Raw genomic sequence first — 144,179 nt, forward strand, 5'->3', positions numbered from 1 at the left:
GCGTCAAGTACACGTAACACCATCAAATATCTTTCTGTAACGGACTGAAACGTAAGCCTACGTATCGAAGAACACACAAAACAGTGTTCATTAAGACACACGCACACACACCAAATTCTGATTCAGCTCTCTGTTTGAAAGTCACATAAAGCACAAGATGTGTTTTGTTACTAATTACCGTCCATAAACACGTGCACGAAGCAATAAATAGCATAAAAGAACCTGTTTTTTTTTTATTCATGAATATCTTCTCTTAGAGGATGTTCTCAACGACAGACACTTATAAGAAAGATATCAATAATGCGAGAGAATGTCTAAAGTATTGTAAAACATTTTGGAGTATGCGCATTTGGTTATAACGCCCCGTTTTAAGGAATTCTTAGATTTGTTTGATTACTTGTCTGATTATTGGTATTTGGTGCAATATAAATATTATTTTGCCCAAAATAATTAGCCAGTTACTAGGAGCAAATGTCACGGAGTATAGTGTTAGTGAGTTCCCATGATGCCATGGTTCACTAGTAGTGAATTTAGGTCCAAACCGAATGAGTGTCCATGGAAATAACAAGGTCCCTATTAAAATCTAGTGGTGTTCATTGGTGGTATGACTGCAGTGGCAGTATTTACGGTAGGAAACCGGTAAATTACACAATGGAATCAATAAGAAGGGACTCGGCAGATACCGTTCATGTCACCATGGTGGCAAAGGTGATGAAGTTGTACTGGCGAAAAGTGCCTGGAAACCCTAGTTTGACTGGCCCAAGGTGACGTAGTTAAAATAGTTCCTTGTGTTAAGGGTTCCTTGTATAGTTTCTAGGCGTGAACTGCTGGCAATACGGAAACCTAACAAATAGAAACCATATATTTGGCAGGTTGTGAGATCTGTAGTCTTGCATGGATTAGAGCAAAATGTTTGTATAGAATGGACACGTCGGGCTTTCTAATTTACAACTGAAGTTGTATGGAAGTCTTTCGAAATTTGGGGTAAATTTATGACTTCTAGCGGGAATCGCGCCAGGGTTTGACACCGCTCGGTCAAGTAAGGACCCCTGGCTTGTAACAGTATATTATTCTTAAACATAGGTCCTGGTAAAGTAGGATGACGAGGTCGAGTTAGAACTAACTGATACGTTTAACAAAGATTTTTGTGATGTTGTTTAAATCCCTCTTTAAATATTGCGCCTTTAACTACAGCACTGAGGTTACCTAAGTGAAATGCCAATGTATTATGTTTTATCACTAGGTTTCAAATGATCTACATGGAAGAATTAGACCTGACGCACATAATCCCGAAGTATTAATTCAGTTCTTGACGGAATAGCGTGTGTTCACAAAATATGCTTGACCAAAACTTCATTTTTGCTGAACCTGGCCTATTGTTAAAGACTTTTGGTCAGTAAATAGAACAAATCCATTCCATACGTGATTACTGTAAATGTTCAAACGCTCTTCTGCAAAATGGACTCAGATTTATCTATTTGCACGCAAGCTGAAATAATCGCCCATTAACTTGTCCAAAAATGGTCCTTTTTGTAAGTCACATTGCACACTAAAGATCAATAAATTAAACTTAAAGCAAGCAAATTAGTCGATTCTAGAGATGGAAACGCTTAGCCGTAAATGAAGCGTACGTCTTGCAGTCCTTGAATTTCCTGCACGGGCCAATACACGGACCACACTCTAGACAGATAGTCAGGAAAAATAATGCAGACATTAGTGGAAATGAAGGACAATGTTAAAGCTACGTATAAGATATTTGATAGAGTGCCAGATATGATTAAGCAAAGAATGATATGAAAGTACACTCATGGACAAAACTGCATTTTAGAAAATAAGACCCAATTTGATGATTATCATCTGCGATAGATCTCCGAAAAAACGGATACCACGCACTCTAAGTACCATACCATTAAGCATCGTGACCATGTAAATTGTAAACACTCTCTCAAATGAGAACAATAATTTCAACAAGGAATGTTCATTTTGCCAGGAGCAAAAACAAAGTTATTAAAAGTATTGATACAAATCCAATTTTTAAATGAATTCGTTGATTCCGTGTATGGTTTTCTGGTTTTGGATTAATACATTTTTATTTATTAAACAACTTCTCATATACCTTTTTGGAGTACCACAATGCTGTATTCGAAAGATTATATGTACAAACAAAAACGCATCAAAATACACAACAAAATAAACTTATGAAAATATGTTCAAATAATTTGTCCTTAATATTGAGTTGAAACGTTTTTGGTCTTATCTGTTGGTCTAGCAACGTTGACTACTCTTGGTAAGTTATTTGCAACATGAAATAATATTTTAAAAAATTGTTTTCATTATTTGTTTTCCATTTACTGTTTGGTCTCTAAAATGACATTTCATCGATACGTCGGTTGACTATTATGTGGCCGGTATGAACCTTATTAATATGGACATGCATTATACTAATTCCGCTCCTAAATCTTGGTTATAATAAAATATGGCATCGTGTTTGATAAAAAAAAAAAAAACAAAGAAGCAGATATATGTATACACTACTTCTAATAACCGAGGCAGACTACACAATTGTAGGGCTCTGATAGATTCATACCTGTGTCTTTGATCACCGTTACTTTCAGAGTCGAAATTATAAATAAATTCGGCATCTTCCCTGGACATGCATCACCACTTAATGTAGCAACATGCTGATAGGAAATGTATTCCCGCTTCCAACTAAATCTTACTTTGCAAAGTTTCAAAAGTTTCAAAAAACATTTTGGGGCTAATGGCGTCATAAAAAGAATCCAGCACATTATGAGACTAACTTTTCTTTCTTCAGTCTAATATTTTCTGACATTATCAAAATCATACTTTGTAATATTAAGTTTCAAGCACTCTACTTGTCCAACGGAAATATGATTATTCGGATACTTTCGTGCGCTGTAGTAGATGGCCATGGGTATATTCATATTCGGATACTTTTCAAACACATAATCATGAAAGGTTTTCACCACCAGTATCAGGCATAAACAATGAGTGTTTCTTGTCCAATGCTTTCAAAATGTACGTAGCAGAGGAAAAGAAGAGGATTGCATCAATACCGAAGTGTTATTAGAAAGCTACTTAATTGCAAATTAATATTATGCCAAATGCTAATATTTCATTTATACTTTTGCCAACTAACTGTTTTGAAATTATCCAGTTTGCAATATGTTAACTGTACGGTGGCATCCATTGTTGGAAAAACAAATTGGAAACATTCCTTCATTATTGAACTTGGTCGATTTGGTCAAGGGAGTTCACTTCGCTACACTGTTAGGATAATTTTAAGATTATATCTAGCAAAAATATGAACCAAAATCATTTCTGAATGCACAGATCAAGACAGGTTGTATTTTACTTGCTTTTCTTAATGGATGTATGCTATGTATATATCTATATTTTGTACCTGATCTTCAGTAAAATCAAGTTCATGGCGTTTCTGACCAGTGACATTTATATGGTACATAATACAAATAGCAAGCTAATATTTCTCTATAAGTGTTGATTAAATATTCAGCTCATTAGTAATGTAAACATGTTTACCTGAATCTGAGTTAAAAGATAGACTTGAGTATGGCCCTAGAACCTTCTATAATGGAAAATTCCATTAAGTAAACAGAGTATTTTCGGAAAAATGGCCATTGCGATCTAGTTTAAGTCGAGGTGTATATAATTGTGTTTATCTACATGTTGCTCATTCTTGCCGTAACATCTGAAGCAGAATCGATCTGATTGTTGTTAAATTGTTCATTTTAGTTGATTTATTTATTCAAAATTATTATTCACTGGAAATGCAATGTGCTCATCAATAATATTCTTGGACTGTATTATTAATTTGGAATTATGGTCAATTTAGACTAGAACATTTTGGATTATATTATTGTGATACATCAAACTCATAGCATATCGCCACACACCAGGCCACTGAAACATTAGCACGTTCTAGACAACAGGCACATCAATACATTCTATTGTAATTTTATTCATATGGAAATGTGATAGAACTGTTAGGACTATTTATAGATTTAACTCATAATGATATAATTTCTTTTTAAATTTTTACTTTGTTTTCTTGGGAAATAAATTATTTGTTGAATTTTAGAAAACTTGTTGGTTCTCAATTTCATCATTACTTAGTTTAAGACCATATAATCAACACACACACACACACACACACGCATATATATATATATATATATATATATATATATATATATATATATATATATATATATATATACATGTGTGTGTGTGTGTTGCTCTAAAGGCAAATAATAATAAACTTTGGTATAATAGTTTCCACACTTTTCATATGATACTGAAAAAAGTAAATTGAATCCAAAGCTAAACATTCTCAAAGAGTTAAATTTTCTTCTTTCAAAACAAAAAGTAGATATATTTTAAACGAATGTCACACCTAGTTAGCTTTCTGAAAACCTAGATAATAATGGAATCACTTATATTCGTGATTCAAACTTAGAAGGGTGCATGAAAGAAGACTCATTACGCAGGTAATGGTCGAGATAATTGGGATCATTATGATTGCTGCTTTTTTGTCCCGGCACAAAGCAATCAATTGTTGGAGATAAATGACACTTTCTAAAGCTATTGACGCATTGAAACTATTAATGTGTTTCATGTATGCCTCTTTCAGTATTTCAGTTGCAGGTAGTCAATTGAAAATATTCGGTATTTTCAGATCTGGTTGAAGATAACTTGCTGAAAAAGTAATCAGCTATATTGATTTCAGTGATGTGAGTCAATCTGATGAATCAAATGCAAACATTTGAAAAATCCTAATTTTTGTTGGAAATTTTGAATATTTTAAACATAAAAGCAAAATCTGTAGACATGAGTCTTATACTTCAAATTGCACTGAGAAACAAAGATGAAAGGTAAATATTTGAAAATATGAGAAACATCACTTCACGCAAAAACAGTTATATTATCATAAAAGAAACACGCGTTCCACTCTTCCAAGCATTCGACTCCAGTAACTTGAACTAATATTCTAAAAGAAAATGTTTCATGTTCGAGGTGATTTACTCAATATCTTTTGATCTGTAAAACTCGAACTATTTATTGCCCCAATCATTTAAAATAATACCGGTGGCTATTTCACACACCTCAGTCTATTACCCGAATTATTTAAAATGATACCGGTGGCTATTTCACACACCTCAGTCTATTACCCGAATTATTTAAAATGATACCGGTGGCTATTTCACACACTGCAGTCTATTACCCCAATCATTTAAAATTATACCGGTGGCTATTTCACACACCGCAGTATATTACCCGAATTATTTAAACTTATACCGGTGGCTATTTCACACACCGCAGTATATTACCCGAATTATTTAAAATTATACCGGTGGCTATTTCACACACCGCAGTCTATTACCCGAATTATTTAAAATGATACCGGTGGCTATTTCACACACCGCAGTCTAAAGGATCAAATTTCTATTGAAGTATATGTACCTTTACCTAATGGCAACATGAACACTTGCGCAGCTAATAACTCAATAGATTGAGAAACAAAGAAAAATTATCTTCTAAGCATGCGCTACATTGAGATCTAAGAACTGATTTCACTATGATTGATATAGTTAATTAAGTGTCATTAATGCATAAAGTGGTATAGTACAAGGCCTACTTCCTAACAAACCTCTGCATATGAAGTGGAAAGCTGAGGAAGTCAATTACTAGAACAATGTTAACTTATTCGAATATTACACTATTGCTCGGAGATACGTCTAGTTTTATTACAGTAAGTACATAGTTAAATACAAACTGATTATCATGGGTGGATCGAAACACATTTACTATAAGAGATCTGTACACATTACTGTTGGCTGATTTATACGGTTTGTAACATTGGATCACAGATATTAAATGATAAAATGATGGTATAAAATCATCCATAAACTGAACATATGTTGATATACGAATACCCAATTTTAGATGTATCGCATTATCGCTAATTATTTTCAAATGTGAATTTATCTGGATTTTAAACTAATGAGTGATTCATGCTTGTAACCAAAAATCATAAAAGAGTGTGACAATAATTTTTCAAAAAGGGAGTAAACCTACAAATATTCTGCTTGGGTTAATAATTTATAACCCGTATTCTACCCAGTAGTATACCCAGTATTCCACCCACTTTACAATCTGTAGCTCAAGAGGTCAGTAAAATGTATTGTTATTATTATTACGTTTGATGAATATGTATCCGTTGCATGGTAACCGTACATTTCAACAAACATACTTCAGTCGAATTTTACTTTATGCTGAAAGATGATCGTGATAATACTTCAAGCATCAACTTCTTTGCAAAACGTTCGTTATAATATTTTGTTGTTTTTATCGTCACACCTGCGTTAGCAAACATCATCCGGCGTGATTTTCCAGTTGATTTGAATTTTGCAAACTGAAATTCATATAATTACTACAATGTTCATTACTTTGAAATTAGTGTTAAGTTTAAACGCATTTATCATGCGAACCAAATTTGTAATATCGTATGCAACTGATTTAATTTTAACCAGGTATGGTAAAGGCAGGGTTTCTGTCTTTACGAATATGAAATAAAGTGCAGTAAGCATGGGTATAAGTGACATCTACGTGTGATCTGACTCTCGAGGCAAAATGAATGTAAACAGCAAACTCAAAAAAAGTTTTAAAATTTAATTTTAGTCCTCAATCTAATTTGAAGGCTAATCGTATTTTGGGAATTATTTGAAAATAAGACAGTTGTGTCTTCATTTTTGATTTGATTGTTTTTTTCTGGTAGGAATATCTATATTTCTGGCTGTATGCTTGACACTTTTGGCCATCGTGGCTACCAGACGACACAACCGTCATCGTTACTGTGCCCATTCATCGTTCTGCGATCCGTGCGTGGGCAACGTGTTGGTTGAAATCGACGGCAATCTTGAAGATAGTCCGGCTGTACAGCCTGGTTGTCCCTCCATTCCCTATCTGATGGAAGTATATATCAACGCTATGACCAACGATACTGTGGAGATAAGAGAAATTCTGGAAAATGAAAGAAGTCAAATTGTAAGTGAAAAATCCATTGATTATTTTCAAACATTAATTGTTTACATACATTGTTGTTATTTAAATATAGATACATGCGTTCTGCAACCATTTATGCATAATGCACAGGAACACACGAGAAGCAATCTGTTCAAGCATGTAGTAACGCACTTAATTATTTGTTTCAAGATCCCATTTTATTTATTCCAGCTCCTACGCCATATTTCGCATCCAGATTTCATTCCGATGACAGTACATGTATTGCAGGCTCCCAAAATCAACCAGCTCATTCATGATCTCATCCCTAATGGAAAGTACCTGGTACGCTCTCTTTTCTAGTTTTCTGATCTCGAATCTACCGCAAACATCCGAATTAAATAGGTTACAGTTAATGATAATGTTTTCAATCACTAAGTGAAATATACCAAACCCATTTAGTGCATGTTACTTCCTTAACTAAAATTCTATTTTGCTGATAATAATCTCAATTTGGATATTTATCTTTGTTCCATTTCGTTAAGTATATTCAGAAGTCACGATACTCTACAATCAGGTTAACGCTTAACGTACACAGTGTAACGCAACAGGAAACAAAGTTTCAGACTTAATGGAACAATATAAATATGAACGTTTCATTTACTAATGTTGTATGTGTGCAATAACTTGTCTTACTCTAATTTTAGGACGAGTACACAGCACTTGTGTATGGGAGATTCATCGTGCTGGCTTCACATCTGCGCGTAGTGGAATCTTTGGGGATAGTAAGCCCAAATATCGTCGCTGCCTGCAACAAGTTTGGCCACGCCCTCTGCAAAATGAAACAGTTTAGAATAGCGTTGGGTATGAACGCGTCTCTGTCAGACATGTGTCATTACAACCCGAACATCCCCCTGTACAGCAGGGCACAAAAGATTGGTTACTCAATTTCCGTGTTGAAACAAGGCGCCGATTCATTGTCCACCATTCTAGATGAAATAAGGGAGGTTGCCTTGAGAGAAACTAGCAGATGCGTGTGTGACTCTGCACGGCAGAACAAAACCCTTTTATGCAATTAATATTCTAATGTATTTTGCAATTGTATAGATAATTTTATAGATAATTGTATAGATATTGTTTACTTTTTACAATAATTACAAACCGTTTACAGGTGGCTTTCAGGAAGATGATCTCGTTTGGTTTCAGCTATTCGCACAGCATGTGTTCCATTTGTGTTCATTTATCTATAATGGCAGATAAAGAGTTTTCTGTAGATTTATCAAATCATTATAAAATAGAATCATTATAAAATAGAGTGTTATATGATATTTTTCCATAACAAAACAAAATCGCAGCATGAGCGATTCGCATGATCCGAGATCATTTATATGCAAAGTCTAATATCCACAGTTAATGCAGTATAATGTTATAATACTAATGCACGAACTGTTTTACTTTTTAAGCTCGTCCCTAGGCTATTATCTTCCTGTCGGTTGCATAACATAAACTGAATGCTTTGTTGAACTTTGTCTTCTTGAATAAAACTGTCGCCAAATTGACAGTTATGGATGTAACACGTCGAAAAAAATACACAAGCATTCAGCAAGCTAATTTTGACCATTTTTAGGAAAAATTGCTACTATTGATGTTACAAATGTATTTTAATTTTGGGAGGAAAGACTTTTTAGCGATTGTGTTTCACAAATAACATATCGAAAATTTATAGTTTGGCAAAATGACCAAGCTACTATTAGCACGTGGTCTTAAGTGCTCAGATTTCTTAACCAATTCTGGGTCTTTTAAGCAACGCTATAGACGATATAAATGAAATGGACAGTTTTGTCATGATGTTACAAGAATTGATACTTACGTCCCTTTGACATTGTCATCAGGCATGTTTGCAGTTGTCACTTTCAATTTCTCTAGCTGCTGAATAGCATTCATACATTACAACAGAAGCTGATTCGTTATTAGTGCTACAGATTTGCAATGCAAAATTTTTATATTCTTTCATCTGTTAAGTTTTTATACACAAATTTTGCTTTAAAAAGATTTTCAAGTGCATTCATTCTTAAGACTACCTTCAATTGTATATTTATTGATTTTAATTTATTGCACTTTTTCATAAAAATAAAGAATGAATAATCGGAATATGCATTAGTTTTATGTACTGTCACCTATCTGAGCTATATTTTTATAACGGCGAAATGCGCCGTACTGTTATAATTGGGAAATACGCTATATTGTTATTACGGGTAAATGCGCTTGATTTTTATAACGGTGAAATGCTCTATACTGTTGTAACGAGGAAATAGTCTATATTTTTTATAACTGTGGTATGCGCTATATTGTTATAACGGGGAACTGCGCTATATTGTTATAACGGGGAAATAATATTTTCCAAATTAGTGTGCAAGCATGCAACAGAATTCGCATACATTTGTAGTATTTTATTTTTGTATTGATTTATTCCATATACAGAAGGAATTTTATGCTCATATACGAAAAGAACAAATATCGTTCTTTTAATGTGATTATATGTTTGACCATGAAGAGCTATATTCAAAATTAACGTTAGTTTGCTAGTTTTAAGTTTTGACAGAAAACGTGAAAGCTTCATTCAGACATTGCGAATAAGCTTTTGGAAAATACAAACTCTTGTCAAGTTGCAACACATGCCAGCAGTGCATTGTTATTATAAATACTTCGAAACTTTTCTCTGCTTCGGTGTTCTATACTAACTAATGCATTTCGCTCTACATACATACAAACATACTGTTTGGAATACTATGGTCAAATATCTGAAAATAAAGATAGCAAGATTATAATTCCCCTACAATGGTATCCTACATATTCAAATGAAACAAAGAAATTGATAGTAATTTTCGAATACCTCAGTATTAGAGAGAAAAACAAATAATCGAATTTTTACTCTCAGGCTATAGAAACATACCTGGGCAAGTAAGGGTTAGTGACAGTGGAAAAAGGATTAAACAGCTTGTATTTTCATTTAAATTATTCAACATCGCACCTATCCATCCATCCATACAACCACTTCCTCAAACAACATCGTCCAGCCTCGTTGAATTTATCAAGATTATAGAATAAAGATGGAAAACAATTCCTGCCATCATGCACAAACTTAAGTACCTGTCTTAAGCAATGCAGAAGAAGTTAGTGGACAGAACTCACATACTTGAAAAGTGGCGTGCATAGTTAAGCGGAATTATATGTCCTGTACTGTAAAAGGCACAGAGAAGGAAATATGTTTATCTTTTTTATCATTTATATTACAAATTCTTTTTGTACTGGGTGAAATAATACAACACGATCAAAATTTACTAATATGAAAATTGAGATCCTTTCATTAGCGTATCTTTTCATATAAGTTCGCTGTTTCTCACTAACAGAACATTATTAATGTTCAGAATAATACCTTGTTTTACATGAAAACTGAATGCATTGACCCCTGATTTTTACACTTACCAAGGGGTTTAATCCTTTTTTTCTAAATTCATCACCTGACAAATTGCACAGGTCAGATATCAGTATACAACCTCAGTATGATTGGCATGCGGCGACGATAAGAGGGGAGATAAGTAATTATTGGTTCCCTCGAAGATAGCGAAAGCACGCGTTATAAAAGCATTGTAGCTCTTAGAAAGCCGTTAGACGGTCGGAAGGATATCAACCACTGAGGGATGTGGATTTAATTTTATCATGATTATAAACTGAAAACAATATCCGTACAAGACTTAGAATCCAAAGCCTAATCTATTTTTACAAGCTAGTGTAATTTTTCCCTGACAATGATTAGACTTCCAGAACAGTTTCTGCGTGTTAGGTCACATGGGCATGTGCATATATATATATATATATATATATATATATATATATATATATATATATATATATATATATATATATATATATATATATATATTGAAATCGACACGAACAGGGTTGAAATCGACACGAACAGGGTGTAGGCATTAAGGGATTAATTAAAACTAGGTGAGTAGTAAATGGGGTCACTTTAGCATCAAGGGGAATTAGCATTAAAAAACACCCTGGGTCACTTTGGCGTCAATGGGAAATTTAACATTACGAAAACCCCTGCGTCACCATGACGTCAAGGGAAATTCAACATGGGAATATATTTTGGGTCTGTTGAGCGACAAGGGAAATTAACATGGGGAATAAATCGTGGGTCTGTTGGGCGACAAAATGGAACAGGGTCGGGACCCTATTTTAATAAGGTCCCGACCTGAAGGGTCTATGGAAAGGGAACAGGGGAGAGGGATAGAATACACACACACACACACACACACACACACACACACACATATTAAATAAAAAAGGGGTAGGCAATTAAAAGTCGATCTCTTTCGAGAGATGTGGGTGGCCCTGAAAAGGGCCTTTGGGTTTATATATGCCCTTAACATGAAGGGCATCTGTGACTTCTTCTTGTCCTTAGGCTTCGTCTCACTGTAGGACCGTAAATCAGGACTCTTTTGAGGCATCCTTGCCTCTCCACATAAATCCTACGTATCCATAGGTTGCTGGCGGTCCTATGGACAACTGTCCATTCAGATCGGACATACATCGGTATGTCCGTCCTAAACATCATTGTTGACACAAGGGTGGAAGATTCAACGTCAGTCCACATGCTGAGGCGACGAGAACAGGTAAATCAATGCAGTGAACTGCGCTTATTTATAGGTAGAGGAAGGATTGAAACCGATTGAGTTCATTGACCAATCCAAACACGCGTTACAAAATTCAGTCAGCTCGCATCCAATCCGAAGAGAACAGTCTGTGACGTCACGTGGTCTATATAGATTCGCTACCGCCTGTGTGCAGTCAGTCGATGCGAGACAGTGATTCAACATGACGGAAACTCAGAAAACGATCCATTGGGGTGCACCAGCAGTGGAGACTACACAAGGGAACCCGGACTTACTTTCAGAAGAGGTACATTGGGATTTTGTGGATTTTCTTACCTCGCAAGAATTTGTTCCGGAACCTTCGTCACCTTCATTACCACACGTGGAGAATTTTAGACAGAGACAGAAAGAAAAATTGGAGAAATTTATACAACGACAAAAGGAAGCGGAACAAGCTTTTCTTTTACAGCAACAACAGCAAGAAGAGGTAAGTAAAAAACAACAACAACAACAACAAGAAGCAGCAGCAAAGAAACAAGAGGGTGAAAATCAAACGGTCACGGTACTGTTAGACATTTTAGCGGAGTTAAGAAGTCTGAAACAAATGTATCAGACTTCTTTATCACGACCGAAGAGAATACGACCTTCCCGAGCTAAACACGCCAACCCTGTGACTAAGCCTACCGTACCACCCTTAGTGATTTCAACCCAATCATCATCATCAGAAGTAGGCCTCGGCCGTGGCAAAGGCTTAAGGCAGTTAAAGTTGATTGCTTAAACTCACCTCTACACCAAGAAAAAAGGCCCTTTTCACGACCACCTACGTCTCTCAAAAAGAGATAGACTTTCAATTGCCAATAACAAAAAAAAAACATTATACCCCTATAGTACGTGTCTGTGTATGAGTGCGTGAGTGTACGTTCTTATTTTAAAATCAAAACTCAAAGACACTTACCTTATATAATTAATGTATTCTTTTATCAGTAGTTACAATCCAATTCACAATTCACAAGTGAGCACTTTAAAAAGTTCATACACTTCTTCTGTCTCATTGTTTAGTCTCTCTGTTTTTTAAATTTCTTCACCGTCACAGTCTTTTCCTCTTCACTTTCTTCCCTTCGTCTTTTCTTCTCCTGTTTCTTTTTCTTCACCTGTCTGCTATCTTCCTCCTCTTCTTCTTCCTCTGAAGAATCCCTCTCTTCTTCTGACTCCTCTTGTTTCTTTTTTGGGCAATCTGGAGACCAATGTCCTTTTTCTTGACAATAATAACAGGTATCTTGACTTTTGTATCTTTTAACCCCTGTTTTTCTTTCTTGACGGTCTGGACACTCTGAAGACCAATGCCCTTTCTTCTGACAGATATAGCAAGTATCTTCACTTTTATCTCGAAAAGAAGGAGAGTAGTCCGAAGGCCGGTGTGAAGAAAATTTTTTAATGACCCTCGCAAACCTCTGATGAAACGTTCGATTTGGCTAGTCTCTTCCATCGTTGTGCTCGGTTAGAGAGTGAAATGAATAGTGAAAGGACAAGGCACACACCCTTTTATACACGCTGGTGTGCCATGACTATGAATTAGTCGATGCTGTTTAAATTTTATTCATTTGACCTTTTTCACTCAAGATGAAACGATCCAATTCATTTGAGAAGAAAGAACAAGAAAGTAACAGGCAGAAACGTGATCTATCGCCTCGTACCAGGGCTGAAGTCTTGGCACAAATTCATGCCAGTGATTTTGAAGAGGACATGAGTGAACCAGAATCCAAACCCTCTAAACAAAGTTCACCACCCTTAGTCAACCTGAAAAGTACTATGACATTCGAGACAGAAAAGCGCTCCTCTAGAAAATTTAGAACCACGGCTTACAAATAAACGGTGAAGTTTAAAAATTTCAAGTCCGAAGTACCGTTGGAGAAAGCAGAAGGGTTCATCACCGGGGTGTGGGATTCTTTACTTACCACACTCAAGCGCCAATGACAACCCAAAGAAGACGATCGTTTGAGACTTTCCATACAACACGACGGTTTGAAATCCCCTGTTTTGATCGAGTTTAGCACCCCTGCAGAATTGACTGCTTCCAAAGTCATGGACAAAATACAACACGTACAACAATCCAATGATCAGTTTGACATCACCGATGGAAAAGCCACACTGGACATGACCCACGTCCTTCCTCCTCAAGGGACTGGCCGCAAAAAAGTCTTATTGGTGAACGACCTTCGCAGCACCAAAAAGAGTCTCGTCCGAATTCATAACCCTCAAGACCAGATGTGTTTAGCCCGAGCCATCGTGGTGGGACGAACCTATGCCGACAAGAACGACACGGTAGAATGGAAAAGAGACTGGGAGAACATTCGAAAATCGAACCGAGCCAAACAACGAAGTGAGGCAGAACTCCTGTTGCAACAAGCCGGCCTGTCCAAACACACTCCCTGCGGCATTCCTGAAATGCAAAAATTGCAAGATGTCCTAGCTCCATTCTACACCTTGAAAGTGCACCCTCAAGAAGTGCGCGGACCTCTGTTGTTTCGAAGGAAAGACTTTAAGGATGGAAAATACATTCATGTCTATTATCACGATGACCATTTCGATACCATTACCAGTATCACTGCATTCCTGGGATACGGTTATTACTATGAGAAATGTGACCATGGTTATAATAATCGAAAGCAACACAAACATTGTCGATCGAAATGCTTAGGATGTTTGGCCTCTCCACATTGTCTGAGCGAAGGGCAAAAACCAGTGCATTGTTCAACTTGTCTGCGCACGTTTGTCAGCCCTGTCTGTTACCAACAACATCTGAAGACGCAAGGTTCACAGCAGAAATGTGTTTGTCAACTGCTGAGATTGTGCCCCACGTGTGTACAAGGCATACGTACCAATAATGCCAAGGCACACGTATGTTCAGGAAAGAAAAAATGTCACATTTGTCACCACATCCTGGACTTGGAACACGAATGCTACGTACAAAAATACCAACCCCCACCAGAGAAAGAGGATGGACACAAGAAAAAAAGACAATTTCATCTTTTTCGATTTCGAATGCATGCAAGAGACTGGCATTCACATTCCTAATTTCTGCGTGGCTCATCGAGCGTGCGAGAAGTGCATTCAAGAACCTATCTTCAGTCATTGCCCTCACTGCAGCAAGATTCCCGGAGGGCGTGAAAAAATCTTTCGGGGACCGAACACGCTAGCCGATTTAGCCCAATGGGTCTTAGACCCCATCGACAAGACATGGAGCCAAGAGGACATCGAACGTTACGGAGATTGTCATCGTCATGCCACGGTGATGGCTCACAATTTCTCCGGATACGATGGACAGTTTCTTTTGAGATACTATACGGAACAAGGCACCGAGCGTCCTAAAGTCACTTTGAACGGAGCCAAAATCATTTTCATGCAAGTGGGACAAGTACAGTTTAAAGATTCGATGAGTTACTTGGCCATGCCTTTGAGTCGAATGCCTAAAACGTTTGGAATGACAGAAATGGCTAAAGGGTACTTTCCACACTTTTTCAATACCGAAGCCAATCAACACGCCGTTCTACCCCATTTACCTGAGGCTCACTATTACGACCCGGACGACATGCGTACCGAACAACGTGAAGCTTTCTACGCTTGGCACCAGGCTCACGCCTCGGACCCTTTCGACTTTCAGGAAGAAATGTTAAAGTATTGTCGTTCCGAAGTGGACATTTTACGACGTTGATGTGGAAAATTTCGAGAACTGTTCATGGAACACGGAGGGGTCGATCCTTTGAAAGAAGCTTGCACCATTGCCAAAGCGTGTTCCTTAGTGTACCGGCAACGATTCATGCCTGAAAACACCGTGGCTGTCATCAGTCCTCAAACGACCAACTATGTCAAACGTCAATACTCGGTCAAAGCCCTACGCTGCTTACGTTACTTGTGCGACAAGGAAGACAAATGGATGCAGCATGCCCGCAACGGAGGAGGCGAAAAGACCATCGGAACGCATTCGGTCGATGGCTGGGACTTAGAAAACCCCAAGATCGTGTACGAGTTTAGCGGCTGATTATTTCACGGATGTCCCGTCTGTTACCCTGACCGTGGCACTAAAAATCAGTTTTTACAACGAACCATGGAAGTCTTGTACCAGGCCACTTGTCAGCGACGCCTAAAGTTAGAACAGGAAGGATACCAAGTGGTGGAAATGTGGGAACACGAGTACGATCACCGTTTGAAAACCGATCCCGAATTTAAACGCCTCGTGGAAAGTTACCAGTTCATTGATCCCCTGAACCCGAGGGATAGTTTGTACGGAGGAAGGACCAATGCCACCTGTTTGCTATACCAAGCCGACGAAGAGAAAGGAGAAGAAATCAAATACTTGGACGTGTGTTCGCTGTATCCCTACGTGTGCAAATATTGTCGCTTTCCTGCAGGGCATCTACGATTGTTCACGGAACACATCGACCTGAAAAACATTCGACAATACGAAGGCTTGATCAAGTGCAAAGTTTTGCCTCCCACGGACTTGTACCATCCCGTCTTACCTCACCATTGTCAAGGCAAACTGATGTTTCCTTTGTGCCGTACTTGTGCCGAAACGTGCAACCAAGATCAGCCTTGCCAGCACACCCAGGAAGAACGCGCCTTGACGGAGACGTGGGTCAGCGTAGAATTGTTCAAAGCTCTGGAGATGGGATATCAACTGTTAGAAGTGTACGAAATTTGTCACTTTCCCAAGACACAACAATACCACAAGGGTGACCCCACGCAGAAAGGCATTTTCGCAGACTACGTGGATGCCTTTTTGAAACTGAAACAAGAAGCCAGTGGCTATCCTTCCTGGTGTCACACTCCCGAAGACCAAAAGACATTCAAAGAGAAATACTGGGCACAAGAAGGCATTACTTTAGATCACATCGAGAAAAACGAAGGCAGGCGATCGTTTGCCAAAGTGATGTTAAATTGCTTGTGGGGTAAAATGGCACAACGTCCGTGTTTACCCAAGACGGAGTATTTGACAGAACCTTCCCGCTACTTCCAGATGATTCACGACAAAACCAAATTCATGAAACACGTGGACGTCGTTCGCGAGGATTTGATCTTGGTCAATTACGAAGAAGATCTGGATTTTGTACAAGACGACCCTTTTGGAAATGTCATCATTGCGGCTTATGTGACAGCTCATGTTCGCTTAAAATTGTACGAAGCTTTAGAACTGTTAGGGGAACGCGTCCTGTACTTTGACACGGACAGTTGCATTTACATCCATCACCCGAGTCAACAGCACCCTGACATCGAAGGAGACCGTTTAGGAGCCTGGACAGACGAGCATCCCGACGACAAGATTCTAAGTTTCGTCAGTGGCGGTCCAAAAAATTACGGCTCCGAATACCGGGACCCACAAGGAGAAGTGCACACGAAGTGTAAAGTGAAAGGATTGACTGAATTATCGTACCAGTCGTGTGGTGAACTTTGGGGTATTGAAAGAAGCCTTTTAATCTGGAGAAGATGAACACTTTAAAGTGACTACCTATCAACCCAACAAGATTGTACGTTTACCCACTCACCACATCGTCAGTCGACCCTTGGAAAAAGTCTATCAAATCGTGTACCAGAAGCGAGTGCGACTCCCCAATCATTTCACCTTACCGTATGGACACGTCGATATTGGTCTGTATATAAAAAGGAACCCTAGGCAAGATTGATAGTTCATTGTGACTACCAAGACCAAGCGAACAAGCTGAATACTTTCAGAGAAACACAAAACAAGTTTAGAAAGGCACAATTCAAGTTTGGGGCTTCTGAAGTGGAATGCGATTTTGAGCCTTGCGACTTTTCAACCTGTGTTAGTGACAGCACCAGAAGAACCCGTCACCCAGGACAGGACTGTCGTGGACATCCCTGAAAGACCCTTTCGGAAGGACAATTGTGTGACCTTACCCCCTATAGAACTGGTCAGAACATTACCCAAAACATGTTGTACAGACACTTGTGTTTATTCCACGTTGATGGTTATCATATGCCTTTTATCGTTGTACTTAAGCCTTTGGCTTTTATGTATTTTTCTCTTTCGTATTAATGTTTAAAACATTCAATAAACTTGTCCTGAAAAAAGTATATAAACTCTCGTCTCGTTTGTTTTCGTATCACAAGTGACATTCCTCACACTATGGCTATCTCTGCTGTCTCTGCTCCCTCTTCCTCCACTGTCAAAGTCATCGACGAACACTTAGATCGTGCCAGTTGGGAGGCTTTGTATCTTCGCCATCCCTTTAACATGCTCATTGCTGGACCTAGCGGTTTAGCCAAAACCGAATTCGTCAAACGCATGATCGAACATAAACATCATTTGATCGATCGTCCACCTCAACGCATCGTGTGGTGTTACAAAGAGTGGCAATCGGCTTACAGCCTCTAGCGAGAAAGTCAAGGCGATTCCATTGTGTTTGTGGAAGGCATTCCTAAAGAAGACGACGGCATCGTCTCTGACTCCCGTCAAACCCATTTGGTCATTTTCGACGACATGTTAGGAGAAGACGAAGAAGAAATTAAACTGTGGTTCACGCGCAATGGGCATTATCGTAATGCCAGTGTCGTTTACATCACTCAAAATTTGTTTCAACAAAGTAAAGCCCATCGCACCATCAGTCTCAATGCGCATTACGTGGTCTTGTTTAAAAGCCCTCGAGATAAATCTCAAGTGCAAGTCTTAGCCAAACAGTTAGGGACACCTTAGCTGACTCAGGCGTACGACGATGCCACTCAAACTCCACACGCCTATTTACTTGTCGATTTGAAACCTACGACCCCCGATGATTTGCGATTTCGTACCCACTTGTTTCACCACTGGTGCCAGGACGGAGGGCCTGTCCTGTACACGTCTCTGTCCTCGACTTAACTTCATTCCACACAAAAAATCTATAAAGACCTCATACCCTTTTCGTCTGTCTCACACACATTTTGAACATGACGTACCTTCAGTCGCATCTTCCCGTCAAATTGATTCGTGCCTTGTATGGCATCAGTCGAGAAAAAAAATCCACAGACACGAGCTCGTGTCTTAGAAGCTAGTCTCAAAGAAGTCTTACGATGGTTCACGGTGACGGCACGTCAATTACTACAAGGGATCATTCAGATTCCTCATCAAACCAAACGCTTTTTGATCGAAACAAAGTCGCTTTGACCCAACTGGCCGATCCCCGCATCGACACTCAAACCAAAAAACAAATCATTTTGAAACCTGGAGGGAGCGGTACTCTAGGAGGGGTCATCATTCGCTCTCTCTTAAGATAGGATCCTAATGCCCCCAAAGTTCTCCCCAAGAATAAAGTCAAACGAAGCTCCAAGAAGAAGAAAAAGACCAGGTCCTCAAGGAGAACTTCTCCAGTGGCGGGACCCTCCTCTTACCAGACACCACCCCGGAAAAAGAAAAGAAGCCCCCAGAAAAAGAAACAGAGAAAATTTCCACAGAAAAAGAAAAGTCCACAGAAGAAAACTAGTCGCAAGAGAGGCATTTCGGCCAGGACGCAACCTTGCACTCGCAAACCACGACCTGCCACGGCGGTGACCGCGTCTCCGGCAGCCTCAAGTTCATCCACTTCTCCGTTGAAGACACCAAGAACTGAAGAGTACTTGGAGACGTTGATCACACCAAGAACTTCTCCGTTGATGACCCCAAGAACTTCCCCTGTGGCAGGACCCTCCAATTTAGCGGCAGTGGCTGCTGCTCACAAAGTACCTTCTCTCAAAATCAAAGTCCAAGAAAGATCGGGCATGTTACAAAGTTTACTGGATTTGTCCAAGCAAGAACTGGCTCGATTTAGTCCGTTGCGTACCCCTGCACGACGTGTCATGCCTGTCCTGAAGTTGATACGACGTAAAGACAATCAGTGGCGACGCGTTCCAGTATAAAAAGGTGTGTGACCAAGTCGGGGTATCAGTGTTGTGGTGCTCCTGAAGATTCAAAGACGTCACCATCCAAAAAACATCCCTCTTCTAAACAACCCCAAGGAAAGAAAAGGAAAGGACTGCCGCCACGTTTAGTCAAACATGGGGACATGTTATCTGTCCTGTCTAAAGCTTCTCCACCCCTACGAAAAAATCTCATTCAATCAGCTTCCAAAGAGGTCATCGATACCGTGTGCGAATGTTGTTTGAACGTCTTGAAAGGTACGATCCGTTTGTCCAAACACCAGAAACAATGCTTAGGCAAACATCGTCACGTTCTTCGCCAAATGGTTCAAAAGAAAATCCCCCTTCGTCAAAAGAAGAAGATGTTGGTCCAACGTGGAGGCATTTTACCGCTCTTGTTAGGCCCATTGCTGAAAGGAGTCTTGGGAACCATGTTGGGAGGACTGGTGGGAGCAAGATAAAAAGGCCCTCGGAAGTCCCAAGATCTCAGAATCGACCCTTGACAGCCCCATGGAAGGACGAAAACTAGCTTTAGTGCCTTACAAACTATCGATGGAATACCATCGTTGGCAAGAACAACGCACCCCGCATTTACCTCCTAATCCCCATTTGAGCGAAATGTCCCAGTTACAACACGAATTGCAGTCCTTGATGGATCGCCAAGATTTGTACGAAACAGAAAAATCACAAAAGTACGGTCAACTCTTGCAACGACTACAACTCTTTCACCAGAAAGTTTTAGACGAAACAGCTCTACCCACTCTGAAAGATTTTAAGACCTTGATGAAAAGTCCAGCACCATCACCAGTATCACCACCACCACTACCAGTGACCAGGACAGAAAAAGAAGAAGAAGAAGAAGGCTTTAAAAAAAGTACGCAAGTTAACAACACCACCTACCTCCAGAATTGGATGGATTAAAAATATGATGACCACCCCTTCTTCATCACAAGAGAAAAAGAAAGCGAAGACAGAAGTGAAACAAGAACCGATATCCCCTGTTCCGACATCCTTCTCTGCGACATCTATTGCTGGTCGCACACGCAAAGGATTGCAATCCAAGAAAATACCCCAAGAGAAAAAGAGTAGCATCTTCCAAGAGTGGGTGCCTTATTAACACACAAACACAAAATGGAAAAAGTGTTAGCCAGCATTTACTACGATCCCTCGCATCCTGCAGGTTACACAGGAGTTCAAAAATTGTATCATGCTGCCAAAATCCGACTGAAAAGTCTCCGTTTACCTCAAGTGCAACGATGGTTACAAGAACAAGCTACCTAGACTTTACACAAACCCATTCGACGCAAGTTTGCCAGAAGTCGCACCCGAGTGGAAGGCATCGATCATCAATGGCAAGCCGATTTAGCCGATGTCTCTCATTTGGCCAGTACAATCGTGGCTACAAATATTTGTTTTGTGTCGTCGACGTCTTTTCCAAATTTGCCTAGGTCGTACCCTTGACTTCCAAATCGAGCAGCGAGTTAGTGCGAGCCCTGCAACGAGTGTTGAAACAAAGCGGTCGTCACCCTCTTCGATGGCAAACGGACAAAGGCACCGAATTTCTGAACCAAGCTTTCCAAAAAGAATTAAAGAAACGTGACATTCATTTTTTTACCACCGAGAATCCCGAAACCAAAGCCAGCATCGTGGAACGCTTTCAACGCACTTTGAAAGAACGTATGTGGAAATATTTTACGCATCACCACACTCTGAAGTACATCGACATCTTACCGCACCTGGTGCAAGCGTACAACCAATCTTACCATCGAAGCATCGGACGTGCCCCGCAAGAAGTGACTCCCGACAACGAAGTGCTGGTGTTTCAGCGACTGTTTGGTACGTCCCCGACGAGAGCTGCCCCCAAGAAAAGTGAAGTGTTGACCGTAGGAGATTGGGTACGCATTCGCAAAACCAAACGCACTTTCGACAAAGGTTACTTACCTAACTGGACGACCGAATTGTTTCGTGTCACTGGACGAGTGCATGGCCGTCATCCTGCCGTCTATAAATTGGAAGACATGAACGGAGAAGTGCTCAAAGGAACGTTTTACTTACTCGAGTTACAACGTGTCACCAAAAAAGAAGACGACGTGTACGACATCGAAAGCATTCTCGAACGCAGAACCCGTAAATTGGTTAAACGACGTGTCAAAGAAGTCAAAGTACGTTGGAAAGGATATCCACCCAGTTTTGATTCTTGGATCGACGCTTCGCAAGTCATCGACTATAAAAAGAAGTGACCATTATGCCCTTTCACACAGACAAAGCTATGTCGACCTCTCCTTCACCTAGTTGTTCTCTGCAAGATTTACAAAAACAACCCTTGTGGGTGTGGTGTGGAGAACGTGTACCTAAAACGCAAATCGTCTTTTTCTGCCAAATCTTCGTGGTGTATTGTGTCATCGGGGCAGCCATCGCCAATTTGAGTTTGCAACAAGGAGACAAACAATTGTGGACCATTTTATTGAGCAGTTGCATCGGTTACCTGCTTCCCAATCCCTCCCTGAAATTCTCTTCCAACGGGAACCAGGGGAACCTTGTGTCCAGTGCCAGTGTCAGTCACCACTCCAATAACAACAACAACCCTATTTTGGGCGGAGACACGCCTCTGACGTCCAGTAACCCCTCGGATAGCCACAGAACTCTGGAATTATGAGTCACCAAAACCAATTTTACTTAACCTTACCCAGTGACAGTTCCATGGAGCTGTTTCCCAAGAACACGTTGTGCTGTTACACGGCCAAATTACCTTAGACCATCCCATTAGATCACGAAGCCCACTGGGAAGTGGCTTTAGTAGAAATCATTCACCCGACCCAAGTCCTCAATGTCCTTCCCAATCAAAACTTTTTTGATGTGGAGGTTTATGACGAACAATTGCAACAGTACTTGGATACATATGGCAAATATGACAGGAAAACCCCTGGCACAAAAAATCAAAAGTACACCACCTATCACTTGTTCATTCCTCCACGCTATTATTTTAGTGGTCAACATTTGGTGAGCACCGTAACCTCCAGGTTTAATGTCGTGTTTCTGAAAGCTTTGGAAAGTGTCAAAAAAAGTGTCACCATGGAATACCACAAAGCAGCTAGTCGCTTCTTGATGAAATTTGACGGGAGTAAAATCGTGTCCATTTTATTTTATCCTGAATTGTTTGACATATTGGGCGGAGACATGGACATGAGAAAGGCCGTGCTCAAGAAAAACGAATTACCAATCATTTACGACAACGAGTCTTTTAGCAAGTTATTTCGTGCCCCCGGTAGAACTGAACCAAGGACTGAATTTGATGTTTGTGTACTCCGATGTGGTGGAGTATAACGTGGTGGGACACACCTCCGTACCGTTACTGCGTGTCATTCCTTTCAAAGTGGATTCTGCCACGGTCGCTGACGAGGAAGGTGGAAACACTTACCACGTTCACCGCGAATTTGTACATCCTCACTATTTGCCTGTCAGCAAGTCGTATTTGGACACGGTCAACATTGCTATAAAAGGAGATCTGGGACAAAATATTCCATTCACCAAAGGAAAAGTCACGGTGAAACTCCATTTTCGAAAACGGTTCTCTCACGACTCGTAAGTCATGTATCCAGTGTACCGAGGGGTTGCTCGACAGCGAGGACACGGTTTAGGAGATATGTTAAAATCGGCCTTTCGTTCGGCGGCCCCGGTGTTGAAGCGATCGCCATAGGATCAAGTTCCCAAAAAAAAATTTCAGGGCTACCCCATACTCTCGAAAAGAAATAACATTCCATTGCCTTTGATATGTCAGTCAGTTAGAAGAAAAAATACAGAAGTGAGTCTATCAGCACATGATTTCTTTATCTTGGTTAGAAAGTGTGACTCTAAGTTGTTCGTTTCCGTCGCTTATCAAAATTTTAAAAATAGTAATATTCTGTAAAAAGTGAGTGAATGTTTCTTTTAGGTCTGTGCGTTTTTTGTCTTTTTTTTGTTGGTGATAATATGGATAATGTAAGTTCGGGTACAACGAAATTTAAAGAATTAGGCCCAGAACTCGGTGTGGAGGGAAGAAATATACGCAACAGCAGCGGGAGCAAGAAATGCAGACCTAGCCAGTTAGTATTGAGGCATTCTGCGTTTGACAATGCCTTTGATGTCGTACACGTCGTCTTTTTTGGTGACACGACTTGATTTGAAATAAGTACGGGCTAGCGTTTTGGTGAGTACTTAACATCCATGGCTGTCTTGCTGAGCACCTTTTTCCTCCTTTACCACGCTCGGACAGAAAAATGAGTGTGTGGTGAGACAATTCCCACTCATGTTTAAAGCCTTTCAGTCAGGTTGTTAAGGACTAGTTAATCCTACACCTGAGTGGCTAAATTTAAAAGTAGTCTGTGAGTACACAAAAGCGTGGGGGGATGAGGCTCTCTTTCCTTCCCAAGGAGTAATTAAAAATCACGCGGTGCGTTATTAAACCAGTGATACATGCTCCATTAGAGCGAAAATCACTTTAATTCAAGTAAGCAAGCAAGCAAGTTCGGGTACCGTCTCTAGCACTCTTGATGACACCAACTGTCTGGGTTATTTTATTTCTTGCAAGCCCCTATGTTCCACTTCTGTTTGTCATAATAACTTGTGATACTTCACATTTTCTAAAGTGGAAATCTTTACAAGCCGTACAAAATACAAAACTTATATGACTTTGGCTTTTGACACTTGCACAGACTCTTCACTTTATAAGTGTCCCGAGAAAATTGTATATCCCATTTTTACCATTTTCGAAAACACGCACACACTTGCAGCTTGACCAGAAATATGTACATCTTGTTTTGTGGATAAGTCACAGACAAGTCCAAGCATATATAGGTGGTTATGAACGTTAGGAATATCCCCTCATTTTTTCAGAAATATCAAAGCTTGTATGTGCATTTTCCCTTTTCCACTCTATATTAGTGCTTAGATTTGTTCCAAAAAAAAGAAAAAAGAAACGAAACAATTTTGAAGAAAAAAAACAACTGAATTTTGAATTCAGGTTTCTCTCTGTTTATAATTTTTTTCAAGTTGATGGTGCATGACAGAGTACATTCGCCTACCTTTCCAAAGTGAGAGGCATTTCTTCACATGTCATTGCCTTTGTTAAATTCGGTTTCATTGGTTAGTTATCGTTAATCTTTAATTTTTTTCATGCATTTCTTTTTGATAGAAGATTTAAGGCTTTCTATTGATGTAACGGTATTTGTGTTGTTTAGTCTGTTGATGAAATTATCTATAGCAAAGTGCTTAAGATTTTTCAGTTTTTTTTATTATTTCAAGCCCCACAAAAGGAGACCAAGTTTGTCTTCAAAGACGATTGAAACTCTAAATTACACGGGCGTGAAGGAAAACATCGTTGTGTTTAATCTAATCATGCTTGCCGTATCTCTTTGTGTTTTAGAGGTCATATTTCTTCTTAAGTAAATACACGCATCAATAGACAGACAGATTGGGTCATCATCCTTGAGTTTCACTGTACTTTCGGTTCTTTACTTCATACAAACCCCAAATTTATTAGTTTGAAAAAAAAAAGATAACATGCCCCTCAATACTGTAACACGTCTGTTCCGACTCTACCGATGTGAGTGTGAGTGTTTATGTCGAAATGTTTAAGTGAGATATAAAAATATGGTCAGCTTGAAAACGCGAACCAATACTGTGACGCTCAGTATTTTTATGTGGTAAGAGGAAATGGTACAACACACACAAAGAGGGCTTGTAAGTTCACATTTCAGTCTGTCTGCACTGTAATGGTAGCAACGCAAGAACATAGGGATTATTATGCCACACAGTCCTAGAACAAAACAATGCATCACCCGTTGTAAGCCATTTCATTGGCTATACTTATTTTCTTACCGCGTTCGCTTCGAATTGACTTGAGTAGCTATTCAGACAGTGACGAGAATGGCCATGCTTTACTGGGTCTATCCTATAGGCGATTTATATAAAAGAAATATTTTTTAAAATTAAACTAATGCAAGAACAATCGTACCATGGGCGATCCCATGGAAATTGTGTCCGTCTTATTGCAAAATACATCAACATTTAATTTAACCGTGCAGATTGCTAGAACAAACCTCTGATCATATACATTTTGAAAAGTGTTGTGTGACACGGATTGCCATTGTCGCTTGGTGTCTGCTTTCTTGTTCGAAAAGAGATCGTTTCGTCTTGACTATAAAAATTTAATTTGACTAAGTTTTACGCACTACTTGAACTCATACATTTACATTGTACGTGTAAGCCGTCTTTCTCAGTTTTCTGGAAGTTCGTTTTTGCGTTTCTCAGATGTGATACTATTTTTTATGGACCGAACGAAATTTCTTTTGGCGTGAATCAGGACTCGTGGTTTTGTGGCATAATTGGAGAGCATTGATTAAAGCTCAGTTATGTCGTCTTCGAAATCGCTGACACGGATTTGAGCTAACACTTCAGGTCTTGTGTGAGGCGACGCGGCACGTCATTGCCTTTTACTTTCTCAATGAAATCGTTTCAACTTATTGCAAAATTACATTTGACTAGGTTTCATGCGCAGCACGTCACTGTATATAGGGAGAGTGTCTTAGCGTCAGAGTATTCATTCCAGTCTCAAACGATCAAGAAGATGGAAGAGTCAGCACAGATCGACCTGCTGGTCAAATATATGCTAAAAGCCATACGAAAGCATAATTCACAGGCGAAAGTGGCAACAAAACTTACCCTTTTGGTCGTTGATTTGACGAGAGTCATACGAAAGTGTGTAAGTGCTGATGAAGTTTGCTATATCTGCAAAGGTAAATGGGTATTTGTCTCCAGAATACCTGCTTCGTCTAAGAAAGAGAGACAAAAGTCAAGATACCTAATATCGTTGTCAGGAGAAAGGACACTGGAATTCAGAGTGCCCTACGAGAAAAGAGAAGAAACAAAAACAAGACGAAACAGAGAAGAGGGATTCAGAAGAAGAAGAAATTGAAGATGATGAAGAACTTGTGCCAGTAAAGACATGGAAATGGAAAAATTGACAATGTGAGCCGATGCGTTGGCCCTGATGTGAAATTTCATACTACCTTCTAAAAGAGAATAGACCAGAAAGAAAAGGTAAGTGTCTCTTGGTCTTGACATTGTATAATAAGGATGGCGTGTTTTGTTTTTACTCACACTTTATGAAATTGTGCTCTTTCACCTCTCTCTGGATCATGTTTTAGTTAGAATTGAAATGGAAGGATGTTTTTCTTCACGCACGCTCTTTAGGCATGCAAGTCGGTAAACAATAGTCAGTCTATTCATCCATCATTTTGTGTCTTGATGTTTCCTAAATCACACACTGATGCCATAAAATAACGGGTTAAATGGGTTTTGTAGTGTTGGGAGTGGGGGGTGGGGTGTAGGTGTTTGGCAGAGTTGGTCATTGGAGGTGAGGGCTTAGGTGCTTTCAAAAAACTTTTTCTTCTTCACTCTGTGTTGATAGTATATTTGGGGTTTGTATGCGTTAGCGACGTTGTGTGAATAGTATATTTGGGGTTTGTATGCGTTCGCGTACGTTTGTGTGGATAGTTTATTTGGGGTTTGTATTATCTCCCTTCTGTGTTGATAGTATATTTGGGGTTTGTATGCGTTCTCGTACGTTTGTGTGGATAGTTTATTTGGGGTTTGTATTATCTCCCTTCCGTATTGATAGTATATTTGGGGTTTGTTTTTTCCTGTTCCCTCTGTGTGTGTGTGTGTGTGTGTGTGTGTGTGTGTGTGTGTGTGTGTGTGTGTGTGTGTGTGTGTTCGCGTACGTTGTGTAGATCGCATATTTGGTTGTTTTTTTCTTCTTCCTCCCGAGTGTGGATAGCATATTTGAGGTTTGTATGCGCTCGCGTACGTTTGTGTGGATAGTTTATTTGGGGTTTTATGCGTTCGCGTACGTTTGTGTGGATAGTTTATTTGGGGTTTGTATTATCTCCCTTCTGTGTTGATAGTATATTTGGGGTTTGTTTTTTCCTCTTCCCTCGGTGTGTGTGTGTGTGTGTGTGTATGTGTGTGTGTGTGTGTGTGTGTGTGTGTTCGCCTACGTTGTGTAGATCGTATGTTTGGTTGTTTTTTTTTTTCTTCCTCCCGAGTGTGGATAGCATATTTGGGGTTTGTATGCGTTCGCGTACGTTTGTGTGGATAGTTTATTTGGGGTTTGTATTATCTCCCTTCTGTGTTGATAGTATATTTGGGGCTTGTATGCGTTCGCGTACGTTTGTGTGGATAGTTTATTTGGGGTTTGTATTATCTCCCTTCTGTGTTGATAGTATATTTGGGGTTTGTTTTTTCCTCTTCCCTCTGTGTGTGCGTGTGTGTGTGTGTGTGTGTGTGTGTGTGTGTGTGCTCGCGTACGTTGTGTAGATCGTATATTTGGTTGTTTCTTTCTTCTTCCTCCCGAGTGTGGATAGCATATTTGGGATTTGTATGCGTTAGCGACGTTGTGTAAATAGTATATTTGGGGTTTGTATGCGTTCGCGTACGTTTGTGTGGATAGTTTATTTGGGGTTTGTATTATCTCCCTTCTGTGTTGATAGTATATTTGGGGTTTGTATGCGTTCGTGTACGTTTGTGTGGATAGTTTATTTGGGGTTTGTATTATCTCCCTTCTGTATTGATAGTATATTTGGGGTTTGTTTTTTCCTCTTCCCTCTGTGTGTGTGTGTGTGTGTGTGTGTGTGTGTGTGTGTGTGCGTATGTCTGCGCGTGTACGTTGTGTGTGTGTGGGTGGGTGTGTATTGGTCTCTGTTTGTCCCTATAAAAACTCACTTTATCCCTATCAGATACACTCTACCTACTTACCTGCAGTAGCGTGTATTCAGGTCAGCCACTTGCAACACTGTTGACATTTATCCCCTAGTGTTCAGTACAGTGACGTCACTGACGCTGGAAATTTCGAGACTATAAATATGGACTTGGGGATTTCCATAGGTTGTAGCTATACATATGTACTAGAGTTCATAAACAGGAACGTCACTCAAGCTGAGGCTATAAAATGATAGTGGGATTTTCCAGAGGAATAACCCACAAGTTGTAGTGTAAATAGATAGTGGGATTTCATAGGAATTTTAGCTGATTATAGCTATAAATAGATACATGGGTGTTTATCCACTATCGTCACACAAGTTGATATTGTAAGTAGTTACTAATTTTATCCATTTTAGTCTAAACCATTGTAACTTAATTTTCGGGGATATGTTTATTTTCCTTTAAATTCTGGGACAATTTCGTCATTTTAGCGTTACTTTTAGTCACATCCATTTTGTCGTTGAACATTTCCTTGATTATAGCTATTTATAGCATCATTACAGTTATGCAAATTTTTGAACACCCCAGCAAGATTTCAGGTCTTGGTAATGCTTTATATATAAATCTCACGCTTGTACTAGTGTATGTATGTCTCTGTCTCTGTTGTGTTTGACCCTCTACCATCATTGTCCCTAGACAATCCCACCATGTTCAATTCCCCTTGACGCTATACAGACCCACCATGTTCAATTTCTATATGTTAAATTCCCCTTGACGCTAGACAGTCCCACGATTTATTCCCATGTTCAGTTTCTTCTTGTCCCTATGTTCAATTTCCCCTTGTCCCTAGACAGTCCCACGATCTTTTCCCCTGTTCAATTCCCCTTGTCCCTAGACAGACCCAAACTCTATTCCCCATGTTCAATTCCCCTTGTCCCTAGACAAGCCCAAACTCTATTCCCATGTTCAATTCCCCTTGTCCCTAGAAAAGCCCAAACTCTATTCCCCATGTTCAATTCCCCTTGACGCTAGAGTGGCCCAGGGTTTTTTCTCCATGTTTAATTTCCATTGACGCTAGAGTCGCCCAGGGTTTTTCTCCATGTTCAATTTCCCTTGACGCTAGAGTGGCCCAGGGTTTTTCTCCATGTTAAATTTCCCATTTACGCTAGGGTGGCCCCCTTCACTACTATTGCGTCCCTGAAACTCGAACATACTGCTTAGAAAATTGACTTGGAAACACTCAAGGATTTTAGCCATTCATTAATTCATTCGTTATATCTTCCATAAGGAGATTTACAGATACATGCATGCCGAACAAAAAGAACATAAAATCACTTGTAAATAATATACAAATATACAAGGGTTAGCATTTAGGTCATCTGTAATGTGGATGTTTCTCTGTAATCACAACTCGAGAGTATTAATTTTATCCTGCATGTAGGACCTATAACTCCAATTGCCTATTTCTTGGTTCATTCATCATACTCACGTGACCTATGTTAAAAAAATGTCATTTATAATAAATTAGAAATAAGTGTTACAATTAAGGAAAGGAAAAATATGTTTTCGATATCAGAACAATGAACTGGAATAAAAAAGTGCGAAAACGGTAAAGCTGATTTTCATCCTAGGGTGTATCAGGGGTAAGTCTGAGTAGTTTCAGCAGCTGGAACGCATCACTACCGTGTAGGGCTCAGCCAAACTGATCATACATATACGACCTGCCTCGTACAAATGCATGTTTTCCCAACACATTGAAGTAGGTCAGTATAGATATAACGGTACGAATTGTACCAGCCCAGGTGGGCGGAGCTTAAGGTGTAGGAACATTGTATTCAAAAATAAAGAACAACACTAGCTGTGATTGGTGCATTATGTAAGAGTTGTACTTTCTGTTTGGCTTAAAAAAAGGTCAAGCCTCTTGGCAACACGTGAGATTATGTTAATTCTGATCTAGATCATATTTTGTATTTTTTATGATTTTTTTAAAATGTGGTACACATGGCTGAAAATGTGACTGTTGTAACTAGATAACTCTTACAAATGTCTAGTTCCAAAAGAATTATCTCTCTTAAATGCAATGGAGTACCTGGTTTTGTCCTTGTCAAATTGACAGTCTAACATTGCTCTCTATGACAGTGTGTGACATGCATGCTGAGGTAGGATATAAAGTATATTTATTTCACAAAGCATTAGCATTGAGGTGTATGGAAAAACAATTGGTACCTTGATACCTATGTTGGTGACCGCATTTTTAACAGATTAAAACCACAGGGGCTCGTATCGTTGCTTACAATTAACCTGTCATACATGTACCACGTATCATTGTATAGTACATGTATGACAGGTAAATTGTAAGCAACAATACGAGCCCATGTGGTTAAAACACAGTTTTTGTAAGTCTCATTTTGGCAAGCTTGGTGCATATATTTATTACAAAATTGGGCAGGAACATCCTCCTTGATTATTAGATTACTGCATGTGTTTGAACTTTTGTATAATGTACACATCTTTATACTCTTTGAATACATTCCATCGCTTTAAAATGTTGCAAAATACACAAACACACGCGCACGCACGCACACAACTTAATTGTATATATTTATTTGGAGATGGAAACGAAATCCGTGCTGACTGCAATCTCATACGTTCAAAGATACGCATACCAGTTAATGTAGTTCTCATTTCTGTTACACCATGATATGGTTATGCAACTGGCGATGATGTGACTTTTGATGTACGTGTCGATAAAAGCAAATCAATACAAAGCTTAGCATTATAAAATTCAATTAAATATGAATTTAAACTTACATTAAATTACGTATCACAGGTTACATTTAAGACAGTGTCCTGTAATGAAGCAATTATATTATGTTTATTCTAGTGGCAGATCCAGCGAGTGTGGAGAGAGTGGAATCCCAATTATTATACTTTTCAGTCAATACAATGAGGTAATAACGAATCCCACTTCTAAATAGTAAACCCTAGTTGGAAATAAATTAGAGATCCGACTCCTCGGTCCATTTTCATTATATAAGTTAAATGCTTCTTAGGACTGTAGATCATTGCCAGTGAAAGGCAATCATACGTAACACATAAATCATGGTAAAGACATTATAATATGAACATGACGTGGCCTGAATCTTTTGTATTCAATCACACCTCACTCTTCTCGTACAATGATTTAACGTGTCCTTCAAACAAAAGTAACGACTCTGTTTGTCTGACAGATATTGGAATTTTGTTCGATAGACTAGACACAGAACTATAGAAGCATAGAACTACAGCTGGCCGAGTTTTAGGTATGTTATTTAATTAATGTGTGACATACGGAGTACATATACGTGTCATGGCGATTAATATTCATAATTGTAACTATCATCATGTAGTTCCACTTTTCTCCCGAACAGAGATTGAGCTAAACTGTGCAATGCCGACTTTGAAGTTTAGAGTTTCCTTTTAATCGGAGGGGCTTTTGCTTCCTTTTATCTGCTGGGGGGGGGGGGGGGGGGGCTAGAAAAACGTTGTTGAAATTTATATCGAAATTTACAGTGGTAAATATTAAATTTATCAGTTACAAATAGGTTTAAAGTCAATACAAAGGTTGTTTTCTCTTTTGATTTTTATATGCTAATTCAGGGATATGTTTGAATAATCGTGGCATATGGCATTTTATAGCGGAATAAAGGAATGTCTGATGCAATCACCGTATCAAGTCTCACTGACTGGCAGTTCAGATGATATAGACCGTTTCAAAGTTTCATATGAGAAAATTACTGAAGGTGATATTCGTAAATACACAGTACTAAAGGATATTAGGACCTACATATAATGATTAAATTGTGATGTGGAAGATGATTCAAATAAGCCACAAAAATACTGAGCCCTAACAATAACTTCTTGTGAATGCCAACTGCTTTTGTTTTCAGTGAATTCAGTAATAATACTATTCTTTGCAGTTTTTTACATCTGCATTTTACATATCGTGGACTAGTAACGTGTACATATTTACATATCGTGGACTAGTAACGTGTACATATTTACATATCGTGGACTAGTAACGTGTATCGTGGACTAGTAACGTGTACATATTCAAGCAGGCAATACAACTTTTGGATAAATCATCAGTCATCTGTGGGTGCAATTGTCAGTCAAGTATCATTGTTATGATGTCATGATTGTGTCCGGTAATGCTTATTCGCAGTAAATCGCCTTACACTGTATTCTGATTTAAGACTTTAAATGCATTCATCTAAATCTTCTTTAGCCATCACCTACGTCGTCTTCTACCATGTTTACAACGGAACCTTGAGCCGATATTGTTAATAATAATAATAATAATAATAATAATAAAAATAAATTAATAATAATAATAATAATAAGAAGAAGAAGAAGAAGAAGAAGAAGAAGAAGAAGAAGAAAAGAACAACAACAACAACTATTGGACGCTCATATTAGATGAAAAATTGGCATCAGTTTCAGGAGGAGGTGCAATAACTATACTTTCGAGATGGCCGTAGTAGCTACTATATTGGATGTAATATCGTCACTATTTCCTTTAAAACAACATCTAGATATCACAAAATATGTTTTGATTTTGTTAAGATGTTAAGACCCTATGGCAATACTATGACCATTCATTTAGGAGTCCATGGCGATATGACCATTCTTTAGGAGTCCATGGCGATATGACCATTCTTTAGGAGTCCATGGCGATATGACCATTCATTCAGGAGTCTATGGCGATATGACCATTCATTTAGGAGTCCATGGCGATATGACCATTCATTTAGGAGTCCATGGCGATACAGCCATTCATTCAGGAGTCTATGGCGATATAACCATTCATTCAGGAGTCCGTGGCAATATGACCATTCATTCAGGAGTCCGTGGCAATATGACCATTCATTCAGGAGTCCGTGGCAATATGACCATTCATTCAGGAGTCCATGGCGATATGGCCATTCATTCAGGAGTCCGTGGCAATATGACCATTCATTCAGGAGTCCGTGGCAATATGACCATTCATTCAGGAGTCCATGGCGATATGACCATTCATTCAGGAGTCCGTGGCAATATGACCATTCATTCAGGAGTCCGTGGCGATATGACCATTCATTCAGGTGGAGCAGTGATGAACATATTTTCAAAATGAATGCTATGGTGGCCATATCTTATGTCAAGTCGACATCTTTTATATTTAGTCAACTATATTTAGTTAACTAGTCATCACAAGAAGTCTTCTGGTAAAAACTCCATGTTGATAAATAACTTTCCATTTAGAAAAGGTATCAAATACAAGAAATTAAGATGTCCTCCATGGCGCCTATATTTATTGTAAATCGGTATAATTTTCGTTACGAACCAGCTAGACATTATAAGAAGTTTGCCGGTGAAAACCTTATTTCAATACGGCCATCTATTTAGGATAAGCAGCGATAATATGATATTTAAAGTATCCACCATAGATGCTGTACTGAATGATAGACTGGTGTCATTTTCATTTAATACCAGTTAGATATCATTAAAGTCTTTCCGTGAAAACTCCATGTGGATGCAACCATCTGTACAGAAGTAGTGGCGATTAAAAACACAATCATAATTACTTTTTTGCTGTTTTACAAATTATCACGAGAAGCCTTTCAGTGAAAACCAGATGTCAATATGTCCATCACATTTAGTAGGAGTAACGATAAAAAGTTTTCAAAAAAGTCGTCATAGCATCACATTTGGATATCAGATAGGTATCATTTCACTCTCAGTGAACCGGACATCGTAAGAAGTGTTTTAGTGAAAGCCCCATGTCGATAGGACCATAAGTTTAGGCTAATACAACCATTTTGAACATTTTGTCATCACTACTACAGTGATAACAAAAGCTTCAAAATGGCTGCATAAGAAACCATACTGGGTGTCAGAGAGGCACAATTTTCGTTGAGAAGCAACTAAATCGTTGGATGAGTGCCTGTAGAACTTGGTGACAATCTTTAAGTCTAATTGTTCTAGGAGGAGTAGTGATAACAAATTTTGCTATGAACGCCAGATGCCAAATGACGAACGGCACGCATAGTCCACTTGAAAAAGTAAATTCCTATCCCATCAAAGCCACTCCAGATTTGAGTATGAGTATGATACTGTATATGAAATTCTCTCCTCAGATATACGTTCATTTAGATTAACATTTTTTTAATAAATAAAAAAAAAAACTTTTTTGGTAACGGCATTTAAGGAATGTTAAACACCGTGGAATTCAGTACTGGTCCCTCATCGGCATTTTTGTAGTCCTGCATGGCGCCATTAGTGTTCCAGAGTCTGACTCGCCACCCTGTCCTTCCCCCTAGCCCCGAAGAACTACTGTTGAATTCAGTATAGTGTAGTTTTGTACCATTATTTTGCGCGTAAACACACACACACGCACACACACACACACACACACACACACACAGATTGTGCTTGCGCGATCTAGCTCTGCATAACCCTTCGCTGCTGCTTTTGTCTTCATGATCTGACCGGTCCATGAATTTTAGTGTCGTTGTTGTTGTTGTTGTAGGGTTTAACGCCATTTTTTAGCACACGATAGGCTATACATGGCGGCCAGTATTAATGGTGGAGGAAGAACCCGGGAAAACCCCGGAAAGAACCACCGACCCACGAGAAGCTACTGACAAGCTTTCTCACATAACCCACATTGGCCGAATCGGAGACTCGTACCCATGCAGACAGAGGTGAGATGGCAAGGATCCGTAACGGAGGTCGCTTTAGACCACTCGGCGCCCCTGGATTTTAGTGATCTTCACAATGAATACCAAGTAGTGTTGAATTATACTTATAAAGTTCTCGAGTTAGAATACGACAACATTAAAATGAAGAGCAGCAGAGGGGGGGAACAGACCGAAACAGTTTTACAAGTAACCCCTTCCAGGAAACTATTCCTCGATAGAGGGCTTATTTCGACGAAATAAACCCTTCTATTCAGATCATAGAATAAAAAAAAATGTCCCCAAAAATTCGGAGAGTCTCTCCTCGAGAAATTTTTCGAATTTCCAGGGGAAAATGCAATACATTTCCGCTGGCAACTTGGTTTACTTCAATAAATCTGAAACAGTTTCCGTGGCGGGGTCGTCATTGAAAAATCCATGGTCGGTCCAGCCCCCCCCCCCCCTGCTGCTCTGGGAAATGAGTTTCCAAGAAAACATTTTTATGTTAGCGGAATTAAATCATTGACAAATAAATAATGGCAAATATCGGAGAAGCACTTACTACTAGATTAGCTCGAGAACGTCTCGAAGCAATTCAGAAATTTCTTCCTGTCCGTGATAGTGTCAGACAAAAATTACAACTAAGACAGCAAGCACGGGAAGGCTTTGCAGAATCCGCGGAGGAATTATTTAAACCCGTGACCAAAGCTACTGAAAAATCCGCAGCTGTTACCAAAGAGGCTTTAATAGAGCAAAGGAAAATTTTACAGGATATTTCAGCTGGACTTAAACCCCCGCCTCCACCCGATGAAGTTGTTGTGTCAGTACCTGCTGGTAAGCGAGTAACAGGGAGAATTACTGACCCCGCCAAAAGATTTACGCCGGATTATATTGAACTTCTTAAAAATGTACCAGAAGAGAAATTACCTGAGACAATACTGTTAGGATTGATTAAAAGAGATGTGTCTTTAAACCCAAAACACGGTTCTATGACAGATGATAATTTTATCAAATATTCGTATCGTATACGTGAAAATAAAAAACAAATCAGCAGGGACGATACAAAATACGATAGACTTGTAAATGCTATACGTAAACTTGAAATTCCACCATCGCAACCTCAAGAAGAAAAATCACCGTTGCAACACACACAACGACAACAATATCCTTCACGGCGAAGAGCAATAGATCCTGACCTAACTCCGTTAGGTGAATACGAGGCTGCATCTGAAGGAAGTCCACGCGGCCAAAAATCCAAACAAACTAGGTCGCCGATAATTGACCTAACAACGTCTCCTGAAAGTTTGCCGCAAGACATTTTATCCCCAAGAATTGTGCCACCAACGACGACAGGAAAGGGTTTAGGATCCGGTTTTATTGCTTGCCCTGATAATATCGTCAATGACGTATCACGGTTGGAAGTTCTCATCGGAGGAAGACGTGCCGGAAACAACTCTCCGGAAATTATAAATGAAGCCGCAGATATCTGTCAGAGACTATTTCAGCGTGGCATTATGGATATCGGCATTTACCGGGGACTCATTGATGAACTCGCGGATGGTTACTACAGCGACTAGCAAATTTAGTTAGAGAAACAATAATTAAATAAAATGATCGTGCACAATTCTCAACCTAGACACGCTAGCGTGTTACCAGTCCGCGTAGTGAACTCGCGATTACCAGTCTACAGAGCAACCTACGGAGATGGTCTCGGTGATACAGTTACTGGTTTGTTTTCAAGAATAGCCCCTAAGGTGTTACCGATTGCAAAACAATTGTCGATGAAAGCTATTGATGTTGTCAAGGATAAAGCCCTTGGATCTGTTGGTGATCTCGCCGGGAAGGCATTCGCGTCAATCAAGGATAGACTGTTACGGTTAACTCGTAGATCAAAAAAACCGCCACCGGTGAAACTGGCCAGTACTGAACTTATGCCCGCGGACGTCAGTAAAGTAATAAATCAGGCTGCCAATCAAAAACTTGCAGAGCTTGTAACCCAAACACCCGAACAAATAAATACAAGCCTGATATCAGGAAGCGGATTTCGTTTTAGAAGACAATAATTTTATATAAAATGTTTAAACCTATATCTGATCCAGCGTTCGACATGGATGCACCAACACTAAAAGATGAGTCCGTGCGCGATTATCAGTATTATTCTTATGAGGCAACAGTACCTAATCAACGCGGACGAATTGAATTACGAGTCCAGGATACAAGTAGATATTTCCTGCCCGCTGAAGCATTTCTTGAAGTCACGGGTGAACTTGTAACAGATGTTGCCGCTAATACAGCATACGGAGCTAATGTTCGAGTTGGTTTTGTTAACAACGGTATCATGGCGCTGTTCAAAAGTGCTTCATACAGCATTGACGGAAGAGAAATTGAAATAATTCAGGATAATGTTGACGTTGCTACAACAATCCTGGGATTAGCGAGATACTCAGATGATTACACTAGATCAGCTGGTCCGACTATGATGTTCGCTAAGGATAATTCTGATCATCCTGAACACAGATCTGCTATTCAAGTACAAACAGCACGAGGCACTGCTTCAGACCCACAACCGGCTGGATTTGCGGCCAGGCCAGGTGCTGATTTTTCAATATTAAGGCCTAGTCCAGAGTACAATTTAGGTTTTGCTACGCGTAAATTAATGTTATCAGGTGAACGTAGGAGATTTTCATGCGCAATTCCACTGTCTCACATCTTTGGATTTTGCAGACATGTCAGAAAGGTTATTTTTGGAGCCAATCATACAGTTGTACTTAACCGAAAAAGTGATGACGTTGACGCCATCTGGCGAGAAGACGGTGTTGCTGGCGGTAAAGTAATATTATTCAAGCTTGCTTTGTGGATGCCAGTGATGTCCCCATCGATCACTGAAGAGCAACGATTACTCTCTTTCATGGACACAGGCGGTAAATCACTGATATCGTGGTTAACAACATCAACAGATTCCATTCAAGGTGCCGGTCTCGGGCAGTTTACGTGGCACATAGCATCACAACAGGGAATATCAGCGCCGCGACATATTTTTGTTGCACTCCAGCAAAATGCGAGGTTGACTTCCCAACTACAGAGTCATATGATATTTGACAAACTTAATGTCTCTGAGGTTTCGCTGCGAATAAACGGGCATCAGGAACCATCCGAGGATATACTGATAGATTATACAAACAATCAGGTCGCGCGTGCGTATCATCGTTTGATGACATTTATGGGACGTGATCAAAATATTGATACCGGGTTGCAGATATCACAACTGGATTTTACAACGCTGTATCCGATTTATTACTTTTCGCTGGAACATTTGGATCTAACAAAATAATCTGTCGTTGATATACACTTCAAGGCTAACGTGGGCGAGTTTCCCCTCGGCCCGCCTGCTGGTTTTAGAGCTGTCGCGGTTATACTCTCCGATAAAGCAATGCTGCTTGAAGGTGTTGGCGGACGAATGAGAGTTATTGACGCTCCCGTAGAAAACATGTGATGTTTTCCAAAAACATGCAACAATTAGATTAGTTTCTGAAATATAATGTCATACAGTCACGTTAACGTCACCTTGACTTCCGGTCAAACGAAGAAATTGCAATCGAAGAACGCAAGCACGTGCGGGACATCAATAACACTAAAACGAGATCAGATTACTGGTGGTCCAAACAAATTGTCGTTGACTAATACTCAGCTTAAACATTTTAATAAGGCACTAACAGCAAAAACCGGTGTCCGACTTAATTTCTCTGCTGCAGCTATCAAGGACATGACTAAAACCGGTGGAATATTTCCTCTTCTCGCAGCAATACCGGCGTTGATTGCCGCGGCAGCACCAGCCGTAGCAAAGGCAGCAGCACTTGGTGCAGTTGGAACCGCAGCTGGAATGGCACTAAAGAAAGCAACCGGACACGGGTACAAAAAAAAGGGGAGATCCGCTCGCGGATCAGGGCTAACACTACCGGGAACTCCCGCATCCTGGTATCCAAAAAATCTCTAGCACGGAACCACTCTGTGTCCCCGATGAGTAATTTTGATTTACTCGATGCTGTTAAAAAATTGCGCATAAAACATTTCAGAGGAGTATTTATGCGAGATCAATTACCGCAACAACCGAATAATCCAGAAACTGGCATTATCAATCTCGACAACAAAGACGGTCCTGGAACTCACTGGGTTGCTTACGCGATCGATCCACGCGGAATTATTTATTTCGATTCGTACGGTTTAGCACCGCCAACTGAGTTTCTCAGGTATGTCCGCGGAGTGCCTCGCACTCTCAACAGCAGATTTTTTAATGTTCCAGTGTGGCAGTCGACGTTACCAACACAAACATTAGTTGATCCGCCCATTTGTGGGAACGAGGTTTTAAATGTTCTTGATGCAATCTCAAGAAATCCAGCAACTCCTCCTCATAAAGTAGTGTATGAATATACCGCATCGAGAAATGCTAGCATTTGAAAAACAGCAATAAGAATAATGGTGGATATTTACGGAAGACCTTTCACACGAAGAGGTAAACCAAGCACAGATGTTGATCTCTCAAAATATGCGACCCGAGATGAAGTCGATAATCTTTTGAATCTAGCCGGAGTTGACTCAGATGAAGTTGCTGTTTTTCAGGACAAGCAAGGAAAACTAAAAACTAGCAACATCAAGTGGAATGATTTAATCCGTAATGTTCGTACAGCTGTCCCTGGTAACTTTCCCGTTTTTACTGACCGTGGTAGCATCAGGGATTCAAGTATATCGAACAAAATCATCAAAGACATCAACGATGAAATTAAAATGTGTGTGAAAAAAACCGGTGACACAATGACAGGAGAACTCAGCATGAGCGGCAACAAAATAACCATTCTAAAAAATCAGGAAGGTCTCGAAGATGCCGCAAATAAACAATACGTCGACACGCAGTACCAACTCGTTGCTGGCCTAATCATCGACAGAGTAATAAAATCCGGCGACGTAATGACCGGCGAACTCAGCATGAGCGGCAACAAAATAACCGCGTTAGCGAATCCCGAATCCGACCAGGATGCGTCAAACAAACAATATGTGGACATCATCAACGGTAAACTAAATACGCTGCGGTCAGAGTATGATGTTCACGTGAACGGGTTTAAAAGACTCCAAAGAAACTTTCAAAAAACTAGTGAAACCGTGGATAAGTTCTTTGGGCCTCCTCCAGTCGTCGATGTAAAACTCGCTGATGTAAAGACCGACATTAACACGATCAAACAAACACAGCAGGATATCGTATCGGGTATTCCTGATATCGTTAACAAAACCAGTTTGATTAAAGTTCCCACTGGAGTTACTCCCGGGCATATCACCAACATCGTATTCACGGTATCATCGGGATTCGCAACATGGTCACGACAAAATAACACTATCAAATATACAGCAACAGCCACCGGTGTTTACAGGTTGTCTGTGTTTTCAGCCGCTAAATTTGAAATCTTCACAACATATCCTTGGAGACATTCCACCGATAAGTATTCGGGGGTTTGCACTGTAATACTAAACAGCGGAACCGAGGAAACATTTATGCTTGAAGCCGACGACGATAGTTTAACAGCAACATCTTACTGGTTTTGTTTGGAATTCGTCGCTGCAACGCCTCAATTGGTTACCGCGTAATTGAAAATCGGCAGCGATTTTTAAATAAATGTCAACGTTGAAATCCGAAGGATTTCCAGATGCTCAACAATATCGATATAATCAAGTCCGTGAGTGGCAATCTGAGTTAAAAACTGTCATCGAAGTAACCAGTCGAAAGGTAAAAAAATACCGCAGACGCATAACAGTGTTAGACATTATGGTTTATTCAGTATCTGCCGTTGTTGCATCCGCGGGAGTAATACTATCAGCGGTCACTCCGGTAATTGCAGTCGCGGCCACAATCTCTGTTTGTACGACCACTACCGCGGCAGGAGTTTTCGGCATCATAGCAAAAAAAATATCCTCGTGTGCTAACACAAAATTACACGATTACACGACAAAATTAAATACAGCCACGACCGCATATCAGAAATTATCATCACTGATATCATCATCGTTAGACGTGCAGGGTAGCGACGCCGCGTCGATATCAGATTCTGAATTCAAACTAATGTCAGATGCGTACAATGACTATTTGAAAACTAAACAAATAAATAATGTCAATAGAACTGCTTCAACAAATAGTCACAAACACAACACCGGTAAGGACCACAATGATCTCAGTGTCCTCGACTAAACCAGAATTTGGTATTAATTTTCGAACTCCAATTCCAGTGAGTGAAATCGCGTTGGCAAAGCTCAGCGTGTATCACAGCTGGCCCAATATCAGGTCGGCATCATTTGGTGATCTGCAGCCGAATAATTCGTTCGTGTTCGGGAAACCCAGCGCGGACCCGGAACAGGGTGAACTTGAATGGGATACAATTACGCTACCCACTGGGAGTTATCAGATCGAAGAAATCAACAATGAGATACAACGCCAAATAAAACGAATCACCGGCAAGGAAGCCAAAATATCTGTGACCGCGCACGAACCAACGCTGTCTGCGGTCATTGAAATCTCAACACCGGGATACGCCGTGGATATTTATAGCAGCTCAATCCGAACAGTATTAGGATGGCCACAAAAACGACCCGAGGTCGAACCGGGTCCACCAAAACCTAAAAAATCGGATTTTATGACCGATAAGGAAGAACTACACGACCTCGTGTACGGCAATTATTTATTATTTTCAGATCAATTACAATCAGGAGAAGCCTGGTTTACAAAATCAGATAGACACCCCTTGGAAATAATAGAGGCAGCTTTCAAAGGCGGGGAATACCATCTTTACCTTCCAGAAGATATAGAAACTCGTTATTTTATTCCGATCAAACAAGCACATAAACAACAGCTAGAACTGTTGCGAGTATATTTTCAAGATTATATTTCTGATTTAACAAGTTCGCGCAATAAAATTATCACAGCCATAGAAAAACTAAACAAACTCGCATCCGCGATGGAAATTATAAATCAAAAAATAATTCAGAATCTACTGGATTACAAAGATGATTATGGAAACCAAAAAAGATCGGAGTTTGCAACCCGATTTGGTATTCCGGTGAAGGATATTCCAGATTTTAAACTTCCTGGATATAACGCGCACACGCTGAGAAAATCGGTCTCTGATCTTGTCGCGGAATCTTTCGAAGATATTTCTGCCACGTACGCGCGAACACTACCACAACCTGTTATTCTCAAGCACGACAACAGTACAGCATCCGATGGCAGACACATCTCACCGGGGATCGTAAATATCACAGATGTTATCGCGGTCAATCTTGTATGTGACGTCATCGACGGTAGCTACAGCGCTGGCAGCGCTAGCGCTGACACAACTACGGCCCAACAGGGGTTTATCCTGTATACGTTCACACCAAAAGACCCCCCTGGTTTTCTGATTGTGCAAGAACCAATCAATCCGGTCTATCTGCGGTGTCATACCGTGTGGTTGTCAACGATAAATTTCAAACTCACCGACCAGAGGGGAAATTTGTTGGACCTGCGTGGCGAGACTGTCTCCGTGAACTTACTGGTGAAATCCTAAAATGCTCTCCCCGGTGGTTATCAAAACCGGCATAAGTTATCGTTGGAAACTCAAAGAGTTTCTCCTCGAAGAGTTTCTCGTGCTAGCGCGCATTTAAAAAAAACGGTTGTATATAATGTATCAATGTGAATACATTCACGCACGAGTTCATATTCATGATAAGCAAATTCTTTACGAGGCAATAAAAACCGCATTCGGACAGACATTCCCAGAACAGTATTTCCCCGTTAAAATAATCGTTGACGTGTATGGTGACGAAGACTTCTTGTTAACTCCGTCACAATTGACTTTGTTACAGCAAAATCATATGATCATAGTTTGGTGTCAACGAGAACAGATTATGAACTATTCTCATTGTTGTATTGATGCTGAAGCGCTTAAGCAAATCCTGAAAATCTGAAAACGCCCCTGGAACCGTTAACGGTTCCCAGGCAAAAAAAAATAATACACTTTTTTTTTACCCGGAATTCATTCCCGAATGTGCTTTACATTTCCACGCTGGCGAGGAAATTCATTCCCTGGTTCAGGTTCTACTTTCGGGTGTGAGTCACACGCGGTGGTATTTATACTTCTTCGGCGTCACAAATACTAGTATTTTCAGGCATTTCCGCGTCTAGATTCTTTATATACCCTTTTAACAGTCTCACCCTGGTGTTAATTAATTTTCGAGTCTCATACTCTTGTGACAATCCAAGACGAATCTTCTCAACTGCATGGCACAGTGGAATAAATTCAGATACCTGATTTTCAGTTATCCCGGCAAGTGATCTGTAAACACGATCCTGTACATTTTTAATGAACCTATATCTGGCAGGGAGATTGTTCTTCCCCAACCGTGATAGCTCATTCAGGGATTCAAAATCTGACATAATTGTTTCAGTGTCTAGTAAAATATTAAAACCTCGCTGTTGTAATTCTTTAATTTCAACAAGTATGGTATTTATGTTTTCGTGATTCATATTATTATATATTTTCATATTTTTAAATGCATGAGAAGTCCCTTGGACTTCCAGAGAAATGCTTTACTGGGCGATGCTAGCATCGCCAAAACAAAAACACACATAGATAGATAAGCGGTTATCACTTACCCGGTACTCTTCACCGGGTTACTGTTCTTTGTTAGGATTTTTTTTTGTGATTGCATTTACAGGTCTTATATTGAGTTATCGTTGTTTGTGTCAATGATATAACAGAATGAAATCTTCTGTTTGAGCTTCTTGGAAAATGCTGTTTTGTAGATCCCATCTGCGACATGCTGTACAGCAGGTGGACAAATACCGAAATACCTACCGGCGGCGTTTATTGACTGGAATACAATTTCTTCACCTGTAATTGCGTTTATAGATTTAATAGCTCTTCTTGCAACTGTTTTACAACGCCCTGTGTTACCCAGTAGGCAGTTCTTGCTCTGAGTGACCACGCGAAGATTGTTTATAGAGTTATCAAGTATGTTACCGTTAATGTGATCAATGACAAAACCCTTAGGGATCACTCCAAAGAAACATTCGTAAATAAAACGATGACATAAATACCTCTTTCCGCACGTGGCAGTAAATCTTGAATAACCACCATTATCAACTCCACCAACTGGTCGTCTTCGCGTGCAGTGTCTCACTATGCCATCTCGGTTTGCCTCATAATTTGGAATAGTTGGATGTGGGACGAATTCTTGATTCATTATACTATAAGCAAATCATTTGTCTAATTTGTCTGAAAACTTATTTATGTAATCACGCTCCGAGAGAGTGTTATCACAGTCTGGATATTTTTTATCATAATACCGTTTTAGTTCTCGATAGCGTTTTCCACCACACGCTGAACATAATTGCGTTTTTCCTCGTACTCCAATGCCGCATCTGATACACGGTATCGGTCCTAGACTTCCCCCGCGGACCTGTTGAGCATGTTGTCCACAGTATTCGTGTCTGCATGGTTTGCTACACGGCGCTGATGAATTTAGTTTAATCCACTTGCATCGGTTCATTATATATAATATTTTTGTCTATTTAAATACTTGTCTTAATTATAATATGGAGGAATTTGAAAGACTATCCAGAATAAAACCCGTATCAGGTTCTCGATTCGATCTTGACCGGTTAACCGCTGATCCACGACGAAGAGAGTTAGCAACGGTAATTGGTGTTATCAAGAACGCCAAAGAAGAGTTTCGTCGTGATGGTGCCGCACACACGTGGTCTTCGTATAAAATTATCCCCGACGCGGGCATTTCTCGTGGCCGTATCATTGATGCTACCATGAACGATACAATCGCGCGTAACATAATTGGGTATCTCGACGATAGAAGATATTTCATACAGATAAAATTTATTGTTGGAGTCGACGACGGAAAGTGGATTATCAGAGACAAACTAGACCCTGTTCTTGATGCCAAGGGGGTTCGTGGAAAAACCGTTCTGTTAAGTAAAGACTCAAACCCGGGAGTACTTGTTGGGATTGATATACCATATTATGCCAGAGCGTATCCTGTGACCGCAGTCATTTATGGAATTTATCCGATGAAGAAACCAAGCGTTGATAAACTCAAACCGATGAAGGTGTCGCCGTTGACAGAGTCAAAGATGAATTGTGTAGCTGAGCGAGTAATGGAACATTTTAAAAATGCAATGCGAGGAAACGGCCTAACACCGCTAAGACAAACTAAAATAACAGCGTGGGCGACACGAGTAGCGGATAAAGGAGCGTCAATAAATGATGTTGCTGAGCTAGAGCGATTACTAAAATTTCCTATAACGGTTTCATCGTTAACCGGTGAGGTATTGTATGAGTGTAAATACAATTCCCGTGGAACACCAATAACTATTATCGATCATAACAGTCACGCCTGGACTGACTCGGTTAGGATCTTCCCGCGAGACCGTGTTGTGAAGTATTATCCGGAATTGCCGAGCAAGGGAACCGCTAGCGGGGAGAGTGCGAGGCACTCCACGGGTATGTTTGATTTTATTTATCAGATAAGTAAAACCGATCCGGTGTCTGTGTGGTTATTCAGAAGTAGTGAAGATGGAGAATATGATCAGTTTGTGAGACCCGACGGGGAAATATATAGAACAACGGCGTTACAGCAGGAAATGAAAAAACTCGCAGAAAAATATCATGCGGGCAACACTGATACATTACTGACACACTGTTTTACTGTCCCGGGTGTTGCCGCACATGTAGCCCGGGAACGAAATTCATGGAGACCAACTCCGAAAAGTTTTCTTGCGGATATCCAACAGAGCTGTGTTGAATACGGACACGGCGGTTTGTGGAATACTCGATATGATCACCGCGGTATGATATCCGTGGACATGACGGCGTGTTATCCAGGAAGTTTCCTTGGGCGTGGAGAATGCAGCGAATATTTTAAACGGTTTGGCCACGTTACAAACTCGATGACAAGAGTTGCTGTAAACGGACCATTGCCTGATTTTGACTTGACCGGATTTGCTTGTGTGTCGTCGTTTAAATTCGCTAAGGATTTACATCCTGTGTGTTATGTTTGGTTTGGCAGACATTTCGTTGAGAAGCGATGGGCACCGATAGTGTTATTGCGATACATGCTTGACAGTCGAATACTGTTGTCGCTGACGGTCAGCGAAGCGATTATATGTTATTGTCGTCAAACCGAAGTTTGGTTGCCAACTCCAACGCCGGTTACGTTAGAAGAAGTCATCGAAGATTGGTCACGAGAACATCCGGAAACTTCTATCGACGCTATCATCAAGAAAGCTCCTGAAGTACTTAAAAACAAACTCAGAAATGACGAAAGCACAGCAAAAGATCTAGGACGAAGAATAATAGGGAAATTCACTCAAGGTGGAGCGTATGATCATAAACAACATCACAGTCGATTAATCATGGACAAGACTGAATTGGATCTTGTTGTCGCTGATGCAGCCACGAACAACATGTTCTGTAACCGCGAAGATGTGTTTCTGTCAAACGGGGAAAAACTAGGGACTGTTTTTAGTTATATCGACGGAGAATCATCTCAGTACACACATTTGAGATCTTCGATGCTAGCTTATGTATCCATAAATTTGTTGTCGATGATTAATAGATTCCCTGTTGTCGCAGTGAGAGTTGCAACGGATTCATTTTATATTGATAAAAAACACTCAGCGCTGTTGGATAATGTTATATCGGATGATCCATCGTGGGGCTCGTGGAGAATAAAGAATGAAATGTTACAAGGATATTGTGAATCAGCTGACGTTGAAATCGTGGATGAGTATCGCAGCGCAGAAATGTCTTCGACGGTTTCGTTGTCTCCGCCGGTGCACGATCCTGTTACAAGACACAAAACAGTTTATCTGAACGGCCCTGGTGGTTCTGGTAAAACAACTCGGGCGATTGAATTATTTCGCGGTTCTGACTTGGTCGTGCTGACTCCCACACACAGACTTGCCAGGGAGATGAGACAACGGGATGTTAACGCGTGCACGTATCACAGTTTTTTCAAATACAGCGGCGGCACGTGGACACCTGAACGAATGGGTAAGAAATATATTCCCGAGAAAATAATCTGGGATGAGATAGACACTGTGCCGTTAGATATATTAAAACAGTTTCTGGATTGGTTGCTAAAGAAAAATACCGCAGTGGTGATGTGCGGCGATCATGGTCAACCACCGCCATTTACAGGTGAATCTCCACACGAGTGGCTGAAAACTTTTGTAGATTATTATGAGGAAATAACTAACGATCACAGAGCACTCGATGAAACGCTGAAAGAGTTTAAGACACTGATCAGGCTACAAACCAATAAAGTCCAGTGTGAGATAATGCGTGAAATAATTCCAGAGACTTCGCTGAGCGACTTTTGGAAAATGTGGAAACCAAGTGATCTCATAGTGGCAAGTAGAAAAATAGTCAGGGACACACTTCAGCAGCGGTTATTTCAGTTACATCAGAAGAAATTTCCCATGTTGCCAGTGCCGTTGTGTTATAGACCAGCTGATACGCGATTGCAGAATATTGATGTTGATATTCCAGGAAAATCGGAAAAACAAAATTTAGTATTAAATGATATTGTTATCGTTGATGTTGATGCTGTCGAACAGGCACTGAAAATGAGCAAATCCCCGTGGACGCTAGGATACGCTATGACCATCCACAGTTCGCAGGGACTAACTATTTCAGATACAACAGTTTGGATTGTTGATGATCGCATCGAGTGGTCAAATTTAGTTTATTTAGCCGTGTCAAGAGTAAGAAGGATAGCTCAGTTACAAAGAATTGTATTAGATGATGTTATCAACGACAGCATCAACAGATCAATCGCTGATGATACAATAAGAAAGAAGTTAGCCGGTTACAAACAGAGCGACAAAAAAAATGGTAGAGAGTTTGATCCCAAACAAAGTTTGGATGTTGAATTTGTAATACAATTACAACAACAGCAAAATAATCACTGTGCGAGTTGTAATTGTTTATTGCTGTGGCAGTATTCGAAAAACGACCCAAGACAATTTACCGTAGATAGAATAGATAGTAACCTTGGTCATACACGTGAAAATGTGATGTTGACCTGTCTTGAGTGTAACCGACGCAGGGGGGTTGCTGCAGTTATTTAAATGATTGAATCACTTCAGTGCGGATCACTTTAGTGCGAATCACTTTAGTGCGAATCACTTTAGTGCGGATCACTTTAGTGCGGATCACTTTAGTGCGGATCACTTTAGTGATCGGGGTGGTAATTGTGTATCCGTGGGAATCACCTGAAGTTGCTCGCGTGTGAATCCACGCTGAGGAGCAGTTGAATCTAATCTGTAGATTGCGTTTCTCCCAGTTGATCTTGTTATGCTGGATATCTTATGTGTAGTAACACTCCATGTGGGATCGGTTGCTCTTTTTTTTCCTCCTTCTAGTTCGCCTGGTTCGTATAAATACCTAACGGTGACATTACCCAGCAGTGGGGACGCTAGCGTCCCTGGCTGCGTTGAAACATGTCCGCGTTCACTGACGCGGGGTATATATTTTTTTGTGATTGCATTTACAGGTCTCATGTTTGTTGTTCTGGTAATTTCATTATTCAGCGCGGCTATCACGTTTGGCAGTCTTGCAACCCATTCACGAGATCTCGTATCGTAAATGAATTCCCTCGCGTACTGGTATCCGAATAATCTCTCAGCGAGTGTTCTATTAAATCGCTCAACAATTGCCTGATCCCGATGAATTTCAGTATGCCCTCGTCGTATAACAACGTTATGCTGCTTTGTCAGTAATGATACCGCGCCCTGAAATTCTTTACCAGGATCAACTTGTAATAATCGGGGCCAGCTTAGAGGTCCTCGCTGATAAATTCGTTTAAACGCAGAGGCAACTTCAGCGGCTGTTTTAGTCGCTAACGGTTCTGCTTCTTTGTATCTACTAGCAACATCAACTACTGTTAGCGCGTATTTGTATGTTTTTCTACGGACAGTATCATGAGGCAGGAATAGTATGTCAGCCTGATGAACTTCATTGGGCACACTAACATCAAAATGTGCAAAGTTGATTTGTCGAGGTGGTGGTAAGTAGATTTGCCATATTGCTTGTTTTGACAGCCATTTTTTGGCAACCTCGCGTGTTACTGATGCCGCGTTGGCGAGTTTATTAATTGCTGAGTTACCTCTCCAGTATCCGATTGGGGAATAATAAATCGCTTGCATTGGAAATGCTTCCATTGTTATTAATTATCCAGCGCCTAATGCTAATTTAGATTTCATCGCTGATCTTACTAACCAATTAGCGAGTGACTCCTTAAATGATTTATTTTTTATGGCGCTTAGTGCATGAATTAATTTCACATCCGCGATATGCCTGTCTTGTAGATCTTTACTTCGATAAGCAACATCATGTATGTGACACGCTGCGTCGATAGCGTTTATCGGATACTCTCCCGGTTTTGGTTTAGATTGTTCATCAAGTCTGATATCTAGTCGTGTCCCTGGACCGCAGTAATTGTATCCTGGGAGATGCTTTTCTCCGGGATACTTTGCCCAGGGAGTTCCGGGGAGCTTTCCAAGTTTGGCTGCAATGTCACCTCCGCTAAATTCTCGCTTTTTTTTTGAAATCTAAATTTTTTTGTGCCACATCGCGTACACTTACCAGAAAGTGCTTGTCTGTTATTTTTTGTTGTAATGGTTGTTAGATCATTCGTAGGGGTTCGTGCCTTACACTTCACACAATATAAATCCATAATTATTATTCTTTATATACAAATGGAAATTACAGATTTTTCTGCGACGCGAAGAAAGGAGCCAGTTAAGCATAATTCAGTGCTACCAAACTCTATCAGAATGATCATCATAGGACCGTCAGGATCGGGTAAAACGCAACTGCTGTTGAACATGATAATGAAGTGGATGAAGTGGGATAAGCTGTATTTGGTAGCACCATCTGTAGATGATCAGCGATGCTATAATGTTATAAAAGATTTTAATGAGAGTGCAAAAGCGCTGAGTGAAGACGGCGAGGAAGTAGTTGAATTTATCACTGATATCGAAGAAGCTCCCAGCGTTGAAGACCTTAACGGGGAAATAAATAACCTAGTAGTGTATGATGATGTGATGCTGGACAAGCAAAAAAATCCTGCAAGAATATTTTCCCGGGGTCGTCATAAAAACACCGATGTCATTTATATTACTCAACGTTACACACAAATACCAAAAGTAATCAGGGATAACTGTAATCTTCTTGCTGTGTTTAATGGAGTTGATGTTCATACGCTGAGAAATATTCATCAAACCTGGTGTAGCGGCGATATGGATATTAATAAGTTTAAGAATTTCTTTAGTCACGCTCAAAGAAACCAGCACGGATTTGTGACAATAAATTTACACGACCCGCGGACACGATACCGTATCGGACTTGATACATTGTATGGCTAACATAAAAATGTTTTCTTGGAAACTCATTTCCCAGAGCAGCAGGGGGGGGGGGGGCTGGACCGACCATGGATTTTTCAATGACGACCCCGCCACGGAAACTGTTTCAGATTTATTGAAGTAAACCAAGTTGCCAGCGGAAATGTATTGCATTTTCCCCTGGAAATTCGAAACATTTCTCGAGGAGAGACTCTCCGAATTTTTGGGGACATTTTTTTTTATTCTATGATCTGAATAGAAGGGTTTATTTCGTCGAAATAAGCCCTCTATCGAGGAATAGTTTCCTGGAAGGGGTTACTTGTAAAACTGTTTCGGTCTGTTCCCCCCCTCTGCTGCTTGAAGAAAAATAAAAAAAGAAATATGGATTCATCTCAGGATCATCGGCCATTTGCCGTCTTCTCTTAATAACTCATTCAAAGTACTAGAAAGTTAAAGTTCCAGTCATTTCCGTCAAGAAGTTTAATATATATATATATATATATATATATATATATATATATATATATATATATATATGATCAAATGGAAGCCTTGACTTGACTTTTATATTGTTTTGACTCCGACATTCTTCAAAAAGCGAAAGATTATGTCGCAGACTGAATTGTCTTCGTAATGAATCGTACGAAGTGATCAGAAAATCTACTAATGCATTTATATAATCTAGGAACATGAAACGAACATTAACCAACCCTTAACGCTTCTTTCTTTATGACTGTGAACTTGGCCTATTTGTTAAAGCAGAAAGCGAATATATCTTACAATAAATTCTTTTCTTCATAATATGTCATGCCATATAAGATGGGAATCTATCAATGAATTTATAATATATATATATATATATATATATATATATATATATATATATATATATATATATATATATATAAACTTGAACACAAATCTTACTGCTGAAGACGATGACGAAATCCTCGCCAGCGCGGAAAAGAGAATGCTATGTCGCGCGTCCCACAATTTGAATATGACCTCGATAATAAACTTTGCAACTTCTAAACTTTTTATCTTTTTCAAAAGACATTTTTAAAGGGCCATAGAGGGAGATTAGTGTGTGTAACTTTATCTGTGTTACCATCTTAAAATAGGTTATTATTATTATTATTATTATAGTTTCATTTAGATCTTCTATCCTAGACTTGACGAAGCCATACTTGACCCTCTATGATATTTCCGGTTTGTTTCGACCAATCGCATTTCAATATTGGCGCACACCTCCGCCAACATGCACTATGATCATGCAGCTTGCAAGTGGAGAGGTCAATAGCTGTTTGGCGAGATAAATTTCTTGACACCATAAACCAAGCACCGGACAACTGCAAGAGAAATTACTTATCGCATTTTTTCAGTGCAGAGTGGTGTTTGATCGTAAGTTTGATGCTTGGCTTAATTTTTATCAATACTGTACTGTAGTGTAGGTAACGACACCTGACCCAGCTATTCATGTCAGATAATGACAAGAGACCCAGTGAAAGAGAAGTACAAAATCGCTTGCAAATCAGGCCTTGCTTATTCAGCGAAAAGTTTTTGTGTTGCTAATATACATATGTTCATACACACATAATGACAAAATCAACGGTATCTGAACCCTAATGCCCACGTTGTATGCTGTGTACTAATCGCTGGTTCGGACTGAATAAAACCGGATTAGGCGGAACTGGAACTAAAGTTTAAATGTGATATTTTGTACTTTTTCATCTTTTTTTTTATAAACAAGGTGATTGCGTGAAAGGTTCATAACTAAAATCTTGAGATGCAGCTTAAATGCTAATTTATTTTCACGTAATCATTTTTGAAGTGTGTATGGCTGCATAGTCCTACAGCACTCTTTTTGATCCGAAGAAAATATTAATTGTTCTTTAATATAGTATTAAATATTGTTTTAGTAGTCTCTGAGTAATCTGCACCATGGTTGTCATCACAAACTTTCAACTGAAAATTATTGATTGACCTGGACTTTTACCATGTTGGCAGGGCAACACACATTTAAAGGCAAAATATTGAGGCAGAAAAAGAAAATGAAGGTCATTACAGAAAGATTTTTTTACAAATTTCATTTTAGCACTGTCAACATAATTTAGAAAGTAAAAAAAAAAATAAGGTAAAAATATGTGTAGATGTATAATTTAGAAGATTAAGAAGATTTCAGGTGTTGTTAAAATAGAATTGCTAATTTACCTTCAAATGGAAAATGAGAAATATTAGCTTTGTAATAAATTGTTTACAGAATAAATGTCAATGGTCAGTTACATCATGAACTTGATTTTGGACAAAGGTAAAGTACGAAATACATATATGCATAACATATAATCATTAAAGAAAGTCAACAAACAATACAAATTAAAGATACATAAGACAGTTTTTAAATCACTTATCCATTTATCTTGTAAATTAGTGTGATTATTTTCAAAACAGTCTTCACACACTTTGACCAAGCCTGGTGTACCAGCCCCAAGCACTGATTTCATTATTGATGATAACAAAAGGCATAGAGTATCAGGCTGGTAGTTACCAGTTGGAAAAGGTAATGTTCACTGATTCCGTAAATTGTCCAGAATTATACTGAACAATAATAATAATAATAATGAGGACATGTTATAGCTGTAAGCGCTTTAGACAACACCCATAGCATGAAAAAAAATGTATAATGATATGATTAGAAAAAACAAACACCATGAAATTAGAAAACATAAAAAACATGCTGAAAATATTAAAGGCAGGAAACATTATTAGGTCTTTAAGTTTGTTCTTGCAGTCGAAATAAGTGAGTTTTAAGAGTCTTTGTGTCTGAGTTCAGTGGGCAATTCATTCCACATAGCTAGTCCCTGGTATGCAAAAGAACATTTTCCATATGACTTCGTTTTCATAGTGGGAATAATGAGCATACAATTGTCAGAAGAGGAGCGTAAGTATCTTGCCGGTGTGTACACATGGGTTAGGTCGGAAGATATGTTGGACTGTAGTCCGTCAGTGAAACATAGCACAGAGAACAAATTTTGTGTTTGATTCTGGATTGAATGGATAGCCAGTGTAGGGTACAGAACAGCGGGGAGGTGTGCTCTGATTGATGGGCATGGAAACTTTTATAAATCATCTCTGGAATCACACAGTACAATCCCGCTACACATGAATGTAATGGCAGAAGGATATGAGAGGTCAAAACAGAAGAAGAGCAAACTGTGGCATCTTTGCACAAGGGCATCTTGAAATATAAACATGAACTATCATCTTTTCATAAGCCTTGTTATTGAAATGCAATTGTCATTGCCATAGATTCTTGCTAATGAATAATAAATATTGAACTAGAAACTGAACTAGCCTTGGTTTGATTTTAGCAGAATCAGTGAAATTTAGGCATGATAGTTGAACATTTGTTATGATGGTCCTTAAGGTTAGTGAAAAAAATCCTGATTTCAACCAGTATGTGATGGAACAGCAAACAACATTTATCAGATAAGAAAGGAAAAGAGAAGAATGCATTAACAATGGTCAGTACTATACTAGAAACAAATCTCCAGAATTGGAAAATATATTCACTTTGGATAAATGTATGCTCTACATTATCCACAAATACACTTTAGAATAAGTAATCCAAGGTTACTATCAGTGATAGTTACCAGGTTTGATAGATACCTCAGTATAATCCACATCACTAATAGTTATCTGGTTTGATAGATACCTCAGTATAATTGACATCAGTGATAGATACCTCAGTATAATCCACATCAGTGACCCAGATCTTGCTTTGCTTCATGTCTTTGTAGATTGGTGTTTTTTGTTTATTTGAAATTATAACTGTAGAAGTAAAATAGTATTGACCATAATCTTCAAGCACATTGTGTGTTAGCAGATCTTGGTCTTTGCACTTTTCAGTTAGATGTTGAATACAGTGCACATGCCATGTTCTGAGCAGTGGCGTCACTCGGGTTGGTGTCACCCAGTGTGGTAGCTCATGGTGTCACCCCCATGGTCCTCCTTCCGTAACAGACCATACAGAATCCTTAGTAATGTCATTTTGGTGTCACCCCCTCTGATGGTGTCACCCGGTGCAGTCTGCACCCTCCGCATCCCCCTAGCAACGTCACTGCTGTGCCTGCTAGTCATGTATTTAACTATGATCGGTTATCCGCTTATGAAATCCGACTAGACCGAGCAGTGTGTGCTCTGTAAAATTTGCAATTTTTCATTTTGGTGTCACCCCTCTGAGATGGTGTCACCCGGTGCGGTCCGCACCCCCCTAGCGATGCCACTGGTTCTGACTATCTTGTGTTGGTGTTAGTGTTACCTAATTACACCCCACTTTACAGTGTAACATCCAGGTATTACGAGTGAAGTCAGGCCTATGGGTATTAACCTGTGATAGAGTTATGATGGTTGAGTTATAACCTTCTGTAAGGTTTTTGAAGGGGTAGTCAAATACACAGAGGAAAGAGTACTGAGTGGAATTAACATCCATCGAGTGCAGTACACAATTTTTCTGAATTACACCAATGTCACTGAACTACACTCAACATAGCTCTTCACCAGCAGAGTGTAACATGATCTATCCACATTTTGCATATCATTACAGGTAAATACATTGTGCATATGAGGGAAGTTAATGTTATGGGGGACATGGGTAATGTCATCGTCTTGGTGTTTTATGTCAATATTAAACTCTGAAATAGCTGCTAGAATTCTTTCTTGAAAAATTATGAGAAGATGTGAAAATTTCATGTATGCACAAGAACAAACTCTAGTTCTTAAGCCGTAGTTTAAATTTATTATCACAAATAAAAACATGTTTGTCTTAATACATTTGTTTTATGTCTTCATCTTTTCCATCCAGATCTTAAATAAGGAGCCATTGTAAAGAGATACATCAGATACTGGTACCATGGCAACCCATATTGACCTTGACAAACCTCGCTATGACCAGAGCACCTTTGTGGGCCGAGCTAAGCACTTTTTCATCATCACAAATCCCCTGAATCTGTTTGCCACAGGGAAGCAGCTGGAGGAGGCTAAGGCAGTAGTGGAGAAATACAGGTAGTAAATAAAACTAGTTCTTTGAGATTTTTCTCACTTTTATGACATTGATCTTCCAGTCCATGCCTCATTTTTAACATCATACCAATTATTTTCCAGAACCACTTGTCTTAGACAAGTGTCCAAGGAAAAGACCTACTTATCTTATGGAATATATCACTTGTACTTGGATTTAAGTAACATAACAAAGTGATTATTGTTGATTTTGTTTTTATTTATTTTTTTAATGCTTTAATTTTAAACAATAAACATAGTGAATTTAAAGAAATAGTCATCTCCTTTGTTGTATGGCTTGTATAGCATTTTAAATCCATTTTTTGAAAATTACTATCAGTTGATAAATTGTAAGACTCCCCATCCCCAGTATTTACATTTAAATAGAATGTATAGCACTAACCATTGCATAGCAATATACAAACTGAATACATACTATTAGTCATGGAGAGGATTCATTTTTAATTGTTTTAAGAATTGGTTCTGTTGATACATTAAAAGAAAAAATGTTATAAAATAAGTTTAATAACTGCTTAAATTTTCTAAGAAGCTTTAGTGTTGTACCTCTTGCATTGCTGAGCCAGTTTTTGCATAGTGAACAAATATCTAAAAGAAAGGTTTTAGTTAATATATTCTTCAGCTTGTAAATGCAGGTTTCCTCTTTAGTTTTGTCATGTATAGCAATACTGTCACAGTCATGAGTTGGGGTTTATGGTACTACTCAGAATATATGATATACTTGCTCATGTAAGGAACAAAACCAACAGCTGGGTACACTTCGAAATGTCAGTTCTTTGATCTTTGCACCACATGAGGTTAACTGTAGTAAAAGTCACACAGGTCATGTATGCACATTTACTGATTTTAAATGAAATATAAATTGTTGTTTTAAAATTTGATAATAATTTTGTTTAACCAAAATCTATTCAGTCCTGATTATTGAATGACCTTCACCTTGAATGTCATAAAAAAAACTTCCAGATGAAACTTATTGATTGCTGTGGACTTTTACAATGGTGGCCAGGTGTTAAACTGGGTCAGTATAAGAGCGCATCTAGCCTTATCGTCACAGTATAGTAGTGCTGATTTGTTTATCAATTTTCATCATGACATCATAGTGCATCGCTGTAGACTTCTACAGTGGTGGTCAGGTGTTAAACTGGGTCAGTATAAGAGCGCATCTAGCCTTATCGTCACAGTATAGAGTAGTGCTGATTTGTTTATCAACTTTCATCATGACATCATAGTGTGTGACGTTCAGTCCATCTAGTACTGGATCACACATTTAGGTAGATCTCATCCAAAAATGTCCTCATATTTTAGTATTGATTTTTCATATATATACCTCAGGGCATGTAAATAATGACCTTCCAAAGGAATATGGATGTATGAGGATCGAGCTAAAGTGAATAATTGCCATTTAAATGTATGTAGACTTAAATTATAAAAGATTGACACACATTACTGAAATAGTTGGTGTTGAACGCCTGCATGACCTGTATGATTTTTACTATAGTACACTACAGAGTGTCAGCTCTTTGATCTTACCACAACATGAGGCTTAAGTTGTACACTGCAGTATCAGGTCATTGATCTTAACAGCACATGAGGCTAAGTTGTACACTGCAGTGTCAGCTCTTTGATCTTACCACAACATGAGGCTAAGTTGTACACTGCAGTGTCAGGTCTTTGATCTTAATAGCACATAAGGCTAAGTTGTACACTGCAGTGTCAGGTCTTTGATCTTAACAGCACATGAGGCTAAGTTGTACACTGCAGTGTCAGGTCTTTGATCTTATTAGTACATGAGGCTAAGTTGTACACTGCAGTGTCAGGTCTTTGATCTTCCCACAACATGAGGCTAACTTGTACACTGCAGTGTCAGGTCTTTGATCTTAATAGCACATGAGGCTAAGTTGTACACTGCAGTGTCAGGTCTTTGATCTTAACAGCACATGAGGCTAAGTTGTACACTGCAATGTCAGGTCTTTGATCTTAACAGCACATGAGGCTAAGTTGTACACTGCAGTGTCAGGTCTTTGATCTTAACAGCACATGAGGCTAAGTTGTACACTGCAGTGTCAGGTCTTTGATCTTAACAGCACATGAGGCTAAGTTGTACACTGCAGTGTCAGGTCTTTGATCTTAACAGCACATGAGGCTAAGTTGTACACTGCAGTGTCAGGTCTTTGATCTTAACAGTACATGAGGCTAAGTTGTACACTGCAGTGTCAGGTCTTTGATCTTATTAGTACATGAGGCTAAGTTGTACACTGCAGTGTCAGCTCTTTGATCTTACCACAACATGAGGCTTAAGTTGTACACTACAGTGTCAGGTCTTTGATCTTAATAGGACATGAGGCTAAGTTGTACACTGCAGTGTCAGCTCTTTGATCTTACCACAACATGAGGCTTAAGTTGTACACTACAGTGTCAGGTCTTTGATCTTAACAACACATGAGGCTAAGTTGTACACTGCAGTGTCAGGTCTTTGATCTTAATAGGACATGAGGCTAAGTTGTACACTGCAGTGTCAGGTCTTTGATCTTAACAGCACATGAGGCTAAGTTGTACACTGCAGTATCAGGTCTTTGATCTTAACAGCACATGAGGCTAAGTTGTACACTGCAGTGTCAGGTCTTTGATCTTATTAATACATGAGGCTAAGTTGTACACTGCAGTGTCAGGTCTTTGATCTTACCACAACATGAGGCTAAGTTGTACACTGCAGTGTCAGGTCTTTGATCTTAATAGGACATGAGGCTAAGTTGTACACTGCAGTGTCAGCTCTTTGATCTTACCACAACATGAGGCTTAAGTTGTACACTACAGTGTCAGGTCTTTGATCTTAACAACACATGAGGCTAAGTTGTACACTGCAGTGTCAGGTCTTTGATCTTATTAGTACATGAGGCTAAGTTGTACACTGCAGTGTCAGGTCTTTGATCTTACCACAACATGAGGCTTAAGTTGTACACTGCAGTGTCAGGTCTTTGAACTTAACAGCACATGAGGCTAAGTTGTACACTGCAGTGTCAGGTCTTTGAACTTAACAGCACATGAGGCTAAGTTGTACACTGCAGTGTCAGGTCTTTGAACTTAACAGCACATGAGGCTAAGTTGTACACTGCAGTGTCAGGTCTTTGATCTTAATAGCACATGAGGCTAAGTTGTACACTGCAGTATCAGGTCTTTGATCTTCACAGCACATGAGGCTAAGTTGTACACTGCAGTGTCAGGTCTTTGATCTTATTAGTACATGAGGCTAAGTTGTACACTGCAGTGTCAGGTCTTTGATCTTACCACAACATGAGGCTAACTTGTACACTGCAGTGTCAGGTCTTTGATCTTAACAGCACTTCAGGCTAAGTTGTATACTACAGTGTCAGGTCTTTGAACTTAACAGCACATGAGGCTAAGTTGTACACTGCAGTGTCAGCTCTTTGATCTTACCACAACATGAGGCTTAAGTTGTACACTACAGTGTCAGGTCTTTGATCTTAACAACACATGAGGCTAAGTTGTACACTGCAGTGTCAGGTCTTTGAACTTAACAGCACATGAGGCTAAGTTGTACACTGCAGTATCAGGTCTTTGATCTTATTAGTACATGAGGCTAAGTTGTACATTGCAGTGTCAGCTCTTTGATCTTACCACAACATGAGGCTTAAGTTGTACACTACAGTGTCAGGTCTTTGATCTTAACAACACATGAGGCTAAGTTGTACACTGCAGTGTCAGGTCTTTGAACTTAACAGCACATGAGGCTAAGTTGTACACTGCAGTGTCAGGTCTTTGATCTTAATAGCACATGAGGCTAAGTTGTACACTGCTGTGTCAGGTCTTTGATCTTAATAGCACATGAGGCTAAGTTGTACACTGCAGTGTCAGGTCTTTGATCTTAACAGCACATGAGGCTAAGTTGTACACTGCAGTGTCAGGTCTTTGATCTTATTAGTACATGAGGCTAAGTTGTACACTGCAGTGTCAGGTCTTTGATCTTACCACAACATGAGGCTAACTTGTACACTGCAGTGTCAGGTCTTTGATCTTAATAGCACATGAGGCTAAGTTGTACACTGCAGTGTCAGGTCTTTGATCTTAACAGCACATGAGGCTAAGTTGTACACTGCAGTGTCAGGTCTTTGATCTTAACAGCACATGAGGCTAAGTTGTACACTGCAGTGTCAGGTCTTTGATCTTAACAGTACATGAGGCTAAGTTGTACACTGCAGTGTCAGGTCTTTGATCTTATTAATACAAGAGGCTAAGTTGTACACTGCAGTGTCAGGTCTTTGATCTTACCACAACATGAGGCTAAGTTGTACACTGCAGTGTCAGGTCTTTGATCTTAACAGCACATGAGGCTAAGTTGTACACTGCAGTATCAGGTGTTTGATCTTATTAGTACATGAGGCTAAGTTGTACACTGCAGTGTCAGCTCTTTGATCTTTCCACAACATGAGGCTTAAGTTGTACACTACAGTGTCAGGTCTTTGATCTTAACATCACATGAGGCTAAGTTGTACACTGCAGTGTCAGGTCTTTGAACTTAACAGCACATGAGGCTAAGTTGAACACTGCAGTATCAGGTCTTTGATCTTATTAGTACATGAGGCTAAGTTGTACACTGCAGTGTCAGCTCTTTGATCTTACCACAACATGAGGCTTAAGTTGTACACTACAGTGTCAGGTCTTTGATCTTAACAACACATGAGGCTAAGTTGTACACTGCAGTGTCAGGTCTTTGATCTTAATAGGACATGAGGCTAAGTTGTACACTGCAGTGTCAGGTCTTTGATCTTAACAGCACATGAGGCTAAGTTGTACACTGCAGTATCAGGTGTTTGATCTTATTAGTACATGAGGCTAAGTTGTACACTGCAGTGTCAGCTCTTTGATCTTTCCACAACATGAGGCTTAAGTTGTACACTACAGTGTCAGGTCTTTGATCTTAACAACACATGAGGCTAAGTTGTACACTGCAGTGTCAGGTCTTTGAACTTAACAGCACATGAGGCTAAGTTGAACACTGCAGTATCAGGTCTTTGATCTTATTAGTACATGAGGCTAAGTTGTACACTGCAGTGTCAGCTCTTTGATCTTACCACAACATGAGGCTTAAGTTGTACACTACAGTGTCAGGTCTTTGATCTTAACAACACATGAGGCTAAGTTGTACACTGCAGTGTCAGGTCTTTGAACTTAACAGCACATGAGGCTAAGTTGTACACTGCAGTGTCAGGTCTTTGAACTTAACAGCACATGAGGCTAAGTTGTACACTGCAGTGTCAGGTCTTTGATCTTAACAACACATGAGGCTAAGTTGTACACTGCAGTGTCAGGTCTTTGAACTTAACAGCACTTGAGGCTAAGTTGTATACTACAGTGTCAGGTCTTTGAACTTAACAGCACATGAGGCTAAGTTGTACACTGCAGTGTCAGGTCTTTGAACTTAACAGCACATGAGGGTAAGTTGTACACTGCAGTGTCAGGTCTTTGAACTTAACAGCACATGAGGCTAAGTTGTGCACTGCAGTGTCAGGTCTTTGATCTTAACAGCACATGAGGCTAAGTTGTACACTACATAATGTCAGTTCTATTATCTGAACACCACATGAGATGAAGTTGTACACTACAGAGTGTCATCTATTTGATCTTACCATTACATGAGGCTAAGTTGTACACTACAGTGTCAGGTATATACTATCAGTTCAGTGGGGTATATACTATGATTTCAGTGGGATATATACTCTGAGTTCAGTTTGGGTATATACTATGATTTCAGTGAGGTATTTACTATGAAATCAGTGTGGGTATATACTATGATTTCAGTGAGGTATTTACTTTGAGTTCAATAGGGCATATACTATGAGTTCAGTGGGGTATATACTATGAGTTCAGTGGGATATATACTATGAATTCAGTGGGATATATACTGTGAGTTCATTGTGGGTATATACTGTGATTTCATTGAGGTATTTACTTTGAGTTCAGTGGGGTATATACTATGAATTCAGTGGTATATACTTTGCGTTCAGTGGGGTATATACTGTGAGTTCAGTGGGGGATATACTATGTGTTCAGTGGAGTATATACTATGAGTTCAGTGGAGTATATACTATGAGTTCAGTGGAGTATATACCGAGTTCAGTGGGGTATATACTATGAGTTCAGTGGAGTATATACCGAGTTCAGTGGGGGATATACTATGAGTTCAGTGGAGTATATACCGAGTTCAGTGGGGTATTTACTGTGAGTTTAATAGGGTATATACTGTGAGTTCAGTGGAGGATATACTATTGAGTTCAGAGGGGTATATACTCTGAGTTCAGTGAGGTATATACTATAAGTTTGGTGGGGTATATACTGTGAGTTCAGTGGGGTATATAGTATGAGTTTAATGGGGTATATATTATGAACTCAGCGGGTATATACTATGAGTTCATTGGGGTATATACTCTGAGTTTAGTGGGGTATATGCAATGAGTTAATCATTTTGTTTGTTTTGTTAAATCACTGCATTAAATTTAAAGATATTTTATCATATACAGTGATATTTTTACATGTTAAATTTTTACAATTACGACAATTTAGCATAACTTTTGCAATTGGGGTACTTGGTGATATGGTCTCTATTGCTTTTAATTATCTGCAAGCTTAAATTATCAGGTTTTTCAAGTCATTGATGAAAGCTGCATGTAAAATACTAGAGTTATGCTCTCTTATGTGGTAAATCAACTGCTGAATATACAAAATTACTTTATAGAAATATAGTACATTACTGTTGCTTTCCTCTGTCCGTCATTGCTTCAGTTTTACATTTTGGTCAGTTTCTGGGTGCAGAGTCTAACAGCTTGATGTAGGGATGCATCAGAATAAGTTCAGAAAAACTTGCCATACTTATGTCAGCATGACCTGTATTTCATGCTAGATGTAAATGCATCAATTAAAGACCTACAGTGGGTTTGATTTTCATGACATTATTGTAATAAAAGTTATGTTCCCTGATTAACCATCCATCTGAATTTGGTTTGACAAAGCTTTGTTAGATTTCAACCATATATGTCAAGTAGTTTGTATGGATGAGACAGACCTATGTTGAGATTAAATTTAAAAATTGCACTTTGTCGTCATTTAAAAGAGCAATGAATCCTGGTTGCCAATCCTCCAAAATTTGCTTTCCACAGCATGACTTGAATAAAGTCCAACCAAAGTTTGCATGTGCCATTATATTGATGAAACAGAGTCGAATTTCAAGCGTTATCTGTCATCGGTTAAAAGAGCTATGACCTCCGTCTTCTCCAAATGTTTGGATGTTGCAATTTAAGCACACACTTTTCATTAAAACAAAGACTGAGTCTCTTTCTACTAGAATTTTAATAATGATTTGGATATTTTTAACAAGAAAATTGTTAACAATACTGTTCTTTTATCATTATACTACCCACCTGAACAGTCACAATAAAATGTAAACAAGCATACATTTCCCTGTTTGTGTTCCAGTGATAAAAATGTCTCGGCAACATTGTAACAAGATGTAATTCTTGTAAATTTGCATCTTAGTCAAAACAGCTACTGCTTATGTTGCAAATATTTGTCAGTTTTATCCCCAGATTTACTAGAAATTAGTTTGATTTCTCAGTAATATTAATATAAAAATTGACTGTTTATCAACTTAAATTTGCTCCTAAACAATATTTTTTAAAAAAAAAATTGGCTTACCTTATTGTTGAAACAAGCAGAAATGGTTTATAGTTTACTTTTTTGCTATTCTCTATAATTTACATTGTGGAATCTCTCCTCTCTGTCTTAGCGTTGTTGCAGCTGGGAACTAGATCAATGGTAAATGGTTCAGAAGTATTTGTTCTTCAGTTTCTTTGACGTTTTTATTTAAGATAATTGCTCGCAGAATTAAATAATGTTAATTTCCAAAAAATTTGATAGTATAAAACTTTAACGCAGTGGAAATTATTTATTTTATTTTAAAATGATTTGTTTGATTAAGGAAGGTTAACAGAAGGATTTCAGGTGCAAATTCTAAGCGTTTTGCATAATATAGAACATCATCATGAATGAAGGTTCAAAATTCACTTAAATAAAACGCTACTTTCAACATTCATTTTGACTGTAATTGTTTTTTAATATTATATGTTTGTATTGTTATTGTTATTGATTTGCCAAGGAATTGTGTGTTCACCATTTTATTCCTCCTATATTATTTATTACATTGTTTAAAAACTTTAATTGCAAATATCTGCACAGGTTATCCATACACCCATTGATATATGATTTTATCCATTGTGCCTAATGATTATTCATTAGTTACTGACATTTATTTCAAGTGTTCAATTGGAAAGTTTGCCCATTCACTTTGTTTTGTTTTGCAATGAGTGAATATTGACCAGCAATACCTACTGGAAATGCTTCTTGTGCAAACTCCATACACTAAAGAGCTTGAAAAGAAAGGGCAGATAATGAGGTTACCGAAAGAGGCTATAGGGAGAAGGAAAACCAGATTAAGTTAATGTCATCTTCCAACTAAAATAATATACATGTTTTAGGACTCACTGAAACCAGATTAAATGCTAACATTATTGATAATCTATTCCATTGTCAAGACTATAATAAACCATCATGCAGGGACAGGGAGACAACTGGGGGAGTTCATGTTGTATACATGAGGAAAGATGTAAATGTAGAAAGGTGACCTGACTTGGAGTCACAAGAAATTGAGAGTATTTGAGTGGAAATTCCTCAGAATAAAGTAAAATTATTCCTAGTTTTTTCATTTACAAGCCACCTTCCTAAAGAGCATTTTTGGAATGATAACTTTTTCAAACAAATGGAAAATGTTTTTGCACAAGAGAAAGAAACACATACCCAGTGACGTATAAAAAGGACTTGCTCAATGCTCAAATAAGAAACAACTGGGTGGAATTTTTTTTATCATTGGGCCTTGTCCAGCTGGTAAATGAACCCACAAGGGTAATAGAAATATCAAGCACTCTTGCAGACCATGTTTATACCAATCTACTAGACAACGTGACTTATGTTATTGTATGTAATATTGGTCTTACTGACCACTACCCTTCTTTTCTCACAAGAAAGATAAAATGCAAGGCAAATGAAAATTAGTCACAAAACCATCACTTAAAGATGATTAATATTTTAATGAGGAATAATTTATGGATGACCTAAATAAAATCCCATGGAATATAATCCAAAATTTTGATGACAGATGAAGCTTTGAAAGTATGGACTGACTTATTTAAGGTTGTAGTATCTAAACATGCACCACTGATAGTATGTCGGGTAAAGTATGAAATCCAACCTAATTGGCTTACTACTGAAATCCTAGATACCATGAAAACGCGAGACCAAATTCAAGGTTATGGGAAACAGTGTACAATATAAAGTATGGAGAAATTAAATATCATTTATAATTAAAAAAGCTATATATTTGTATGATAAGGCTATGAAAGAGGTCAATTTACGAAAAGGTGGTGCGGAGAGGGTGTTTTGCTGAAGAGTGAGTTTATTCTTGTATACTTCTGGAGCAAGTTTGCTATATAATAAAAAAAATGTTCTTTTCCTACTTTAATATCAGATATATTTCAGCATGTGATATATATATATTTTAACTCATGACTATGACACTGATTAAAATGTCAAGTACTACATGATGAAATATATCTGGTATTAAATAGGTAAAGAAAATATCCTAGGCTATTACATCATCTTCCATATGTAATTTTGGACTAGTGACAGCCAATTTTACTTTTCCTTATTTTGTCTTATTTATCTAGACGTGGAGAGAATTTGCCAGGCTTGACTGAGGATGATATATGGAGAGCCAAGAATCTGTACGACTCGGCATACCATCCCGACACCAAGGAAAAGATGTTCATCCTGGGGCGAATGTCAGCCCAAGTCCCCATGAATATGACAATCACTGGTTGTATGATGACCTTCTATAAGTAAGCATATTCTGATTTTAAGTTCAGATTTGGGTGGTCTCATGATGAAGAACTGTAATTTCTTCTAGGAATTAACTTTAAAACATTTCAATTGTTTGGCAGTTCGGTAATTCCTAATATTTGTATTTGCAACTAACCATAATATTAGGTGAGACTATCCCCACATAAAAGCTTTTGTTATGTATGTTTAATTTGTATTGTTTATTGCTATGAGTTCAGTGGAGTATATACTGCGAGTTGAGTGGGGTATATACTATTCAGTTCAGACAAGTATGTACTATAAGTTTGGTGGGGTATATACTACTGTATCCAGTTTATAATTTGGGTGGATTTATTTTTTAAAATTTTTCGCTGGAATAAAAAGTGCTCATTAATACTTTTGGGACTAAATCATTAATTTGTAATTATAGTGAATTCATTCAAGGACATTTTGGATTATATTATTATGATACATTGAAGTCTGGTAAGATATCGCTGCATTCCAGGTTGTTGGCACATTCGAGATGACAGGCACATTAGAACATTCAGTATTAGAATTTATTTTGAACACTGCTAGAATTCAGTTGGAAAAATTAATACATTTGGACTTGTGATAGAACTTTAACATTAATCCCTGGAGCTTTTTGTCATTTTCGCCTGAAAATTGAGTAGGAAACACATTTTGAAAGCTATTTCTGAACAGATCCAAAAACACCAAATCCCAGGTGATCTTTCAATGACATACTGCCTAGTTGTGTTAGAAACATCGTTTTTCATTGGCTATTTGACTCATGCATGAGCAGAAGGGTAAAAGTTGGATCTTTTTAAAAAAATTTGCTAAACGAAGCCATTATTTTTTTATGGAGACCACTCTTTTTTCCAAATGCCCATCTTATCCTACTTTTTGCAAAGGCTCATCTGTCTGTTTGCAGTTCATACTAGTTTGCCTTAGACCTGAGACCAAAAAGTCTAAAATCTAGACACAAAATCGGTTTCCGACCACTGACGAATTTTCTGTAGAAAAAAGTCGGGTCAAAAAAATGAGTTTTTTTTATCTGTATTTTGTAGTGCAGCTACATATTCCAGATTATTTGGTATCATTGTAGAGCTACATCTGTCTACCTTTCTATAATGCTACCCACGTTAGTGTATCATGCATGACCATGATGATACAGAGCTTGGCAGTAGGCTACTACCTGCCCCGTTAGGTCGTCGCTAGGGGTTAATGTGTTAAGGACTATTTGGGATTTAAGTCACCAGGACTATCTTAGATTTAATTCACCATAATGCAAGTTCTTTTCAAATTTTGACTTTGTATTATAGGGAAATAAATTATTTATTGAATGTTGCAAAACTTGTTGAAGACAGGAGGGTTTTAACACTTTACCTTTTTTACAACTACTTGTCTTTAAATTGTGTCTAACTTTGGTTCATGGGATCATATAATGAATGCTCTGTACAGTGTGACAATCAGAAAATGAACCCACAAATTCACAGAAAAGATCATTCATCTATAGGATTCATAGAGAAAGAGTTGTATATTTAAAATATGCAGGGTTTAATGATCTGCTGCTCTTTTGTTTTTAAAGTACTGTTGTGGTGGGCTAAGTGGTTAGGGCATCAGATGCATGTGGTCATAGGTTCAAACCCTGTTTGAGCTATACCAAAGCATTAAGAGGTTAGTGTTAGGACTGGTAGGCCTCATGTCAGGATAATGTGACTAGGTGGGACATGATGCTACATGTCTGCAGCATAATGCCCCAGTGCTAGACATGACCGTAAACTGCCAGATTGCAGACATCATAGTAATATGACTAAGTAAAAATCCCAAAACAAAAAACGTACACACTTTTATAAATACTAGCACATCCCTGTCTCTGTATTTATTATTCAACAGATTTTCCTAAGGTCAAAAAGACTGTACTGCAGTAGATTCCTTTCAGTTTTAAAATGTTTTTTTTTATTTGTTTTACTCACAGAACTCCTAAGGAAGTAATCTTTTGGCAGTGGTTTAACCAGTCCTTCAATGCTATTGTAAACTACACAAATCGCAGTGGAGACCAACCGATTTCAGAGAAGTAATTAGTCATAGCTTTCTTACCTGACCTTATTAATTCATTTGACTTTATAACTGACTTTTCTAACATGACTTTATAGTTTTTGAAATGTATAATGATAAATTAAAGTTTTAAAGCTAATTCTGAAACATGTGACATATAGCCTTAAGCCAAGTTAATTGATCTGTGACTGATTCAGCATGTACTAAACTTATTTACTTCAGTAATAGTCTAAGGTAGTCAAAGGATTGACATAATGACTTTATTTATTGAACCATACCAGAATTGTTGGAACTGATATTTCATAAACATGTAGTCCCAGAATAAAATGAACTGTTCGGTAACCATTATATGGTTTAGATTGACATTTGTCAGAGACTTGTAGGAAATTAAATTCTCTCTCACCAAATCATGTGTATATTTTCATTTCACTGGTCATGGATAATAATTTAGATGTAGCCCAAATAGTTTCTAGTTTACCTTTCAATATCTCCAGGTTTTCATTGACATTCAGGGTTAATGATAGATTCATTAAAAGTACTATCAATTCCATGTATTTAATTTACTAATGATCATAGCTTTATCAGTTAGGGTTGATATATCATAGTGTTAGGAGAATTAAATGTACAGTGCAGTCACTACTATTAATTGTCTCCTTGTTGCAGGCAACTGGGCTTGTCCTATGTTCTTGCAACAGGTGGTGCTGTGGGTACAGCTCTCACAATAAACAGAATGGTTAAGGTAAAAAAGTTCAGGACAAGTATCAAAAGAATGCATTGTTAATGATTTGACATGAAGAGCATGAAATAATTCTGATTTTGTAATGTCATTAGAGATTATGGAATAATTCAGATATTGTCACGTCATTGTAGATTTTGGAGTAATTCAGATATTGTCACTTCATTGTAGATTATGGAATAATTCAGATCTTGTCACGTCATTATAGATTATGGAATAATTCAGATATTGTCATTGTAGATTATGGAATAATTCAGATTTTGTAATGTCGTTATAGATTATGGAATAATTCAGATATTGTCACGTCATTGTAGATTTTGGAGTAATTCAGATATTGTCACTTCATTGTAGATTATGGAATAATTCAGATAATGTCACATCATTGTAGATTATGAAATAATCCAAATAATGTCTGAGCACTGGAGAATATTCAGGATATTTTGAAAATAATAAATATGTTTTCATTATTCCAGAAATTTTCCTGTACTTTCATTTTACCTCGTCCTTAATGGTCAAACTTGGATAAAATCTTAAATGCAATTTTTCTCCGTCATTTTATTGAGCAAAATATCTGCATTGTATGTATTGGAATATTGGACTGCACACACATACGTACATACACACACACACATACGTACACACACATACTTACACACACACACACACACACACATTGGAATACTATTAGCTGAATAGTCAATATCTTTTTCTTCTGGCTTATAAATATTTTCATGAATTTGTTTTCCACAAGAATATATATTGCCTTATTCATAGGGTTATCTCTATATTTTTTTATAAGTATTATTTTAAACTGAATTTAGGCTCTCATGTTCGATTACTTTGATTATTATAATGAAAGGTGCAGATTAGTACCAGTGATAAAGGTAAAGATATCACAAATGACCATTACTTCCAAAGCTTCCAAACTATCCTTGCAGTTCAGGAGTACATATTAAATCAAAGTAACAGCACTCCCACTTAACTTCTTTTTTGTTCCTTTGCCCTTAAATCAAGCCCTGTCCATCATGGTAGTAAGGAAAAATGTTGAGAGGGTAATCAGTGGAACACGAGTCCATGCAACTTTGATTTCTGTCTGAACTGAGCTGATTCCATGACTAACATTTGCAGCCTTCTCTTTAACCAATACCAAAACTGTTCTATTACATTTGAGTCTGGACTATGGCTTGTCAGTCACAAAATTTGTTCTATTACATTTGAGTCTGAACTATGGCTTGTCAATCACAAAAATGTTCTGTTACATTTGAGTCTGAACTATGGCTTGTCAATCACAAAAATGTTCTATTACATTTGAGTCTGGACTATGGCTTGTCAGTCACAAAAATGTTTGTTACATTTGAGTCTGGACTATGGCTTGTGAATCACAAAAATGTTCTATTATGTCTGGACTGTGGCTGGTCCATCATAAATATGTTCTATTATGTTTAAGTCTGGACTTAAGTTGTTCTTGTTATGATCCCAAGATATTGGTGTGTCCATTCTTTTCTTACTGTTTTCCTTTTTCAAACTTTCAATGGTCTGCTATCACAACCAGTGCATAAATAAGATGAAGTTCCTCCAATAATTGTCTACATTGTGAAGGAACTTCCATGCAATCCTGTTCTGATGTCATTCTTTGCTTGTATTTTCTTCCTTACTGCTTGCTCATGATAGCCTTCCTTATACACTGGTTTTTGGATGGTTCTTTTGAAGTTAGATCTTGATCTGTTCTTATTACAAATGTCAACCATCCTGTGTGACTGTATTCATGAACCACATGTGTGTCTGTATTCATGAACCACATGTGTGTCTGTATTCATGAACCACATGTGTGTCTGTATTCATGTACCATCTTGTGTGTCTGTATTCATGTACCATCTTGTGTGTCTGTATTCATGAACCACATGTGTGTCTGTATTCATGAACCACATGTGTGTCTGTATTCGTGTACCATCTTGTGTGTCTGTATTCATGAACCACATGTGTCTGTATTCATGTACCATCTTGTGTGTCTGTATTCATGTACCATCTTGTGTGCCTGTATTCATGTACCATCTTGTGTGTCTTTATTCATGAACCACATGTGTGTCTGTATTCATGAACCATCTTGTGTGTCTGTATTCATGTACCATCTTGTGTGTCTGTATTCATGAACCACGTGTGTGTCTGTATTCATGAACCACGTGTGTGTCTGTATTCATGAACCACATGTGTGTCTGTATGAACCACATGTGTGTCTGTATTCATGTACCACGTGTGTGTCTGTATTTCATGAACCATGTGTGTCTGTATTCATGAATGTGTCTGTATTCATGAACCACGTGTGTGTCTGTATTCATGAACCATCTTGTGTGCCTGTATTCATGAACCACATGTGTGTCTGTATTCATGAACCATCTTGTGTGTCTGTATTCATGTACCACGTGAAGCTGGCATGAGCATTGCTGAGAGGTCAGTGAGATTGGCCACTTTTAGGCATATTTTACATTTGAACAATTTTAGCAAAATCTGTGACATGGTATACTGTAGTATGGTGTAATATTGTTTATACTTGCATCTAAGGCAGAGACAGGCAACACCATTTTGGAAATATACCAGTCATATGTACTGAAGTGTGATTCTTGCTATTATTAGCCTACTTTACCATTTCAGAAGCTATAAAAACACTTTATTAGTTATGAATGTAAACAGCGACCACACGTGACCTGACACTTTGGTACTAAGATTTAAATGTGCCATATTTATGAACACCTACTTTTGCTATAAGCCTACGGGTTAGTGGTTCTTTCTGGGACTCTACCAGGTTCTTTGTCCACCAAATGCACTGGCACTCTTGTATAGCCTATCATGTGCTGCAAAATAGCATTAAATCCATAACAACAACAATAACACAGTTCTGTTAAGAATTTCATATCATTTGGTGTATTAATGCTTACAGCAGGTCATACTCTGTTAAATTTCAGTTCAAGGAATAAGTGGATTCTTCATTTCCACATAAAGCAGAATGCTCAGGCAACACAGCAAACAAGTAACAGGAAAGTAGTTATAAAATGAAAACTGTCAGCAGGGATTTTCATGGTAACTTTAATCAGGACCAAAATGATCACTCTTTGTCAAATATCTAATAAAAAGAATTGATCAGGTGCTTAGGTTAGATTCTGCCTTTTCGCTTTTGTGGCAATATTTGGTCCCATTTTTAAATGCTCTAAGTTATTTATATATTTTATGTGTCTTAATTGCATCGTTCATTCTTGGTTTTTTCATATTTAATTGAGTAAATTTCCACCCAAATGTTAGTTGGTTATCTAGCATGGGAGCCAAACCTTCATCAGCTTCGGTTTTTTCCATTCATAAACCATACACAGCTGTTACAGCACAACAGCTTGTTAGAAACAGAAGCAATGCATTGTTTATTGTACCTCCATATATAATTGTAAAATATAGTCATTAAATTTGAGTTCATTTGAATGAATTCAATACTTACATGTTTCAATCAATGTCTAATCACATTTCAGAAACTACCTCCAATAGTGGGTCGATTAGTCCCCTTTGTTGCCGTGGCAGCTGCCAACTGTATAAATATACCTTGCATGAGAAGTAGGTAAGTAGTTGTTGCAGCTGAGTAAATTAGTTAGCATCATTTTGTGATCTCTTTCAGACATGTAAGTGTGCTACACACGTAACATTCCATGTTACTAGGGCTAAATTTGGACTACACATATAACACTCTATGTTACTAGGGCTAACTTTGGACTACACACCTAACATTCCATGTTACTAGGGCTAACTTTGTACTTCACACATAACATTCCATGTTACTAAGGCTAACTTTGTGTTACACACTTAACATTCAGTGTTACTAGGGCTAACTTTGTACTTCACAAATAATATTCCATGTTACTAGGGCTAACTTTGTGCTACACTCATAACATTTCATGTTACTAGGGCTAACTTTGTACTACACACATACATTCCATGTTACTAGGACTAACTTTGTGCTACACACATAGCACTCCATGTTACTAGGGCTAACTTTGCACTACACACATAACATTCTATGTTACTAGGGCTAACTTTGTACTACACATAACATTCCATGTTACTAGGGCTAAGTTTGGACTACACACATATCATTCCATGTTACTAGGGCTAACTTTGGACTACACACATATCATTCCATGTTACTAGGGCTAACTTTGTACTACACACATAACATTCCATATTACTAGGGCCAACTTTGTGATAGATCATTAGTCCCACATTATAATTTGTTTTGTTATTTAAATTATAGCAGATTATTTATCAATTGGTCATGCCATTATAAGACATTGAATATGGCAGTCATTATATGAAGATGAATGTTAAGGCTAATAATTATTACTACACAGTACAAATTATGACTTGTGGCCTAAGTGGTCAAAGAACCAGCCTTGGATGAAGGTGGTTGTGGGTTCAAACCTCAGCCTAGTCGTACCAAAGACGTTTAAAAATAATGTAATAGTTAGGTCAACATCAAGCAAGTAATTCCACCAATGGTAGGCGATCTAAAGTTTTTTAACATTGTTCAGCATGGTCCTAATAATTTATTTAAATTGGCGCATGTGTTTTGAGTGGATGTTCATTATTCAGAGCTAAGGATGTGTTTTTTTGTTGGACATAAGCATGACTCTTGGATTGGATTTGGTATATTTGTTGGACATAATCATGACTCTTGGATTGAATGTGTTATTTTTGTTGGACATAAACATGGCTCTTGGATTGGATGCTTTCAGGAGTTGATATTGAATTTGCTGATTCATTAATGTCCAGACTCGTAAATAACCAGTTTTCAGTTTTAAGATATCTATTTTTCTGTTCATTAACATTTGACGTTTCCTACAGGGACTACTTACAGATGAAAGTAAGACTGATGGTAAATGGCTACAGTGATGGAGGTCCAATAGTCAAACAATGCAAAACATTGACCACGACAGTTACGATGGATGAAGGGTGGGATTTGCCTCTCACCCCCACATCATAACTAGCAGGGTCGGCTTTTTACATTGTAGGACTACAGGTCCAATTGTTATAATGTTAGTGTTTTTGAACCCCCTCCTCCTAATCCCTATATCTATTTACTAATAGATTTTAAATTCAAGGAAAGTGCTGTAGCTGTAATGTTCTTGGAAGATTTTGAGTTTCCCAGCATTTTTTTCTCAAATCTAGCTAAAGAAAGTATTATTTTCAGAACAAATTACAAGATTTTTTATTTAATTCTGTCAGAGTGAATTATGTTTTCAAACTAAAATATAAACTAAAACTACCATTTTATGTTGTTTCAAAGGCATGTTGTATGTATGCCATCTGTTTCAGTCATTACATTAGTTACTTTGCTGTCAAACACTTTATGATAGAGTGTTTTGACCTGCAACCTACGCGCAATCAGTATTACAATGTGCATGACATGAAGGAACTTTTTGATACTATAAACATCACTCGTATTATAGAGTTCCTGAAAGCAGTGAATATTTACACTAAGCTCTAACTTTTTATGCTATCACCTTGTTCATTTTTATGCAGTATATATACCGTCCCTTTTTAATACCTTTTCATTATTTTTCATTAACATACAACATTTACATCCCCCGTTGATTGGGAAGCTTTATTTTGTACCGTTACCATCTTACTGTTTAAATTTCAACTATTTGTTTTTTTTATATCACTGGTCGATATGAGACTTTTTATAATTTTTAAAAGATTATACACATAACATTTTGTTTGGCGCTAAATAGCCTTACAGTGCTGATGCGCCTTTAAAAATAATCAATCAATCAATCAGTTACTTTGCATTTGACTCTGTCTATAGTAGTATGGTATAAAGTAGTTCTCCATACATCTTATACAGAAATAAACACAGCTTGACATGATTACATGGTTATGTTCAGACCAATGGAAATCTTTTCTACACTGACCAGCTGTATTCGCAATTATGATAGTACGTTGTTAGTGAAATGATGAGAGACACTCCAGATGTTCATTCTGACATTTTGTACTGTTAAAAATCATATGGTGATGCTTTTAAAATTCAGCTGTTACAAGGCATATATTACCTTTACAACAAAAGTGGCAAGTAACTATTACTTTCTCTTTCTTTCTCAGATTCCACATAGCCACATAATCATTATACTATTATATGTTATTTATTTTGGGAAGCACCTAAATATTGTGATAAAATTCATTGCTCTAAAGTAGTGATGATTAAAGGCATAGTGCATTGCTTCAAAAGAGTATTTCGTACTACCACAATTACTTCATTACATTGCTTTCATATTTCTTGGGAGGACACTGAAATTTAATCCATTCACTGCAAGCCACAACATGGATAACCATGACCACTATGTTAGGTCCATGATGCCACTATGCTAAGTCCATGATGGCCATATGCTTGGTCCAAGGTGCCATTATGCTAAGTCCATGATGGCCATATGCTAAGTCCATGATGGCCATATGCTAAGTCCATGATGGCCACTATGCTAAGTCCATGATGGCCATATGCTTGGTCCATGATGCCATTATGCTAAGTCCATGATGGCCACTATGCTAGGTCCATGATGCCATTATGCTAAGTCCATGATGGCCATATGCTTGGTCCATTATGATCACTATGCTACATCCATGATGCCACTGTGCTAGGTCTCAGATGTCACTATGCTAGGTCCATGATGCCACAATGCTTGGTCTATGATGACCACTATGCCACTATGCTAAGTCCATGATGACCATTATGCTAGGTCCATGATGGCACTATGCTAAGTCCATGGTGGCCATTATGCTAGTCTATAATGGACGAAGCATGAGTAGAATAAATATCCATTGCTGTGGCATGGATTTTCTAAAGTCTGTGATGCACATACTGTGTATAGCAAATTTTGAGTTGCATCTTTTGTTTTGGGGGGAATTTAATGACAATTATTGGGTTTTGCAAGGAAAGTACAATTAACTTGAGTTTTGCATTATATAAATCAAATACATTACTCCATACCTGTAATGTCCTGCATTATAACATAATTCCAGACATAATGTAATAACCACATATGAACCCATAATGCAGACTCATTGAGTAAGTGAGGAAGAGCTGTATTTGATACATTAAATACATACTGAGCTTTGTCTTTTTTATTATAGGGAACTGATGGAAGGTATTACAATATTAGATGAGAAAGGCCAAAAGCTGGGAGAGTCCAAAGTTGCTGCCAAGAGTGCTATTGGTCAGGTTGTGTTTTCCAGAATCACAATGGCTCTTCCAGGAATGAGTGAGTACTTTAAGTGCTTGTAAAAAAATTGCAATCAACTGCATACATCATAGATCCACATGTGATGTTACATGCTGCTCCAGCAAGTCAGGTCTGTGCCATTTATTGTGTCTGATTTCAAGCTCAAATCTATCAGCACTTATGCTATAACATATATAGATCTGTACTGTTTGAAGTGCATGAGTCCCTATTTAAAATACATAAAACAATTTGAATACTATTATGTGAAACAAGCTACTTGCAGTCAGTATGGCTTTTGTGAATTTTGTCTCCAATAAAATGGGTTTGCAGTTCTGTTTTGTATTAGGAGAATTTTATGTTAGATAAACAGACAATGCTCCTCATTACTGGCTCAATATTTGGTGCACATGTTGCAAAAGGAAAATGCTCTATAATATATATATATATATATATATATATATATATATATATATATATATATATATATACTATTGTTTATTATTGGCTAAACATTGTATACGTTAGGAATACTGTTATGTATATCTATAATTTTTGTCATTTTTATTCATGACTGTATTGTAGTGTACATCTTTAGTTGAAATTTCTTCCATGTATAGGTTCTATTTAAGATATTAAGAATGTAAAATTGCATAGGATCTATAAATAGATGTTTATGAACCTTACTGACAGTTACTAATAATATTAATGATAAACATTATGACAAGTTTCAGGCTGTTTCCGTTTGGTTGGGTTTAGGTCAGGTCGGTTCTTAGATAATTTTGCTATTTCCCATTGGATGAGATAGTTCACATGAATAGGTATTTTGAAATATTAGACTGAGTAGTAAGATCTGTCACATGGGGTTTATTATGTCATATAGTCATAATAGACACTTGAAGGTGTATATAAGGAGAGAACTGAGCAATTAGATTCATTCCTTGTTTTTGGATTCATTCATATTGCAATTTCTTATTTCTTGAGTTCTTGTTGTAATGTCAAGTGTGCAGATATGTTTCATGCTGTATTTAAATATTGTTTGAGAGGAAAGACATTCTTTCAGATTATTCATTAGAAATAGAAAGTGCTCATTGGACTAGAACATTATTATGGAGCAATTATCAATTGTTCAGGGGAGTTCTTGACAGCATGATTTTGAAAACATCATGATTCTTGGCAGACCAGTACATTTCCTGATCTGAATTTATATGGAACATTTGATTCTTTTGGACTTGAACAGAACTTTTTCAGCATTTTTTGGATTCAGTTCAATTGTGCTGTAAGTTTCCTCTTGAATTTTCATTTTATAACACTGATAATTGAATTGTTTGTATGAATTGTTTGTAAAGTTTTACAATACTTGATGGTTTTGCTTTTTTCTATTAATTAGTTTATGACCAGAGTTGTCACAATACAGACAGGCTATGATCAGTTTTGGCTCAGTTTGATGTGCATTTCGGTCAGTTAACTTTTGTGTATGTCAGATGTATGCAGAGACCATGCTCAATAATGGATTACTGCATGATGCTCAAGTAAATGCTGCATATCTCAGACACACACACACACACTGTGTTGTGTTGTATTATAGAGTGTTATGTAACAGTGTAACAGGTTTTAAATCATGACTTCATTGTGCAAATAAAGGTGAACATTATTTGATAATTGCTGGCATATTATATATATATATATATATATATATATATATATATATATATATATATAGAGAGAGAGAGAGAGAGAGAGAGAGAGAGAGAGAGAGAAACCTGTCTTAAGAGACCACACCTTCTGCCAGGAAAAACGGTCTATAATCAAAGGATGTAACCAGCTGCTGCAACTTGAACAGAACGACTTGATGTTTGGGATGTAATCACTGTAACATCAAAAACATAAAACAACCAGCAATACAATCCTTTAACAATATCAATAAATCTTGGAAACAATTCTGACTTGCTAGTTAGTTTAATAGGCAAAGGCCTATTTCACCACCACCAACCCCCAGTAATACAGATTAAAGAAACAATGTATGTGACCACTATCATGACTTCGGCACTACAATGGCAGTTCTTTACATGTTTTAGGCTGGTTTTCAGTTTATAACAAATGACACAAAGTATTTGATTTGCCCAATTTACACTTCTGTTTGCTGTTTTATCAGAACTTTACTTTTCATGCACTTGTGGTTACAAAGGATTAAATAAAGGTCAGTGGTGCTTGTCTTTGTTCTTGTGATAGTGTTGTTCATAACGCTGCAATAATTAGAATGGTTTACAAGCTACAATGTATGACTCTACATGCAAGACCTAAGAGGTCAGTAGCTAGCAGTCTAAGCTGTCATAGTTACAAAGGACTAAGTAAAGGTCAGTGATGTTTATCTGTAGCTTTTGTGATCTGGTCATTAATAGTATCATTGAAATGCATATTGTTCCAAGTTATCGTGTTTGCTGTTCAAGTTCAACAGCTTGTCGCCTACAACAGTGTGTTTTTATAATAAAATTGATCCATACATTACACTTGTGGTCATAAATGATAGGTGGTAGCTCATAGCAGAAGATGCTCTTGACAGGTTTTACTGTATGTATAAATATGTTACATACAGTTTTTTAGTCTAAGTATTATGCGGTAAATGCTGGTTAATTCACATGCTTTGTAATTTGCATACTGACGCTTCTGGCCATTCATTTTGCCTTTGTATTAAATGTATCATAGTAACAGAGATATTTTCAGTTATTGCTCAGTTTGTGTTTTCATTAGGACATTTTCAAGTACACTATACTAGGGACCAAGTTCATGCATATTAAATGTGAAGCACTAATCCATAGATGTAATTTCAATTTTTTTGTCATTTTCTTATGAAGTCTAAAAGTAATCTTAGTACCTTGGCATATATTTTCTAAAGATGCCTTCCCTGGGTACCATGTATGTTTAAATGTAACAGCCTTTATATCATGTTTCTAAGATTGGTAGCATGTTGCATCTCATATTTCACGTTTCAGTGATTCTTTCTTTCATAGTATTTTTACTTATGCATTTTGTGTTCCAGTGATTCCTCCTTTCATAATGGAATATCTGGAGAAGAAACCATTCATGAAGGTGAGTCTCATACATCAAAAATTAATTGAGATATAGGTTAGCTTTTCTCCCCTTCTCAGTCTTCAGAGATAATTTAATAATCCTTTGACGATGCTAGAATTTTAATATATTGCCAATACTATTCAGTAGGTGAAACTTTATTTAAAGCAACAGAAATGGTTTTGTTTAATTATTTGCAGAATTAATGTGGATGTGAAAGGCCCCACTCCAAGTATATTCTTGATGATGAAATCTGTTGTCTCACATGGATGGATCGATTATGCAGTGATCCCCATCTTATACAGCCAAATCTTCTGCAATGGGAATATGCCGGGGGGGGGGGGGCATTTCCAGAGTGGGATTATATATGTGAGAAGTATTTGTATGTGTATAAAGTAAGAAAGCTGCATGTACATTTAATATCTTTATTTAAATTTAACATTAGTCATCAAACGGTTCCTATTATCATAAGAATAGATTTATAAAGTGAATATAAGTTATTGGATGTTCTTGGCTTGTACAATGCAAAATAATAATGGTCACCAAAATAATGCAAAAACCTTGCCATTTAAGTCTTGGTACAAACATTGTTTGGCATTCAGAATTATTCTTTTTACACTTACTCCATTTTCCCACAGCTGCAGAATATTTGCTTTATTGGTTACAATATTTGATTTTAGTCTTTCCAACATCAATTTATTCCTTCATTGCAAATTGTACTGCAGGTTAATCATGCAGATGAAACCAAGATAGAGTCAACAAAATGCTTTGTTTATAAAGGAAATGATACTTATACTGTCACATGATTTTTTAGTCTTTGTCTGGTACCCTGTTTTGTTCAAGGTTAATTTCTCTTTTGTGTGAATCCACTAAAGCTATATTTAGCCTATGTTGACCAAGTTATCATCATAAAAATTACCTCTGGTTGTAATCATCAAAGAGAAGAACTCAGCAGTCCAATACCTATCACAACACTGTTGAGCCTATTTCCTATAAACATTGGCATTTGTAGATAATAATATAATATTAATTGTAGTGGAACATGTTATAATGTTCTATAGGCAGCAATTAGCTCAGTAATCAAAGCCAGAAACAGAAATCGGAATTTATGATCTGTTTACTTACCTTACTGTATGAATTTAAAATTGGTTTTGAACACATATTAGATAGAATGTGGTTTGGAGCAAATATTAGAATGTGGCTGCTTGTAGAAAGCAAATTTGACATTTTTGGACTAAATGCTGGGCACATATTGGTGGCGTCCCACAATGCGTACTTTTGTACATAAATTTGTCAGTGCCAAGAAAAAGAGGAGATATCTGCAATGAGGGGAGCCATTGGGAACCACTGTACATATTACATCGAAATATATGATAGTGTAATCAGTTAAGTCTGTATAAATTTTGTATTGGAGTACAACATTTATTTTTCAATTTCCAGAGGATGCCTTGGCTAAGTGCTCCAATTCAAGTTGGAATTGTTGGTTTCTTGTGAGTATATCTATTAATGTGAGCATTTTGCACATGGTCAGTTCACTCATAATATTGGTAGTGAATACAGAAGGCTTATGAACAAAGTCTGTATAGAAATGCTGTTTTATTTTCTTCTCAAGGTATAATAGGCTTTAAACAGAATAGCCTGATTTTGGATTAGGGACATCTAAAGGCTGGCAGCATCCACATTTATTATATATTTGCATACATGCCACGTTTTCTGGAACTCCACATTTATTATATATTTGCATACATGCCAAGTTTTCTGGAACTCCACATTTATTATATATTTGCATACATGCCAAGTTTTCTGGAACCAAATCAGGGAGATTTGTGTTTAAACTAAGATTGGGTCCAAATAAGGGAAATTAGAAAAATGACTATTTTTCTCATAAGTTTAAGCGTGAAAGTGCAGATCGTACCACATCTGAGCAAAATAACTATAATGAATAATAGTTACTGAACTTTATTAATTTTGCTTTATGTTATTTTCTTAATCTCACAAAAAATGATTTAAGAATCTTCACAAGAATCACTGGTTAAAAAAAATAATGACAACTGGAACCTCAAACACTCAAACAAACTTAAGTTTTTTTCAACATGTGTTGGATGTCTTTCAGCCTTGTAGAGAAGCTCCTTTTGCAGTGATACACAAATCATTTGAACATCTGAGCTCAAAACAGCCACACTTTGCATTTTTCTTACATGATATTAGTGATGACAGTTTTTCCATATAAATTTCCACGGTGGTCTGTCTGAATCTTCCTCAGCATGCTGAAACAGTGCGCAGGGTCTGCATTACTGTGTGGCAAGCTGAGTACTGTCTTAGAGAGCTTCACTAGATTTGGGAATCTGGGTTTCTTTAAGGGTGTGTAAACTCTGTTCATATCTACCCAGAAGACATCCAGTGGTATTTCTTCCTGAGTGAAACTGGGCAGGTCTGAGGCCAGGGAGAGCTGGAAGTCCTAGAACTCATCTTCAAGTTGACACTGTTTGTCAGTTGCTGTAACCAGTCTGTCACTCATCTGAAGCACAGCTTGTACTGAGATCTCCAATCTCCTCTCAGGATTCAGGTAACCAAGGGCCTTCAGGGTCTGGTCATTAAATGGAAACTTGGCTAGCATCTTTGCTGTAACTTCCTCACTGAAGGACCTCATACTCCTAAAAGAGCTGAGCTAGGTTGGAGAAATGTTGTATCGGTTGTTGCGAACGAAACGTCTGGCTTCCGTACCCACTGCTAACAAAGAGTTGTCGTGCTGGTTTTTTGGTGACATAAAGTTGACCTCTGTTATGCTGGCTGGTGCAGTGATAACACTCGTCTTCACAAACTTTCCCATGAATTTCCATAGAATTCATTCCATCTCCACACAGAGGTATCCCACCATAGCATCACCAGCCTGGAACATGGTGTTAAAGTCATTCAGTATTTCCGTGATGTATAGAAGAAAGTGATATGTCAGTTTCATCTCTGGAGTTTTAAGGTTCTCCACAGATCTGTTCACTCTACTCCCCATCTTCATGGCTCTGGAAATGACTGAAGAGCTGTCCACTGTTGAAGGAAGCATGCAATGCATTTCTGGAGTGACAGCCACCTTGTGCTACAATGCTTTACCAGTTTGTACTCCTCATTGTTGGTAAACTTAAGGAATTCTTTATATACCTCATTACGCTTGGAACTGTAAGTGAAGTGATAGTAGGTGTCAACCAGATATTCTTCAACAGGAACAGCCAATTTCTTCAAACCATACTGTGTACAGGTACTGGTCAAAAGGCAGATACACCCAAATGCCATTACATTTGGTTGCTATTCACAAACTCTGGAAAGAACGGAATTTCTATTTCCAACTATTACATTTGCATTGTCACTGCTATACACTACAAGGTTCTACCATGCATGTTTAAATAGAAAAGCCATCAGATATATACTATAGCACTCATTTCAGTCAGTATAGAATGGGAAATACTACTTAGCAGAATCATTGTTCCAGCTAAATGTGTTCATGTTCAAATTTTTCATTCACCTTAAATGTGACATTATACCAAACTCTTTATTCTTTTATTCAAGTATTCAACTTTTTATCATTTAGAAAGGATATAAGTTTGCATAATAATTTTTACATTTTTTTTTGTTCTATCACATAAATTATGCCTTTTAATTGATATCAAAAGAAAATGAAAGAGAAAAAACTATTTTTGTTTTCTTTTATCTCCAGCCTAGTGTTTGCCACACCACTGTGTTGTGCCCTCTTTCCTCAGATGAGGTAAGTCTCTCAATACAGGACATGTGATACTGATTACATGGAAAAATGTTTCAAGCACACTTAGATAAAAAATGTTGTGGCTGGTATGCAGTTTTCAAACTTAAATTTAATTTTTTAATATAAAGGTGGGTATTCCTATCTGGGTAATTTGGAGTTTGAAATAGTTCTGTGCTTCCTATTGAGAACAATAGGCTAACAGTGGTTCTATGTTGTATTTACAAATAAGTTTCAGTAAAATATACAAGCCAATTGTGGTTCTCTTTGTGGATGGGATAACAAGGAGAATGAAAACCTTTTGTCTGCCTAAGAAATAGTTTTTTTTCAGTAGGAAATTTTTTAATAAACCACTTTCAGATATGATAATGTATATACACACTTATAAGTCTAATCCAATTGCAAACAACAAAGATCCTGATCTGCCTGCAGATCAGGGTCATTGTTGTTTGTTCCTTAGATTACTCCTAACAAACTGCACAGACCTAGATCTTCCTGCGCAGTATGTTATGGCAGATCTGGATCTGTGCAGTTTGCTGTTGGACTTGTCTTATAAGCATGTACATGCAGTATTTGTTGCCATGAAAGGGTGGGTGGAGTGCATGGATTTTATAAGTATGGTTGGATGTTTTGCACATCGGTTAAGATCTCTGCAACCAGAGTATTATATTTTTACAACTTACCATTTACAGAATAAGTATGGTCACCAATTTCATATTTCCTAGCTATGTTTTGAAACATTATTCTGCAGATTTGATCACTTAGATCTCCACCACTATGGATAATGCTGATGATTGTATGTCCGACCAATTTCATTGAGTGAATGTTTTGGAACTTCATATTTTTTTATTTCATTTTGGCTTATACCTGTCTTACTCTAGTTTTAAGAGGTATTTATGATGGAGTAATTTTAAGTAATTTCTGACATTCAAATACCATTTTTGGATTATTACACATAGATAAATTTTCCGATTATTACACAGAGATACATTTTTGGATTATTACACATAGATACATTTTTGGATTATTACAGAGATACATTTTTGGATTATTACACATAGGTACATTTTTGGATTATTACATAGGTACATTTTTGGATTATTACACATAGATACATTTTTGGATTATTACACAGAGATACATTTTTGGATTATTACACAGAGATACATTTTTGGATTATTACACATAGATACATTTTTGGATTATTACACAGAGATACATTTTTGGATTATTACACAGAGATACATTTTTGGATTATTACACATAGATACAGATGGTCTCTTTGACCTTAGGTTCATTTAATACATAGTATGAGATGGATGTTACTATATTTCAGTATAACATTGAAATGAAATAAATGGTAATAAGTAACTCTTAATTAGACAGATTTTCTTATTTCTCCAGCAAATACTTTACCTGATCACATTTGTAAGAGTTGCTTCCCTTGATCTGCATATTCTGTAGGCAGAAAGACATTTTCTGTCTTTCTGGAAAAGCTGGATTCAGAGGTAGCAAAGAAAGTTATCCTAATATAATGTAAATATGCTGGATAAGATGGTTGATACAAAAGTTGCTTCAAAGTACCTGTTTCATTTCTCAGTAGGAGCCACTCTGGTAGTGAAAACACCACAGATCTATTGCAAAGGCAACCATTTTAAATTTCATTGGAACAGTTTTTTGCAGTGACACAATCTAGTGTTTCATGCATGGACATTGATGACCCAACATTTCCCAAAGATTTGGAGGAGAAAATAAAATCATTTAAAGAATTTGTGAAGGCCAGAAGTAAAGTCGATTTCACCAACAGTACGATCATTAACAAGGATGAAATTCCAGTGTACTGTAATCTCATTACTGGATGAATTGTTTATAAGAAGGGGGTTAGAAGAATTTGCATGGCTGATAAAAAAAAAATCTAACTTTAGTCCTTGCAATTTCTGCAGCAGAAGATGTGTTGTCTCCAGTATTTATTTTTCATGGCATGTGGGAACTAAAAAATACTAATGTATTAAAAGGATGGATCATACTTGTACAGGAGAAGAGTCAGGTTGATGAGGTAATGCTGCATTGGGTTGAAGAGTTTTATCTTAAGTATACATTTTAGTCATTTTTTAAAATGAAATTTGAGTGCATTTTCTGATATGGACTGTGTGAATAATTTAAAAGGTGTCCCCACAACTTATGACTTGAAAACAAATGATGTGTCTTAAAACATTCAGCGCACCAAAAATTACTTTAAAAATTAATTTATAGTATCTCAAGAAATATGGCAAATATGGTGATATAGATCTCACTTTTACTTCCTCCAGGGTACAGGCCAGATAGCAGTTTTTATTTTAGTCTCACCATATCAATTTAAATTGCCCAAACCAGGTCACTGGCCATAGGTTGCACAGGCAAGTAGTTTTTTTTAGCCTCACCATATCAATTTATACTGCCTAAACTAGGTCACAGGCCATAGCTTGCACAAGCCTGCTTCACTCTGACCATTATTTGAAATTTATTTGATTTCATGGGTATTTATTTTTGTGGTTTTGTGAAAAAGTGACTTTTTTGTTGGCACTGAAATGTATGTTTGAGAAAGTCATATTGTTTCCATTGAGAAATCATTGTTTATTGATATTTTAATTTCATAGTTTGTAGCAGCCTTGAAATCCCTGAAAATTGGTACCTCATGACAAATAGTAAATTCCCTCTAGGTTGAAATGATATATTTTGAGACTTTTGTTTTATCTCCATTACAGCTCCATAGCTGTGAGCAAACTGGAGCCCGAGATGCGCAACAAACTGATGGCCCTTCCATCCCCACCCCAAGTTGTCTACTTCAACAAGGGTCTTTGATGATAGTCTTTTATAAACTTGATAGTAAAAGTTACTCTGTGTGAGAGAATGCTGAAGTTGAGATTTTTTTACAGAGTGATACATAGTAGATGCCATGCAGAGAGATTGATTTTTAAGTATTAAAGTTATTATTTATTTTAAGACAGGCATGACAATTAAACATGGATTTGTGGATATACAAGTAAATACAGCCATATTAGGATTCTCTTACTTTCATCATTTATACCAGTTCAGGAAGCATAAAATGGAGTATCTTAAAGATAAACAGTCAAGTTGACTTTTCTGCTTTTCAATTAAGTATTACAATAATTTTCAATTAACTATTACAATTTTTTGAAGAAATATGACAAAATAGACGATCGGTTTAAGTTATCCTCTGGTGATACGAAATGGCAAGTACACATACCATTTTTACAAAGCTTTGGCAGTTTTCCGTCAGCATGATGAGAAACCCTCTCCTATTTTTGACATATATATTTACTGTACAGCTAGTATTGTGAGTAACATAGTATAAAATACACTAGATATAAATCTTACAGTCAAGTTTTCTGTTTTCATTTGGATATAATATTTTTCAAAGGCATTGGTGTGTTCACACTAATTACCAACCTTATTCTCTTATAAGTCGAGTCCAACTGCAAACTGCACAGACCCAGATCTGCTGTTGCATAATGCACCAGAAGATCTGGGTCTCTGCAGTTTGATAGGAGTAATCAATAGACTAATCAACATTGACCAAGATGTGCGGGTGCATTATGCTACAGTAGATCAGGATTTTTGTTGTTTGCAGTATGACTTATAAGCAAATCTATTTGGTTAAGGCATTTCTCTTTCATTTTATTGTAGAACAAAAAGTATATATGCCTGACAGATTATTCTCCTGTGTTACTTAATATCATGGTCTGTTTCAGACATTTCTGTTCAATATAAGGCTGTATTGTCACTCATTAAAATAGGGAATGTGTATGGTATGCTGTGTTTACTAATTTGCCTGATGACAAGGAAAGAATTTGAACCCAGAGTTTGAGGTCCTCCCATGGTGCTCTAGCTGAACATTAACATACAGTAACATTTCATGATTGTTGTTCTTACATCACGTGTTACTAAGTGCAAAAATTATTTATATAATACCAACAAAAATTAGTTTTTAACACACAGAATCAGTCTTACAATTCTTATAATTTGGTACAGTTTTTGTAAGAAAGCATTGCATGTGAAAGGGCATCTATAATTCTCCAAACAGGGTAAGAATAACATATCTAATCAGAGAACTGTGAACCTAAAATATTCAATGACACACACACACACACACACACATATATATATATATATATATATATTGTAAGTACATATTTTCAAATGTTGCTGGCTATTTGCTAATATTTGTTTACCAGAACAGTGTACAAGACATTCAGTAGATGGCAATAAATGGATTTATATAGACTAAACTATATTCGTACCTCAGTAAGCTTGAATTTCTTTCAATTGAATGTTCTGTTTGAAAAATCTTAGATTCATTTGCTTGAGACTATTGTCCAGAGATGGAAAAAGTAATAAACAAGGTATGGAATAATCAGATATTTTAGAGAATTATTGATATCATATATACATGTTTATTGTTATTCATATTCAGAATTTCGAATCAAATTCTTTTGTCTACACAGTTGCTAGCAACAGGTCAGCTATTTAAATTCTTATTTTATTATACAAATACCAGCGGTTTACGAATGATTTATTCTCAAAATATTTGAATTGTACTTTCTACAGAGTCATTCATGAGTGTATAAAGTTTTGAAGAGAATTTTTGTGTTGTGTCTGTGTTGGTAAGAGGCTTATTTATATATTATTATGGGAATTAAAATTTAAATTTTCAGACAGTTTCTCAAAGTAAAATTTATGATGTAGGATGTTATTTTTAACTGTAATAAGTATAAAAAGATGCAATTTCTTATTGCGGGTTTCTTTTCAGTCAGGATAATATAATGGTTATTGTAAACCGTTTTTGTACTAATGGAAGTGATACCTTTATCAAAAATTTCTTTTCTTTATTACGAAAATATGCAAATAACCATTATGAAAGTGATGTTCAACTAATCTGTTTCAGACTACGATCCATCCCAAAACCAGTTTTTGTCTCGATGAAGCAAGACATATGTCACTTTTTAGATCCCAGTGGCTATGTTGGCATCAATTTTTTTTGTTTACCTTTTATTAATTGGTGGGCTGTATATAGTTGCATATGACATTCTGACCTTTTGCATGACAACAATTGAATTTTAAATGATGGAATGCATCTTAAATATGAGACTGTAAAAAGAAAATATTGCATGGCATATATAAACCTAAGGTAGGATATAAAGAATATAATAGAGCATGGTATATGAAGACCCAAGGTAGGATATAACAAATAATACTGACAATTGTCCATTTTCTAATTACCAGCTGAATGTAAGTATTTTATACGAATTATCTATGCAGATGATAAGGGGTTAAAAAACACAGTTTGTTTGTTTCTGCAAAAACGTTCAAGGAGAAATTTATAAAGCTATGTCACTGTCTGGTTATATAAATGTCGTAGAATTTCAATTTTAATAATTCTAGAAACACGAAATTACTTGAATCAGAATACTTAGTTTACTGCATTTGTATAGGAAAATATGAATGAGTATTTTCGGAACAATACTACCCGCCTTTGGGGGTGAAGTATTATTCAGAGAAAACGAGTTTATAGTTTCACACAAATGCAGTAACTGTTTTATTATCTACTGCTTTTCTTATTCTACATAAGGCTAAATTATTAACAAAAAACACAAGAAACAAAGTAATCAAATTTATGCTGTATTGAAAAATAAATACACGACTGTAGATTCATCAGTACACAATAACAATATGCTTGACATTAGTTTTAAAAAATTGTCATTTTGGTCTACTTAGAATTGAAATTTAGAGTCATATTTAGAATGAATGCGCATTGCAACAACTTTTCCATTTGGTCTGGAATTAATGGATTTTGTTTATATGTTGATCCAACCTTATTCTGCTTTTCTGATTATGTTGGACTGGATTAATGGGTCAGTTGAGTGCAGTAAGAAAAATATGATTTCATTTGGAAATGTACTCAAAATTCCATTAGTTTTGGCATGTATCAGGTTTTGCAGGACATGTCATTCAGATCTGCAGAACTAATAAATTACAGTTTGAGGAAATTCATGATGCATAAATGTAAGTAGATTTATTACCATTCTTATTACCAGTGTTAGAAGAATATGCTTATGCCCTGTTACTTGCATCTCATTGGAGGGATTGCAGCTATGTCCTGTATCATACATCATGTCTTCTGTCGCTAGCCTAACATTGTATCAAAATAGTTACACTGGGAAAATTGCAAAGCAGCTGTTGTGTGACAGTCAATTTACCCTGCAGAAATAATACTTTTCATCATCTTGGCTTATTGGCTGTGAGGCTCATAATTTCCCACCAAAACCATCAGTTGCATTTTTTTCTTGAATCTAGTATTTTGACAGGCTTATAAAATGTACTTCTCTGATAGATATGCAATAGCCCTTGGCCTCAATATGATCTTCTATGCTACATTTGTATTGACCCTCGAGAGCACTGGTCATAGTCTGAACCATTCTGTTGGCAAAAAGATATGGATATTTCTCCTAAAAAACTGTTTCAATGATCTTAACAGTATTTTCAATTACTGCGTCTGTCACATTTGTTATTGACATTGCATATATCACATTCATTCGTGTGCTTGTTTGAAAGTTTTGTTTGTGTCTCGGTGAACTCATCCACATCATTAAGTTTTATCATCTATACTTTCAAATGGACAAAACAGCTTGTTTAGTTCATTCACAAACAAATCTAATCAACCAAACCTTAAGCATCTACTACATTTGTGTACATGGTTTTGTTTACAAAGTAGTTCCTAATACACTATTTTATTTTTAGACACGTGCTGTGCACATGTATGCAATATCAAGGTGTTCAGTATCATAAAATACTGCATTGATTCTGGTAATGTAGAGTTACTGAGACAAAAATGAGCATATAATAAAAATAAATATTGTACAGTGGAAGTGATAAAGATTTGTTTGAATTATTTGATGAGCCTGAACCATACATGACAAAGTTAATATGTATAAAGATTAGAAACTTTGGATATTGTAGTGTTCAGTTAGATTTAAACACTGTAGACTTCATTCAACAAGGAGAACAAGCTGTGAGTTGGTTGTTGTATCACAGAACCAGACATTTAAACCTAATGAACAGAGGTGGTACAGATAATGCCACTTGATGTTTATTCAACAATTTATATACCAAATAAGTGAAAGCACATGGCAGATGTTCTGTATAATATTTCACATTATGCATTGGCACATACCAACCCTTTAGGTAAAAAAAAAAATCACATTACAGATTGATGTATACCAACAATTTAGACTATTTCACATTACAGATTGACACATGCCATTCATTTAGGTAAATAATTTTGATGTTACAGGTTAACATAACCAACTAAACCAATTAGGTAGGATATTCCCATTAGAGACTGACATAAACCAACCAATTAGGTAGAATATTCCCCATTAGAGACCGACATAAACCAACCAATTAGGTAGAATATTCCCATTAGAGATTGACATAACCCAGTTAGGTAGAATATTACTATTAGAGACTGATATAAACCAATTAGGTAGAATATTCCCATTAGAGACTGACATAAACCAACCAATTAGGTAGAATATTCCCCATTAGAGACTGACATAAACCAACCAATTAGGTAGAATATTCCCATTAGAGATTGACATAACCCAGTTAGGTAGAATATTACTATTAGAGACTGATATAAACCAATTAGGTAGAATATTCCCATTAGAGACTGACATAAACCAACCAATTAGGTAGAATATTCCCCATTAGAGACTGACATAAACCAACCAATTAGGTAGAATATTCCCATTAGAGACTGACATAAACCAACCAATTAGGTAGAATATTCCCCATTAGAGACTGACATAAACCAACCAATTAGGTAGAATATTCCCATTAGAGACTGACATAAACCAACCAATTAGGTAGAATATTCCCATTAGAGAATGACATAAACCAATTAGGTAGAATATTCCCATTAGAGACTGACATAAACCAACCAGTTAGATGGAATATTTGGCATTACAGATTGGCATGTACCAACATATTAGGTGTAATATTCCCATTTCAGATTGACACATACCAACAATTTAGATTATTTAACCTTACAGACTGACATATGCCTCAATTTTGGTTGAATATTTCATATCACAGATTGACATCAACCAATCAGTTAGGCAGAATATTTCACATTACAGATTAACACTAAAAAGTTTTGAATATTTCACCTGACAGAATTACATATAACAGCCATTTAGGTAGAATGTTCTACAGAATTCACTGGGATTATGTTTTCACCTCAAATTAGTCTCCAGAGAATACCAGTCTGTAATATACAGAGGACAAGACTGCTTCAGCATTTTATATAAAAGCTGCCAATTTTAGATGAAGAATTAAAACAAAAGAATATGTAAAATATGTTTTATGGAGGAAGATGAAATACATCTTTGTAAAATGGGTGCCAGATATGTGAAAAAGAAACCTTATTGATTCATAACTTGTCTGAAAGCCAGGGCTGTCTTTGTTCTTCCAAATAAAGGAACCAATATCCTATCCAACAATTATACACAACCCATATTGCTTAGCAAAGATTTCACAGTGAACAGACTTGAAAGAGTTGACATTGACATCACCTACAAAAGCATATTTGTACTCACTTTTATATTCATGGTACAAAGTTTAGATCATCTGCCTTATAATTTAAATGATGAAGATACACATGGATGTGGAGACATTTTATTAACAGGCATGGTAAGTACTTGAAATAAACCTGTTCACCAATATGAATATATCAGATTTCATTAAAAAATTTCAGCAACACAAATATTTGTCCAAAGAGGAAGTTCTAGCCATTATTGAGATAAGTAGATGTCTTTTCTTAAGACTATCGATATATGAAAGATGTGATGAAAAACTTGTATGTTTTAATCAATAAACATTGGGTAAACTGCATGGTTACTACATAAAGAAAGATGTGTAGTGCTGTCTGATATTTTTCATGGAATTTCATTATGTATGTGTGCAGTTGTAGAAACTCAACCTGCATATTGTTACAGTAAACCACTTTTAGCACATGGTGCAAGTTTAAAGATAAAGTTGATTTATAATTACTAACAAATTACAAAGTTTTTGTTGATTAAATTTGGAATACGTGAAGGCACTATTATGATGCCTGATACACGTGCAAGAACAAATGTATACTTCCCAAAAGATTGTATGATTGAGTACTGAAAGACTGTTACGTCTTTGTCTATACAAGCTATTCAAGAAACATAGACAGGAAGCTGAAGAACAAAGAGTAATGAAAATAAGAAATGACTTTGGTTTCAATATGATTATGATGCTGGTGGCATGTTAAAAGTTGATTTTGAAGCCTGCACTTAACAGAAACTAATTGTACAAAAGTAGTTTTCTGACCGATCTACCAAATAATTGAGTAGAAGAAAATGAGTTTAAGTCATCAGTACCAGTATTTTTATGCATGGTGAAAATCAAGAAAAACCTCTTAGTCATTAAAAAACAAGACTTTATCAGCAGCTATTGTTCAAGCAAATGAAGGGTTCCTGAGTAATTTGGTTCAAAAAAACTTTGGAAAAATTCAACATGGAATGAAACACCACTTTTAAACAGAAAGCAACCAAGTATTTTGAGAGAAATTAGTCATGTCAGAAGAATGTCAAAAGGAAAAATATTTTACAATGTATGCTGTTAAATACAACTTTATAAATTATCAATAATTTACAAGATTTTTTGTTTTTGCATTAATTTTACTTTAGTACATTTTTTATTATATCATTCTGAGATAATGGTAGCAAAGTGCCTTTCCCAAGGATCCTGAAACAACTGATACTCTCTGACTTTTGTGGGTATCAAACCTACATCCCTTGGATTACTTATCTGGCTATATACCAAGTGAGTTGCTGAAGCCAAGACCAGTAACAAAGGATTTGGCATAGTAGTCTAAGAACATATATACCAATTTGATTCAAAAAAAGTAAAAATTATTGAAGTCTATTAGCAAACCAATTTACTAGTTTGAGTAAATGCATTTGATGTGTGAATATTTATGACTGCTTAAAGTGACAAATAAATACTGTGATTGGATATGATTGTAGCTGACAAGATACTTTCACACTGTGACAAATAATGTGATTGGCTATGATTGTAGCTGTCAATACACTTTCACACTGAGACAAATACTGTGATTGGCTATGATTGTAGCTGACAAGACACTTTCACAGTGTGACAAATAAATAATGTGATTGGCTATGATTGTAGCTGACAATACACTTTCACACTGAGACACATACTGTGATTGGATATGATTGTAGCTGACAAGACAGTGTCACACTGAGACAAATAAATACTGATTGGATATGATTGTAGCTGACAAGACACTTTAACACTAAGACAAATACTGTGATTGGATATGATTGTAGCAGACAAGACACTTTCACACTAAGACAAATACTGTGATTGGATATGATTGTAGCAGACAAGATACTTTCACACTAAGACAAATACTGTGTTTGGATATGATTGTAGCTGAAAAGATACTTTCACACTAAGACAAATACTGATTGGATATGATTATAGCTGAAAAGACCCTTTCACACTAAGACAAATACTGTGATTGGATATGATTGTAGCTGACAAGACAATGTCACACTGAGACAAATACTGTGATTGGATATGATTGTAGCTGACAAGACAATGTCACACTGAGACAAATACTGTGATTGGATATGATTGCAGCTGACAAGACACTGGCACAATGAGACAAATAAATACTGTGATTGGATATGATTGTAGCTGACAAGACACTTTCACACTGTGACAAATAAATACTGTGATTGGATATGATTGTAGCTGACAAGACACTGTCACACTGAGACAAACCAATACTGTGATTGGATATGATTGTAACTGACAAGACACTTTCACACTGAGACAAATAAATACTATTATTGGATATGATTTTAGCTGACAAGACACTTTCACACTGAGACAAATAAATACTTTGATTGGGTATTATTGTAGCTGCAAGACACTTTCAAACCGAGACAAATAAATCATAGCAAAATATTAAAGATTTTGATACACTGGATTATCACATTTTTTTGTTCCTCAAATGAAAAGAAAAGATGCATAAACTTTTCAAATATGAGTTATGTGTTACACCCATTCCAGAGTTTATAAATCTAAGATATATATAAAGATTGCTTCTTTAACAAAACAGAATGCTATCAAGCCGCGAGTATTAATAGATCATAAAATCAAGAAACAGCCAAAGTTATGGTGAAAGAATCGCAGTGGTTTTTTCTGTGACAAAAGTTCTCTAGATGACTACAGAAATTTATTATATGTTTATTCTGTCACCTTGTAATTAAAGTTATACTCCAGTGTCATCAAAACGTTGTTTTGTGTTGTGTAAGAGTGTCAAGTATGTAATATCATAGACAAAAAGAATTTCTCTCTCTCAATATATATATATATATATATATATATATATATATATATATATATATATATATATATATATATATATATTTGTCTTTGGAATAAAGCCAACAAGAAACCAGATGCTTCTTCTGTGTAATTTCATGATGGAAGCCTCCGTTTGGATGATTACCCACACATATAGATAGTTCCTGAATAATGTCAGAAGCCATATTTGTGGTTTGCTAGCAGATTTAGTGTTGAATTTATATGATGTTTGGAAGTTGAAATTCATTGAAAGTCAAAATACTGTTAAAAAATGACATACATAAACAATGCAAATCAGGCTTTCTGTTAGTATCCATATTTGCAATTTATAAGCTCATTTTGTTTCAGGGTGCCCTGTTAAAAAGTGTCAATATTGGTGGTTGCATATAGGAGAAACTGCCAGGTTGCCCATCATCCAGATAAAATGTGCAGAATATCGTCTGCTATGACTTCATTGGGAAGCATCTATATACTAAAATGACAAGTTTTTATATTTTTAGTATCATTTAAATTTTTGCAGTTATCAATTAAAAGTGCTCTTTGTCCTTGGTAAATGTACACTAGTAACTTCCCTAGATTTACCATGGCCACAATCTCATGTAAATATTCTTTGGTAAAAGTGAAATTGGCACAGATGACTATGTAGCAAAAAATAAGTATCCAGTCTCTATAAGATCTAAAGGAAACTTTGTTTTCAACATTTTGTCACTCCACTTATCATGTTGTGTTGTTCTTTTGTCGCTTATGTTGTTCTGTTCTCTTTGTCACTCCACTTATATTGTGTTTTTCTTTTTATCACTCCACTTGTCATGTTGTCTTGTTCTTTTTGTCACTCCACTTGTCATGTTGTGTTGTTCTGTTTGTCACTCCATTTGTCACGTTGTGTTCTCTTTGTCATTCCACTTGTGTTGTTCTTTTTGTCACTCCACTTATGTTGTGTTGTTCTTTTTGTCACTCCACTTATGTTGTGTTGTTCTTTTTGTCACTCCACTTATGTTGTGTTGTTCTTTTTGTCACTCCACTTATGTTGTGTTGTTCTTTTTGTCACTCCATTTATTATGTTGTGTTGTTCTTTTTGTCACTCCACATATCATTTGTTGTTCTTTTTGTCACTCCACATATCATTTGTTGTTCTTTTTGTCACTCCACTTGTCATGTTGTGTTCTTTTTGTCACTCTACTTATCATGTTGTGTTGTTCTTGTTGTCACTCCACTTATCATGTTGTGTTTTTCTTTTTGCTAGTTTATTCAAAATGTAATTGAATATGGTTGGTTTTGAAAATTGACCTATCTGATATGAAATGAATACTGAAATTGAGAAACCACTGGTGGCAAACCATTACAATTCAAGGTAAGAAGAGTGACAAATCCTATCCTTGGGGTCTGTCGTGTACACCACCTTGATAGATGGTTACCATGCAGTTTTACAGACCTGAAACAGTGTTGTGGGCATTTTGTTAAAAAGTTTAAGAAGGTGTAGAGTTGCATGCAAAACAGCTGAATATATACTGAAATACTTCCCATTAAATCAAAGTGAACACTTGATGCCTGATGTGTCTATACAAAAACAAGTGATACAAATGTATGCATCTTGAATATGTCTTCAAACTAGAACAGAATCAAAGAGCATCTATGTTATTTCTCTGCTGATTTGCAATCGAATGCCTACCTGAATGGTATCTGAGTAAAGACGATTATGGTAACCAAGGAATATATTATCATGTTTACTTCTCAAATCATGTCCGATGTAATATTTATCAGTTTAAACAATTTTAGCACTCATGTATGCAGTTTGTTTGCCTTTGCTATTTATCAAAAATATACCTTGTGACTTCTGAAAAATGTTGGAATTGAAAACCATGGGGAAAAATCACATCTGGCATGTCTTCTATAAACACTAATTTATTTTTCTATTCGGGTTGAGAAAAAAATTCTGGATAAGATTATCTACTTTGTTTCATAGTACCAAAAACTGCTTTTAAACTCCTTGTGTGAAAAAGAAGTACAAGTTTCGTCAAAGCTGTAATGATTGATGTTTTTATGAAGCCATAATAGAAAATATTCTATTTCTATATTAATTTTTACTGATTGTGGAATCACATTTTACTGGGGGGAAATATTTTATTGTTACTTGTTTTTCTTCAGTTCATAGCATTTTTAACACCATTTACAACTTTTGAGAATTTACAAGATAAATTCAAATTTTGGAGATAAACAAGGATACAGTGAACAGTGAATTTAATTGTAACCTTCTAACTTTTAATCTTTTTTATCCTAACTGAAACCAAGTAAGCACAAATCTTTGCTTATGAAGATATAGTTATTTAATTTTAAACATAGCTTTAGTAGAATCTGGTGCAGTTATTCAGAAGTTTCTACCCAAATTTTTTCCACTGCATTCACATCTTTTTGCACATTCTTGTCGCATGAGACAAAGATACTTCCTAGTTTTTACAATCATGATATTTGGGCCTAATTTTTTAATAGATGTTTGACATAGGTTTTTTTTTCCTCGGGTTTAATCTTGCTTGATGTGTATATGATGCAATATTGTTTTCAAATGAGTTATTTAGCTTCTTGTATCTTTTCCTTCTCTTATGAAATATGTATTTACCATACATTGATATCTTATTTGTTTTGCTGAAAAGCACTCTTAAATATAACAACTTTTAAGCAAGACTAATACTAACATCCATAACAATTGCACTGAAAGTTACACTCGAATTTTGCTTGATCATTAGAAGGTTGGTAAAATTAATTAAGTTTACATTGTCTTGGTTGTTTAAATTTTCCAGATTTTCTGAAACAGAAGCCATGTATAGAGCCAAAGCATCATCTGGGTTCTTTAAAGTGGTTTACTAAAACATCTCAGTCTTTCATCCAAGTGATGTTCAGTTTTTTTTCTCAGTTCTTATGCTTTCCTTTGTAGATTATTCATGTGGTTTTCTGGTTTAATTCTTTCAACTTCAGTTCCATTAGGACAAAATAATTTGAATGTATAGTTGTATGATGTAAATGCTGGACCGTTAGATCTCACTTCTTTGATAACTACCGATGCTGTTGCCATTTTACTATTTAAGTGTAACGAGATTTTATACTGCATATATATCATCATGCCAATTATCTCATTTTGCAATCTAATTATGAAATCATTGTTCTCTTCTGGATAGCATGAAATGATTGTTCTCTTCTAGATAGCATAAATGTTTCTTTAACAGTGTAGATACTAGTGTTGGGTATGAAATGATTGTTCTCTTCTTGATAGCATAAATGTGTCTTTGACAGTGTAGATACTAGTGTTGGGTATGAAATCATTGTTCTCTTCTAGATAGCATAAATGTGTCTTTAACTGTGTAGATACTAGTGTTGGGTATGAAATCATTGTTCTCTTCTAGATAGCATAAATGTTTCTTTCACAGTGTAGATACTAGTGTTGGGTATGAAATCATTGTTCTCTTCTAGATAGCATAAATGTTTCTTTAACAGTGTAGATACTAGTTAATCATTGTTCTCTTCTAGATAGCATAAATGTGTCTTTAACAGTGTAGATACTAGTGTTGGGTATGAAATCATTGTTCTCTTCTAGATAGCATAAATGTTTCTTTGACAGTGTGGATACTAGTGTTGGGTATGAAATCACTGTTCTCTTCTAGATATCATGTTTCTTTAACAGTGTAGATACTAGTAAATCATTATTCTCTTCTAGATAGCATGTAGATACTAGTGTTGGGTATGAAATCATTGTTCTCTTCTAGATAGCATAAATGTTTCTTTGACAGTGTAGATACTAGTGTTGTGTATGAAATAATTGTTATCTTCTAGATAGCATAAATGATTCTTTGACAGTGTAGATACTAGTGTTGGGTATGTAATCACTGTTCTCTTCTAGATAGCATAAATGATTCTTTGAGTAGTATTTAATAAAATATTGTATAGGTTGCTTTTAAACAAATATTGTTGTATAGCATCTACTGTATATAATTTGTATTCAACAAAACGGGAAGGAATACAGTTGAATCCATATCTTATAACTAATGTCTGGGCTGTCATTTCAGACTTTAGAACGTCTTTCACTGTCTTTTCATGGCATTCACTATTAACATTACATTGAGAAATTTGTATTTCTTTAGCAAATTTTTTTTATCTCAAATTTGCTAGCGATTTACCTAACATCTTGTTTCTTGGTAAAAAGTGACAATTGTTATTATTGATTTTACTTTTTAAATTATTCATTGCAACATTTACAAAACTTGATTAACACTTCATGTTCATTTCAATTTTGAACACCACAATGCTTTTGTTTAATTTAACTTTATTATTGTTCCAATTTGTTGTCTTATTATCTACCATAGTTCAGAATTAGTCTAAGTTTTAAACTCTTGTTTCAGCTTAGTTCAATCTTTTTTTTAATTCATTTCATCATTTTGTCCAATACTACTCGTTATCACACCGATGTTATTAACCACTTCTCAATCAACATATTATTTTGTATCAGTTGCAAAATTTATTGTTAAATATTTTATAGTTTTTATATTCTCTATCAAATCTGTGAGAGACCAATGGTAAGTTCTTTTCACAGGTCTCATCTAGATTTCATTCATGTTCTTGTCACAGATGTCATCTATATTTCATTCATGTTCTTTTCACTGGTCTCATCATATTCTTTTTACAGTTCTCATCTATATATCATTCATGTTCTTTTCACAGTTCTCATCTATATTTCATTCATGTTCTTTTCACAGGTCTCATCTAGATTTCATTCATGTTCCTGTCACAGGTCTCATCTAGATTTCATTCATGTTCCTGTCACAGGTCTTATCTATATTTCATCCATATTCTTTTCACAGTTCTCATCTATATTTCATTCATGTTCTTTTCACAGTTCTCATCTATATTTCATTCATGTTCTTTTCACAGTTCTCATCTATATTTCATTCATGTTCTTTTCACGGGTCTTATCTATATTTCATTCATGTTCCTGTCACAGGTCTCATCTATATTTCATTCATGTTTTTTTCACAGGTCTCATCTAGATTTCATTCATGTTCCTGTCACAGGTCTCATCTATATTTCATTCATATTCTTTTCACAGTTCTTATCTATATTTCATTAATATTCTTTTCATAGTTCTCATCTAGATTTCATTCATGTTCCTGTCACAGGTGTCATCTATATTTCATTCATGTTCTTTTCACATGTCTCATCTATATTTCATTCATGTTCTTTTCACAGTTCTCATCTATATTTCATTCATGTTCTTTTCACAGGACTCATCTATATTTCATTCATGTTCCTGTCACAGGTCTCACCTAGATTTAATTAATGCTCTTGTCACAAGTGTCGTCTAGATTTCACTCATATTCCAGTCACAGGTCTCATCTATAGATAATTAATGTTCTTGTCACAGGTCTCATCTAGATTTCATTCATGTTCCTGTCACAGGTCTCATCTATAGTTAATGTTCTTGTCGCATGTCTCATCTAGATTTCATTTATATTCTTGTCACAGGTCTCATCTAGATTTCAGTCATGTTCTTGTCACAGATCTCATCTAGATTTCATTTATATTATTGTCACAGGTCTCATCTAGATTTCTTTCATGTTCTTGTCACAGATCTCATCTAGATTTCACTCATATTCTTGTCACAGTTCTCATCTAGATTTCACTCATATTCTTGTCACAGGTCTCATCTAGATTCATTCATGTTCCTGTCACAGGTCTCAACAATAGTTAATGTTCTTGTCACATGTCTCATCTAGATTTCATTTATATTCTTGTCATAGGCCTCATCTAGATTTCACTCATATTCTTGTCACATGTCTCATCTAGATTTCACTCATATTCTTGTCATAGGTCTCATCTAGATTTCACTCATATTCTTGTCACAGGTCTCAACTAGATTTCACTCATATTCTTGTCACATGTCTCATCTAGATTTCATTTATATTCTTGTCACATGTCTCATCTATATTTAATTAATGCTCTTGTCACAGGTCTCAACTAGATTTCATTCATGTTCTTGATACATGTCTCATCTAAATTTCATTTATATTCTTGTCACATGTCTCATCTAGATTTCACTCATATTCTTGTCACATGTCTCATCTATATTTAATTAATACTCTTGGCACATGTCTCATCTAGATTTCATTCATGTTCTTGTGACAGGTCTCAACTAGATTTCATTCATATTCTTGTCACAGGTCTCATATAGATTTAATTAATGCTCTTGTCACAGGTCTCAACTAGATTTCATTCATGTTCTTGTCACATGTGTCATCTAGATTTCATTCATATTATTGTCACAGGTCTCAACTAGATTTCATTCATGTTCTTGTCACATGTGTCATCTAGACTTCATTCATATTCTTGTCACAGGTCTCATCTAGATTTCATTTATATTCTTGTCACATGTCTCATCTAGATTTCACTCATTCTTGTCACATGTCTCATCTAGATTTCATTCATGTTCTTGTCACATGTGTCATCAAGATTTCGTTCATATTCTTGTCACAGGTGTCATCTAGATTTCATTCATGTTCTTGTGACAGGTCTCAACTAGATTTCATTCATATTCTTGTCATATGTGTCATCTAGATTTAATTAATGCTCTTGTCACAGGTCTCATCTAGATTTCATTCATATTCCTGTCACAGGTATCATCTATAGTTAAATAATGTTCTTGTCACAGGTCTCAACTAGATTTCATTCATATTCTTGTCACAGTTGTCATCTAGATTTCATTCATATTCCTGTCACAGGTCTCATTCATAGTTAAATAATGTTCTTGTCACAGGTCTCAACTAGATTTCATTCATATTCTTGTCACAGGTGTCATCTAGATTTCATTCATGTTCTTGTCACTTGTCTCATCTAGATTTCATTCATATTTCTGTCACAGGTCTCATCTATATTTAATGAATCTTCTTGTCAACGGTCTCATTTAGATTTCACTCATATTCTTGTCACAGGTCTCATCTAGATTTCACTCGTATTCTTGTCACAGGTCTCATCTAGATTTCATTTATATTCTTTTCACATATCTCAGCTAGATTGTATTGATATCCTTTTCTATTTTTCCCTGTTAAACCCCAAAATGTCAATCAAATTAATTTTCGTCTATGCCATTGCTTGTATAAATTGTTAAATAGGTACTGATCAATTATGGGTAAGTTTATATATGCCTAAAATGGGCATACAAAACTAAAGATGAAAGAAATAAAGTGTCCAAACTTAATTCAATACAAAGTCAAATTTTTAAAAAAAATATATAAGCAGCACATTTCAAAAGTCCAAGAATCTTTGCATCTATAAAATCATCACAGGATTCACCCTAAGCTGAAAATGTTGTCATTATTTGTTTCGTATATAGGTCATTATAACTTAAATTTCTGAAAATAAGATGAAATCTATGTATTGAAACATTACATCATGAGTAGATATGTATGTAAAAGCATTAAATTAAGGTACTCAACATTAAATTAGGAAAATTTACTAATTATGTACTGAAAACATTGATAAACTGAAAAAGTATGTGAAATACTTCATTTAAATCACCTTGCATGACACTTGTAAGGCTTTTTTTTTTTTTGTTCATTAGCAGAATGTATCACAAGCAATACCTGGTAAATCTACTATGATTAAGTGCTATCAAATCTATAGTAAGTGTATGTTTGGAAAACCTAACAATGACAGATTCAAGACATGGAGGTAATAAGGAAATGATTTATGACAAAGTGAATCACGTTTAACAAGAATGAAAAAATGACACCCGTTCTTAAGGTCTCACTGGACAGTTTATCTGGTGAATTTTTATACGACAATGACCTACTGCAGAAAAATGAGAATAATTTTATACTGAAGAAACAAATTTAAAAAAGTAATGATTTCTGTAGAAAGCATTAAATATGTGATTTTGACGTCGGCAATCAGGTTAATTCCTAATGCAACTGGTGGCTTTTATACTGAACCAACACTGCCATCAACCCCTAAATTTTACATTCATTTTTGACAGCAAAGAGCTATTTTGGATGTTTTCCTGTGACAAGGCAGCTAAAAGAATCGGTATGTGCCTTATACATGAATAAAGTTCACTAGTACTGTAACAAATTAGCATACTTTTCATCAACCATCAAGATTTGTATATATTTACCACTGTAGCAGACACATGTAAATACGTAAGCCAAGTCGACTGCTCATTTGCAGCCCAAGTTACGCCTCCAATGCTCGTCTGTGACAGGCAGTCACCAACAAGCCCACCCATTTCCAAGCCTAACTCAAAGTAAATCTCAACCACATTACAGATTTTGATTCTGTGTGAATTTGTAATGCTAGGCTTGTATAAATTAGGTTCATGCCTTCAACCTGTCAAAATACAAAACTTTCCAGTGAGACCACAGGTCTTTAACCGCATTTCCGGTTTCAATCAACTAATCAAATCTCGATACCGACACACACCTCCACCAGCATGCAAATCGAAAGTAGAGAGGTCATCAACTGTGTAGCGACGTAAGTATTTTGATCTCAGTAACCATTCATCACAACCATATCCACTGTATCTCCAATTAGTCGAAGTTGCCTATAATGATTTGTGTTATAACGAATCAATGGTTTGGATGTAATAGAACTAGAATAAGCAAAACTGAATAGAACAAGATTTAAAGGTCGTATTCAATATTATTTAACGCACGGTGATTGTGCCAGATGGTATCCCGGAGTCATTGTTTTGGAGCAGTTAAGCACACCCTTAGACCTTTTAAAAATTATACTCTATTGGATTTAAAATTAATGAATCGGTTTAATTTCAAATCGAATTCATTTTACTGAAGTAGCTAAAAAATGTCGAAGCTAAAGTGGATACTCTTCTAAACATGTTTACAATCTGTAGATTGCGTTTTGACCTTGGTTTAACTCGCTTATCGTGCATCTGCTTGTACCCACTGCACTGATGTGCATACTATCAGTGGCGAAAGTGTATGGATAAGGAACATCAATATTTTTTAGTAAATGAAAGCTTACCAAGAAATAAAATCACTGAAATTTCCTTGTCATTCTTGGTATTATAATAATTTTACTATGGGGCAATTTTCTATAATTAGTTTAAAATAACAAGATTAGGGAAAATCAAGTCAATATGAAAACTTTTGACTTAGTCTTTAGTTGTTACCCATTTTAGTGTTGGGCATTTAGAACATCTGTCTCTTGAATGCATACTAGTTTGGATCAGCAGGACTTGCAACATTCTTTAAAATGGATTGCACTAAAAAGTGAAAATATTCAGGAACACAGTGTAACATTTCAATTTATTTTTCATTTTTATTACAATCTACAAGTTCAGAAAGTCCAAACATTATTAAATAACAAAATATAAAGAATTATGTATTTAAGAAAGAAATGTAAAATACTGTTCAAATAAAATTGCTAATTTACCTTCAGATATAAGAGTAAGAAATCAATAGAACAACAAACACAAATTGTCAATCATACAAAAGAACAATACATAAACTATAAGTAATAGAGTTAAAGTATGTTTTTCTTTTAATTAAATACAACTTTTAAAAACAAAGATCCACCATTGACATTAGTGACAAGAGCTCCACATAAAACTATTTAGTGTTTATTGCTGGGGCCCTAACTACCCCCAATCTACTAATAGAGAATGCTTTCTAATGCTGTTATGATTTAATGTAAAGCTGTTGCTAGGTTTAGTTCTCCATGTAGCTATGTACTAATTTATTTAGTACAGGTCAGTTTCAACAATTTTCATGTTTTGGGACAAGGTGATCTAATAACTGCTGTCGTATAACATTTTAGGTCCCTTGAATAATTTTCTCACTTTTTAATATGCGGTTATTTTTTTACCAATATAATTAGGCCAGATCCTCAGTAGTATGATGTATCCTTAATCATCAAAAATGAAAGAAAATGAGCAAATGAATTAACCAAAATGAATTTTAAAAAATTTTAAAAAATTAAAATTAACTAAAAACAAAATAAAAACAACTGAAAATAAACATAAAGAACTGAACATGAACTGAAAGGAACAGAAAAGAATTGTTTCCAAATTAAATTTATGCATTTAGGTGTTACCTTTAATTATTTTTAGTACTATTTGTGACCATTATAATGATGTATTATGAGATACCAAAACTGAATGAATGATTATGCAAATCTGGTTCAGCTTGAAAGGAAAGGGCAGGTAAATTCTCTTTCATTTCCTTTAATATAAAATTTACTGCTTTTATAACGCATTCTTGCTGATCATAGTTGCATACTTTTAGGTGTTTCACAAGGGTCCAGGCTATAAATGAATTGCTTACTGATCCAATTGTACACTTGTAGGTGTTTGAAAAGGGTCCATTATGCAAATCAAATGCTTGAATATCCCAGATAGTGTACATGTAGGTGTTTAAAAAGGGTCCATTATCCAAATCAGATCCTTGATCATGATGATCCAAATTGTTTACTGGGGCCACGAGTGGCCGAGTGGTCTAAAGCACTCACTGTTACAGATCTCTGCCATCTCTCCTCTGTTTGCGTGGGTTCAAGTCTCGGGTTTCAGCTAATGTGTTTATGTAAGACAGTTTGCCAGTAGCTTCTTGTGGGTCAGTGATTCTTTTCAGGGTTTTCCTGGGTTCTTCCTCCACCATTAATACTGGCCGCCATGTATAGCCTATCTTGTGCTGAAAGATGACATTAAACCCTACAAAAACAACAACAACAACAACCAAATTGTTTACTTGTACGCATTTAAGAATGGTCCAGGATACAACTCAAATGCTTGGTCATCCCCTTTGTTTACTTGCAAGTGTTTAACAAGTGTCAAGTATGCAAATTAAATGCTTGCTGATCCCTGTTATATACTTGTAGGTGTTTAACATGGGTCCAATTTTCAAATCAATTGCTTTACCACTTTAAAAGTAATTGGATGATCATAAATATAGAAGTCCAAGTCAAACAGAAAAAGACATTAAGAAGAATACTGTTAATTTTCTTGTTCCTTTATTTAAAATATGCTTGGCAATTAACTCTTAGTAATGTTCAACATAAAAATATCATTTAGGGATACTAAATATTATTTTCCATACTTTGTATTGCTAATTTTTCTTCATTTTCTTGCGTTTTTGCTAAAAACTTCATTTATATTTTACAACGTTTTATTAATTTTTGTTTTTGCTCCCTTTTGTTCATTTTGGAATTTCAGCACCACATTAAAAGTATGGCAAATATTGTTACTAGCTATTAGTATCAGATAGATCTTTTAATCATAATAAATATAGCTAATACAAAGGAAATAAGCATGAAGTTTTACTTACAAGTAAAAATGAATGTATTTTGTATGCTGTATCCTAAAACAGAGAGTGGAGGAACTGGCTGGAAATATTTAAACAGATTATGATTTCTGACTATCTTAATGAATTAAATTTTGCCAGCTGCAAAATGAGTCTGTGAGTTTTGGAACGCACCAATACAATGATATTGTATAATTGACAATTGGTCGCTTGTTCAAAACTTGTCGTTGATGCGGATGTCCACTGAGTCACACTGTTATCAGTATGCTCATGAGGTAGCTGTTGTGAATGAATGTTGATTTTTATGGTGTACACTAAGGTTGCCCTGGGGCTTTAATGTGAAATGTAAGGTTGCCCTGGGGCTTTAATGTGGAATGTAAGGTTGCCCTGGGGCTTTAATGAGAAATGATCCACATTATCATTTTAAATCCAACACTCACAAATCTGGTTGTAAAACGGAGTGTAAATACAGGGAAATACGAGATTTCAAATGTTCCAGAGTACAAAACTCTTTTCCATTTCCTAGTAAATGCATGAGTTTTAATTCCGTAACATTTAAGAGTATGAGTTTGTTGGAGTTTAATCAAGACTTAATTCAGAGTATAAAGTAAATGAGTACGGTGTATTCTGTACGATGTCTGTGACAGTGCATCCATTTTGCATATGCCATTTGAAAGAAATAGAATTGCCTCATATTCATCAGTATGCATAAAGTACATTGACACTATGAGATTCATAGAGTCCATGGACACATTTGCATGCACAGAGTACACTGACACCATGAGATTCATTGAGTCCATTGACACATTTACATGCCCAAGTACATTGACCCCATGAGATTATATCATAGAATCCATTGGCACATCTACATGCACAGACTACACTGACTCCATGAGATTCATAGAGTCCATTGACACATCTACATGCACAGAGTACATTGACACCATGAGATTCATAGAGTCCATTGCCACATCTACATACAGAGTACATTGACCCCATGAGATTCATAGATTCCATTTACACATCTGGATGCACAGAGTGCATTGACACCATGAGATTCATAGAGTCCATTTACACATCTACATGCACAATACATTGACCCCATGAGATTCATAGAGTCCATTGACACAACTACATGCACAGAGTACATTGACACCAACATAAACCACTTAAGTGACATAAGTGGTTAGAGGATCCACCTCAGATGCAGGAGGTCCCAGGTTCAAACCCCTGGTGAGTCATGCCAAAGACTAACAGCTGCCTTGCTTGGCCCTCAGCATTAAGAGGTTAGTATTAGGACTGGTTGGCCTGGTGTAAGGATAATGTGACTGGATGGGGCATGATGACACATGATTGCAGCATGATGCTCCAGTGTTAGACATGACTATAAACTGCCACACTACAGACATCATATTGATATGACTCAAATTGTTAAAACTACATTAAATGTTTATATACAAAAACACAGACACCACCAGATGCATAGAGTACATTAACATCTCCACATGCATAGAGTACATTGACATCTCCACATGCATAGAGTACATGGACCCTCATTCATGCATAGAGTACATTGACAGCTCCAAACTGTTTCTCAGGTGTACCAAGCCCTAATAACTATGCTAACAAAATGTCAATAGGACAGGTTTTTCTTGTCAGCCTATCCATGTATTATGTTACACACTAATAATATTGTGCCAATTAAATTGTGATAGAACAAGATTTTGTGTTCTTCTAAGACATTATGTTTATGTCACATAATCTAATCTACCGGTACTTTTCTTTCTTAAAAAAGGGACTGACATACCACTAACCAGGTTACAAGTTTCTTCAGTGCATGAATGAGATTTATTTCAAAATAACAGGTGCTGAACAAATCAGGCATTTGAGACTTATATTCATTGCCAGTACTTACTCTGCTATCAGTCAAGTCAAAGTTAAACAGCAATATACAGTCAGCCATTTTCTACCCATTAATCAAAACATGAGCTAATGCAGGGCAATCATTGTGGCAGATGCATTATAACAAGGCAAGGGCAGTTTCAAATGTTGTATTAAACTTAGTATTGTCAGTGCCAGAGAGGATTGCATTGTAACATTATGGAAGAAAACCTTCGACTTACAGCTTTAAGCAAATAATTTACATATATATCACAATCTACTACTAGACAGACTCACTTATAATGAGAGTCCAACTGCAAACTGCACAGACTCAGATCTGCCTTCCCATAATATGCCAGCAGATTTGGGTCTGTGCAGTTTGTTAGGAGTAATCAGTAGAATAAACAGTATAGACCCTGATCTGCAGGTGCATTATGCTTTGGCAGGCCTGGAACTTTATTGTTTGTAGTTTGACTTGTCTTCTAAGTGAGTATATATGGTATTTAGTAATTCAGCATTTTACCCAAAAAGGGAAATGATACTTAAACTTTCTTTCATTTACATCTTTTTTTATTTACAATGAAAATGAAGCTGATATAAAAATTTTGTGTACAAGGTTAAATTGGAGAAATATTGATGAATTGCAATAAATAATATCTCTATGGAACTGGAAATTCCCAGCATCAGATCCACAAATCCCCAGCATCAGATCCACAAATCTCTTTCATGGAATACACAGATGTTCTGCATTAAAAACAAATCTCCTGAATTTGCAGTCTGGAACTTTGTTGTAGATCACCTTCGTGTACATTGTAGGGTAAGTTTAATATCAGTCATACATGGCATCAGTGCCATACAGAACAAAAATAACCCCTGGGGCAGAGGCCTGAGATTCCACCCTCTGCTGTTTATTTTATGGCAGCAGTATCATCAAGGGTGACATCACCAACTTTCAAAATATTATCCTCCTTTACACCCTCTCTCTTTCATTTTCCTTTCCTTTTTCCTCTTAGCTGATTTCTTATCTGAGACCCTCTCTTTCTGCACCTACAGACGTGCCACCCAGGGGTAGTTTGCCCCCATTTCCAACTATTAAGTATGCCAGTGTCTGGTTTAATGGACACAGTTTAAAACCATATCATAGACTCTTGAATTTCAGTCACATTATATGCATGTATACTGGGGTCCATGCTGTTTTTTTTTAATTATAACTTTAAAGCTAAAACAGACTGGCCATGATCTTTTGGCACATATTGTGTTAGGAGATCTGGATATTTTCTACATCTTGGTGTGGGTATTTTTCTGTGATGTGACAGGCTGGATTATTACCAGCTGTGATATGACAGGCTGGATTATTACCAGCTGTGATATGACATACTGGATTATTACCAGCTGTGATATGACAGGCTGGATTATTACCAGCTGTGATGTGACAGGCTGGATTATTACCAGCTGTGATGTGACAGGCTGGATTATTACCAGCTGTGATATGACAGGCTGGATTATTACCAGCTGTGATATGACAGACTGGATTATTACCTGCTGTGATATGACAGGCTGGATTATTACCTGCTGTGATATGACAGACTAGATTATTGCCAGCTGTGATATGACAGACTGGATTATTACCAGCCGTGATATGACAGGTTGGGTTATTACGAGCTGTGATATGACAGACTGGATTATTACCTGCTGTGATATGACAGGCTGGATTATTACCAGCTGTGATATGACAGACTGGATTATCACCTGCTGTGATATGACAGGCTGGATTATTACCGGCTGTGATGCCTTTGAGTTAAATACACAAATATTAGGTAATCCACAAACAAGTTGGGTAGACTCCATTTTGGACCTGAAATGTTGAATGGAATTAATTCTGAATCAGTAAGTTCAAGATTTTCCTGATTTACACAAGTTTAGGCCACTGAACTACACTTAACTATGTTTATTGCTAACACATCCATTGTATATCTTCATCTTTCCGATACAGGTCATAATTAGCATAAGTATCAAGTGGCGATCTGCCATTAAAAAATACACCAGATACTGGCACCATGGCAGCCCTGGGCCGAATTGACATTGACAAACCTCGCTATGATCAGAGAACCTACATGGGCCGAGCTAAGCACTTTTTCATCATCACAAATCCTCTGAATTTGTTTGCCACAGGAAAGCGGCTGGAGGAGGCTAAGGCAATAGTGGAGAAGTACAGGTAGTAAACAAGGTTATGAAGTAGCTCTCTTTTTCTTTAAGAGTCCTTGTTTCCAGGACCTCAGGCTTTTGGACCTGACCATATTTTTACCACTGTACCTTCAGTGCTATTAAATATTTTCTTGACACTCTTGTGACAGACAAGAAACTGAGAAAAATTGAATTGTCCTGTAAAATATATCACTTGTCCATTGATTTAAGTATACATGAGTACACTGTTTTTGAGTTTTTTCACTTAATATTTAAATATTTTAATTTGACAGAATAAACTTATTGAATTTAAAGAAATATTCTATTTCCTTTTTTACAGCTTGTAATAAGATTATTAAGCTACTATTTTAAGATAAATATCAGAAAATCAAATTTTAAAATCTCATCAAAATTGTGATAGTAGTGTATGACATGTATTTCCCACAGCCCCCATCTTTCCTTAGAGATATATGACATAAAAAAACTGATAGTTGCATAGGAACTGTATGTTTGATTGCTGTGAATTTGTACAATTACCGGTTCTATTGAAAAGTTACTGTAAATAGAAAATAGAACCATATTATAAATTTCACATATACTGATGTCTTTCTAGGTTGCTTCCATGAAATACATCTTTTAATATTAAGCTAGTTTCATCACACTGAAAAGGATCTAAATAAAATGTCATGGATTGTTTATTTAATATCTTCAATCAGATACTTTGATTCTTGGCTGTTTGTAAAATTGAGGTTGTGCCCACAATTTTGTCTCCAGAAGTTGTATACAGTAGTGGCAATGAATTCCCCGTCAGAAAATACATGCTGAAATGATTACTCTAAGAAGTCAAATAAATTGGCATCTGTTTAGTAAATGATGTATAATACTCAGTAAAAGGCAAGCATAATCAAATATATTAGTCTCAAACAGAGAAACTTCCGAATGATGTATGGATCAGGCTCTCACATGATGTGTGTGTAGTTGCCAACATCATCAAATCCAGTTTTATTCTCCATTTGATGACTGCAGGCTTGGTGACAAATTTGGTGACTGCAGGCTTGGTGACAACTTTGATGACTGCAGGCTTGGTGACAAATTTGGTGACTGCAGGCTTGGTGACAAATTTGGTGACATCTTTAATCAGATTTAGGATGTTCTTGATTAATATTTAGATTAAATGTCCTGCCATATGCCCTTGTCCATGAAATTACACTTCAAAATAGTTGGAAGATGAAGTTTACTTTGTCATGGATGAGCACATACTCCCAGACCACTTCCCCGACTAAACCCAATGATAATACTGAATCTTGGGTGGTCTCTTGTCTTGTCTGTGAACATAGCTACAACATGACATAACTTTTTTGACATTATTGGTGCCTACATTAAGGTTTTGCATTTTGTTAGGTTTATCAGTTGTATGTACAGCTATGAAACTTGATGGTATATACATTGCGGAGACTACTAATTCCAACCTGCAAATGTAGTTAACATTGATTGACCAAATGTTCATGCTTTCTGTGATTATGCTATCAATTTGTTCAAAGATGTGTTTCTCAGATTCTGTTGTATGTACACTCATGTATGCAAATTCATCTACTAAATTAATACAACCACAGGCCAAAGTGGTTCACAGTGACCTAGATTTATGCTCCATTAATTACCCAAGTTGTATGTAGGTCATAAATTGTAATTGATATTTCATTTTGAAGATTGCCACTAACAATTGGTAAATACTGACCGTGATGAGATACTTTTCTTGCTGAGCCATTAAATCAAATTTACAAGCTTCTGGTGTGTAAAAAATAATGCACCGAATTATGATTTGTTTTCCCTTCCAACCATATAAATGTAAAACTTTAACTTACAGAGACAGAAATCAGCATTTGTTGGCAAAAGTCATTAACAAAATGAGGCCTCAACTCTCTTCTTCCCATGTTCCCATTCATTTGCCCTATTTAAGCCTGAGGTACGAGTTATATTGACAAAGGTTAGATTCAAGTATGACCTCTGGAAAAATTCAGAGATTTCACTTAAATTATTCATTTTTCTCACACTTTGGTCAGTGTACAATGGGGAATGGAATGCTTAGCATGCACAAGGAGCAACAGCTTATTGAGCTTAAGGATTTTTTAAATCATATTAATTCCCTGAAATTTTGTAAAGCTGACTAAAATATTTGCTGATTATTGCAGTGCCTCAAGTAATTTTACTTCTGGACATGTGGTCCAGTTTAAGCTTACAGATGATAACATTTTAATTCTAATTGGCCATTGTTCCTAATTCTGTGTTAAGTAAGTTTGGTCTTGCCAGCAGTATTCACCCCTTTCTCAGAAATAGACTCATCTAGCTTTGAAATCAAATATATATGATCAACAAGGTAGGATGAGATTAACTTTGGAAAAGCAACTTCAAGTATACATCAGTATAATAATGTTTGCATTGAGAAAGAGAGAGGTTGGTCTAACAATGTCAGGTGTAGCATGATTATACTTTGATCTTCAAGTTAGTGATACAAGATGTGGAGGGACCTAGAAAAACTATATATTGTAATTACACGTAGTTCCAAGCAGTCTCGTTCCAAAATTGAAAATAAGTTCAATAACATGCACAAAGATAACTAATATAATTGAATCTTTGACCACATGTACATGACGCTATGGCCAGCAGTAGGCAGATGGACTGTAAAAAGTAAGAGATCTAAGGCTAGAAAAATCAAAATGATCAACTTGCCTGGATTTAAAATGTTAAAAAACTTTCAAAAAAAATATATATATATATAGATATATAGTGGACAAATGAGAAACAATTTTTTTTTACCCAGATTGTGTTTTTTTTTTTATCTAGACATGGAGAGAATTTGCCAGGCTTGACTGAGGATGATATATGGAGAGCCAAGAATCTGTACGACTCAGCATACCATCCCGACACCAAGGAAAAGATGTTCATCCTGGGGCGAATGTCAGCCCAGGTCCCCATGAATATGACAATCACTGGTTGTATGATGACCTTCTATAAGTAAGCATATACAGTTTGGCAAATAAAGCAGCAAGGGTGATTATAATTTCAAAGTAGTATTCCCTCTTGATGAGCATCCAGGAAATATCTTTAAAAGTTAAATTGCTTTTTGCTGATAAATTTCTTATGTCTGTATAAATAACCATAACAAATAGTAAAAATATCAAATAATATCTTTACCTATTTTATACTTCATCTAAATTTTTCAGGGTAATATAAAAAAAAACAGCTAATCTCACATTGATAACTAGAGAATGAATTCTCGAATTCTCTTGGAAAGATCATTGTTTAAAGAACTTATTGGGGCAGAGATTTTGAATTCAAAAATTTGGAAGGGTTATTGATGGGCTAGTCCTTTTAAACTACCTGCATATCTCTGTCTCTGTACATATTATTCAGAACATTGTCCCAGGAATAAAAAGAATATAGTAGATAACTTTTAGGTTTAAAGTGTTTTTTTTTTATTTGTTTTACTCACAGAACTCCTAAGGAAGTAATCTTTTGGCAGTGGTTTAACCAGTCCTTCAATGCTATTGTAAACTACACAAATCGCAGTGGAGACCAACCGATTTCAGAGAAGTAATTGGTCATTAGCTTTTCTTACCTGACCTTAAAATGTAACGGAAAATCAAAGTATTAAAGCTAATTCTGAAACATTTTGCATGCAGTCTTGAGCCAGAATAAAGGGGCACAACTGCTTGATTTGTAAGTGATTCCATCAGCTTTTGAATTAATTAATTCTAACAATGATTGAAGATAGCTAAAGGATTGACAAAAATAATGACCATAATACTTGAAGCATACTGGAATTGTTGAAAATGGTATTTCTTAAGATGTAGTTCAGAAATAAGATGGACTATTTGGTAACCATAATATGTTACAGCTTGACATTTGACAAAGAGAAGAGTGACAGATAATTGGATTCTGTCTAGCCAAATCAAGCATAGATTTTGTTTTTACTTATTGTAATTTAAATTTATCCTAGCAATTTTCTTCCTGGCTTTTCAATGACATTCAATTTTTTATTTGTTTTTATTTTATTTTAATGTAGAGTTCATAATAGTATGATCAATTCCTCATATTAAATTGAATAATGACAGTAGTTTTTTTTAGCTAGGGTTGATATATCATAGGAGAATTAGATATACAGTGCAGTCAATACTATCAGTTGTCTCCCTTGTTGCAGGCAGCTGGGCTTATCATATGTTCTGGCAACAGGTGGTGCTGTGGGCACAGCTCTCACAATAAACAGAATGGTTAAGGTAAAAATAATGTCCAGGACAAGTATCAAAACAATGCATTGTTAATGATTTGACCTGAAGATATGAAATAATCCAGATATTGTCTCGGCATTGTAGAAAATTCAGGATATATTTTCTCATTCTTTTACTTAGACTATAATGAACTTTGAGTAAATAGCTTTATTGGTATTTCAGAATTTTGCATACCATTGTATTTTAACTCATTCTTAAATGTTGAATATGGATAAAAATCTTACATAATTTTCTGTAGCTTTTCTTGAGCAAATTATCTGATTCTTCAGCAGAATTTATTGCCACCAAACAGTTTATCCTGAACCTGTTGCCAGACCACATCAGTGTCAACATTTATAGCGATAAAATGGTTTAAACTAACCAAGCCTCCATTAGCACCTAGCAAATATGTGTAAAGTCATTTTAGAATGAACATTCCATCCATTATTCATACACGGTATTGATGAAATGGCAATATCAAGTGAGCCAAGCAATATGGTCACAACTTCCAATCAAAAGTAAATTAGTCAAAATATATTTCTTGTTTAATTTTTGGAATAAAGGACCTGAGAATAACAGTGAAACATTAAAAATGTGACCAGCCAGGAAATGGCATCAAAGGTATTGCAATTAGTGCCGATTCTTCCACAATCAGATCATTGAAAATCCTTCTTCACAATAAGAAAAAAAATTAATAAACCAATTTCCAACTTTCTTTAAGATTATATTTGGTGCGGTATTTTGGATTGATGGCAGATCTAGAGTGACTGAGATTAAACAAAAAAATCAACTTCATTCATATGGTACATAGTTTTTCTTTTTATTTTAAATCTTGCTTTGCTTTAACCAGAAGGTTAATGGAAAACAGCAAATATCAAGTGAAACATGCGCAAAAAATATTTAATTTAATACTAGTGTATTCAGAGTTGTATCCCCTATCACAAACTCAGATGAATGCAGCTTATTTCCAAAAAGTCATATTATCAGTAATGTTTTTCACAAGTCTGAACTACTTCTGTAGCCTTGTTACTTATACGATATCAAAGTTCAAGAAAAATTAACTGGTAAAAGCTTAAGATTGCACTAATGCATTGAAGTGTATTGTATTTTCGTAATTCTGTCCAACTGTTGTCAGCAATGTTATTGTTACTTTTAGCCATCAATGACAAATATGGACTATGAGTGTAGCCTTTTGGAAACGTGACTTTTCTGTTCTTATTCAAATGCCAGTAGTATCAGGGAAACCTCTGGTACCTTTACTAAATGAAGAAGCTAGCATGTTACATGAGTCTGTGTAGGAGAGTGAATGAAGACTTATAGGCCTGTTTACCACTGAACAATTTCAATGACATCTGTCTATGACTTGGTATACAGTTAAGTGTGGGGATTATGTAAAGCAATGAATATATTTGTGAAAGGTCAATTCTCCTTTCATGCAAATGTATTATCAAAGTTTTTTTTCTCAACTACTCAATTCTATACACTTGGAGACCATATGATTTATATACGTCTGATGCAGAAGCAGGTGACATAATTCTATAAATAAATCAATGACTCATTTGTCATTCAGATGCTAAAAAAATCACTTCCTTAATTACAAATCTAAACACTGAGCATGCATGACATGTTGTCCGCATGTTTGCCTTAACCTCTGGCACTAAGCTGTGCATATACATCATTTATGAACACATGCTTTTCGATCTGATACTAAAATGCTGAACTAAACTTAATCTGCTTGGTAAAGGTCAAATATTTTCCACATGTAACAAAGTACTAATTAGAATATGGGATCATTGCTCAATAATTCTCTTTGGAGAAATATGCTCTGTTCAGTGTTCTATACAAAGAAAAATGGTTTGGTATATTTCCAAGTAAAGCAGAATGATGAGGTAACATAACAAATAAATAACATTGAAGATAAAAACATTTATAATATTACATCAAATCAGATGAAAACTGCCAGTAGCAAATTTCATGATAATTTTCATACAGACCTAAAAAACTTCTATTTGTCAGATATCTAATTGTTGTTGATGAGTTGTGTTAGGATCAGGATGTTGAGTTGTGTTAGGATCAGGATGTTGAGTTGTGTTAGGATCAGGATGTTGAGTTGTGTTAGGATCAGGATGTTGAGTTGTGTTAGGATCAGGATGTTGAGTTACTTACGTAGTAGGCTAGGTTAAGTTGTATATTGCAATAATTTGCTCCTTTTTTATCTCATAAGTTTCTTGTTGACAGATTTATCTAGATTTCTTAGCAGCACAGTTCTTTCTTAGCTTTTTAGATTTGGCTGAGCAGGTGGAGAAAATATATAGGAGTAATTAAATTCTTTAATTTTCAACAATCAAGTATTAATTGAAGTCATTTAATCATGAAAGCCAAAACTTTTCGACCCCTGCCTATTCTTTGCACTCCAGTCCCTTCCTATTCTTTGCATTCTGATCCCTGCATATTCTTTTCATTCTGAACCCTGCCTATTTTTTGCAATCCAACCCCCTACATATTCTTTGTTATCCAGCTTTCCTAATCTTTGCATTCGTAAACCGCTGATACCTTTTATGATGTGCCAACTGTATAAAATATGTAACTATAGTTACAGTAGGAATGAACTGTGATATTACCACTGTCTATAATTTAATATATGGCCATGAAATCAGTCAAATACACGCTTAAAACAACAGGATGTCATATTTCAGAAACTGCCTCCAATAGTGGGCCGATTAGTCCCCTTTGTTGCCGTGGCAGCTGCCAACTGTATAAATATACCTTGCATGAGAAGTAGGTAAGTGTATATCTCAGGTGAGTAGGTTATCTAGCAGCAGAAAGGATCATTTTGGGATTTCTTTCTAGAAGGAAAGTGTACTGCATATATAATCTTCAGTTTTAAAAGGTAAAATTTATTCATAGATCATTAGCATAACATTAACAATGATTCTGTTTTGTTGATGCCAGATCATTTATACCTTTCTTGAAATAAATAGCATTTTTCTTTTGGTCATGGTAACTGAAAATTTACATAAAATTAAAAAAGATATTCCTAAATTTAAGTTCAGAACTAGTATTCATCTCTTTTGATTTCCTCATTTGGCTGCTTACTTCTTTGAATGGAAAAATATTGTAATGTTTTGCTGAAGGTTTTTAAAATAATTATTTTATATCAGTTTCAGCATTTGTCATGCAGACATCATGGAAAAAGGATGGAGAACAATGTGTCTTTATTTATTCCTTCTGGAATGTGATTTACATTTGCATTTGTTGCCAGGTTTTGGTTATTAGCTATGTGTTTTTGCTCAGTATTCCCACTCTTTATTTGGGAATATTGTGATATTCTTAATAAACCCAGCCCTCTATCTTTCCCTGTGTCTGTACCATTGTATGTACTGTAGGTTCCCTTATATAATAACCAGCTGCATAAGTGGTCAGGTTTGGGAGCTTGTCTCTGGTATATGGTCATTTATACAGAACTGCAGTTGAAGTGACATTTTTTAAGCAACTTTAAACATGCATTCATAGGAATAGTAAAATCATGTACTGGATTTGCATTACAACAACTTTGTCAGGATGGTGGTGCTAGTGAGGGGTAGGTGGGTAGGGCATAATGTAATAGGGATTTGACATGGCAGGCCATGCATGCAGCTCAGGTTTTATATTATCTAAATTATTATTTGATACATTAAATACATACTGAGCTTTGTCTTTTTATTATAGGGAACTGATGGAAGGTATTACAATATTAGATGAGAAAGGCCAAAAGCTGGGAGAGTCTAAAAATGCTGCCAAGAGTGCCATTGGTCAGGTCGTATTTTCCAGAATCACAATAGCTCTTTCAGTAATGAGTGAGTACAATGTATACCTATAACAATGTGCAAGTGATTACAACATCACTGATGTAGATCATATTGCAAGGCTATTATTGTATGTATGTTATTAATGTATGTATGCTACCAAGCTAAAATCAGAGATTCTGATTTTACATCACATTTAGCATTGGCACCTCTGGATCTATTGTGTTCACTGTTTGATGTACATAATACACTTGTCACTGCTGTATACATACATACAAACATACATACATACATACATATTACATACATACACACACACACATATACATACACACACACGCAGAGACACACACACACGCACACACACACACACATACATACTATTATGATTCTATGGTCTTTAAGTGCCACAACACTGAAGATCAACACCACGTATTCAATATATGCCCAAAATATCAACCCGCTCGGAAAATATTTATCAAAAACCAAAAAGAGATTGGATCACCACACACATACCCAGAGTTACTTATGGACTCTAATAAAAATAAACAATCAGCATATAAAAATATAAATCAATTCATAGACTCAGCAGGACTTAGGAACAAAATATAATTACTATCCCCACAAAACCAAAAGACCCAGTAACTAGCTAAATAAATTTAGAAGCCACCACATAAAAACCCATAACATATCTTTCAATTTTATAAAAGTATTAATAAATAATTCACTTACGAAGCACCTATAAAAAACTAAGGAAACCGCAAAATCGAATGTCCTAGATGTCCTTAACGAACTGAGTAATCAGCTAGGATTCCGGTCCTAGATGTCCTTAACGAACCGTGTCATCGGCTAGGACTCTGGTCTCTTGCTAAATAAAGTATAAATAACATTCAATCTCTAAAAACATTAATTAATAAATAACTTAAAGAGGTAATATCTAAAAACTTATAAATAACATAACGTAGGAAACACACCCTAAACACCTCGACTAGTAATACCATAATAACCTTGAAAATCTCTCTTCATACATGATTTCTACTAAGAACCTCTATAAACATCATAGAACATCCCCCCTCCTTTTAGAACATTTTGAAGAAGAAAAAAAAAAAATTGCAAGTAACACCAGGCAAATGCAACAAGAAACCAGTGATGTAAAGCAAGCAGGACCGTTCCTGAGCTCTCCTTCCCACTAATGACAGCCAACCATTCAACTGTAGGGACCTTTATGGACCCACAGATTGAGGCCAAACTATCAGGGTTCCTTGAATCCATAAAAGCCTGGGGGAGGTGGCACCATCCCCTTCCCCAGGAACAACTAGCAGGCTGCGGTGCAGTCAGAAAAAAGTGGCACATGCACAGTTGTGCGCATGCCACTATAATCAAACTCAACAACAACAACAATGGTCTTTAACTATATAACATAAAGAAGCAAAACCAATTAGTTTTGTAAAGCTCAAAAATAAGTTTTTACCTAGAATACAAAGTGAAAATTTTAAGGGACATACAGTATTGTGAATTAAATCCCAAATAATCCAAATAATCCAAAGAGTTTTATCACAAGTCCAAAAGTATAGAGTATTCTGAATGAATTCCAATCTTGAATGTACCAATAGTCATGATGTATCACATTGATATAATCCAGACTGTCTTTATAAATCCTGAAATAGTGTTTTAGTCCAAAAGTTAATGAATACTTTGTAACTCCAATGAATAATTTCTGTAAATAATTCCTCTCAAATTATAAATGAACATAACTAAAACTGATTACACCACAGACTGAAGATAGGAATGAAGACTTTGTTGACAAAACCACTTTTATATACATCCCCATTTGACCTATGTTGCAATAGCACTATAAACAAATTTGCTTCCACAACCTTCTGAGGTCATAATCAAGGATAGATCTTAAACACAAATTCATCTTTAAAAAAGAGTGACATAGTCAGGTGGGCCCAAAGTCCTACCCTCAGTTATGAACAAAAGTGAAGCACACAATGCAAATTAAATATACATATAACCACACACACACATAAAATAATGACTCACTATGTGATGTGCATGATGGATAAGCAATTGATGTACACTTTAGATAGACATACTTACTATGCCCAGTACTGTCTTAGTGTGTAATGTGAATGTTTTTGTTGCACATGTAAATGTTACATCAAATTTATATACAGACCATGTAAGTACTGGTGTGATGTGCATGTTGCACAGGTGAATACTGTATATGTCAGATATGTGTATAGACTGCTCAGTACTGGGTCCCTTTTTGATGTGTATAGACTGCTCAGTATTGGGTCACTTTTTGATGTGTATAGACTGCTCAGTACTGGGTCCCTTTTTGATGTGTATAGACTGCTCAGTATTGGGTCACTTTTTGATGTGTATAGACTGCTCAGTATTGGGTCACTTTTTGATGTGTATAGACTGCTCAGTACTGGGTCACTTTTTGATGTGTATAGACTGCTCATTATTGGGTCCCTTTTTGATGTGTATAGACTGCTCAGTATTGGGTCCCTTTTTGATGTGTATAGACTGCTCAGTATTGGGTCCCTTTTTGATGTGTATAGACTGCTCAGTATTGGGTCCCTTTTTGATGTGTATAGACTGCTCAGTATTGGGTCCCTTTTTGATGTGTATGATGTAAAGGTAAATGCTGTCTTTGTGTATATCCCATGCTGTGTTATGCTGCCAAGTGTTATATACAGAGAAAGTTAGAAAATTGCAAAAAGTATGGATAAATACTCTGAATGACATTGGAGAATCGAGTGCCAACATGGAACAAAACAAAATTTGTTGTCAGGAGAGATATGTTTCACAAACCTGGCCATGAAATGTGAAATGCTGTTTATCAAATGTGTTACAAATTTCAAATATTATTGTGTTCTCATTTGTTTCTTTTTTAATTTTTTTTTAGACCCATTAAATTCGTGTTTGATAATGATTCACCTTTGTGAATTAATTTGTTTTACATTCTACTGTAATTAAATCTTTCTGTCTATCTAGTGATAGAAAAATTAAAAAATTAAAACAACACAAGTTTCAATGTTGTTGCTTCTCAAAATGAATGTTGATCTTTTTGAAAAAAGAAATCTTGTTGAATTTTGAATGAACAATAAAACTAGAATGTTCCCTATTAGACACAAATAGCAAATGCATAATAGCATGGTACGCATGCTAAGTCTATGGAAACTATGTGAACTAATGTTTTTAATGATCTCATCACTATATTTATAATTTATAACTTTATAATTTTATCCTGAAATTAAAGGTAATTTATGAAGAAAAACAAAACACACCATTATAAAGATATATTTGCTGCCAGTTAGTTAAAACAAAATTATAAAATGAGTATTTAACAATGCAACCTGCCAGCCCCCTCTACATTCACCTCCCTCCAATGTGTTTCATCCCTCTACTATTTTTTTCTTGATCTCTTATAGTTCAGTCATTGTCGTTGGACCCTGTTGTATGTGAGCTATCTAGTGAGCAGTGTAAAAGTGTTGAATACAGTTTTTGATTGGACCCTGTTGTATGTGAGCTATCTAGTGAGCAGTGTAAAAGTGTTGCATACAGTTTTTGATTGGACCGTGTTGTATGTGAGCTATCTAGTGAGCAGTGTAAAAGTGTTGCATGCAGCTTTTGATTGGACCCTGTTGTATGTGAGCTATCTAGTGAGCAGTGTAAAAGTGTTGCATACAGTTTTTGATTGAACCCTGTTGCATGTGAGCTATCTAGTGAGCAGTGTAAAAGTGTTGTATACAGTTTTTGATTGGACCCTGTTGTATGTGAGCTATCTAGTGAGCAGTGTAAAAGTGTTGCATACAGTTTTTTGATTGGACCCTGTTGTGTGTGAGCTATCCAGTGAGCAGTGTAAAAGTGTTGCATACAGTTCTTGATTGGATCCTGTTGTATGTGAGCAATCTAGTGAGCAGTGTAAAAATGTTGAATACAGTTCTTGAGTGGGGAGCATTATTTTTATACTGATACTCCTGAGTTTTAAATATATCAGAACCACAGAGTTACTAATAAGGAAAATAAACAAGTTATGTAGAGCTATTGCATAACTTGTTATATTTTCATGATTGCACAATTTTTTTCAATATTGTATTATATCATGCATTTTGTGTTCCAGTGATTCCTCCTTTCATAATGGAGTATCTGGAGAAGAAACCATTTATGAAGGTGAGTCTGTTGCATCAAAAATAACTGAGATACATGTCCATTGTCTCCCTAGATGAAATAATGCCATTGTTCAAATGTCCATTAATATATGAATTGATAATATTGCATTTGGTGAAATTGGAATCTAGCACAAACATTATTGGATGAGTAGAACCCTTTGTTAATTTAAGCACAGTAACACATGTTTATATTAGGTTTATAAAATATTGGATAAATAAAACCCTTTGTTAATTTAAGCACAGTAACACATGTTTGTGTTAGGTTTATAAAACATTATTGGATGAGTAGAACCATTTGTTAATTTAAGCACAGGAACACTTGTTTATATTAGGTTTATAAAACATTATTGGATGAGTAGAACCCTTTGTTAATTTAAGCACAGTAACACATGTTTATATTAGGTTTATAAAATATTTTTGGATGAGTAGAACCATTTGTTAATTTAAGCACAGTGACACAGGTTAGGTTTATAAAACATTATTGGATGAGTAGAACCATTTGTTAATTGAAGCACAGTAACACATGATTATATTAGGTTTATAAAATATTGGATAAATAAAACCCTTTGTTAATTTAAGCACAGTAACACATGCTAGGTTTATAAAACATTATTGGATGAGTAGAACCATTTGTTAATTTAAGCACAGTAACACTTGTGTATATTAGGTTTATAAAACATTGGAAAATAAAACACTTTGTTAATTTAAGCATAGTAACACATGTTTATATTAGGCTTATAAAACATTTTTGGATGACTTGAACCATTTGTTAATTTCAGCACAGTAACACATGTTTGTGTTAGGTTTGAAAAACATTATTGGATGAGTAGAACCCTTTGTTAATTTAAGCACAGTAACACGTGTTTATATTAGGTTTATAAAATATTGGATAAATAAAACCCTTTGTTAATTTAAGCACAGTAACACGTGTTTATATTAGGTTTATGAAACATTATTGGATGAGTAGAACCAGTTGTTAATTTAAGCACAGTAACACATGTTTGTGTTAGGTTTATAAAACATTATTGCTATTATATTGCTTGACGACTATACTGGATAATATATCTCTTATAATAAAAGAATCTGTCATACATGTTACATTGATTGACACATGATTGTATTAGCTAAGCTATATAATTTATCATAATAGTTTGAAAGTGCAGCATTTTGTTCAACTTTCAGAGGATGCCATGGTTGAATGCACCAGTACAAGTTGGTGTAGTTGGTTTTCTGTGAGTATATGGCTTCTTATTAGCATGAGTATTTTGTGCAGTCTTTATAACCATGTTACTGGTAAAACAAGGATTATGGGTAAAGTCTATGTATAATCATCTCCTCAAGACAGAACCAGTTTCGTTTATAAGTGTTGTGAATGATTTTGTGTAAAGGTCAGTGATACCTAATGCATGAGAGGAAAGTATCATTCATATTTATTTTTTATTGCTTATTCAGTGATTTGAATCCACACATTCAGCTTTGAAACATTGACGTTACAGGAGAAATGGCCTCCATCAGGTTACATGGTTTTCACATTGAAAAGTAGACCTTTGTTATAGGAATAGGCTCCCATCAGGTTACATGGGATTCACATTGAAAATTATACCTTTTTCGAAGAATAGGGTTCCATCAGGTTACATGGGATTCACATTGAAAATTAGACCTTGTTATAGGAATGGGCTCCCATCAGGTTAAATGGGTTTCACATTGAAAAGTAGACCTTGTTATAGGAATGGGCTCCCATCAAGTTACATGGGATTCATGTTGAAAATTAGACCTTTTGGATGAATAGGGTTCAATCAGGTTACATGGGTTTCACATTGAAATGTAGACCATTCTTATAGGAATGGACTCCCATCAGGTTATGTGGGATTCACATTGAAAAGTAGACCTTGTTATAGGAATATTCTCCCATCAGGTTACATAAGATTCACATTGAAAAGTAGACCTTGCCTTGTATTAGCAATAGGCTCCCATCAGGTTACATCGATTTCATATTGAAAAGTAGACCTTGTTATAGGAATATTTTCCCATCAGGTTACATAGGATTCACATTGAAAAGTAGACCTTGCCTTGTATTAGGAATATGCTCCCATCAGGTTACATCGATTTCACATTGAAAAGTAGACTTTTTTTTGGAAGAATAGGCTCTCATGAGGTTACATGGGATTCACATTGAAAAGTAGGAACTTGTATTAGGAATAGCTTCCCATCAGGTTACATGGGATTCGCATTGAAAAGTAGACCTTGCAAGAGGGATAGGCTCCCATCATGTTAAATGGATCTCACATTGAAAAGTAGGCCTTTTTACATGAATAGGCTCTCTTCAGGTTACATGGGATTCACACTGAAAAGTAGATCTTGTTACAGGAATAGGCTCTCATCAGGTTACATGGTTTTCACATTGAAAAGTATACCTTGTTATAGGAATAGCAAGAGGGTTAGGCATTCACCAAGCAACATGAGTCTCACAAATTGGAAAGAATGCAACCAGTAGATTCTACTAAATGATCATTAGTTACTTTAAATTCAGTATAATTGATTCAAAAACGTTTTTTAAATTTTGAAATGTCAAGTCCAGGGTTATATAGCCAAAAATGGAATTCCATTATACAGAAAAGAAAGGCGTTGCTTTGTGAGTCCATGACCAAAATAAACAAAGCCCATCACTACTAAATGCTTTGGAAATATACTTGAATGTTCAGTCTCAGTAGTGTATTTTACAAAGAATATGGTCTCCCTTGTCAGCTGTATACTGGAATGGTCTCCCTTGTCAGCTATATACTAGATCACCTTTATTTCAATCAGCATGTGATTGTCTCAGATAGAAATGTGTTTGTTACATTTTGTGTCTGCAATGAAAATAAAATATCATTCCTATCTTAGACGTTTTATTCAAGTGTTAAACTTCTATGAATGTTGTGTATATCTATATTGTGTGTGCTTTATTTTTGTGACTGAGGGTATTGCCTATCTGATTTTTGTCACAGTTCTAAGCAAGTAAACAAGATGTATACTTGCATTTTATTTGAAGACATGGGTTTTTTCCTAGGAAATTCATTTGTGTCTTTGGTAAACTGTAATTAATTCTTGTTTTATGGTCAATCTGTGGAATCAACAATAGTTGTGTTCAAATATAATTTCAGAGGAATTATTTATTTAATGTATTCATTGTAAGTACAAAATGCTCAGTAATAATTTGGACTAAAATACTACTTGTCAAGAACTCATTGGTACATCAGAACATTCAAGGCTGTCAGAATTCATTCAGATCACTTTATTCTATAATTTTGGACTCGTGATATAACATTTAGGACTATGTTAGATTTTATTCACAATATTTTAGGTGTCTTTTGAATTTTCATTTTGTATTATAGGGAAATAAGTTATCTGATTTTGCTGAACATGTTGGTTTTGCTTTGTTCTGTTGCAAAGTTCAAGACCATTAAGTTGTAACATGAAGATAACAAAGTCTTGATAATTTTTGCAGAGAGTTTGGGTATCTTTTTTGTGTGTACTCTACACATTTATGGCAATTATTATTTGTCAGAAGATAACAAAAGAAAATGGAAGAAAACTTTTTTCCTCTTACCTTCAGACTCGTGTTTGCCACACCCCTGTGTTGTGCCCTCTTCCCTCAAATGAGGTAAGTCTCAAAGATGTGTTTACTTTGCATAATATGTATCATAAATTCATTGTGCCATATTACATATAATATGTATCATAAATTCATTGTGCCATATTACATACATAATATGTATCATAAATTCATTGTGCCATATTACATACATAATATGTATCACAAATTCATTGTGCCATATTACATATAATATGTATCATAAATTCATTGTGCCATATTACATACAAAATATGTTTCATAAATTCATTGTGCCATATTACATACATAATATGTATCATAAATTCATTGTGCCATATTACATACATAATATGTATCATAAATTTATTGTGCCATATTACATACATAATATGTATCATAAATTCATTGTGCCATATTACATACATAATATGTATCATAAATTCATTGTGCCATATTACATACATAATATGTATCATAAATTCATTGTGCCATATTACATACATAATATGTATCATAAATACATTGTGCCATATTACATACATAATATGTATCATAAATTCATTGTGCCATATTACATATAATATGTATCATAAATTCATTGTTCCATATTACATACATAATATGTATCATAAATTCATTGTGCCATATTGCATACATAATATGTATCATAAATTCATTGTGCCATATTACATATAATATGTTTCATAAATTCATTGTGCCATATTACATACAAAATATGTTTCATAAATTCATTGTGCCATATTACATACATAATATGTATCATAAATTCATTATGCCATATTACATACATAATATGTATCATAAATTTATTGTGCCATATTACATACATAATATGTATCATAAATTCATTGTGCCATATTACATACATAATATGTATCATAAATTCATTATGCCATATTACATACATAATATGTATCATAAATTCATTGTGCCATATTACATACATAATATGTATCATAAATTTATTGTGCCATATTACATACATAATATGTATCATAAATTCATTGTGTCATATTATATATAATATGTATCATAAATTCATTGTGCCATATTACATATAATATGTATCATAAATTCATTGTGCCATATTACATACATGATATGTATCATAAATTCATTGTGCCATATTACATATAATATGTATCATAATTTCATACAGACTCAGAAATTGGAAATTTTACAACTAAAATGAAAAAGAAATACACATGGAATGCAGAATTAGTACAAGTGGAATGGAAAATGTCTGTAAACAAAATAAAAACATGGGTGCAAATGAAGTGATGAATTTATTTGTATCAAAACTGAGGGCACAGATGCAAAATATACACCAAATGACAAACGAAAATGGAATAACCCAAGAATGTTTTTTTATGAATGTACTTGAAAATTATTTATTTTCAAACTGCTATGATATTTTGATTTATGGTAAATGCACCACTGTAACTTGCATTTAATGCATTTTCTTACTCATTAAAGGACATTTTTGATAGAACAATTTTTTTAAATTAAATGTTCTCTGTCTATAATACTTTTGAAACGGGAAACCTTATCTTGATAATTACATTTCCATTTCATCCAAATGAGTGTAAACAAAAGAAAATTATTAGAAGCAATGAGGGCATCATCTATAGGCATTTCTGAGACCATAAAAAATGACAAAATAATAAATGAAATGTAAGCATGAATAGAATCCAAAGACATCTGTACAGTAAAAGCAAACAATGTGCAGGTTGGAGAAATTTACCCATTTCAGGGTCTGTATCTGAATGACTTTTCATGTCATTCCTATGGGTTCTGGCAATAGATTTGTATCATTCTTACATGACATTCCTATGGGTTCTGGCAATTGATTTGTATCATTCTTGCATGACATTCCTATGGGTTCTGGCAATAGATTTGTATCATTCTTACATGACATTCCTATGGGTTCTGGCAATAGATTTGTATCATTCTTACATGACATTCCTATGGGTTCTGGCAATAGATTTGTATCATTCTTACATGACATTCCTATGGGTTCTGGCAATAGATTTGTATCATTCTTACATGACATTCCTATGGGTTCTGGCAATAGATTTGTATCATTCTTACATGACATTCCTTTAGGTTTTGGCAATAGATTTGTATCATTGTTACATGACATTCCTATGGGTTCTGGCAATAGATTTGTATCATTCTTACATGACATTCCTATGGGTTCTGGCAATAGATTTGTATCATTGTTACATGACATTCCTTTAGGTTTTGGCAATAGATTTGTATCATTCTTACATGACATTCCTATGGGTTCTGGCAATAGATTTGTATCATTGTTACATGACATTCCTTTAGGTTTTGGCAATAGATTTGTATCATTCTTACATGACATTCCTATGGGTTCTGGCAATAGATTTGTATCATTCTTACATTACATTCCATAGCTCCGGTGGCCTAGTGGTTAGAGTGTCCGCCTTGGATGCAGGAGGTCGCGGGTTCGAACCCCGGCCGAGTCATACCAAAGACTTAAAAAATGGTACTAACAGCTGCCTCGTTAGGTGCTCAGCATTAAGAGGTTAGTGTTAGGACTGGTCGGCCTGGTGTCAGGATAATGTGACTGGGTGGAATATCATGATACATGTCTGCTAGACATCACTATAAACTGTCACACTGCAGACATGGTAGCGATATGACTGAAAAATTGTTAAAGCTACGTTAAAAATCTAAATCACACATACACATGACATTCCTATGGGTTTTGGCAATAGATTTGTATCAGTTACATGACATTCCTATGGGTTTTGGCAATATATTTGTACCATAGTTACATGACATTCCTATGGGTTTTGGCACTTGATTTGTGTCATCATTACATGACATAACTCTAGGTTTTGGCAATTGATTTGCATCATTGTTCCATGAAATTCCTCTATGTTTTTGCAGTTGATTTGTATCATTGTTACACAACATTCCTAAGGGTTTAGGTAATTAATTTGCTTCATTGTTACATGACATAACTCTAGGTTTTGGCAATTGATTTGCATCATTGTTCCATGAAATTCCTCTATGTTTTTGCAGTTGATTTGTATCATTGTTACACAACATTCCTAACGGTTTTGGCAATTAATTTGCTTCATTGTTACATGACATTCCTTTAGCTTCTGGCTCATTGCTGAATGACATTCCTATGGGTTTTGGCAATTGATTTGTATCTTTGTTAAATGACATTCCTCTAGGTTTTGGCAATTGATGATTGTTACAGGACATTCCTCTAGGTTTTGTATCATTGCTATATGACATTCCTGTGAGTTTTGGCAATAGATTTGTATCATTGCTATATGACATTCCTGAGGGTTAGGCAATATATTTGTATCATTGCTATATGACATTCCTGTGGGTTAGGCAATAGATTTGTATCATTGTTACATGATGTTCCTGTGAGTTTTGGCAATAGATTTGTATCATTGCTATATGACATTTCTTTAGGTTTTGGCAATTGATTTGCATCATTCTTATTTGACATTCCACTTGGTTTGGCAATAGATTTGTATCACTGTTACATGACATTTCTTTCGGTTTTGGCAATAGATTTGTATCAGTCTTATTTGACATTCCACTAGGTTTTGGCAATTATTTGTATCATTGTTGCATGGCATTCCTCTAGATTTAGGCAGTTCATTTGTATTATTATTATATGACATTCCTACTAGTTTTGGCAATTGATTTGTATCATTGTTACTTGACACTCCTGTAGGTTTTTGCTATTGATTTGTATCATTCTTATTTGACATTCCACTAAGTTTTGGCACTTTTTATGCTTGTTACATGACATTCCTCTAGGTTTTGGCAATTGGTTTCTACTATTAATGGATATTAATCTGCATCATTGTTACATGACATTCCTATTACTTTCGACAATTGATTTGTATCATTGTTACATGACATTCCTATGGGTTTTGGCAATTTTTTTTTTTATCAATTGCCAGAACCTAGAGGAATGTCATTTAACAGTGATACAAATCTGTTGTCAAAATGAATTATTATCATTGTTACATGACATTCCTCTTGGTTTAGGCAATTGATTTCTCTGGGTTTTGACAATAAATTTCTATCATTATTACACGACATTCCCATTAGTTTGGGCAGCAGTTTTGTATCACTGTTAAATGACATTCCTGTAGGTTTTGGCAATTGATTTTTATCATTGTTATGTGATATGCCTATAGGTAGTGGCAATATTTTTGTATCATTGTTACGTGACATTCCTATGTGTTTTTGATATAGATTTGTATCATTGTTACTTCAAGTGTAAACTGCATAGTTGCTTCCAGGTAATCCCTGATTATCTCATTCATGCAGCATTTGAGAAAAGACTATAAGTTTCTATCTAACTTTCAGCAATATATTGGCTATTCTTCTTGAATAATTAGTTTTTCTCTCCCATGCTAAATGATCAGTTTTGTCACCCATGTTAAAGGATCAGTTTTGTCACCCATGCTAAATAATGTTTTGTCACCTATGCTATGTAATTAGTTTTGTCTCCCATGCTAAATAATCAGTTTTGTCACTCATTCTAAATAATCGGTTTTGTCACCCATGCTAAATAATCAGTTTTGTCACCCATGCTAAATAATCAGTTTTGTCTCCCATGCTAAATAATTAGTTTGTCTCTCCCATGCTAAATAATCAGCTTTTCTCTCCCATGCTAAATAATCAGTTTTTCTCTCCCATTCTAAAACCTTGCAACTTGAACAAATTATTCAGCATATAATTAAATATCCTGTGAAGTTAATATTCACAAAAGGTAGTGCTTCACATTATTTGAATGGCCCTGATACAGATTCATTTATGCTCAGTATTTTTATGATGATTTCTTATATTTAAACTGAATTTGTTATGAGGCCTTACATTGAGAATATGTAAGGCAAAGTTTAATTCTCACAGCTTTCTTTCAAACTTCTGTGGAGTTATAGCTCCTGTTGGCTTTAAACTTTGAATTTTGCTCCTCCTCAGTTACCTTTGGTGGATCCAGTCAGAATCCAAATCAAATTTGAAATGATGCTTTACATTTGGAGGATGTGGGTGAAGGTAGATTTTCACACTTTGATCAAGATAAGGCTGCTGTTTCATTAGCACATTGCCACTCAGTTCCACTCAGTAAATTTTGAAATAATCTATGAATTGAAACCAAATTTAGATTTGGGCTTTATATTATGAAAACCAAGATCAGGTTTGAGTTTTACAGTGTTCCTGTGAAACTGTATGAACATGTGGTCCTTGCTTGACCTTGAACTTTGCCCTTTGAACTTTGCACTGCAGGAACACATTTCTGTTTCATATATTAATTTAGTACAAATGAAGATTGTGTTAAGTGAATACATTTATTTTTGTTACATTAGTGCTTGTTTGATATAATATCTTCCTAAATTTAAGTGGCAGCAAACTGAGTTTACATAAATATGCCGGAAAAAGAGATAAGATAGTTGATATAAAAATGTCATGAACCTTTCAGTCACCATGTTCATGACCTCAATCCACTATGGCAAATCAAACATATTCCTGTGCTGGCTAGTTTTTCACCAGGTACTCTGGCTTTTTAAAGATCATGTTTCGCAGTAAGAATGGCTTCACAATACTTGTGAAATACATTTTAATTTTAGCATATTTTCAAACTCAATTTATTGTTAATCTAAGTTGTCATGATAATAATATGTATCCATTTATTTGATCATTTTCATTACTCTGGCCATTTTGCCATTCTTTTGCTTCAATAATTGTTAATTAGGAAAATATTTATCTGGCGACAAGACATTTATTCAGATCAGCTTCCCCAATAGATATATATATATATATATCTATCTATATATATATATATATATATATATATATATATATATATATATATATATATATATATATCTATACACACACACACATACACAAGAGACAGAGAGAGAGAAAGAGTTTAATTCAGTGAAGATGTGATGATAAGAAAGATCTCACTTCCTTATCAATATACTTTGGTTATTACAATGAATTCATATATCTTTGTACATATAGATTTTTGTGGTTTTGTGATAAATGATGGCACATTAGAATTTACTGGGTCTATAATTTCATAGCTTGTAACAGACATGAAAGTTTACAAAAATTTATACCCCATAAAAATAGTGTAAATGACACATTTTGTGTTGGTGTTTTTTCTGTCTATTTCAGCTCCATTGTTGTGAGAAAACTGGAACCTGATGTGCATGAAAAACTGATGGCCCTTCCAACCCCACCCCAAGTTGTCTACTTCAACAAGGGACTGTAGTGATGGTCTTGCCGTAGAGTGTCAATGCATAATAGTCATTTTATTTATTACACATATATCTTGCAGAATGATTGGACAGTTTGTATTCTTATTAAGTAATGAAGGTATTGATTATTTTAAGACAGGTATGACACTTCAGTGGTCGTCTGTAGATATACAAACAAATATAGCATGAAGGGGCTTGGATTTACTTCCTTTCATCATTTTCATGCACTAAATCTGTACTCAACAGCCTGTACTTGCTAAATCTGTACTCAACAGCCTGTACTCACTAAATCTGTACTCAACATCCTGTACCCACTAAATCTGTACTCAACAGCCTGTACTCACTAAATCTGTACTCAACAGCCTGTACCCACTAAATATGTACTCAACAGCCTGTATTCACTAAATCTATACTCAACAGCCTGTACCCACTAAATCTGTACTCAACAGCCTGTACTCACTAAATCTGTACTCAACAGTCTGTACCCACTGAATCTGTACTCAACAGCCTGTAACCACTAAATCTGTACTCAGCAACCTGTAACCACTAAATCTGTACTCAACAACCTTGCAATTTTGAATACTTGGTAATAGCTGATGTAACAAAATGACATGCATGAAAGCAGCTGAAATTTACGTGATATTATAAAAATAACTTAGGGCTTTTCCATTTCAACATACATACATGGTGCCCAGGGAAGGCACTTTTTAACAAATGTATGCCAGTTTTTGGGTTACTCACAAAATTCACATGAAAATTATACAAAATTCTAAATTACATGTTCATATAACTAATCCACATTGAAAGTCATTCAGAGGTCCCATGTATATTTTACTGGGACACCCTATCATAATATTTGATAAGAAATTAAACAATAAAACATAAATATCAAGCTGTACATTTGTAAATTTAAGTACCTGTTTTAACAGTATTAAGGGCTATTGGCTATATTAGCTAATATTTTTTACCGGCTAACAGAGACAGAAAATTTTAAGTCAATGAACTTCTACAAATTAAACAGACTAGATATATTCATATCTTTTTTATATATAATAATTTTATTTGGCTGTTCTTTTGGAAAACTCTCAAGTCATGCTTTTTCAAACTCACTGGTTCCAAGATTGAAAAAGCAGTTTATAATTATGGCATAATCACACATTTCATATTCCTATTGATATAATATATAAATATTGAATATAAATAATAATAAATATGCATATAAATTATTATTTATATTCAAAAATTTTCAAGCAGATTTATTTCACTGTTTCTATCAACAGGTCTGATTTTTATAGTTATATTTATTTTGTTTTACAAACTTGACTGCATATAACTGGTGTTTTTTATGGGGTTTTGTTTGATTGTTTTTTCTTTTTTTATTTATTCTGTTTTCAGAGTTAGTGAATGGATCTTTCTGCATAGACAATCATGATATACATTTGGAATATAATTTGTTTATGGCATACATGTTTTCCTGAGTGTTATGAGGATATTCGTTTTCTTGTTTTTGCTTTTGAAAATAATTAATGTAGAGTGTGCTTTAGTATAGTCAGTTTCAAGTGATTCTAGCTCTTACAATAATGAAAATATGTGGGGTTCCTTTTGCATATTCCTCTTTTTCTGTAATTAACTGGAAAGTCATTTTTATATAGATATATTTTTACATGGTTTTTGTACTGAGTTAAACATTGTATTTATCATTGTTTTCTTTGTTGAAAAACATGCAATTATACTTCATAAAATTGAAATTAAAGTGTTTTTTGTCTAAAACTGTAATTCATCTCAGCACCAATTTTGAACTCTACTGGGCAGTGTATTGGGGAAATGGGAGCCAAGTCCCTTTCCTAAGGACATGCTGAGGCAGCCAAACTAGGCTGGCCATTTTGTCATTGAACCCGAGACCTTTGGATTATAAGTTTGACCTTTCATCTACAGAGCTATGGTAGCTCCCCACAGTCCTCTCTAGAGGCCCTTCAGCCATCATACATCTAGAGGCCCATCAGCCATCATACTTCTAGAGGCCCATCAGCCATCATACTTCTAGAGGCCCATCAGTCATCATACATCTAAAGGCCCATCAGCCATCATTGATAAGTATTTGTTTGTTATTACTACTAGAGGCTCATCGGCCATCATCCGTCATTGAGAAGCAGTTGTTTGCTATTGGTACTGGTCCAAAACTACTTAGTGAAGTTAGTCACAAAACTTTATCATGTCATTTCATCCTTAGATCAGGTTGGTTTTAAAAGTAAACTGCGTCCTTTGTACATCCAGTATAGCCAGCCATCTTGAAATTATAGCACTGTTTTTGATATCCTACAATGTTACTATATTGGCCAACTTTAATAATCTTTCATCACTGCTTGTCATGAACATATAGTCTGTTGACATGGGATTTTCATTAAAACACTTTCTATGGTATGAAGCTGGTATCAAATAAAAATTATTATATGACCTCCCTATTTGGCCCTTACAGTGGCCACCTTGAAAAAAATTGAGCTTTGGTTACTCTTCTTCAATCAATGGTTGCTACTTTGACATTTGGTTTTCATTAAAACACTATGGAGTTAGTCCTATATTCAAATTAAGCTTATCTAACCTCCAGAATGGCCACCTTGCTGACCATCCATAAAATCTTCTTAAGGCATATTTTCCTTAACATATATTTCGTATCCATGTTGGGTTAGCGCTTAGACTGTATGAATCTTGTCCAGAAAGAGATTGGCGCTGATTTAACATCTAGAATATAGCCATATTAACAATCTCAAACATCTTGGTATCACTTCTATGGAATGAGTGATTAATATTGGGTTTTTGCTTAAATGTATATTGCAACATGTAATTGCTCTTGAATAAAGGTTCACAGATCCTATCACCAAATTGTTCCACGCTACTGTGAACAAGTTTTGAGACCAGACTTTATTGACCTTGAGGTCATGCAAACAATTACTGCTTGCATTTCTGTACTTCAATTAACACAAATCAAATCTACCAACGCATACTTACCAGACTTCATAATTTCTTGTTACAACATTATAGTCAGCACTCAAACATAGATGTCAGGGTCAAAACTCTTGACTTAGGTTTTTGTATATGGTTGTTTATGGAGTGTGATAATACAAACCAGTATAAATGGATATATATCAAATACATCAAACCCAAATTGTGTATCCATCTGAAAAATATATTGAATTATGCCAGTTTTACAGCTTAAAAACATTAACGAACCAGACTTAGCATATTACGATCTTTGTATGATCTTAGGAGAACTACTACAATCTTGCAAATCCAGCCCTCCTAGATAACATTTTTGCCATATAAAAGCTAAAAGTTATCTGCCCACCTAGGTGGAGCTCGGGCTGAGTGATCACCCATTTATATAGGGATTGACGCCAAATCCCGTGAGTATATCAGTTACTACTCTGTGTGGATCCAACTGCGGGGTGGCAGGCATGATGTATGTGTATTTTGATTGGGTAAGTATTCTCAAAGAAACATCTTAACCGGAAACATTGGTTTCTTTTTCAAATACGTTACCGAATCATAGTACTTTAGGAGAATAGGTAAGAGTTGTAGGTAAATACATCCCCTACCTTGGAGAGACCATCTCCGATCTCCTAAAGTGTGTGTGACAGTTTCTAGATAACTCCACTGGGAAAAAGAAACATCTGCCAGGAAGTGGCTTCGAAAGGGAAAACACTTTCCTCCCGCAAATCCAGCTGAAGTCATAAGTCGTGTCTGTGAATCTGTAGAATTATCTGTACGGGCAACTTCTGTGCCAGGGGTAGAGGTTCCTCCCAATATATTTGAGTCATTTAGGATGAAAGATCTCAGATAAGAACTTGTGAAGTTTACTCGGATTTCCATAACACTGCATGGATAAAGTTAGAGAACAGTTCACTCATATGCAATGATTGTGCTGACTGTCCTAACTCCGTCAGCCCATATGTGGAGCAAATCCTTTTGTGTGGGTTTAGTCCGATAAGCAGGACAGATGACCTACATTATTCAGGATGAAAATGTTTATGTTGATATATCATCCTTCCCTTCATGAAGCTAAAACGAGTCAAGATTTCCCTCAATGCAACGACTCGATATTCCTGAGATAAAACTTCAGAGCTCCCCCTGGGTCATGTCGATGACCTTGAGATGAAGTGTCCAGAATAGACGGGAATTATTACCATTATCTAATTCTTCATGAATGGAAATACCGCTCCGGTGGCCAATGGTTAGAGCGTTCGTCTCAGAAGCGGGACGTTGTGGATTCGATCCCCGGCCGAGTCCGACCATAGACTTACAAAATTTATACTAACAACTGTCTCGCTTGGTGATCAGCATTAAGAAGTTAGTGTTCGAACTGGTTTTGGCCTGGTGTCAGGATAATGTGACTGGTGGGACATCATGCTACATGTTTGCGGCATGATGCCCCAGTGCTGGACATCACTATAAACTGCCACATTGCAGACATCGTAGCGATATGACTGAAGAATTGTTAAAGCTACCTTAAAAATCCTATTCACACACACACACACACACACACACACACACAAGAATGGAAGCAGGAGGTTTCATGAGAAATATTAATCCATCGCGGTGGAACGACAAGGAGATTGGTCTACCATTAAGAAATGTGTTGTTGATTTTGCCTGCCGACTGCCAAAGTAGTGAGAAAGCAGGACTTAAAAGATAGAAGTAGTGAAGGGGGATAGATTAGCCTCAATGGGAATTAGCATTACAGACCCCCTTGGGTCAGATTAGCCTCAATGGAAATTTAACATGGAGAAAAATCGTGGGTCAGATTAGCCTCAATGGAAATTTAACATGGAGAAAAATCGTGGGACAGATTAGCGTCAAGGGAATTTAAACAGGGTGGGACTTTATAGCGTCAAGGGAAATTGAACATGGGATTTTTTTTATATTTTTTTCAAAAATAAAAAATTTAAAAAAAGGGGTAGGCAATTGAAAAGTCATTTTCTTTTCGAGAAATATGGCTGGCCCTGAAAAGGGCCTTTGGGTTTATGTTAATGTATTCATTAACATAAAGGGCACCGCATTGGTCTTCTTCTTGTCCTTAGGCTGCGTCTCACTGTTGGTCCGTAAATCAGCACTCTTTTCAGGCATCCTTGTCTTTCAACGTAGATCCTACGTATCCACAGGCTGGTGTTTGTCCTGTGGACAACGGTCCACTTGGATCGGACATACATGAGCAAGTCTGTCCGAAACATCATGGAAGACACAAGGGTGGATGACTCAACTGTGGTCCACATCTTGAAGCGACGAGAACAGGTGAATCAATGCAGTGAACTGCGCTTATTTATAGGCAGAGGTAGGATTGAAACGGATTGAGTTCATTCACCAATCCGAACACGCGTTACAAAATTCAGTCAGCCCGCATCCAATCCGAAGAGAGCAGTCTGTGACGTCACGTAGTCTATATAGATTCGCTAGCGCTTGTGTGCAGTCAATCTATGCGACAGTGATTCAACATGACGGAAACTCAGAAAACGATCCATTGGGGTGCACCAGCAGGGGAGACTCCCAAGGGAACCCGGACTTACTTTCAGAAGAGGTGAATTGGGATTTTGTGGATTTTCTCTCCTCGCAAGAATTTGTTCCGGAACCTTCGTTGCCCTCTTCTTCATTACCGCAAGTGGAGAATTTTAGACAGAGACAGAAAGAAGAATTGGAGAAATTTATAGAACAGCAAAAGGAAGCGGAACAAGCTTTTCTCCTACAGCAACAGCAGCAAGAAGAAGAGGTAAGAAAAAAACAACAGCAACAACAGCAAGAAGAAGTAGCAGCAAAGAAACAAGAGGGTGAAAATCAAACGGTCACGGTACTGTTGGACATTTTAGCGGAGTTAAGAAGTCTGAAACAAATGTATCAGACTTCTTTATCACGACCGAAGAGAATACGACCTTCCAGAGCTAAACACGTCAACCCTGTGACTACGCCTACCGTACCACCCTTAGTGATTTCAACCCAATCATCATCATCAACATTGCGCAGTTCAGAAGTAGGCCTTGGCCGTGGCAAAGGCTTAAGGCAGTTAAAGTTGATTGGTTAAACTCACCCCTACACCATAAAGAAAAAAGGCCCTTTTCAGGGCCACCCACATTTCTCGAAAAGAAATACAATTTCAATTTGCCAATAACTCAAAAAAAAAAAATAACCCACCCATTTTACCCTTATAGTACGTGTCTTTTTATATGAGTGCGTGAGTGTAGCTTCTTATTTTTAAAATCATAACTCAAAGACACTTACCTTATATCATTAATTTATTCTTTTCTCCATTGTTACAATCCAATTCACAATTCACAACACAACGCATTTTAAAAAAGGTCATTGACTTCTTCTTTTCTCCTTATTTAGTCTCTCTGTTTTTTGAATTTCTTCACCGTCACACTCTTTTCCTCTTCTTCCTCCTCGCTTTCTTCCCTTCTTCTTTTCTTCTCCTGTTTCTTTTTCTTCACCTGTTTTCTTTCTTCCTCAGAAGAATCCCTTTCTTCCTCTGAAGAATCCCTCTCTTCTTCTGAAGAATTCCTCTTTTCTTCTGACTCCTCTTGTTTCTTTTTTGGGCAATCTGGAGACCAATGTCCTTTTTCTTTACAATAATAACAGGTATCTTGACTTTTGTCTTTTTTAGCCCCTGTTTTTTTTCTTTTTTGACGGTCTGGACATTCTGAAGACCAATGCCCTTTCTTCTGACAGATATAGCAAGTATCCTGACTTTTATCTCTAAAGGAAGGAGAGTAGTCCGTAGGCTGGTCTGAAGAGAATTTTCTAATGACCCCTCGCAAAGCTCTGACGAAACGTTCCATCTGGTTAGTCTCTTCCATCGTTGTGCTCGGCTTGAGAGTGAAATGAATAGTGAAAGGACAAGACACACACCCTTTTATATACGCTGGTCTGCTATGACTATAAATTAGTCTATGGTGTTTGAACTTGAGCCATTTGACGTTTTTCACTCAAGATGAAACGATCCTATTCATTCGAGAAGAAAAAAGAAGAAAATAAGAGGCAGAAACGTGATCTATCGCCTCGTACCAGGGCTGAAATCTTGGCACAAATTCATGCCAGTAATTTTGAAGAGGACATGAGTGAACCAGAATTTGAAACCTCTAAACCAAGTTCACCACCCTTAGTCAACCCTGAAAAGTACTATTCCATTTGAGAGACGGAAAAGCGCTCCTCTAGAAAATTTAGAACCACGGCTTACAAATACACGGTGAAGTTTAAAGATTTCAAGGCTGAAGTGCCGTTAGAGAAAGCAGAAGTGTTCATCACTGGGGTGTGGGATTCTTTGCTCACTGCACTCAAGCGACAATGTCAACCCAAAGAAGACGATCGCTTGAGACTTTCCATACAACACGACGGTTTGAAATCCCCTGTTTGGATCGAGTTTAGCACCCCTGCAGAATTGACCGCTTCCAAAGTCATGGACAAGATTCAACACGTACAACAATCTAATGATCAGTTTGACATCACCGATGGTAAAGCCACACTGGACATGACCCACGTCTCTCCTCCTCAAGGGACTGGATGCAAAAAGATGTTATTGGTGAACGACCTTCGCAGCACCAAAAAGAGTCTCGTCCAAATTAACAACCCTCAAGACCAGATGTGCTTAGCCCGAGCCATCGTGGTGGGACGAACCTATGCCAACAAGAACGACACGACAGAATGGAAAAGAGCCTGGAAAACTATTCGACAATCGGACCGAGCCAAACAACGAAACGAAGCAGAACTCCTGTTGCAACAAGCTGGCCTGTCCAAAGACACACCCTGTGGCATTCCTGAAATGCAAAAATTGCAAGATGTCCTAGCTCCACGATACACCTTGAAAGTGCACCCTCAAGAAATGCGTGGGCCTCTGTTGTTTCGAGGGCAAGATTTTAAGGACGGAAAATACATTCATGTTTATTATCACGATGACCATTTCGATACCATTACCAGTATCACCGGATTCCTGGGATACGGTTATTACTGTGAGAAATGTGACCATGGTTATAATAATCGAGAGCAACACAAGCATTGTAGATTGAAATGCTCAGGATGTTTGGCCTCTTCACCCTGTCTGAGCGAAGAACCAGTGCCTTGTTCAACTTGTCTGCGCACGTTTGTCAGCCCTACCTGTTACCAACAACATCTGAAAACGCAAGGTTCACAGAAGAAATGCGCTTGTCAACTGCTGAGATTGTGCCCTACGTGTGAACAAGTCATACGTACCAATAATACCAAGGCACACGTATGTTCAGGAAAGAAAAAATGTCACATTTGTCACCACATCGTGGACTTGGAACACCAATGTTACGTGCAAAAATACCAACCCCCACCAGAGAAAGAGGATGGTCACAAGAAGAAAGGCAATTTCATCTTTTTCGATTTCGAATGCATGCAAGAAACCGGCATTCACATTCCTAATTTCTGCGTGGCTCATCGAGCGTGCGAGAAGTGCATTCAAGAACCTATCTTCAGTCATTGCCCTCACTGCAGCAAGATTCCTGGAGGGCGTGAAAAAATCTTTCCGGGGGTCGAACACCTTAGCTGATTTTGCCCAATGGGTCTTAGACCCCGTCGACAAGACGTGGAGCCAAGAGGACATCGAACGTTACCGAGATTGTCATCGTCATGCCACGGTGATGGCTCACAATATCTCCGGATACGATGGACAGTTTCTTTTGAGGTACTATACGGAACAAGGCACCGAACGTCCTAAAGTGACTTTGAACGGAGCCAAAATCATTTTCATGCAAGTGGGACAAGTGCAGTTTAAAGATTCGATGAGCTATTTGGCCATGCCTTTGAGTCGAATGCCTAAAACGTTTGGAATGACAGAAATGGCTAAAGGGTACTTTCCTCACTTTTTCAATACGGAAGCCAATCAACACGCCGTTCTACCCCATTTACCTGAGGCTCACTATTACGACCCCGACAACATGCGTACCGAACAACGAGAAGCTTTCTACGCTTGGTACCAGGCTCACGCCTCGGACCCCTTCGACTTTCAGGAAGAAATGTTAAAGTATTGTCGTTCCGACGTGGACATTTTACGACGTTGCTGTGGAAAATTTCGAGTACTGTTCATGGAACTCGGAGGGGTCGATCCTTTGAAAGAAGCTTGCACCATTGCCAAAGCGTGTTCTTTAGTGTATCGACAACGATTCATGCCTGAAAACACAGTGGCTGTCATCAGTCCTCAAACGACCCACTATGTCAAACGTCAATACTCGGTCAAAGCCCTACGTTGGTTACATTACTTGTGCGACAAGGAAGACAAGTGGATTCAGCATGCCCGCAACGGAGGGGGCGAAAAGACCATCGGAACGTATTCGGTCGATGGCTGGGACTTAGAAAACCCCAAGATCGTGTACGAGTTTAACGGTTGCTTATTTCACGGATGTCCCGTCTGTTACCCTGACCGTGGCACTAAAAATCAGTTTTTGCAACGAACCATAGAAGACTTGTACCAGGCCACTTGTCAGCGACGCCTAAAGTTGGAACAGCAAGGATACCAAGTGGTGGAAATGTGGGAACACGAGTACGATCACCGTATGAAAACCGATCCCGAGTTTAAACGCCTCGTGGAAAGTTACCAGTTCATGGACCCGCTGAACCCGAGGGATAGTTTGTACGGAGGAAGGACCAATGCCACCTGTTTGCTGTACCAAGCCGACGAAGAGAAAGGAGAAGAAATCAAATACTTGGACGTGTGTTCGTTGTATCCCTACGTGTGCAAATATTGTCGCTTTCCTGTAGAGCACCCGCAATTGCTGACGGAACACATCGACCTGAAAAACATTCGACAATACGAAGGCTTGATCAAGTGTAAAGTTTTGCCTCCCACGAACCTATACCATCCCGTCTTACCTCACCATTGTCAAGGCAAACTGATGTTTCCCTTGTGCCGTACTTGTGCCGAAACGTGCAACCAAGACCAACCTTGTCATCACACCCAGGAAGAACGTGCCTTGACGGGAACCTGGGTCAGCGTAGAATTGTTCAAAGCTCTGGACATGGGATACCAACTGTTAGAAGTGTACGAAATTTGCCACTTTCCCAAGACACAACAATACCACAAGGGTGATCCCAGTCAGAAAGGCATTTTCGCTGACTACGTGGATGCCTTTTTGAAACTGAAGCAAGAAGCCAGCGGCTATCCTTCCTGGTGTCACACTCCCGAAGACCAAATACAATTCAAAGAGAAATACTACGAACAAGAAGGCATCACTTTAGACCACATCGAGAAAAACGAAGGCAGGCGATCGTTTGCCAAAGTGATGTTAAATTGCTTGTGGGGTAAAATGGCACAACGACCGTGTTTACCCAAGACGGAATATTTGACAGAGCGTTCCCGCTACTTCCAGATGATTCACGACAAAACCAAATACATGAAACACGTGGACGTCGTTCGAGAGGATTTGATCTTGGTCAATTACGAAGAAGATCTGGACTTTGTACAAGACGACCCTTTTGGAAATGTCATCATTGCCGCTTACGTGACAGCCCATGCTCGCTTAAAATTGTACGAAGCTTTAGAACTGTTAGGGGAACGCGTCCTGTACTTTGACACGGACAGTTGCATTTACATCCATCACCCGAGTCAACATCACCCTGACATCGAAGGAGACCGTTTAGGAGCCTGGACAGATGAGCATCCCGACGACAAGATTCTAAGTTTCGTCAGTGGCGGTCCTAAAAATTACGGCTACGAATACCGGGACAAACAAGGAGAAGTGCACACGACGTGCAAAGTGAAAGGACTGATTCTGAATTATCGTACCAGTCGAGTGGTCAACTTTGGGGTATTGAAAGAAGCCTTGCAATCGGGAGAGGATGGAAACTTTAAAGTGACCACTCACCAACCGAACAAGATTGTACGTTTACCCACTCACCACATCGTCAGTCGACCCCTGGAAAAAATCTATCAAATCGTGTACCAGAAGCGAGTGAGACTTCCCAATCACTTTACGTTGCCGTACGGTCACGTCGGTATTGGTCTGTATATAAAAAGGAACCCCAGGCAAGATCGATAGTTCATTGGGACTACCAAGACCGAGCGAACAAGATGAATACTTTCAGAGAAACACGAAACAAGTTGTTTAGAAAGGCACAATTCAAGTGTGAGGCTTCGGAAGTGGAATGCGATTGTGAGCCTTGCGATATGTACGATGCTGTACCTTGTGACCTGAGCGATGCCGTAAAGCATCATGGGAACTTTAGTGTCCCTACCCCTATCATGGAAAGTGATGCTGTGCGTGTCAAACCTGTGGGATGCGAAAGTGATGCCGCTCGTCCTCTTGGACATTTTACTGGGTTTCGTTTTAAAGGGGAATGTTCACCTTCACGTCTACCCCCCTACGGATGTCATCCAGCCCTGAGCAAACTCCTACCCATGTCACTCAACCCTCATCGAAACGAACCTGTGAAAGACGAATATTCGTTCCCTGTGCGTTTGTCGGAATACTGCGACTTTGAAAATCGTCTTCAATCGTTCAAAGGAAAATGGCCTAAGTATCTGGGAGGCCCGACCCCCGAAGAATTAGCCAGAGCCGGATTTTTCTACTTGGGCGAAGGAGATAAAGTCAAGTGCTTCAGTTGCGGTGTGTCACTTCACCACTGGGAACCACAAGATTCGGCCTACGTAGAACATGCTCGATGGTCACCGAATTGTCATTACTTACCCTTAGTGGGACCGAGAAATTGAAGTAACTTCTTACCATAATAATCTGTTCATGGATACTTTACAAGAGAACATTCGTGCTTTGCCTGTGGAGTTGAGAGAACGCATTTATCGAGAACTGGTTAAAATACAAGTGAAACGTAAAGAACAATTGCATCCGTTACGTCACCGGTGTTTGAACCACTGGTACCTGAAGGCTATACAAGGATTGATTCAATTGAAAGTGTTCCATCGGACAGACATTGATCAACGATCCTCTGGTTTTAAAAAGGATTGGTTTGGTATGGACGATTCAACCTACATCATTGTAAACGTACTGCATCGAATTCCAGAGGAAGAGTTAACGAATTACCAACATATTGAACACAATGTCAACTTAGTGAAAGAGGAAACTTCTGAACGAATTGTAATGTGTAGATTAGTGACTCAACGATTTAAATTCGACACTGAAGTAAAACCATGTTTGTGCAAAGAGTATATTTCTTGTGTCAGACCAAAGAGGATTTAGTATGACCTATTCATGGATATTTTGCTAGAGAACATTCGTGCTTTGCCTGTGGAGTTGAGAGAACGCATTTACCGAGAACTGATCAAAATACAAGTGAAACGCAAACTCAAAGTGATTCATCCGTTTTTAAATTATGCTATGTTCCAAAGTACAAGAAGACTGATTATGAGTGGATATTACATTAGGCACAATGTTAAACGAGGCTATTGGCCACCACCCAACGATTCCAAAAACAGTGTATATACTTATGGATACTTTACAAGAGAACATTTTGGGCTTGCCTGAGGAGTTGAGAGAAAGGATTTACCGAGAGCTGGTCAAAATACAAGTGAAACGTAAAGAACAATTGCATCCGTTACGTCACCAGATCTTTAACCACTGGTACCTGAATGGTATAAGAGGACTGATTCGTCAGAAATTTTTTCACTGGTCAGACCTTGTTCAATACTTCCAGGCCCCCGATGATCCACGTGTTGATCATATTGGTTACTTCGAGATTCACCTAGAGCAACGCATTGAGGAAGACGAGTTAAAGGATTACCAACATTTGTTACATGGAATCTGCTTAGAAAAAGACGAAACATCTAGACAAACTCTGACGTTTCAGTTACAGTATTTAACATTTAAATTCCCTACTGGAGAACGAACGTGTTTGGTTAGAAATTACCTTTATTGC

General features: G+C 36.6%; 2 protein-coding genes across 3 annotated transcripts; both read left to right on the forward strand.

The window, feature by feature from the left end:
* Positions 1-31,486: 31,486 nt before the first annotated feature.
* Positions 31,487-86,983, forward strand: LOC149794673 (sideroflexin-1-like). 2 transcript variants are annotated; one of them, XM_089964282.1, is made up of 11 exons: positions 31,487-31,636; positions 55,330-55,529; positions 65,333-65,503; positions 67,462-67,560; positions 68,205-68,280; positions 71,790-71,875; positions 75,439-75,566; positions 78,565-78,614; positions 80,034-80,083; positions 82,300-82,347; positions 85,086-86,983. In XM_089964282.1, exons 2-11 carry the CDS (start codon positions 55,378-55,380, stop codon positions 85,180-85,182), a joined length of 957 nt encoding a protein of 318 aa, XP_089820408.1. In that variant the 5' UTR covers positions 31,487-31,636; positions 55,330-55,377; the 3' UTR covers positions 85,183-86,983. The 2 variants fall into 2 exon arrangements, with proteins under 2 accessions (XP_089820408.1, XP_089820407.1); XM_089964281.1 differs by lacking the exon at positions 31,487-31,636 and adding an exon at positions 51,714-51,869.
* A 15,247-nt stretch (positions 86,984-102,230) lies between these two features.
* Positions 102,231-133,070, forward strand: LOC149794674 (sideroflexin-3-like). The gene is made up of 11 exons (XM_089964283.1): positions 102,231-102,336; positions 108,994-109,215; positions 112,026-112,196; positions 112,677-112,775; positions 113,383-113,458; positions 116,146-116,231; positions 117,158-117,285; positions 121,373-121,422; positions 122,604-122,653; positions 125,017-125,064; positions 131,230-133,070. Exons 2-11 carry the CDS (start codon positions 109,058-109,060, stop codon positions 131,324-131,326), a joined length of 963 nt encoding a protein of 320 aa, XP_089820409.1. The 5' UTR covers positions 102,231-102,336; positions 108,994-109,057; the 3' UTR covers positions 131,327-133,070.
* The last annotated feature ends 11,109 nt before the right edge of the window (positions 133,071-144,179 follow it).

Source organism: Sinohyriopsis cumingii, chromosome 7 (genome assembly GCF_028554795.1).
Source record: "Sinohyriopsis cumingii isolate HCF-2022 chromosome 7, ASM2855479v2, whole genome shotgun sequence".
Lineage (NCBI taxonomy): Eukaryota > Metazoa > Mollusca > Bivalvia > Unionida > Unionidae > Sinohyriopsis > Sinohyriopsis cumingii.

What these genes read in the sequence shown, in the direction of transcription:
- LOC149794674 (XM_089964283.1), top strand. Translation starts at nt 109,058, where the DNA reads ATGGCAGCCCTGGGCCGAATTGACATTGACAAACCTCGCTATGATCAG. An exon ending in CAATAAACAGAATGGTTAAG is followed by an intron (nt 113,459 to 116,145) that starts GTAAAAATAATG and finishes GTCATATTTCAG; the next exon opens with AAACTGCCTCCAATAGTGGG. An exon ending in GTTGGTGTAGTTGGTTTTCT is followed by an intron (nt 122,654 to 125,016) that starts GTGAGTATATGG and finishes TCTTACCTTCAG; the next exon opens with ACTCGTGTTTGCCACACCCC.
- LOC149794673 (XM_089964282.1), top strand. Translation starts at nt 55,378, where the DNA reads ATGGCAACCCATATTGACCTTGACAAACCTCGCTATGACCAGAGCACC. An exon ending in GTTGGAATTGTTGGTTTCTT is followed by an intron (nt 80,084 to 82,299) that starts GTGAGTATATCT and finishes TTTTATCTCCAG; the next exon opens with CCTAGTGTTTGCCACACCAC. An exon ending in GCCCTCTTTCCTCAGATGAG is followed by an intron (nt 82,348 to 85,085) that starts GTAAGTCTCTCA and finishes TCTCCATTACAG; the next exon opens with CTCCATAGCTGTGAGCAAAC.